Raw genomic sequence first — 143,643 nt, forward strand, 5'->3', positions numbered from 1 at the left:
CTGTTGGTTGGCTTAAGGTTGGCTAAAAAGCTAAAGGTCAAAAGTTTAGTTGCCTTCAGTGATTCGCAGTTAATAATTCGGCAAGTGACTAGAGAGTATAGAACAAAGGATGAGACAATGGAGGTATACCGTTCTGCCGTTATGCAAGAAATTAGAAGCTTCGATCAGATCAGGTTTATTCAATTGCCGAGGGAGAATAATGAAGATGTTGATCGATTGGCTTGCAGTGCGTCAAGTTCAGGTGAAACACTAGCAAGGGTAATTCCAATCGGGGTATAACGCCAGCCATCTATCCTTGAGGAACCGTCCAGTTCGGATCCCTGGCAAGTGAACGTTATATCATATGAACCGAGCTGGATAGATCCAATTATTACGTGTATACGGGATGGTGTTTTGCCCGAACAGAGGGATAAAGCAAGAAGGATCAGATCGAATGCCGCAAAGTATGCCATAGTGCACAACCAACTTTACAGGAGGTCTTATTTAAGACCATACTTAAAATGTATAACCCCTGCAGAAGCTCAGCAGATACTGCGGATTATCTATGAAGGGGTTTATGGCAATCATTCAGGAGGAAGGTCTCTAGCACACAAGGCGATGACACGGTTATTTTTGGCCAAATATGGCACGAGATGCAGAAGAATTTTCGCAAAAGTGCGATAAGTGTCAAAGGTTCGGACCTCTAATCCACCAACCACCGAAAGATTTGCACGTAATGGCCAAACCATGGCCTTTCGCGTAATGGGGGATGGATGTGGTTGGCCCATTACCAACTGCCAGATCGCAAAACAAGTACGTTCTGCTTGCAACAGATTACTTTACCAAATGGGTGGAGGCAGAACCGTACCCCAGTGTGACTCAGACCCATGTGAGATGCTTCATTTAGAATAATATCATTTGTCGATTTGGTGTGCTGAGGGCGATCATCATGGATAATGAGACTAACCTTGATGACAAGTAGGTGAGGGAGTTGCTGAACGAAAATGGAATTAATCAAAAGTTAGCAACGGTCAGCCACCCACAGGCAAATGGTTAGGCTGAAATCACAAACAGAACTATCTTTGCTTGCATAAAGAAAAAGCTTGAAGAAGAGAAAGAGAAGTGGTTGGATGAACTCCCGAACGTCCTGTGGGCGTATAAAACGACTCCAAGACGACCGACCGGAGAAAACCCATTCGCCATGGCATATAGTACTAAGGCAGTAATATCGGTAGAACACCAATTTCCTACCATTCGGAGTTTAGCGTGGAATCAGGAACAGAATGATCATATGCTGAAATTCAACCTCAACTTGCTTGAAGAGAAGAGGAATGCTGCAGCAATAAGGCTCACATCATATCAACAAATGCTCATGAATAGTCACAACAAAAAGGTGAGGCATAGGGGTTTTACACCTGGTGATTTGGTTCTGAAAAGAAAAGTTGGTATTATTAAGAAAATTGTGTCACCATGGGAAGGTCCGTATAAAGTTGTAGAGGTTATCGGAAAGGGGGCATATGTCTTAGAGGCCAATGCCGGAAGGCTGGTGAACAAGCCTTGGAATGCCACTTCTTTAAAAAGGTATTATCAATGAAAATTGAGTTTCAGTTTAACCAATGTCAACCTTCAATTGTATACTTGTAAGAGAACAAAAACTTTGAAAGATTTATAAAATAAAAAAAAGTATCGTCTTCTTCTAAACAAGGTGACTGAGTATGAGCAAAGCCAAGTGGCAAATGGCATTCTAGCCGAGCGCCAATCACCTAAGCAAAGTAAGTGGCAACTGGCACCACGAGCAGAACGCCAAACACTTGCTAAAAAATAATGAAAAAGCCAAGTGGCAAGTGGCATTCTAACCGAGCTCCAGGCACTTAAACAAAGTAAGTGGGAACTGGCACCATGAGCCAAACGCCAAACACTTGCTAAAAAATAATGAAAAAGCCAAGTGACAAGTGACATTCTAGCCGAGCGCCAGACACTTAAGCAAAGTAAGTGGCAACTGGCACCACGAGCCGAACGCCAAACACTTGCTAAAAAATAATAAAAAAGCCAAGTGGCAAGTGGCAAGTGGCATTCTAGCCGAGCGTCAGGCACTTAAGCAAAGTAAGTGGCAACTGGCACCACGAGCCGAACACCAAACACTTGCTAAAAAATAATGAAAAAGTCAAGTGGCAAGTGGCATTCTAGCCGAGCGCCAGACACTTAAGCAAAGTAAGTGGCAACTAGCACCACGAGCCAAACGCCAAACACTTGCTAAAAAAAAATGAAAAAGCCAAGTGGCAAGTGGCATTCTAGCCGAGCGCCAGGCACTTGTTAAAAGTAATGAAAAGGACAAGTGGTTGGTGTTATGAGCTGAAGGCCACACACTTATGTTAAACAAAAATTATTATTAAGTACTATCGAGTGATGCAGAGAATCAAATCATATGTAGTCAAAAAGTATCCTTTTATTCATTATAAGCTGAAAGATTACAAAGATATACATAAGACGGGGTACAATCAAGTTCTATCTATCTCCTCGTTCACCTGCTCACTCTCGGTAGCCTCCCCAGGATGGTTAGTATTCCCCTCCCCATCATTGGTAATGGCATCCCTGTGAGGGGGGGAGTCAAGCTGAATCACCTCTTCAGTCTACTGAGTTCCACCTTCACTGGTAGTCACAAATGGAACCACAGTAGAGAGAGGAGGTATGTCTAAAGGCTGAGCGGGAGGAAGAACAGGGATAACTCCAGATGAGGCAATCCCATCACATTCTTCAAAAATGTGTTCGGTAAGATTGGGGTCTGGATTAGCATAGACTCCTGGAGGATCAATTCCCAGCTCCTTGTCAACATCATCCGGGCCTGTGCCTGAAACTATCTGACCCTCAGCTGGAAGGCGATTGTTGAAACTTTCTCGGTATCCTTCGGCATACCTGAGGGCCCCAGCGAGGGAGAAACGACTATACAGAGCCATCATCCCTCCATGGACTCTGCCGATGACACCGAGCAGGGCATTACGCTCATCCAGAGCCCTTTTTTTAAATACCATACGCTCTGTTTGTTCATCATGAAGCAGGCGCTAAAGATTGTCTCTTTCGGCTTTGAGCGCTTTAAGCTCGGTCTGCCAGACACTCTTCTCGATCAGAAGGGCGTCTTTTTCGTCTTGAAGGGAGTCTGTTTCTATCTTAAGACCATCCATTTCCTTCTCAACCTTGTCCAGCTGCACCATAAATTCAGCATTTTTGGTGCTGATGAACTTATTCTCTTTGTAACCTACTTTAACATCTTTGGTGAACTTTCATACCTTAGCATTGGCAGCCTCGACATGCTTTTGCATGGCTATTATGCCAAAGAGAGTCTGTAAAACAATACATGAGTACTAATTAAGCCAAACGCGTGTCTGGAGGAATTACAATGAAAATACATCTTCTGAGACAGAGATTTGGTGACTTCAATGTCCCTAGGAGACCACATGTTCTTGTAATAGGTCATGGCTGTTTGACCTTCCTTGAACATGGTTTCGCTCGGCTTCACAACCGAGCCGTCAGCTCGAACCAATTTTGGGGTCCACGGAGCCTCACCAGAAGGGAGCCGGCTGCAGTGCCGGACCTGGAAGGAGCAGTTAGCCTAACCTGAGGAGGGATAGGCAAACCTGGCCCGGAGGTACGAATCCTCCTTGTCAGAGGAACCTCATCAGGGCTGCCTTCGCTTTTAGGCTGAGGCCTTTTTCCTATTCTTTATCTTGAACGGATACAACGGGGGCAGTGGTACTGTGATACCCCCGAATCTCCGGATGCTGGTTGGCTAGGCCCACTCCCGATTATTCGAGGATATCAAACCGATTTGCAATAATTGAATACAGAATACAATTAAAACAAATAAGATAGATAAAATTTGCTGAAATGAAAACTAAAAATGATAATCCAATAATTGAAACCTCAGAATAAATAATTCCATTGATAAATAAACTATTCTGTTACAACTGATCATCCACGAATACAAATCGTTCTCCAAATTATACAACTCAGGAATCCACCTAATGGACCCCTAAAATATCCCACTGAACTCAAATGACTGAAAATAAAACCAAAGCCTAAAACATGAAACAAAGTCCTACAGCATCGGTGGAGTGAATGACGGTATCTGCTCAGCACGATCCAGCTCTAAGACTGGAACTAACGAACACCTGTAAAAATAAGAGTGGGTCAGGCCCACATGCAAATTCTTCTCTAACTACAATCCAAACAGTGACCCGATACGCAGATACACCCTAGACATTTCAACAATAGCTATCTAGTCCATACATATATATATATATATATATATATATATATATATATATATATATATATCCACACTAAGGGACATTCACTGGACTACAGTAGGGGTCTCAACCTAAATAGAAAGTAACATGCAAAAACGCACCCAAAGGTGGGTATGAGTACCTAGACCTAACAAGGTAAACCTCAACCTACTATAACCAGCTGCGCATTCACTGCATATATGCACCCTAACCAACGAGTCTGAGACTCAAGCTCATCTCGTGGTACCATAACCATATATTTAAAGTCCATTCATATCCATCCATAGGAACTCTAATAAATCGTTCAGCTTATTCAACTACACAGACTTATATAAGAGATCCAGTAAGTCGTTTAGCTTATTCAACTACACAGACTTAAATATAAGGAGAATTATGTTTTTTTCTAATTCGTACCCTTATTCCAAAATAGGTAGGACTGAGTATTTTGAATCAGTCTGTCCCTAGTATGCCACCATCCCATACCGATGCATATAATCCACAAAATCCATATAATTGATCGAACAGGTAAAGCTGTTCACCAATTAAAATCCATAAGGTATGAATTAGCATTTTGAGCTAAACCATATCTAGTATGTCACCGTCCCATACCGGTGCATACAATCCTCCATATCCATGTAAATTACAACATATAAATAATAAGTAAGTAATTTACAGTCCAAAACCAAATATCCATAGCATTGCAGAAAAGTGTTTTAAGTTTCAGTAATTTAAATCCAAGAGTTAAACCATGTATTGTTTAACAGTTCAACAACTAGCATCCAAAATACGCATAGATCAGTTTTAATGAATCAACTACTCTATCATGCATTTAAATAAGTTTGTAATCATGTTATAGTCCAAACAATTGCTAAATTAATTTAAGCAATTTAATTCTTTCCATCCGGTAACAGCGTACTAAGGTCTATACTCGTATTCTGTTTTATCCTTTTACACGGAGCCATCCACAATGCCCCAAGTCCAATTTGTTAATTAAAAGACTTCACCATGTATTTAAAATTTAATTTGGAATTATGATATAGCAGTTTAAATTGTCAAACTAAAACTAGACAACAAATCTCCTTCCAGCCGTTAATCGTACGCACAGTTATTAAATTAGCGCACTGTTAATTTCATTCACGTGGAGGTCAACCTTACTCAATTTAAGGAATTAATAACACTCAAAACCAACCTTCTAATCCCTCTGTAAAACCCCAAAGTCAACAGAACAGTTCCCATGCTCCAACAGTAACCAAACAGTTCGTAAAAAAAAAAATTCAGAAAAACACTATTGGAAAGAGCATGTTCTAAATTCAAAGAGCAGGCTCTTTTTGAGCCTAGAGCTGGCTCTATGGACTTTAGAGCCGGCTTAATGAGTGTGGGAGCCGGCTCCCACTTCCATGGAGCCGGCTCTCACCTCCTTTGAGAGCTTCCAGTCCCCCGTTTGCTCCGTCTTCGTCCTTCTGCTTCTTCTCCGACCTATTTCCACCCTTCAGTTGATTTCTAAAACTTATCCTAAGGTCTTATTAATACCAAAACAGCATCCCAATGGTTTGAGAACAACAATTTGAAATCAAATACAGAGATTTAACTAAGCAATTTACTAGCATGCTTAAAGAACAAAACTGGAACAGACAAGAACGAATTTATTTGAGACCAATTTCTCAGACAACAGATAATGCAATTTAACATATAATAATCATGCAAGATCCATTTAAGACTCAATAAATTCCCTAGAGTCTAAAATTACAACCGGACTAACAAGCTTTTCCAACAAAACTGAAAACAGATATGTACGAATTCTGTAATAGATTCGATTACAACCCAAACAGATTATCAATATAACATACAATTAACATGTAAGTTTTAGTTTATAACTTATTTAACCCTAAAGGCTACCTAGGTGCACAGAACACAAGTCAAAGGGAAAGAGAAAGAAAAGAACTTGCCTTTCGGTTTCAGTTTGAAACCTTGCAACGTCGTCTTCTTCCTAGACTTTTCGGCGATCGTGACCGCCATCACGGATTCCTCTTCTCCGGTTCTAACCCTCAAACCACAGCCAAAATCCTCTCTGAAGTTGCTCTATTTTTCCCTCACAACCTCTCTCTGTTTTCACTCTAAACTCTCTGTATTATACTGTGCCGTGAATAGGGTTTGTGCTTACAACCCTAAGCAGACCTATCACCATATATATATATGGGCATATGAAAACCTACGTATTACTTATATTTAGAGATGGAATCCCAACTAAACCCTAGTGGCCCAAAAACACGATCCGTAAACTAAATACCCTAATAATTTAACCTAATTAACTCCTTTAAACAATCCAAATTAAATAAAATAAAATAAAAAATCCAATTAACCAATTAATTTAAAACCATACTTAAATACATAGAATAATTAACCAACAAAACAATTTAAAAACCCAAATAACAATTAAACCAAATAAAAACTAAACAAGTAACTCCAACAAAGAACAAAACAAATAATTTAAGCAATTAAACATAAACACATAAAACACTTAAAATAAATAGTAAAATCCCAATTATATCCTTTTTAATTTTAGGAGTATTACAGGTACTCCGAGCTCGAGGGACGGAGTTCTGGATAACAGGTAGAATGGTGACGATCGGGCGAACAGTCACCACGTTCGGGGTAGTGCTGGATGTGGTGGAAGATGAAGATGTCGAAGCTAGAGAAGAAGAAGCTGCGGGAGCAGTATTGACCCTGGGAGGATCCTTCCTCCTGCTGAAGGATGGAATCCGAAGCTGGCTCATTGTGGTGCCGAGGAGAGATATGTCATTTAATTTCTCGTATGTGAGGAGTTTCAAACAGGAAGGGATGTCGTTCAGAACGTACTCCTTTAGGTAATTGGTCCTATCCCTGCAAATGTTATAACTAAGTTCATTATCCTGTGGAATACCTAAAGAATTGCAAAGAAACGAACAGAATCGAGGGATGCAAATTTCACAAAGGCAGTCCGCCTTATGGGTTTTGAATTTTTTATACGAAGACACAGAGCATTCGCCGAAGGCTGTAGGGATAGGATAGTCCTTGGCAGCCGAAGCAAACCAAGCACCCCGAACGACGAAAAACCCTTTTTCCACCCCTTTTCAGAATTAAGCTTGTCTGTATAGATGGATTTCTTTTCAAGGGGGTAAAGATGGTAATATACATCCTCCAGCTTGATTTTGTTGACCTTGTAGTAGAGGAGAAGATCAATCAAGTCAAGATCTAGGCCTCTGTCACGATTCAGAAGTAACAGAACAGACAGAACTCTAAGAAAATTGAGGTTGACTTAAAAAGGAGAAAGTTTCAACCTATTGAACACATAGCAAAAAAAAGGGTGGAGAGGGAATCTAATAATATTGAGGTGATGAAGGGAAAACAAGACTTCGCCAGGAAGAAGACCGGCACCGGTTCTGACATTAACGTCTTTAGAACATTCTCTAAGGTGGATGTTGGAAAGGAGATGGAGCTTCATACGCAAAATATCCAAATCTATAAGCATGATGCTGATCGTTCTGATCTTTGGAAAAATGTGCAAATACTTTAAGAAGAATAAAGAGAACTAACCTTGAAAAGATGAAGATCAGCAAAGGATGTTGTAAAAGAATTGAGAATGAAGAACCATTCACTGGATTCGCCGGAGAGTATCTGGATTGACTAGAAAAATCTGGGTTGCCTTGAGAGAACAAACCGAAATCGATTGACAGTGATTTGTGGGGGGTACGACAAGGGAAGATATGGATATGAGGAGTGGTTTATAAAGGGGAAGTGGTCCCGTCAACCGAGACGTCAGGGAGTTAAGAAGATTCAAATTTCAAAGACATTAATTCCGAGGCCGACCGCTCGATGCCCCACGTGATCATCTTGAACCGTCAAATCATCATTAGCCGTCAAGTCATCATTGGATCTATTGATAATCACACCCTAATTAATAAGGGAGTGATTATGAGGGCAGATGAGGATACCAAAGACGGCATGGGCCGGGTCTAACCCACATGATGAAGAATGGGCCAGACAAATAGCCTAGGCCCAAATCAAGCTGTCATGAGACAAGCCCAATGCCGAAGAGTGAAACTGAAGGCCTGAAAGATGAATAGATCGATGGATACAAAGGCCTCGATGATGGGTCTAATGAAGGAAGTTAGTTAGGGATCTTCTAGAACATTGTAAACAATATATAAATAGAGGAAAATGAAAGAAAAAAGGGGATCAAAATTTTTGAAGTGTAATGAAACTCTGTCAATTTAGAGAGAGAAAAGTTCTTGCATCTTCATAAGCAATTTTTTTTTTTCTTCGGTAAAGTGGATTCCCTATTTTTCCCCTTTTTATCTCTCCTCTCTTTTTTTATCTTTAAAGAATCCTCACACACAGCTATCACCGACATCAATCACTCGGTTGACTTATTTTTTCCATGAAACTGAGCTTCGAAGTGGATTCGCTTCATCAACATCGGTGAGGCGCGAAGCCCTGGAGCCATCCACTGTTCACCGCCGAGCTCCCTTTTGCTCGTCGGTCGCCAATTCAATCTAACCGAGCTTACCGCCGTAATTCTTAATCACGGCCCAGCCCTCCACTGTCCAAGCTCGCCGTCGCCATCTCTCCACCATCCGAGCTTTCTGCCATCGCTCCATCAGAGTCAGCCCATTGCCACCGCCGATCAAATCATCCTCAGTCGAGCCCGAGTTCATCCTCGCTGAACTCACCACCGAGAAGCTTACAGTCGAGTTTCTCTTTGCTCGCCGACCGCCATCATCCAAAGCCACAAGCTCACGACCGAGTCATCTACGGCCAAGCCATCCACAGCCAAGCACTGCACCGGTCGAGTTCTCCACATCCGATCCCGTCTTCATCCTCATTATCCATCTCACCGTTATCCCACCCTTTGCCAAAATAGCGACTTCTCCAGTCGTTTCTGTCGTCGCCATTAGGCCATTCCTCCATCATCGTCAGTGGGGTCTTCTTTTGTTCACGATTATTCTATCCCCACTGCCGACTGTTTGCTCACTGTCATCACCGAGGTTGTCGTCCTCCAAGTTCTCTATACCATCTTGCTCGACGGTCCGTCACCGCCGCTTAAAAATTAAAAATTATTCAGTTAGGCAATTCACTGCAAGTGTTCGATGTGAGTATCATTACTCATTTTAAATTGGTCCAACCAAATACTAGAATGATTATTATTATTCAATTCCTACACATTTCATATTTGCATCCAAACAATAGAATTTGAAAGACCATTCCGTTCTCATTCACACTTGCACTCCATTCTATTTCATTTATGCACACCAAATGCAACATAGGTTTCTCTCTATCTCTAATTTTATTTTCTCTACTTCTATTTTTTATTTTATATATATATATATATATATTCTCTTTTGCACTCTCTATATTTTTCAATTACTCTATATCTATTGGGTGTATCTTTCAAACTTAACTTTAATCAGAAAATACCAAATTAAAATATAATTACAAAATAATTATGTAAATTAGGGTGAAAGAAGTCATTCATTTATGGTAAAAAATTATAACTTTTAATTTTAATTATTTTATGATTTGATAGAAGGGGTTCTTATTGACGAGAAAGATATCACTTATTTATGTAGGTCTAGCAATTCACTACAACTATTCGGTGCAAGAATCATTTCCCTTCTATTAAATCTTTAAAGGGAAATGATTTTTGCAATGAATAGTTGCAATAAATTGCAAGATCTACTCTTTTAATTGACCAATTATACAACAAATAAGGAAGTGGAGCCACTTAGTTGTATTTGATATAAATAAATAATTAAAAATTATTCGGTTAGGCAATTAACTGCAAGTGTTCGTGTGAGTATCACTACTCTTAGTGCCCGTTTGGCGTTGCTGTTGTAATGATAAAAGCGCTTTTATGAGTAAAGTTGCCTAATGATGCATTATATAAAGCACTTTTTATACTTAAAGTAGTGTTAATTTGTTTGGTAACAGTATTGCTTAAAACACTTTTATTACTAATTTTACTGTATTACTCATACAATAATAAAGGTGTGCATTAGCCAAATGCAATTTCATTCTCTTAAATCAATAGCTCAAAAAATACTCTTATACGCTTTTATAGAGGATTCTTAAGAAATAAATAAATACAAAATCTTCAGATACTACGAATGTCTTTGAAAAATCCAAGTTATAATTTTTTAGATAAATGTAATTTACAAAATATTTATAATTTAGAATCTTATAAGCTAAATGTAAAATTGCGTTAAGGAGATCGCATATGAAATCAGGCTAGCAATAGTAGTCCTCACACTATTGCAATACATATTTATAAATGTTCAATATATATATATATATATATATATATATATATATAATAAGTAAGATAGGTGTTATACGATGACAGAGCCCGAACTAAACACTTTTTTTTTTTTTTTTGGTCGGCACCGGAATTCACCTGGGCAAAGCCCTTTTGGGACCCACCCCAGGCTACAAATCAGGGATGCTATCGACGGCTCCACACCTCAGCAACAATTTCAGTCGAGGGTTATAATGGCGATGGATGGGTTCGAATTTGGGACATGAGCATTCCCATATTATTACCTTACCAACTCGGTCAAGCTCGGGGGCTAAACACTTTTATTTACTTATACATTATTATCCTGATAGTTTATACTATATATATATATATATATATTCTTACACGAATAACCTTGTAATTATGAAAATGAAGGAGGGTTATATTGTACAAAAAAAAATATTAGATATCAAACTTTACTCAAACGCAATATTAAACGCTCCAATTTTAGCTTTATCAAAAAGTTTTTTTTTTCTTTTTTAATAAACTACTACTTCTAAAAGTGTACAAGTTACAAACACAATCCCCAAGGGTCTTAATAGAAAGAATCTCCATATATTAGCTAAATTGAATTGAATTATTAAGTTATATGATTTTGCTTTTTTTTTTTTTTTTTAACACAAACTAATATAGAATAAATCAAGGAGAAACAACATACTCGGTGAAAAGAGCATTTAACAACCACGGGGGCCATATGTTCCACTCTAAATCACCACATTTGGCTTTAAAAGCAAATTTGCTCAACAGATAAGCAATACAATTGCCTTCACGAGGAACCCAAAGAAGATTAGAACCCAAACACAAACTAAGTAATTTACCAATATCGGTAAACACCACCTTCAGAGCAGTTGTCGAAGCCTGTAACTTCATAACCGGAAGACAATCTCCTTCCACAACGATGTTGTGATAACCCTATTGATGAAGCAGAGCTAAAGACTCCCTTAACACAAGACTCTCCGCCATAGACGGGCTACACACAATGTCAAAGAACACTGAAGCAATCTTGACTGGATATCCTAAATGATTCCGCAGAACCATGCCACCACCGCAATGCCTCAAGGAAAGGTTGAAAGAAGCATTAAAATTGAGTTTAAAACATCTAACTTCAGGCCCCTTCCACCTCGTCGGAAAAGGCAAAACCGACACCGATGTAGAAGGCAGGAACGTTGGACAGTGAACTACTGCCAGAAAATTCTAAAAATCGTGGAGCACCTGCATGCTAGCCTCATGTGGATCCCATCTCTTTCAGGAAAAAACCAAGTCATTGCGACACTTCCAAATCGTCCAACAAATGTAAGCTGCCAAACCCATGCACTCAGCCGAACCCGCTGTATCCAACCAATTATCACACAAAGAAACCCACCTTTTAGGCCAAAAGGAATGTTTCTGCCCACTAAAGTCCAGACGAAGAAGACAAAGTTTCCAAATGAGACATGCAAACGGACAAGTGCACAGAAGATGGTCTACCGTTTCAACCTCAACTTCACAAACTGGACATAATGCGGAGTCGGACACCCCACGAAAATCTAGCATTTCATTCACAAGGATCCTCTCATGGAGGCTCTGCCATAAGAATAATTAGATTTTTTGAGGAATGCAAATTTTCCAAACCATCCGCCACATGAGACCTCTCCCCGCCTCAAAACTACCTCCAGCCGCCGAGGAAAAAGTGAATGTTTTATGTAGAAAAGAAAGTGCCACATAATAGGCGTTTTTCACATACAAGCAACCATTCTTTGAGGCACCCCAAATCTTTCCATTTAAGCCACCCGTGGTGCTGAGGGGAATTTGTAAAATAAGATTTCGATCACGTTGATTAAATTTCCGACTAACCAACTCAGTATTCCACTGATGCACATCATGAAGAATTAAATCGGCCACTGATGAAAAGAGAGCCCTATTTTGTTTGGAAAAAACCGATTGATTGTAGATGTCTGGTAGCCAATTGTCCTTCCAGCAATTCACAGTAGAACCATTGCCAAATTGTCACCCCATACTGCGTTTTATAACTTCCTGTAAAGACAAAATTCTTTTCCAAACCCAAGACCCCCTTAGACTCTGCGGAGCATCCACAAAATTGCAAGCCTTAAAATATTTCTATTTGAAAGACCTGTACAAAAGCGATCCATCCCCAGATTCCATCCGCCAAGCTAACTTAGCTAAGAGAGCTAAATTGAAAGCTTCTACATTCTTGAAACCCAGCCCTCCAATTTCTTTGGAGTGACACAAATTGTCCTAACTGATCCACTTAATTTTATTAGATATTTCCACGCCGCTCCACCAGAAATTGAGAAACCCACTAGTTAACACCTGGCAAATCTTCTTAGGAAGACGAAAACAATGCATGGAATAAGTAGGAAGGGCTGAAAGAACTACTTTCACCATGATTTCTCTACCCACTTTGGAGAGCAAATTTCCTTTGAGAGAATTAATCTTCTTGGAGACTCTATCGGATATGAACTTTAGAGTTGCCACCTTTGATTTCCCCATCATCGATGGAAGCCCCAAATAGTTATTAGCCCAGTCCACAGTATAAATTCCCAGAGTGAATCGACAAAACTCTCGTTGGGACGAATGAGTATTTGGAGAGAAAAATAGGCATGACTTTTCCAAACTAATTAATTGACCAGTAAGTGCTTTATATCTATCCAAAATACACTTGACTCTCCTCACCTCTGGATCTCTAACCCAACAAAAGATTAGAGCATCATCCACAAAAAGGAGATGAGAAATAGGAAGGCAGCCTCGCCCGATCCTGAGCCCCACTAGCTAATTTTTCTATTCAAACTCATTGAATAGAAAAGACAACCCCTCAGTATATAAGAGAAAAAGGTAGGGGGAAAACGGATCCCCTTGTTTGAGGCCGCGAAAAGGGGAAAAAAAATCACCATGCTCCCCATTAATTAACACCGAGTAAGACACCGACCCAATGCAATCCAGTATTATATTCACCCACCGGCTTGCAAACCCCAAATGATTCATAAACTTGCCCAAGAAAAACCAGCTCACTCTATCGTACACCTTGGCCATGTCCAATTTAAGAGCCAAAAAACCCGAATCCCCTTGTTTCTTCCTTTTTAAAACATATAGAAGGTCATGGGCTAAAATAATATTATCATGGATAAGGCGTTCCGGCACAAAAGCACTCTGAGTTTCTCTGATAAGCTGAGGAAGAAAAGGCTTAAGCCTATTGGCTAAGGCTTTGGAAAACAGCTTGTACGGCACATTACAAAGCGAAATGGGACGAAAATTTGATATAACTGGGTGGTTCAACTTAGGAATAAGAACCAGAGGGGTGGAGTTGATACCACGAGGGAGAAGACCACCTTGGAGAAAAGAGTTAAACCCCTGAAGAAGATCCAATTTAAGCACCTCCCAGTTAGTTTGGAAAAACAAAGGAGTGAAACCGTCCAGACCCGAAGCCTTATAAGGACCCATACCAGCCAGCGCCGCTCTAAGCTAATTTTCTATTCCTTCTTTCAGTAAATCTTGATTCATCTCTAGAGAAACTTTGGGTTGTATGGAACTCCAGAAGGTTGTATCATCCTGATCAGGAATGGAAGAAAAGAGATTGTGAAAATAGTCTTCTGCCACCATCCGGATCTCATCTTTAGAATCCCGCCATTGCCCACCAGAATCTTCCAACCCAATTATCTCATTTTTCTTCTGGCGTATTTGAGCTTTCCGATGGAAAAATTTAGTAGTCTAGTCACCATGTTATAGCCAAGCAATCTTTGATTTCTGAAGCCAGTAAAACTCCTCATCTCGCTAAGCAATACCTAACTCCTATTCTAATCGGCCACTTTCAACTGGATCATACCCATTTACCTGCTCTTTTAAAAACTTCAACCTGGCCTCTAAGTTCTTGATTTTAACAAGAACATTATTACCCTTACCTCTCCTCTAGTACCTCAATTTCGCTTGACAGTGAGATAATTTGTGGGGAATACTCTGCAAAGGGGAGCCCAAAATAGGTAACGCCCAAGCTGAAGCCACAATAGGTCAGAATTCCTCATCCCGCACCCATCGAGCATCAAAGTGGAAATTGCGCTTAATGTGAGAAATTGAATCATTGAGATTGAGCAAAAGAGCATTGTGGTCAGACCCTTGAACCGTAATGTGGTGAATCATGCAACGAGGAAATAACTGAAACCACCAACTTGAACATAGAACACGATCATGCCGAGCCATAATAAACTTACCATAATCCCTGTTATTCCGCCAAGTGAAAGGAAACCCTCTAAATTTTAGGTCCATGAGATTACAATCCTCAACAAAATGTTTAAAATCCTTGAGCATCGACCCTTGCTTCAACCGCCCTCCTCTTTTTTCATCTCTATGCAGCAGAGCATTAAAATCCCCCATTAAAATCCAATTGGGGCCTAACTGATATTTCAAACTATGGATATATTGCCATTGTTGGCGCCGTTTGCGCTCCGTACAAGGCCCATACACCCCCGTAAAGAACCACTTACAAGCTCCCTTGCCACTGATAACCTCGCAGGTAATTTGAAATTCTGAGAGGTCGATTATCTTAATCTGCCACTCCTTAGAAAATAAAAGAGTTAAACCCCCAGATTTCCCAACTGAAGGCACCACAAACGATTCATAAGAACCCAACAAAGTTCTAACCTTATCAACTCTATCACTAACATTTTTTGTTTCTGACAAAAAAATCAAAGGAGGGGAATAAAGGCTCACTAGCCTCCTCAACTGGGAAACTGTCAGGAAATTCCCCAAACCCTGACAATTCCACACCAGAACTCTCATTGAGGGGGTTGGGGCTCTAGACTGGCTACCACCACCGAATTGGAAAAGAGAGGATCAAACTTTGCCGTCTTGTTGTTATCCTCACAAGAAACTGTCGCTTTATCTTTCTTCGAAAATATAGTCTGATCGTTACCGGGCGATTCCCTCTTTAGGGATAAGACCGAATCCTCATGGGCAATCCCCTGTTTCGTTCTTGCCTTTCGCTTCCATGTTTGAGGAGCTTTGGTTTCAGAAGCTAGGGAAGGGACAAAGAGAGAACCCATGGGAGAATCTTGAGAAGCACAGACGGCAGGGCTTGCAGTAGCCTTATCTTGGGTAGCAGGACCTTGGTGTAAAACCCCAACTGGGTTAGATAACCTCGTTTGATGAGGAAAAGATAGGACCCCTTCCCTTGCCCCCCTCCAAGAGCCTTCCCTACTGTAAGCTGAGATTGGCTTTGACTGGAAGGTCCAATAGGGGATAAGAGCTTTGTACCGCTGTAGAGACCAGCGCTGATAGCACTGTTCACGTCGTCGATGTGCCCTCCCGATGCCGGAGTAGACGGTACTGTAGTGTGAGAACTGGGAGATGATGAAGAACTTTTGGAAGCCGAAAAATATGAGTTTTTTGCCAACCGCCCTGCCTTACCCTCAGCTTTCAACCAAATACTATATTGACGCTCCTCAATGGGCTCCTCGAGCTTCCACGGGCATGAACGGAGTTCGTGTCCAACCCTACCACAGTTATAACAAAGGGATGGGAGATGCTCGTACCTGAATTTTGTCCACTGTCGTTTGCCACCATGTAAAATTTTTTGTCCCCTTCGAAAGGGTTTGGAGACATCCACCCCCACTCGGATTTTGAGGTATCTACCTCCGGGGAGACCCAAATCCCCAATTTCGAATTTTTCACAAGACAGGAAAGACGATGCAAAATCTCTAGCGGCCACCTCAGTGGTGAGATCAAGAGGAACATTTGTGATTCTGACCCAAAAAGGCACAGTGAGGAAAGAATTTGTAATGAACTCAAAATCCGACTTCCACGGTTGAATGGATAATAGATCCCCATCAAAGCTATTTTTGTCACTTTTCTTATATTAATATATTTTTTATATCTGATAATTAAACAACCACTTAATTCAAAATAAAATAACAAAATCAAAATTTGTTGAGTGTAGCATTTTCATTTTAAAAAAAAAAAAAAAAACTAACGGTAAATTTATCCAGAGTTCACTCTTCAGTGTCTTTTGGTTTCATTTTCCCCAATCCACTTGTCAATGGCTTCTCTTCTACAGAAACTTCCCAAGAACCAATCCTCTCTTCTACAGAAACTTCCCAAGAACCAATCTGCCGCAAGAATTATCACTACTCTGAACAAACCACAACCGCCAAATATCACACCACCGTTATTAACTCATCTTCATCACCCATTCAATCAATCTCAGTCCTTTCTTGGGTGGTCCGCACAAAACAGAGGAATCATCTTCTTCTAGTACCCTGCAGGTTTACCCAAGTTTTTCATTTGGGTTTTTCCTAAACCCAATTTCTTCAACTGGGTTGGTTCAATCTGAAGCCCGAAGATGTCCTTTCAGGCGACCCGCGGAAGACAGCGTGAAGAAGAAGAGGAAGAGGAACATGAATAAGCACAAATACAAGAAACTAAGAAAGCGTCTCAGGCAACATAGTTAGCTTCCTTTTGGTGAGATTTCATGTTATGGGGAATGCATTGAAGCTCTTTTGTTGTTCTAATGACTTTAGAGTTTATACAAAATTAAATTCCCTGTCTTACTATGTTTTTGCCAATAATTACTCATTGGTACTCACACTCACACACCCCCTCCAAGGATTTGTTTGCATTTATTATCTGTTTAAGATGGTGGAAATTGTTCAGAATTCACAGCTTAATTGGGAATTTTTTGGTGAACCTTGTGTGCGGGTGCTAGAGGTTATCACATTGGGCGAGCTATAGTTACACAATCCTACATCACCTGGCGTGGAAAGGGAAGGGAAAGTGATATGTAGGTATGTAAGGGTAAAGCCCAAGAGCAAAACTTCGTCCCAAAATAGACTGGTATGTGGTGGAGTGGATCATTACACTAAAGTACTTGACAAGCAATGGTACCTGTTTGGTAATATTGGATTAATACTGCCATTATTTGTTTTTGTAATTGATGGTTTTGCGTTGAAATGCTCGTCTAGAAGTGTGTTCTAACAAAATTGATGTGTAAGCATGCTAAGGTTCATGTAATTCTGGACAGGAGCTGGCAGTATGCTAGTAGAAATCTAGCATCCGTATTTTACTTTGTATGGCTATTTACAGTTTGGTAAAAACTAGATTCTTCGTCTACTTAAAGCAGATTGGTAATGCTAGTTGACATGTTGATGCAGTGTCCATGCATGAGAAGACTTGAAAGTTCGACGGCACTAGTCAGGCTCTTTATGATATCATTGGGTGCAATTTATATTATTTTATGGTTTATTCTTCCTGAATTTATCAATCATAATGGCTTATAACATAATGTACTCATTGCATCTAGTCACCCATCATTCACCATTGGAAATTGGAGGCTTTTGGAACCCACCACGTGCTTTACATACTTATTATAGGCGTAGGCATAAAGGATGATTTTAGGTTATATTTTATATTTATTATTGTTGAATATTTTAGGATTTATTTTATATTTATTATTATTGAGATTTTAGCTGTTTTTTTAGGATTTTATTTTTAATAGTAGTGTTTGATTTTAGGGCTTTAATTTAGTTGCCCGTATGTATATCGGACTTGATAAATTGAGTTGGTCACATTTTTTATACTTATTATTATTAAGCATATTGATGCAGAGATTGTCTCCCTTTAAATCCTACTTCTTCTTCCCTATTCATCATATCTTCTCTATTTATTCTACATCAGTTTCATACTAAAGCACTTTTGATTCTACATCAATTTAGTATTAGAGCACTTTTGGCTCTACATCAAAAGAAATTAGGAGGAAAAAACTCGAAAAAAGTGCTCTACATCTACTTATCAAAAAAAAAAAAAAAAAAGTGCTCTACATCTAAAGAAATGAGGAAAAAATTCGAACTCTCAATATTCGATAATCAATTCATTAAAAAGTTTATTTGGTGTCGGGGCATTGAGTTATAAAGAGTATTGAGGGTGAAACCCCTCTTTGTTTCCTTCGAAGGTTCCATGGTGGACTAGAGTGCCTTGTAAGTTGGATTTTCTGTTGATTGGACGCTACCTTAGAAAATATCTTAATAATAGTTCATCTGAGGAACAGAGGCATGACTATACCAAACTGCTGTTAAATGTGTAAGATGGCAGAGGTGGCAATTAATCACTTACCGTGTCATTTTTCAGTAGTAGGGATATATGTGCTTTATTATATTCACTGTTTGTTTTGCTGAGGTTTGAGATTTTGGGGATGGGTTTGAAGGGGTTTGCGTTGAGACGAGATTGAGAGGTGAGGGTTATAGTGCCGGTATGTCTTTAGTTTGTGGGTTTGATTTTGTCCTAAGAATTTTGTTAGGCATGAGTTTGGGTAATATTTAAAGTTTTGTGTTTTTGTTTGCTGATAAAGAAGAAAAATCAAGGTATTCATTGGACACTTGTCAATACTTTTAGGATTAGAGAGGTGTTCTCATATCATTTTAAGGAGCTGGTTTGTTGGGAAAAAAAAAATGCTGGACCTTTGTAGTTCAACATTTCCCATGGAGAGAAATGAATGCGATACTGTTTAAACATGGTAGAGTGGTAGGAAATAGGGATGAGTGGGGCTTTAAGGTTAATCAGATAAGAGGTTATTATCTTTTCATATATAAAAAGTTGAAAATGAGTGCAAGAAACCGCTTTTGAAGCCTGAATAGCACCCTACCCCTCAGCCATATCCCACTTCCCAAATAACTCGTGTTAAGGTTATATAATGGCAATTGTTGCCTTCTATGTTAGTGTCTTATTTTGTTAACAATAAATGCAACCTTAGCACTCCTCTACCTTCTTCTGGAATTTTTTTAAAAAGCACTGTGTAATGATTAAATTGTGCTTTGAGGACCTCCTAGCCTTTGTTGTGCTTTGATTCTTAAGGTTTAACTTGTATGGTCATCAAAATTCAGATGTTAGTATAACCCCGTGGAAACAAGTCAAAGCCTATGGAAACAGGTAGGAACTCTGCAGCGTATAGTGCAACCTACTATATCATGGTACTCTTTTCTCTTTGGAAATTCAATAGACGATACCCTTTTCTCTACTATATCAGCATATAGCGCAATCATGGTACCCTCTCTCCTTAATGAGCAGTTTGTGTTTAGGCTTTTATTTCTTGTATTTTCCACTTTGCATTCCTTCTTCACAATTTTCCCGTGTCAAGGGCTTTGATATGCTGCAAGTGTTTTGGAAGAACATACTTCCATTATCATCTTTAAATTCTAGATTTGACTCCCAACTTCCTATTTCTAGGAGCTTTGGTGGGTTACGTTAATTGTATGACTCACTTTTTGTTTCTCTAGTAGTCCTACATCGCTGTAGTGTTGTTATCCTACTCCGAATAATAGACCACGTTTACTAGAGATTCAGAGAAGAAACCTCCTAATAGCTCTCTGTTCCATAGTACCAAAAATGTATCAAGGCTTTAGTACCATGGCTTTCACATAAACTGGGACGGACCTACCCTGGGCCAGTGGGGATTTTTTTATTATTTTCATTTCACATCTATGATTTTGTTAATATCATAATAATGCCCCCGCAAAATATTTTCTAAAAACTCCATATATAAACTTGCCCCCACTAAGTTTTGTGTTTCAAAACTCACCCTCACTCTCAAAATTTTGCACTCTCTAGGCCTCTGCCTAGCGGTAGCCCTAGCTAGCCCCGTCATAATTGTTGGCAATAGACCTAGTTCTATTTATTATTTTTTAAAAATTTCTCCTAAATTAATGTTATTTATTTATTTATTTTAGGAGTTTTCAATTAGATTTTGTTATAAGTAGATAACATGAAATATTGGAAACCAAGTGAGTTCCCCAAACAGGGATTGATGTTCATTAGTACATGAGTTGGTAATTTTCATGAGTTGTGGGAATTGAGGTTTTCATCAGCTTGTTCTAGTTCTGTGATTCATGCTTGGGTTTGATTCCTCCCCTCCCCGGTTAATTTTCATGGGTTTAGGGTGGTTGTAGTGTTCTGGTTCATGTTATGGGGTTGCTGGAGTTGGCTTATGAAGGACATGCCTTGATAATAAAGATGTATCCGGCTTTTCCTTCTTTTTCTTTTTCTTTCCAAGTATGTATTTTATGGAAGAATATTCAGAAGTGAGAGTTGAGAAATTCTTTTATCTTATGGTTGTTCAAGATGAACCCACCTCCAAAAAATTTCTGGGTCCATCATTGAACATACATATCCTTGTTTGTTGGAGAGCCAATCACTTCTTTCTTGTTTGTATTCCCATACTCAAGCTCTGTGGAGAATGAATTCAGGATACTCTGCTTCCTACTCCGTCTGTTCTTCAACGGAAGAGTCCGCCTGGCTTTTTTACTAGAAGTATTGGTTCTTTAGGTGGTGAAGAAGTATCAGTTGCAGGAAAGAGACACCTCAAGCTTGTATACGATGTTGAACAGGATGTGGGATGGTAGTGTGGTTTTGGAACTTACATGTCATGATTTTATTACGAGTATAGTTTTTCTTTTGGAATTCCGTTGATTCTTAGCTGTCAAATCTTGTAAATTTTATGGTTTCTCCTTGATCAATCGGACACTTGTCTTAGCTGGAAGTGGTGGCTCTTTGGAACTTTCTATAATGGTCAATGACAAAAATACTGAACAGAGTGAACCCTCCCTCCATTGCTTGTATTCTCATAATTGTCTTATCACAGTATAACAGAAATTTTTGCTTTTTCCTCTACATTCATTTCTTGGTCATCATTCATGTTTAATTTGTCAGAAGTAAGATAGACTTGCTTAAGAATGAATGAGTAAATAATTTACTGCTTAATTTTAATACTACAGTTTTTTAGTATCATGGTGTGCCATTGTGTATTTCTTTTCAATGTTTGGTTCCTGCTAGTTGTTGGGTCTCTGAAGTTGCTACTGGCAGTTAAGCGTTGATGGATTCTATTGGGATGAGTATATTTCTGCTGCGTAATTTGTTTGTCTTAACAATTAGTCTTACGTTGGCATTTTCACCTCTAAGAAAAGTCGTCTAAAAATAGGATTAGTTCATGAGAGGTTCATGTATTTCATTTAAGCCTCACCCAGATTGAATTATTCATTTTGGCATGACTACCCCATATCCTGTGCATATGAACTATGTCCATATTTCCTGTTTTTGATTAATCAATCAATCTCACCCAGATTTCAAGCTGGAATTACTCATTGCTGTTGATCATGGGGACAATCCTTCTTAGTATATATAGTGTTGTTCTTGATTAAGGGGACAACACCACTCATACAAAGTCTAATTACACTTTGACCAACACCTGAGTCCTACTATTCCCACCTTAAAGGCAGTGTTACTTTTCCATTTACTTATCAACTTTCTTGTGGCTATAATTTCATCCAATGTCTTGGGGCATGGTTTTAGGAAAACTGAACGAAGGGGTTGTCACTACAGCTAGATTATTGTGGTATACGTGCAAAGTGTTTAATCTCAAATTCGAAGCTGTGTTGTCATTTTTTATCAACTGACTGTTCATGCTATCGCAGATGACTCGGATGAATGTAAATTTACTGTGATGAGTGAATCTGTATCGTCTCTTACTGCAGATAAGATGGATGTGGTCATCCTATCACAATAATAGGGAGTTGCAATCGATTTGAGTGAGACCCACCACACTCGGTGTCTCTTTCGTTTGCATGGACCCCATTAAGACGCAAACATCCGTTTATAATCTGAGCGAGTTCATGAATCATGCATCCTTGTCCTCTAATTATATCAGTTGTTGAATTGTCATTTTCCCTTGTAGAATTTGTGTTTTGCTGTTGACCTTTCATTCTGTGCTTATACCGGACATCATGGTCCTTTTATGCTATGCCTGGTTTGTTCTGCTACTAGCAGTAGTACTACTACTACTCTTAGATATGCTATCTAGCTCTTCAATGCTAAGAAGCATATGTTTTTTGTTTTTCATCTGTGTGTGTGTGTGTTTTTTCACGCTGGACTTGGAATGAGGTGAAAATGAATATAACCTCTTTGGTTCCTTTTTACCTATGTAGAACAGACATCGGACATAAGTACGATACGATTAATCAAATTTTTAAAAAAATAGGTTACGAGGACGACGTGGACACCTACATATAAATATAAATTGCTCTAGAATGAATTAGAAAATAAAATTATGTTATTATTGTAATGATTTTTATATCGTATTTCACTATTTTATCATGATAGTATTCGTATTATTTTCAAGATTAGTGGATAAATTTGTATTAAAAATGTCCGAGAAGTGTCACAAAAATATTCGAAATAATAAAATTAATTTTTATTTATGAACACATATATGAAGTATTGGACACGTATTCGAGGAGTATCGATGTCCGACATAGATACAACACATGTACGACTTCTTCGTAAAAGTGTTCATACTTCTAACTTTTTACCTTGGGAGGGAATTTAAGGGCGAAAAGTAGAACTTCGCAAGGGTCGTCATCATATTGCATTAATTTTATATCAGGAACAACTTCAAAATCACTAGTGATCTGAGGAGTGGAATAAAAAAACATGATTGTTGGACAGTGTCGGCAAGATATTGTACATACATGTTTATATAAATAAATATACATATTGATTGTTGGATGTTTATGTTGTTTGGATATTGTCTTGGGAAAAAAAATTTAAAAAAAAAAATTCTAACGTCATTTTGAGTTTTTGGTTTTAATTTTTAATAGAATTTTGTAAAACATTTTATATGCAATCACAAATATGAAATGTTCCAAAAAAAATATTTCACTACAATTCGATTACATAGAATTAGTGTTTTAGAATTAAAATTAATATTTATGTTAACAGAAATGGAGCATTTATCTACCATACAAATTAATCCTAGTAAAACCTTATCATTTGGAAGAGGAATCTTAATGTATTATGTGATAATTTTTATTATACAAATATGCTCTGAAATGAGTTTACAAGGGAACAGAATCTGCTTAAAATAGTGTCTTTAATTTATTTTAGTCCTTCAAATGCGACTTGACATCTGCAGGGGTCAAACATTTACTATAAATGAATAAAATAGTGTCTAGGGTTTTGCTTAGATTGTCTCAATACTTGAGAATGTTTGAATGTGGGCTACATTTCCAGCTTTATTTGCCTTGCTTTTCCTTTTTTAAAAATTAGGGACCACGTGGGTAAAGATTAGGTCATGATATGGCGGGAACATGGACATTAATTTGATCTAGGTAAATTGAAATTAAACCTAAATCACCTTGGTGAATATATTATTAATCTAGCAAATCTTATGTTGTCTGAGTTGTTGGGTTGCTCTTCATATATGAGAGCTCATATCCGAGCCTTACACCCTCTCCTTTACTCATTGATCTCTAACATTCTTATCATGAAAAAAAAAAAAAAAAAAAAATTACTAATCTAAGTGAATATAGAAATTCAATTTGAATTATACAAATCTAAGTACGTTTTGCTTTGCATATGATCATACAGTTTCTCAATTTAAACTCTATGATTTTTAAGTCAATGTGGAAAACTCATTACTTATCATGATCATCTAAATCATATTAATCTCTAACATTCTTATCATGAAAAAAAAAAAAAAAAAAAAAAATTACTAATCTAAGTGAATATAGAAATTCAATTTGAATTATACAAATCTAAGTACGTTTTGCTTTGCATATGATCATACAGTTTCTCAATTTAAACTCTATGATTTTTAAGTCAATATGGAAAACTCATTACTTATCATGATCATCTAAATCATATTAATTTATAATTAATCCAAGTTTATCCTAAGAAACTTGCTAAATCTCTTAAGAAAAATAAATTAAGGATGAACTTTTCTTTTTCTAAAATTTTTCAATTATGTACTAATACACCACTAAAACTAAAAAGACGGGCGGGCATGCTTGGAGCCTTCAGAAAAGATTTAATGTGTCCGTATTTGAGTTTCTCTTCTCTTAGTTTATTTAAAAAATAAATAAATAACTAAATCCTTCACATAATACTCCAATTTAAATAAGAAAAAATAAAAAATTGTAACCTTAGTGTCACTTTCATCCATGATATATGTGTATGCCATTTGTTTAATTAAAGAATGGACTCGTTTTGGTCCTACAAATAGAAGGATATTAAAACTGTTAATTGAATATAACCATAAGAGGTTAGCAAAACAATAAATTTTGCAATAAATAGAAATTAAAAAGTGAAATAAAGAGGCCTTTAGTACCACTAATTTCATTTCACACCATAAAATAAAATAGTTAGCATCACAAATTTTGACAGCCAAATTGTCGTTTGTAGTTTTGTGGTCCCGACAACCCATAATGGATCCAAGTTTGAAAGTGGTGAAGTGTCTCTTTGAGTATCCGTACCCGTGCCCGTGCCCGTACCCGTTTGAAGTGGTAGTGCAATAAAAGATCCGTCGAGTCGAGTCCTGTCAATTTCACACGACACATGACAATAATGTAATAAGGACCATGCGCGCAATGACCCCAAGTAAAAGAACAGTGAGTGTGCATCCATCCCCTCTAAAGCTCTCCCTCTCTCTCTCCTCTCTTTCTCTTTCTAAAAAAAGTTTAATCTTCTGGAAATGAAAAAAAAGGAATGTCGATCTGATTCCAATTCAGTTTCAGAAAAATAAATGAATTCTTAATCCATTAGATAGAGAGTGAAACCGATTTAGAGAGAGAGAGACAGATAGAGATATAGGGGAGTGAAATTTAGAGAGAGAGATGGGTGGAGTGACTTCATCTATGGCGGCGAAGTTCGCCTTCTTTCCGCCGAACCCACCGTCGTACAAGCTGGTGACGGACGAGCACACTGGTCTGTTGCTTCTCAGTCCATTTCCTCACCGTGAAAACGTCGAAGTCTTGAAATTGCCCACTCGCAGAGGGACGGAGATTGTGGCAGTCTACATTCGACACCCCATGGCCACCTCTACCCTACTCTACTCTCATGGTAACGCCGCCGATCTGGGTCAGATGTACGAGCTTTTCATCGAATTGAGCATACACTTGAAAGTTAATCTCATGGGGTAATCAATCACCTTTCACTTTACTCTTTCTCTCTATATGTATACTCGCACACACTTGGATTAATTGAAAGATATGTTTGTATATGCAATTTTTGAGCTTTTTTTATTCTTTATTTTTGCAATTTTGTGGGTTTTGGAATATGTGATTTTGTAGTTCCGGACCGTTTTATTATATTCTTAAGGTTTTGTCTGTATTGGCATCTGGGTTATTGATACTTCTTAGCGGTATATCTATAGTGGGTGGATAGAGAAACTGATGGACTCATCTAAACTGACTTAGGTAGGAGATTGTGGTTGCTTTTGGTTGTTAAGGGATTCTTGCAAGTTGGCTGAAAATGGAGAATTGGTTGATTAATGGTGGTTCTGGTTTGATCCTTTTTGGCATCAGCCATCAGAATCTAATTGGAGAGTATTTATAATCTATGAAGTGATTTACCTCAGTTTGAAATTTGCTTATTGAACATTCAAAATTATGAAGATAATCTTAGTTTTGGTGTTGAAGATCTGTCCGTTGATTTTGGTGTTCAGCAACTTTACTGCGAATATTTTCTCTTGCACATTATACCATTGGTCTGGCAGTGAATTACAGTTCATCGCGAAGAATTTCCTTTTTTTTTCTTCAAATTGAGTGTTAGCAGGAACCATACGTAGCTTAATTATTTAATATCCATCGAAGTTAGATATTAAAAACTGCTATATTATATGATTTGATTATTTCAAGGGGGATTTTCATACTACAGATATACTTAAAATTGTTGCGTTGGGGAACTGTAGCAAACTGAAATTAGTATGATATTGACCTTTTCAGGCAACTCATCATGTATTTTAAGTTTGATTATGTTTTCTAAGTTCTAGATTTTGAAAATTCTACTGATGCCCTTTCTCATAAGGGTTCAATACATAGTTGATATTTTAAAAAACAAAGATGTGTGAACGATTGCAAAAGGTAATATGTTGAAATTTACACATAACCAGTAGAGAATTAAGATAATTCAGAGACATGATTCAGTTAGAGTTTCTCTTAAAAACAAAATGGTTGGGCAACTTTCGAGTCTTCGATTACATGAAACTTTTTAAGGTATATAGAAATTAAATTTATCGTAATTTTAGAAAATATGTAAAATAGTAGCTTGATCCTTGTTTGCTCTGCTTTCTGTATTATCACCCTTACAGATACTATATCCTACCATATCTTATTTCCGATTTTGAGAAAAATAAGCACTTTTTTCTGTTTTTTTAACGTGCATTCTTCCTTTGATTATTCAAGCGGCCATGGAGCCCTTTCACGGGCCACTTGAAAATATTTAAATAAACTGCTGGAAGGCTCTCTGTTATCTTGAAAATATCATTGTGTTCAAACTGTTCAGGATTGTAGTTTGATATATTTTTATTTTTTGATAAGTAGAATTGCAGTCTGATATTGCCAAAAAGATAAAAAATAAATAAAGGAACTGGAGTTCACATTTTGCTCTGTGAATGTTTTCTTGCCATTTGGGTTCTCTGCATCATAAGAAATGCCATAAAGAGGAATCCAGTATTGAAGAGTTGAAAACCATAGTTTATTACTGGATCAAAATTACTTGATGTTCTCTTTCTTTGATGTGTTGGGCAGAACGACTTAAATGTCAGTCATATTGTTACATGACTAGTGTACCTCATGCTGATTTCTGATACCGTAAGACATCCCAGAATCCCCCGCATAATATTGTGTACTAGAGTTGCAGAGTCCATTAAGTGCTTGGCAGATGTATTTTGAATCTACATTAGAGGGACAAAACCATGTAGGAAAGTCATCTGCTAATGTATTTCAAGAATCAGATTCTATGCAGTCATGAGTAAAACAAAGGAATGATAGTTTCTCATGTACATGTAATTTTGTGCAGGTATGACTATTCCGGGTATGGGCAATCATCTGGGAAGGTTTGTGGCAATTTGAAGAACTCTCATGAGAAAAATATTTTGTTCATTAAATTGTATGGTTCAAATTGTAGGATTGGAAGTGTTGCCTACAGCTTATCTCTTTCCTGTGCTGCAGCCAAGTGAGCAGAATACGTATGCAGATATTGAAGCTGCATATAAGTGTCTTGAGGAGAGCTATGGTACTAAGCAGGAAGATATCATCCTTTATGGTCAATCTGTAGGAAGTGGCCCCACTTTGGATCTTGCAGCTCGGCTGCCTCAGCTGAGAGCCGTTGTTCTGCATAGTCCTATACTCTCAGGCTTAAGAGTCATGTATCCTGTGAGACGATCATACTGGTTTGACATCTATAAGGTAATATTCATCTTCTTCAGATTTTGTATCTATACCTTTATGTTTAATTAAAAGCATCATGCATTTGTTGTGTAAAATCTCAGTTTGTGTTGGTTATATGCAGAACATTGACAAAATCCCATTGGTCAGATGTCCTGTACTAATTATCCATGTAAGTATCCCATTTTGAGAATTTTGCACTTTTAAATTGCATAATGGAGTTGAGAAATCACATCTATACCTTCCATTAAATGTGTGAGCCATGATATGACTGGCATTATGTTTTTTATTTTATTTTTTATGACTAGATTCAATGTCCTGGGCAATAGTGATTTGTGAACTTCTTTTTAGAAGCATTCCTTCTTCATATACTTTGGATCTTTTTGGTTTTATAAAAGGGGCATAATAAAATAAAAAATAGATGCCAATTTCATCTGGTTTTGGTTAAGGACTCTAAAAGTGTTAATCTGGTAGAAAATGAAGTGTGATTACAGCCCCCTTGAATGTATCGTACTCTACTTGCTAGCAACTTGCTTTTTTGTTTTCTACTTTTCCTTGCCTACAGTATCAGCACCTCTTCTCTTAAAGAAAATGATTTTTGTTAATGCTAGTTTTTGGAGCGAAGAGTTTGAGCATTTTGAAACTTAAATGATCCCATCCAAAAAATGTTACCATGGTAGTGCTGTTATGGTGTGGACATGGATCCTCTCCTTTAGTTTTTCTGTCCAAATATTTCCAAGTCATCATCCAGTGATTATGAATATGCCACATCATCACTTTTGCTAGGATTTAGTTGTATATGTAACCATAACATAGTGGGGAGTTGCACAAGTGGTGATGTGGCATGTTAATAATGTTGGATGATGGCTTGCTTGAAGAGAAAGAGAAAAACTAATCAAGAAAATCCATTTCCATTATGGTATTTGGCATATGCAAGGGTCTCAAAAGCATATGAGAAGACAAACTCATAGAAGATATACAATACGGTCAAAGTAAATTGTCCACAGACTGAAAAAGATGATTGAGTATTCTTATCTGATCAATTTATACAGAATAATCTGGAAGCACACTTAATCTTCCAATTAAGGGGAATATAGTGATCATAGAACAAACTCCTTGCTTTGTACAATGTTAGAAACTCAGGGTGTCATGCTTGGGGCTGCAAGTTTGAGTAAGAGAACAAGCACTTTGCAAAATAATGCCAAAGGTTAGGTATCTCCGAAAATCCTATGTAGACCGGGCAGACGCCAGATGATGCTATATATATATATATATATATATTTTTCCCTTTTAATTACAACATCCACCAAGGGGCAGGCATATAAACCAGTGACCCACCCACCCACAGCAGGGGAAAAAAAATAATACGGAAATCACTCAGTGGAAGAAAGAAACATAAATTTTCTTCCTCTGTAAATTATTCCAAGAGGAACCAAAAAATGATGCTGCTAACTGCCAAAGTAGGCCACCTGTATGGACCCATGGGGATGACCTTATCAGGACTCAAGTTTCTGTTCTTATTCTTGAAAATAGCAATGCATCCTTTCATCACAGAATCTTTTTGGAGCCACTGCCATCTGCATATTTGCAGATCTTGTCTTTATTAATTTTTATGATGATTGATTTTTTTTTTGCAGCTGCTGTCTTGTTTGATTTTTATTTCTTGAACTAATTGCTGTATCAAAGCTGGCCATTAATTTTGTTATTTCTGTTAAGGTATTGTTTTTCTGCAGTCCTAAACTCTTACTTTTTAGGCCCCATTTTAACTAATTGCTGATTTTAAGACTAGGGTATTGATCCTGTTGAATGATGTTTTATCTTTATCTATAAATATGAATACATATACTGTATAAATTTTTTTATTTCATCTATGTAATTGCGTAAATTTTGACAAAAAAGATCTGCACAACAAGTGTGTTTCCATGAAAGCCGGATCTAAATATTTCAGCAAGAGCAGAATTGTTTTCCTTTTTAGAGGATTAGAAAATGGAGCCCTTTCACAATCTTTTTGCAGGGATTAGCAGATCTATTCTTTCCTTAAAGAGTTTGTTGGAAGAAAATAATTATTAGAAACAGACTACAAGAAACTTAGAAAGTTCCAGAAAAGAACAAAAGAATGTTTGTCTACAAAGTTATGAAATTTTAGTAAGAATTATGGCAAAAAATTAAACAAGCATTTGAACTTCACTATTGGGCATGCATTCACTAATTCATGTTTTAACTGATAAGATATGATCTATGAAGCACCGACACGGCACAAAGGGGTGACGTACACGTGTCGGACATGCGTGTCGGACGCGGACATGTGTGTCCGACGCTTGGACACGTGCGCCACCGGACACATTCGCCAGACACGCAAGGAGACGTTCAAAGGACACAACTGTTTGGAATTTTATTGCATAGAGGATGTAGGCGATGTGGAGAAATATATGTGTGTGTATATGTGATTTAAATGTATGAAGTTGAGATTAGAGAGAAAACGAAGGGAAGAGAGAGAGTGTGAGCTGCGATTAAAGTAAGGAAGGGATGGAGAAGACGAAAAAACCCGGCCAGAATAACAGTGCCGATGGAGATTGGGGGAAGAGGGGGGGGATAAGATTTTCATCTTATCTTCATTTCCTACTTGTTTGATTACAAGACTTTGCACATCCACATATAAGACATATGATATATGGTATATCTTTTATATGCGGTATATGTTACCGAAATTTGGGCTTTTTTATTATACAAAGAAAGTGTAGATTGGGTCTAATTAAAATAGGCCATGTTTATTAATATTATGAATTAGAAATTGAATAAAAATTAAATTTATATATATAATAAAAAATTATAATATTATTTTATTGTATTCTTGTTGTGTCTGTGTCCTATTTTTTAAAAATTTGTTGTATCACCGTGTCAATGTTGTATCGTACCCGTGTCCGTCCGTGTCTGTGCTTCATGTCATCCAAGTGCAAATGATGTAAAAAAGATTAAAAGTTAAAACTGACCTCATGCTCTCTCTCCAATGTGTAGGGAACTGCGGATGAAGTGGTTGATTGTTCTCATGGTAAGCAACTATGGGAACTGTGTAAAGAGAAGTATGAACCACTGTGGCTCAAAGGAGGAAACCACTGTGATTTAGAGTTATATCCAGAGTATATCAGGCATCTGAAGAAGTTCATATCAACTGTGGAAAAATCACCCTCCCAGAGGCACACTTCTAGGAGAAGCATAGACCAGTTTGAGCAGCCTAGGCGGAGTACTGATGTTTTTGATGCGTCAAGGAAGAGCACTGACCGGGGAGAGAAACCAAGGCAGAGCACTGATAGGCCTGAAAAATTGAAAAATCTGTCCAATAATGCTGAAAAGCTAGAAAAGCTTAGAATCTCTTTTGACCAAATGGAGAGGTCTCGGAGAAGTGTAGATTGCATTGAGAAATCCCGGAAAAGCATCGACCACCAACTAGAAAGAGCTCGAAAAAGCTTTGATCACCAACTGGAAAGGGCTCGGAAGAGTGTTGATCGTTTGGATAGAATAAGAACTGGGTAATTTTTCTTACACCGAGTTGTAAAATTCATGCATTGTTTTGTGTTGTGGGGAAAATTGGTGCCTATTTTTATTTTTTTCCTTCTTATTTATGGGTTTTTGAGCTTTGTAGTTGGCTTGTGGAAGCTCTATAATAACTATGGCATGAAATGAGAAAAAGTGTGGTGTCATTATAGGGTTATCTAGGTTGTATACCGGCTTCGTGACCCTTTGGATTCTAGGTTGTTTGGTTCACATCATGTTAAACACCAAAAGTGTGATTTTTTTCTTCTCTCTCTCTCTCTCTTGGTTGCACCTATATGTAGAAATACCATTAGAGAAGAAATTTTCACTTGTTCAGCTTCATAACAGTCACAATTTGATCCATTTCTAAGTTTTTCTGCGACTGAATTCATTTGGCACCCATAATCACATGTGTTGAAGTGGAAAAGTATGAGATTGTGGATACTTGAAAAAAAAAAAAAAAAAAAAACACAAGTCTTAGATTTCATGTGAAGGAAGACAAGACCTGCGATGTTTGATAACATGCTATTTCTCAAACCTACTGAGTATCAGCTTCAGAAGTTCGACAACAGGTGGCCTTTTTAATACTACAGCGGGCCCTAAACCAGCCCACCTAATGAATTTTGTGTTTGGGAGACTTGGGCTCTTGGCACTTTTCTTGTCTCCCCCTGTTTTGGATTTAAAACCTGGCAGAAAAGTGTTTTGCGAAAACAGGTCTATTTTTCAACTCAAGTTTCACTTTTTTATTTTTTTCAATCTCTGGAAGCAGGACTAATTCTCACCCATCTTTCATCTTGGTCTAATATTTTTTTTTTTTTGACAATGATGGTGTCAAGTCTCTTAAAACACTCCAAAATTTATCACTAAATCTTGCTTCACCTCTTAAAACAGAAGAAAATTTTACTTTAAGAGTGTTTGAGATTAGACTATGTTTTAGTTTATGTTCACCATTTTCTCAATCAAATGTCAATCAACCTTTTTGTAGTGGTGTGCACAATTTGCATTGCATGTCTATCTATATCACGTGGCATCTGTTCACATAATTAAAGTCATTTGACAAATTGGAGACATTTTGGACTAAAAGCTGACAAGCAAGTAAAATTAAAAGGAGTATCAATCAACACAAATCCAAAGACCAAAATAGTCTAAGATTGAGGTTGGTAAAAGTAAAATCAAAATCTTCCACTAAAATAATCCAAAGTAAAGTCTTTTTAAAACAAGGTTCCAATACTGTTCATGCATGTGAGGATCACTGTATAATTAGGCGCGGGAAAAAAACGATTAAATTCACCATCAATCATGTGCTACTTGTCTTGGAGTTTGTCAAAGTTGAATCACTAAATCCCTCTTTCGGCACCTAATATCATATAAACTATAACCATAGCCACATTGAGAACGAGGGACATGTCTTTGATTATACAGTATTTTAAAACAAATTTCTGTTATTAGATAACAATTAATACAAGTACTTCCAAATTTTATTTCGGAAGAGTGTTCTTTTTTTCCAGAAGTTATTATCCGAAAATAGAACTAATCATATAACCTAGTTATTGAATGGATAGAGCAAGTAAAGAGAGTGACTATTTTGTACTAAGGTTTTTGCATCTAAAGAATGAACATAAAGCGAGGCCTTGCATGCGGATGAGGAAAGAACTGTCAATATAGAGCAAATAGTACATAAAAAATTACTATTACTATCCTTAAAAATAGTAACAGTTCATAAAAAATTAAGACTTACTTGATTTGTAACTCTAAAAACAATTTTTGAGAATTTGAAAAACAAAAAATTGTTATCAAAGGACATATCTGAAAATAGACATTTTTATAACTGAGTTTTCAAAAAACAGTTTTCAAAAAACTAAACAAAGCAGAAATTTTGTACAATTTTCTGTTCTCAAATTGAAATTAGATAACTGTTTTCATAATTACAAACCAAACAGACACTTACTATCATTAGTGTTTGCTCTATAATGACTGTTCTTCGAAAATACTATTTTCTAAGAATGGATCCTGGCCAACATATCCTACTTCGCAAACAGCTTGGAGTTTGGCTGGCAATGCAAGATCGATCCTGGCCAACATATCCTACATTCCAGTGTGATCAAAATTACTCGGGTGGTATGAGCTCTCTACTGCAACTCTGCAAGGAAAGGTGAGCTGTTCGAACCCGAACCCGAACCCGAACCCCATGAGAACCACGTGGTAAGTCTATGCATGTGTTACTTACTGGAAAAGAAGGAAAAAAAAAAAATGTCCGCGAATTTTAGTTACGATAAAGCTTCCTCCTACAGTCCCACTATAAGATTTTATGGATGTTGGACAACCTTAATTCTGACAAGACTATTTCTTCCAACAGACGATAATGAAAAATATTCCATGGATGTTTAATGGAAAATGAGCTAAAACAAAATATCCAAATGTTAATATTCAGAAAACACCGCTCCACAGCTTCTACAAAGTACATACACACAACAGAGGAGAGAGAGAGAGGGGTATGATATTAAGCTCAGGGTTCTAAATTATTGTGCACAGGTCTTCGCCGGCGAGGTCGAGAGTAATCTTCTGACAACCACCAACCTGGCGCGTCTTGCACGTCGACTCTTCTTCCCACTTGTTGATCCCCTGAACCCATCATTCCTGCAAGCCATCGATGCTTAAACCTTGAGAGAAATCTATTTTCACCGTAAGCAACAACGCTCTCTTGTATACAAAGCAAAGAGAGACATATGACAACCTTAATAACCACCACCATCTTCATCTTACCCACTCTTCTACATATTTTCTCTCCCACCCAATCCTGGCTTATATAATGGGCACATGAATCATGAAGGGCTAATCCTAAAAAGTAGTTTTATAGGTTAAAATGCTTGGCATGTTAGAGGCTTCTTTTTGTTCTTTTCTGCTGCTCGAAACTTCAAAAGCATTCACTTTCAAAAGAATTCAAAGTACACCTTCTAGCGACCATGTGAAACCTGCACTTAATATCTTATAAGATAAGTTCAGCCTAGGGATGTCAGCAGGGCAGGTTCGGGACCGGGCAGCTTTTAAACTCCTTTTCCAAACTTGTCCTTGATTATATTAGAATGATCACAAACTCATCCCAATACGGACAGGACGGGGGCTAAATTGACATCCCTGGTTTAACCACCTAAAAAGCTTAGAGTTCCAATAGGCATCTTGGTCAATAAGGGACCTACTTAAATAAATTATACGTCCAATCTGGCGAATCTATTGTGTGAATACAATTTGAACCCCTCTTAGTCATAAAAGATCTTCTTTTCTTTATTCTATCTTCCTCATGGACCAGCAAGCACTTGTTTGGATAAGATTAAAACTGCATGCAAAACATTTTCAAGTCACATGACCTTTAAACAAGAACTTATAAGACTAAAACTGCGTGTAAACATTTTCAAGTCACGTGACCTTTAAGGAAGAACGAACTAATCCAGAACAAACCAGATTCAACATTTTCTACATGTATCATTTTGACATAAGGTACTGTGTCGAATTTCAACTGGTTAGACAACCTCAATTTAGGATGATCTATCGAGCTGGGGAACAGTTAAATGGCCGTAGAATGAGTAACAGATTCAAATGGAAAAAAAAAAATTATTTCAACTCATGTTTTGTACAAATAAGTCAGATTGCACAGGCCTTTCATCGTAAGTCACTTCGACTAATTATAGCATCCCTTTATTATTATCACAGTAAAACATGCCTGGTCCAACAGATGCGCTTTGAAATGAAGAATTGTAGAGGGGAAGTGAATGGTAACAAAAGAAAGATAAATGACCCTTCTCTAGATGTAATCTCAGGAAATTGAATGCGTATAAATGAATAAGAACCCAAAAATGGTTATATCCTCTGTTCAATTGGAAAATGAAGGGAAAATCTGAAAATATGAACCTGTTTTATGATTTCATCATATCTGACTCGGATACTAGAAGTGTAAGGAACTAAATCTCATCTCTTCAACATCCATTGTCAAATATGAATCAAATACCATTCCGTAGAGATTTGGAGCACCAACTGATTAGAAATTGAAATAGGAGTCATGATTGCCAAATATATCAAGGAGCTCTGTCAAAGGGTTTTGTATCATTGTAACAAACATCCCAGACAGCTTCCATGGCATCCTTAGCAGCTGCCTCAGTGCAATAAGGATTAGCAATGACCGATTTCATAACTCTTCTTCTCACACAATCCTACAAATGTCGGAATAAAACAAGCACCGGATATTAAAATGAATTAGAAATTGATCTTAGCTTCAAGAACTAGTGGGCAATAATTACCATGCACACCATGCAAATGGATGAAGAAACAGAAGTTGTAACAAGATGCATATGAAAATGATCATAGTAATAAAGAAAAGCTTAAGTCCTATCTCCACATTAAAAGGTTGCGACTTTCTCTTCGAAAATTACCCCAAGGTGCTAACCATGGTAAACATTTGTCCGGAAAAAAGTGTGAGGAAAAATTCAAATTTTTAAAGTTATCAACTTTTCAAATTGATACTAGAGTTAAGTTCAGAACAACCTATCATTTATATCTTAGATTGTATAGAAATTGAGATTGTCAGTCGGGACAAATGCAGGAAACTGGCCACTTCTGTGTTAATTTCTCTAACATCTGATGCTACCTGCCCAGTTCCCACTCTCCCCCAAACCCCACCCCAGCCCAAAAATCTTATTCTGAACCATTAGTTCAAACTAAACATACGCAAAATGCTTGAGAACATATGCAAAACATACCCCACAGGCTATGGTTGAAAATGGATAGATTTACTATTCTGTTGGTGGCTATTGCAAGAAGCTAGTATTGGTTTTAGTTTCCAGATGCAATTTGGTTACATCGTGTGGTTACCCTTAAATTAAGTTCCAAAATCTTCAGAAATGAATTATTTTTTTCATTGGTAAGAAACACACACCCACTTTGTCCCTTTGGGGACTCGAACCCTCATCATCCACTTTGGGAGGTAGAGGAGATACCATTGGACCACAAGAACTATGATTTTTTTAATGAATTATTAAAAAATCATAGTTCCTTCAATGGTCGATAATAAATAATTGAAATGTACCTTTTTCATACAAATTGCAGGTCAAACTCCAATCATCAACTGTTTTAAACCGGAAGGAAAAAGGAAATCGTCTTGCTTTATGAACTCTAGATCTGTAATTAGCAATGATTAACTCAACCAGGATTCTTTTCCAGTATATCTTTTTAGAAACTCGACCTAATATAAATAACGTAAACATACTTTTCTATTAAATTTCTCAAAAATCCCTCCCATCACTAGTTGCAACATACTGCATACATCAATGAACATGTCAAAGCAATGGACTTTATTGATTTGTCTGGGTGCAAATCTAAGAAGGCTTCTAACCATTTTTTTTTTTTCCCTAAATGAAGGTTTTTAAAAGTTATTAGACAGCGAAAACAAGTTTGTTTTTACCAAGGGCATAGCCCAAGCAATATTTCCTCATCCTTCCAAATGGAAGGTTCATGGTTCAAATCCTCTATCGGACAAATGGGTGTGTGCGATTACCTAGAGAAAGAAAATAAAAATAAAAAATAACAAATTTGGTTTTTGATCTTGAAACCATGGTCGTACAGTATTGATTTGACATTGCCTTTGATGTGATTCCTTCAAAGAGCAGGTGATCATTGGCTCTCAGGACTTTGCAAGGAAATAATAACCCAAATTACCTCAATTGATTATTTTACTCTCACTTCTTTAACTGAAAAGGAAAAGTTATTTAAAATAGTGCAAGTGTGCAACTATCATATGCAAATCTAACATGCAAACAGGCACACACAATTCAGAGAAACACAAGTGCAAAGGCTAATGGTGAGATGAATAAATGCTTTGCATCTAAAACCCAATGCACGAAACAATCAGTTATGTTGTGATCCACTTCTTTCCAAACTTTGCCCATTCTAGAATCATACAGCTATGTCCTTTTAAATTCACAGGTGACATCTTATTCAAAAATACATAGCATGTGCATGTACTGCACTACTGCATAGCTTTGCCTTTGACAAGAGAGAAAAATAGATGAAAAGATATGTACAAAAATCCACCCAATAGGGATGCCAAGAATATTTTAGTCACTTTCAACAATATGTGTTTTCTGCTTTTCTGGAAAAAGAGAAGAAACCATGGCTGAAAAAGAGAACTACCGCATATCCTACTAATTGCAATTTTAATTGAAAATACAGATTAGGTTTAAAAATTGTCGAATAACATAAAATTAGCATAAATCTTTAAAAAAGAAGCAATATAAACATTGCATTAAAGAGGGGGAGAGGGGAAGAAAAACTAGAAGTCCTGAATCTTAAAACATTAAACTCCCACCTCTCTAAAGTTACTTCTTTTTCTCATTAACTTTAAATAACTGTATATATAACTTGTGTAATGAATATATGTTGATGAGGTACCCACCAGAAATATATGTGTATCTGCTAATAAACTAAAGTACATCATAAGCTTAGTGAGAGATTAGATTGACAAGTTTGCCTTACAAAATGGTGGATGTTCAGAAAGCAGATTAGTAATATAACTTTATAATTTTTTTAAAGAAAATGAAATCACCTGCTCATGACCTCTTATCTTCACAAAACCCCGCAACAATTCCCGCTTGTAGTGGCAATCACCACTTAGATGACCAGCACGAATCTGTTTCGCATGGAACATAGAAAAATGAATTACAAAAACTCCAACAAACAAACTGCAAGAAAATAGTCTGCTGGCATAGGGATGCAAACCTCGCTACAGGCATGATGAGCACAATTAGACCAGTCCAAGTTTGCAGCACGACAGTCATCATATGCATGAATGAGCTCATGAATAACAACTTGATTGACCTCATCTTGAATGTTCATGTGATTACTACATACCACTATCTGAAAACCACAAAACATAGAAAGAGAAATGGCATAAGTATGTCAAAATGTCATCCAACAAAAAGAAGACGACACAGATCAGTATGAAACACTCTGATGAAGGCAGACAGAAAATTGAAAAAGAGAAAAGAAAAAAGAAAAAGGATTTTTAAAAGAGAACAAATTTTACTATCGATCTTGATAATTGACAAAAGATAACTTGATCAATCAAGATGACTTTAGAAAGAAAAGGTGCCAAAAGTTTACCAAAATTGTTCAATCAAAAGATAGTTATACTTGACTATAATTCAGCTCCGGTGCCAACCATATCTCATTGACATTGTAAGCGATCATTCACACACTAAATCACCAGTTTCAAGGGAATAGGCAGAAAGATAGTATTATTTCATTATTTAGACTCCACCTTTAACATATTGAAGTACGTATTTGGTTAAGCAACTTTGATCACACACGAAAATTCAGATGAAATTTGAAAAGTAAGTTATGAGTTTCAAAGGTACCACAAAATTTGGAGAGTGGATGAACAATTAATTAATAATTCACTACAAGATTTGTGCTTTCCAAAATTAGTCTTTCAATTCAGGTCTTTGGATCAAATAAGTTTCAGGCACAAAAACTTTAAAATCGTCATGATGTAATCAGAAACAACTTGTAATCACTAAGAAGTGACTGGGGTCATAGTTTGAGCTTGGTTTTTGGTAAGTATTTGAAACCTATACTGAAAGATTAAATTCACACCTACAAATGAGTCTTTGACATTGAAATTTATTTGTTCAGTACCAACAGGCCTGTGGCCTAGCGGTACAAGCTTCCCACTTGCCAAAAAGGAAGGTCAGGTTCGAACCTAAGTAAGGGCAGTGTGTGAGTCCCAACTAAGAAAAAAAATAAAAATTATTTGTTCAGTTGAACAGAAATGTATACATCGATATAAGAGTATAACAGAGAGAATCATTACCCCCTCGCCCCGGACGTAACCGCCACTGATATGCTTGTCACAATGAACGGCCTTGATGAACTTATCCCCAATACTGCATCCAGATTTCTCCAAATGTTCCTTCAAGAATTTCACCATTGGAGCTGCAAAATATACACACATAGGAAGAAACAAATTTAATGAAATTTATTCGTTGCATTGAATAAAGAAGCTCTAAAACCCTAAACCCTAGATAAATCTGTGAGAGAGAAGTAAGAGTAAAGATACTTCTGAAGCTTCTTTGAATCATGTCTTGGCATTCCTCCACCGTTCTACCGCCGTTGACGGCGGAGGAGTTGCTGACAGAAGAAGGTTTCGGATCGGACTCCTCCGCCATTCTGGTCTTCTTTGCACCTTCGGCAAATGTGGGGGTCACTCTTCCGCAGCAAATTCCCGGGTCGATGGCCGGATCGGGTATAAATAATTCCTCTATTTATTTATATTTCCTCGAAAATTAGGACTATTCAAAAGGTAGAGTATTTTAATACAGTAATAACTATGAAGTGTCACTTTATTTCTTTTTGTTTTTTTATAACCAAAAAAAAAAAAATGTACAAACAAACAAACAAAGTGAAGTATGAATCTCGTGTGAGAATATGGGTTAAAATTAACTGCTCTGTACAAATTAGGGTTGTAACTTGGGCGGGCTAACCAGCCCAGCCCAACCCCAACACAGAGATTTTAAAATTTGGACATACAATTCACAAATCGGGTTTATGTTTGGATTGGGTTTTGTCAGGGTTGTAACTTGGGCGGGCTAACCAGCCCAGCCCAACCCCAACACAGAGATTTTAAAATTTGGACATACAATTCACAAATCGGGTTTATGTTTGGATTGGGTTTTGTCAAAACCCAGACATATTCGGGTTGGGTTTGGACTCAACCCGAACCCAATCCGAAACCCAAAATTTAAAATTAAAAAAAAAAATTCTCCTTCTCTCTCCTCCCCCTTCTTTCTCTCTCTCTCAGCCGCCGTCCCCGCCACTGCCACCGTTGATCCGCCGCCGCCGTCGTCCCTCACCCTCCCTTGCACTCGTCGAAGATCAGTTCACCACCGCAAACCTCTTTAGCCAGAAAATATCAGATCTAACACTTGAATGTAGCTTTTGCCAATTAAAGTCATTAAACCATATGGGCGCAGTGGAAGTATACTACAATTGCCATATAAATATATAATCGATGTGCATTTTTAACACGTTTTTTTGTTTTTACCTACAGTTTCTCCAAAGCATCTTCAATGTTACCCCTAAAAAAGAACAACATGATGAAGCCAATTGTTTTGGAAAAACATAAGCAAAATGGATAACAAAAAGTAGCAGGTTGAAGCTAACTTTTGTGTTCTAGTCTTTGTCGAAGAAATCACAATCACACTCATGCTTCGCTTGCAGACAGATCTGATTTTTCTCACAATCTAAAATGATACGCCGATATGGGTTTTGAACTTTTGATTCTTGCAGACAGATCTGAAATATATGGGTTTTAAACTTTTGATTCTTACAGACAGATCTGAAATATACGGGTTTTGAACTTCTAATTTTTGTAGATTTTGTAGTTTGCAGGTGCAGAGAAAGGGAGAGAGTTAAGAATCTGGTGGCAATTTGGGAAGCTGAAATGATTTGCCCTAGAATTTTTTTGTTTTTTAATAATAATATAATCAAATATATATAACATATATATATTTCCGAAAAAAATAAAATTATTTTTTAAAAAAACTCAACTCGTCAACCCGACCCGACCGGTCCGAAAATATTCGGGTTGAATTTTGATCATAACTCATATTGGGTACAATTCGAGTTGGCCCAACCCAACCCGATTTGGGTTGAGGTTGGGCTGGGTTGGGCCAGCCCAACTTGCAGCCCTAGTACAAATAATGGAAAACATTGACTCTATATCCGATCTCAATTAATGAGAATCACACTCAATAACAACTCTTTTTTTTTTTTTCTTTTTTCTTTTTTCTTTTTTTTTGCTATAATAACCTTAGATTTAGTTTCACACATGAAAATAATTCTTTACAGTCATGTTTTTGCAGTATTAGTTTCTTATGAAATTTGAAAATTTGTATGTGTTGGTTTTGTTTTGTGTTCTCACACTTTGCATTATTCATTTATACAAAGCATATTGTGGAGATAGCATATTAACAGTACTTTCAGAGGGGCTTTATCTAGTCACTTAGGGTCACTTTGGTGCAATGAAAAAGGTAGGAAATAAAAGGGAAAGTGATGGAGGGGGATTAAAAAATTGTGTTTGGCTAAAATGGGTGAAAGGAAAGGAAAGGAGAGGGAAGGCTTTGGAGGGTTATCTATAGGTTTATACAGTAGTTTTCTTATCCTCCCAAAAATGAGAGGAAATGGAAGGAAAGTGAAGGCAAGGGCTGATGTAATATTTGTGATGCCAATTTTACCCTCAAGATTACACATGTTTGCAAAACAAGAATTACAAATACATACAAGTTAGCAGTTGCAGAGAAAGTGAGAGACAGCGGGCCAGCGGCTGAAGCTTGCGAACGGCGAACCCGAACTGGAACAGCAGCGATGGAAATTGAAAGATATGGGTTTTGATTTTCTGAACAATTTGAAATGATATACCGATATGGGTTTTGAACTTTTGATTCTTGCAGACAAATAGATAAACTGAAATATATGGGTTTTGAACTTCTGATTCTTGTAGTGCAGAGAGAGAAAGAGAGAGGGGCAAGTTCAGAGTTAAGAACGAGAATAGAGATGGAGGCGAGATTGGGGAGCCTGAAATGATTTGCCCTAAAAAAAAAAAATTCTTTTCTTGTGGCCCATCATCTATGGGCTGTTAAGGCATAGGAGACTATATATATATCTATATATATATTTATCTTTTAAAATATAAAAAGGTATAATAGTCAATTTATTAAAATAATTCTCTTTCTTTTCTTTCCCTTTCTTTTTCCAAACATGATTATTATCCTTCCCTTTCTTTTCCTTTATTAATCAACTAAACACAATAGGAGGTTAAAATAATCATTCCCTTCCCTTTCCTTCATAACTAATGTTATCATTTCCCTTTAAACCCACTGTACCAAACATAGCCTTAGTTAATGAAGTGCCCAACTTACTTTCAGAGAGGCATTATCTAGTCACTTAGATGGTGAAGTGCCCAACTTCTTGAGCGCTTGAGTTCTCCTTTCCTTTGTATAAGATTGACATGAAAAAAATAGTGTTACCCAAATTACTCTTAAATTTTGAGATACTACTTTTGTTTATGTAAAAATGTAACTCTTGTGTACAGAGGTATCACTCTTGTACACATAAGTATCGTTCTTGACATTCGTTTTGTTTTTACTGTTTTTGTTTTTGGCCTGTTACAGTATCGATTTTGGCAACAAAAACATGTTTGGTGCGACCTTATTTTATTTTAAACAGTGTTAAAACACTTCGTGAACAGTGGCCTAAAATCAAAATAGCAAAAAGTTATTTTTTTTCTTATTTCGACAACTGTTCATGACTCAAAACTATATTTTGCATGTTTCTGTTTCTGACATTTCTATAGTAAAATATTGTTTCCAAACGTGATTCCGATTTTTTTCCAAAACACTCCCATAGCAAAAATATTGTTTCTATTTTAGCCAAAAATAAAGCGCATGCCAAACGGGCAAGTTTTCAAAATAATTTGCACAAAAGTGATACCTCTGTGCATAAAAGTGCTACCAACTGATAAGTGCCGAATATTATATATTCAAGCGCCCTAAATTGCATTTGTTAAGTCCATCTTTTGATTATTTATGTAGATTATCTCCATTTCCATGTTTTTATGCATTTTCAGGTTCATTGGCCAAAAAGAAGCAAGGTTGAAGTTTTGTTGTAATTTTGGATAAGAAAGGCACAATGCTGAAGCTTGGCAGCAGTGGAATCTGACTTTTGTTGCCATTTTCGACCTAGCAAACTCAAGAACTGGACTTCCATCATAACATGAAAGATTTAGAGCTCTGAATCAGCTTTTCAAATCTTTAAGCGGTTCGTCATTCGGAGTTCGGAGCAGAGAGTTATGATCTTCTTATTAGAGGTGCTCAGAACTGCCTGGCAGCAATGAAAGTCTGCCTTGTTCTTCAATTTCGACCAACCAGACTTGAGAATTGGATCTCCACCAAAACATAAAGTTTTTATAGCTCTGAATCAGCTTTCCAAATCTTTAAGAGGCTTGTCATTCGGAGTTCAGAACCCAAAGTTATGGCCGTTTTACCAAAGTAGGTCCGGGCGGAGCAAACAAAGCATAGGGCATTCTGGCCAATTTTCGAGTGCTCGAGGCCTTATTTCGAGTGCTCGAAATTAGGGCAGATTGCTTCACGAGATCAGCCACTTGTGCTCAGAAATTTACTAACTTTGTATACTCTCTTTATGAGTTGGTTGGGGATGTTTCTTGGAGGAGGGAGAGGGTTTTTTGGGTGGAGTAACATGTCTACAAAAGAGGGGAGCCACACATTACTTAGGATTATCCTTCATTTTGACAAGAGGGAGGAGAGAGAAGAGAGCAAAAGAAAGGTGTGTTCTTCAAGCTCCAAAGAGGGTGCACGAAAATGGAGATGAGGATGATGCTTCTTCCTTTTTCTAGCTCACCAATGGGCAACTAAACCTCATCTAGGGAGGTAATGAAACCCCTCCCTTGTAAGCATGTGTTAGTATAGTTTATTTTTGGGGATTACAATGTATTTTTGATAGTCTTTCCATGATCAAGAGCCTCATTTTTGTTGTAATGAATGTTGAATGTTTATAAATGATTATTGTGAGTTATTCATCTTGTCTTGGATGGTTACTTTTCTTAATCATATTGCTTGCACTTCCATGGTGACAATGGAAGTTAGATCATGGAATGGTTTTAATGGCATGGAGTTGGAGAACCTAGATAGTTCATGGCTTAGGGTTTCCCTTTGATGGTCTATACTTGATTCTTAGTTTTATGTGCATTCACCATTTAAATTAGGGCTTGATAATCCTTGACTTAGTAAGCATGTTCTAAGCGACATTTTCGTTTAGGTAGTTGATCATGTGAACCTTTGATGGTTTATTCTTGCCTTTCTATTTAAATGAACTTCTTGAGGATATTATAGCAACCTGGTATTGTTATGTATCATGACTATCATATATGTTGTTTTTCCCTTAAATTAATCTTAACCTAACATGTGTATAAGGATGGAGGTGGATTCATTACCCTAGCCTTCTTTACTTGTACTTCACTCACTTGAATTCTTGCAATTTATTGTTTTATGAACTTTTAATTTCCTAACTTAAGTGACATCCAACAAAACCTCTATAAACCCTTCATCATTCTAAGAATGATTCTAGACATTTAGGTTGTATTAGACTAGCGCAGTCCCAGTGGTTCGACTTACCCGACCAATAGCTCTATTTTACAATGATTCGTGCTATTGCGAAGGTTGATGTATAGTTGATTAACCGATCACCAACATCCACAAATGTGACACCTACGTGCATAAAAAATAATTAACCTTCTCAAAAACTTAATTTTGGTAAATGAACCCATCAACAAAGTCAAACATATGTTACTTCTTTAAATATTACCTTTTAAAATACTCAGATGATGTTTAAAATGAACGGCATAATATATAGCCACGGTGTATAAGACTATAATGTTCTTCATATAAATAAATACTTATACTACTTGTTGTGAGATTTATATGTACCACTCACAAGTGCACGAATCTTTGCAGATAGAGCTTACTTGTAAGGGTGTCATACCCAAGGGACTTGTGTAAAATAAGTTTGTCAACAAATTTCTTAAATTTCAATTTCACTTGAAAGTAGGATAATTGAATTGTGATGATTAATTCTAAATTAACTAAGTCGAAAAATAAAATAGACTAAAGAACAATGATTAAATAGGATGTAGAAAATAGAGAGAGAGGACTAGGGGCATGACTTCACCACTAACGTCGCACCACCAGTTAATTGTATCAATTTATTGGAGATATATGATATAACATTCACAGGGAATAAATCATGGCTACAAGCACATATTAATTAAGCTAGAAAATAATATAATTTAAAGTTAAGTATGGACTATCTTTGATTGGTATAAACCATATACCTATCTATTTTACTCTTAGGACGTAGCATGGTCTATCTTTTCTAAACATAATCCATCAAATCTCTAACATTATATTCAGAGAAATACCATTGTGTAATCATCTCATTCACAACTACAAAAAATAAATGAGTTGTGTTCAATCACAAGATAAAAATATCTAAGACAAGATAGAAAAAATATTTGTAATTGAATTAAAACTCTAAAACCAATTCTTATTGAAAAGTCAATTAAAAATCCTATAGATTACACAATCATGCATGATAAAAATTGTTCTCCAATAATTAAATACAATTAAACCAGTGTGTTAAGTTAGGGCTACATCGCAACCCTAGTAAATCGTTTAGTCAAGCATGACTAGAGTGGAATTCTTCATAGTTGAGGAATATATCTTCACCGCCATTGATTGATCTCTTCTTTCTTCTGAATGCTTCTCCTCTGATCTCAACCTCAAGCTCCTCTGCATGATAATTCAATATTGTAGAGGACTCCATTTAAATAATAAAATACCAGCCCTAAAGTTCCCTTTTTCATGTAAAAGACATACATAAAAATTCTGTCAAATAAGAATTTCAAAATTCGTACTGACTTCCAGCCCAATTTTGACAAGGTAAACAGCGGTTTTATGGAATTCTCGTGAAATATAAAATCGTAGGTCTTCGAATTTCCTTTCAGCTCGCGAGAATTTAACTGTTTTGACCCTCAAGGAGAGAAATACAATCAGATTACCAAAACGGGTTCAAGTTACCAATTTTGGCGAAAGTTTCCTTTTTGAAGAAGGATTTTTCTTTTTCTTCTTCTTTCCATTCTCTTCAACTTGTGGCTTTTTTTGGACTATTTTTTAAGTATAATTAGACTTGAATCTTCAACATTACTCGGTCCCACGGAATGTCATCTTTTAAAGTTCAGAATCACTGGTCTTAACTGATTTTACAATTGAAGTCCTGAAATAAATAAAAATAATAAAATAATGTAAAATCACAAATAAATTATTATTAAGAGAATAAAACATATAAGTAAAGAAACTAAAATGTATAATATTCAACGCCTAACACTACTTGTGAGAATTAACATATGGTTATTGCATTTTACGTATTTAAAGTATATATTTCTAGGGCCTATAAATAGAGATGGCTATTATTTGTAATACTATATAATATGGTGTTTCTAAATTATAATGTCTAAAAATTATTTAGACCATATGGTTCATAATTATCAATATATATATATATATATAAATATAGATGATGATCAAGCATATATGCATGAGACTCGGTCAAACAAAGCTCCAACCGTTTAAACTGTAATAAGCTGAACCATTTGTGATCCATACAAATTCCCGCCATCTGCGCGGACTGTCCATTATTATTATTATGCCATATATATTGTATATACCTCTCCACCTTTTTCCTCGTTATATATTTCTTCTATCTGCAGTGTTTCTCTATATATATTTAGAGAACAAACTGCATTCTCTTCCACCCATTCATTCGTTTATTCATTCAAATCAACAAGAGAGCAAAAAACCAACTCTATCACCAAACAAACAACACAACACAAACAAATAAACAAAAATGGCACGTCCAGTCCTTGTCCTTGCCCTCGTCTTTGTCGCCATTATCGGCTCCTCAGCTCAAAATGAACCCACCACTGCTCCGGCAACAGCTCCTTCCACTTCCACTACAACTCCTCCACCTCAAATGAGCGGCGGCGGCGGCGGTGGCGCCACACCTCCTCAACATCAAGCCGCCCCTGCACCCAAGTCATCTGATCATGATCATAGCCCCCCGGTCGCACCACCACCTAAGGATTCATCGTCTGGTGGCAGCACCCCCACGGCAGCCCCTAAGTCATCGGAAACCACCACCCCTCCATCCAAGCCTCCCAAGTCCTCCTCCTCCTCACCTCCTCCTAAGTCCTCCACACCTCCCCCGGCGGAGTCCCCTAAGACTGATGATCAGGACTATTCTTCCCCACCTTCACCACCACCAAAGAGCTCTGATTCACCAAAGAGCTCCGATTCATCCCCACCGGCACCTTCTGATGCTTCTTCACCCAAAGCTGAGACTCCGGAGGCATCTACAGCTCCAACGGATTCTGCAACTGCACCAGCCAAGAGTAGTGCAACCGCTTTGAAGGCCACTTCTGCAGCTGCCGGAATTGCAGCCATCGCCGGTTTCTTCTTCTTCTTCTAAGCTGTGAATTATTAATTAATTAATCTTCAGAGATTCGTGTTAATTAATTGAGTTCACAATTCGTGTTAATTGGTTGTATACGCGTTCACAATTCGTGTTGATTTGTTGTATACGCGTTTGATATGTCCTTTTCATTTGTATTAGAAAAAAAAAGAATGAAGGTTCTGTAAAGAGGAAGCCATCCATGCATTGCACTGCATGGCCACATCTTCAAGATAAGTAGTTAATAATGCCTTGTAATACATTCTAATATATTTGGGGTTCTTTCAAGTTGTTCTCGATCTCCCTAGCTTGACCTCAAATATTATGCATTCTGAATAATTATTTTTTTGCCAATTTATGATATATATTTTGGCCAAAAGGTCCAAATTTTATTTATTTTTCGTATTCACTTGATTTAATTTTCTGTTGTGGTTTGTGGAAAATATGTTTTAAACTATATATAGTTGAACCGATACATGTTTTTCATATTCATTTTATTCCACAAATGCTATATACAATCCACGTACGTACTGCAACTGCACCTTCAAATGTGCTTAGAGTTGGCAATGTCCAAGGTTACTAGGGATACTGGCCACAGAAAAATACTCAATCTAGCCCTGATAGAGTGCTTCGAAGATGTCATGTTGTTTTCGAGCCCTGTACAAGGATTTAAGCAGATCTTAACAAAAAATTGATGTAGCAGGTGAATAAACCACAAGTTTAGTACGTAGTTCAGTGCTATTAAAAAACATGACACAGAATGAATCATATATTAGAAACAGCCAACTAGTTTTTGATTAAAAAGTATATATATTAAATTATGCTTAGACAACATAAATAGAAACATATAGACCTAAAAAGTTACTGTCTTGGATCAAATCATCCTCAACTGCCAACCCTAGTCCATATCCATATTTGAGGAAACTAAAGAAAAGAAAGAAAAAAAAACTACAGAGAAAAGCAAAAGAAGAAGAAGAAGAATGCAGTCTATTCCTTCTTTCTAGAGTCTTTGAGTTGTCCCTTCTTCCGAATGGCAAGGCAGAACCGCAGTCGCCAAGCATCAACAACAGACTCAGGCAACAAGTGTGCCAAACCCCAAAGAAGAGAATGGGGCCAGTGGGGTGTGCAACGTGGTTCATAGCCTATCCAGCGCATTGCAGCTCGGGCATAACCATCTGTCGATGGTACGAAGAAGGAGGACCTCCTAATTGATGCCATCTTTGTTGCAACATACAAGGGCACCTACATAAAAAGAACCTGTTAGGAAATCAAAATGAAGAAAAAAACCAATTCCTGACATGTTAATAGCATCTGATTTCTAAAAGATGTAGTTTTAAAATGGTTCTTTAGATTATAAGCATTTAAAATTCACATGTATTACGTTTCAGCAAATGCACATCATATAAGTTAAATTTTATGATTTTTTATTACAAACACAGTTCTTGATGTGCACAAGGCTGAATATAAAATGAGGAAATTTTATTTTTCTATCAAAAAGAAGCAACGTAAAAGAGGTTACAAAAGGTTGTAGGCGGTTCTCAATAACCCGGATTAACAATGGGACTAAGAACCTTTAAAACTGGCTCCACAGTTTTTCTCCTCCTTTTTATGAAAATGTTAGCTTGCAAAGAATATTGAGGAAAAATTAATAGCATAAAACAGGTATGAAACATTTAAGTTAGTTCAGTGGCAGTCTGGCAGATAAAAAATATGCACAAATGTCCGGAAGGCTATTATGGTGAATTCAAGCTTATAATAAATGGAATCCTACTGTTTAAAGCAGAATGCGAGCAATAGTTGGCAATGCTTTCAACATTATATAAATGGACAAACATAAGAACAATTACTTTCCAGGAGTTGTTTACATCCTTTTCGATGGTCCGAAAAAATAACATTTTCCAGATAAAACTTTATCTAAATGGTTAGAAATTTGTTATCATAATTTTGATTCTTCTGTACAACCATTCCGATGGCACAGAATCAATTAACTTATGCAGTTGCAGACCACTTAAAGAAGCACATATCTCTTGACATATGCTAATCTGGTTTAGTCCAGAGGTGCCCATATGACGTGTTTCCACTTGGGACCCGTCTAGTTCGCCATGCCACTACTGGAGTATTTATATAGTAATCAAGCAGAGAAATAACCAATGTATAGAAGACCATGAAAATGAGCTCTACTGTCTACCAAATGCTCGAAAAATAAGACATATACATGAATTATCTAGCAATTTCCAGAAGTTATATTCACTTCTTAAATTAAAGTAAAATAAGAAGAATGAGAAGCTTAAAATATTGAATGACCAAATTATTATTTTTAGTCTGATACACATGAATGTTATGGTAGGTCATTGATACAACTCTAGATGGAGACAGAACAGAGTTTCTGCAGCAAATTTTGATGCTAAAAAATGAAGCATATAATAATGCATAAGTTTTTATTGACAGTGATAGAAATCAAACTCCTGAACCCACCCCTGTTTTAGATGTCATACTTTCAATTTCTCACTGTGCTACAACAGCTATGGCAGCATATTGTCCAACCTTTAGCATACTACGATGGTAAGTTACCAAGTGGGGGTTTGTGGAAGCTGAACATACCTGACACTGCACATCAATCCCACTCTTCTTGTACTCCACATAGAGACATCTTGAGAACTGATCAACATATCTGAAAGTGAAGCCACCAGTATCATCCATCCATTATCAGAACCATGAAAAGCAGTTCACAACAAATTTCCCCACAAAAAACAGCATATAAACATATATATTGGAACTAATCTCTCCCTTTACAAGATTAAAGTTAAAGGAGGAGAGAGGAAACAAAAAACATTTGCAAGGAAAATTAAGAAAGATGGTATAAGTTCAACACAAATGAATAAAAACTCGCAGTTTGATGATCTATAATCTATGTGTAAATTGGCATCATAACTGTAACCAAGACTAGAGACTTCAGTAATCCATTTGATTACTGAGTAAGCCATACGAAATGATAAGAAATAAAATAAAAAATTGGGTTTGGAAGTACGGAATTGGTGCATCGAACTATTTTTCCTCCAATTTCAATTCCAAATCACTGATTCCATGCTTCCAAACACAATGTTAAATATTTTCATGTGCTGTTTTTGCGTGGATAGTATCAGAAATGCTGTCTCATACAATTATCTGGTATGCTTTCTTAGGAAATAAACAACATTGAAGATACAGAAGTTCAAAATTTCTTTTCCGTTACCTTTTAACTCAGTTTCTTAGCATCCAACACAGGGTTAATGAAAATTTATACAAGTATAAACAAAACACCCACATATATACATGGAAAAAGAAACAGAAAAGAAGAATGCTTACGCTTTCGAGGCTGCATATACTGCGTAAAGAGGATCAGAAGGGATCACAATGGCAGCACCCGAACCAATATTAGCAATTGCACCTTTCTTCCTCTTGATCATCCCAGGCAAAACTGCCTGAGTAACCTTTGTTGTCCCTTCAACATTGATTTTAATCAAATCCGACAACAATTTCTCATCCACTTCATGAAAAAACCTCGCATACGGATACGAAACTCCAACATTATTGACCAAAACTCCTACTTCTACCCCATCAATCGCTTCGCGAATTCGCTCAACCCCTTCTGATAAATCACCAGAGAAATCAACCACCACAGTCTTGATCTGGGTTTGCCCGTATTTACCTCGGATAGACTCCGAAACCTCTTTGAGCTTATCTGGGTTTCGACCAACAATAACCAGATTAAGACCCTTACGTGCTAATTGAAATGCGAAACTCTTACCAATACCATCGGTTGCTCCGGTGACGAGTGCCCAAGACCCGTATTTCTTGAGATTCTTGGGAGGTCTGAGGAAATTGACATAGACCCACATGAGAACAACTAAAGAGCATTTCAGAACAGATAAAGAACCAAGACCCATTAGTAAAAGAAACCATAGAGGTTGAGATTTGATATGGTCCATGAAACAGAGCTCCATGGATATATGCAGAGTGTTTGTGTTCTTCCGAGATGGGGTAAAAGAGATGGATCTGAGAAATGGGTTTCGATTTTTGGGGTTAAAATAAGAAAATTCAAAACGGAATTGTCGATCTATATTGCATGTGAGTTGGTTGGGTTAGTGAAAATTTGATGGGGTGTAACAAGAGTAGATAACGTAATGGGTCATGTAATTGAAGGAAGACGATAGTTAGGAAGAAACAGTTGAGTATTCAATATACTTATATAAACAGTGCAAGCAATGGAGAATTAGGATCCCATACGTTGGTTGAAGCAGGTGAGCTGAATTTTTGACACAGGCGGCCTCTGGGAGTTGGGAGTTCCGTCAGAAAGTTTGTAGTCCGAACCTGAGTGTTTCCTGTTGCTTGGTTAATTCTCTATTCTTAAACCTAAGAAAGAAAAAAGAAAAACGAAAAACAAATAAAATATAGGCCGTTGCAGAAATAAAAAAATAAAATAAATGGGATTAGATTTGCAATGAAATTTAATTATTGGGTTTATAATAAGCTTATAAATTTGATTATAATTTTTTTATTTTATCATTTTATCTTAATAATTTAGAATTGCAATCTTATGTTTAACCAAAAAAACAACAAATTGGATAGTATACAAACTTGCAATTAAACTAATCAAAAAATTAGTTCAACTTCAAGTTTTTTTTTTTTTTTTTTTTGATGAAATTTGAATATGTTATACTTTGGGATTTCAAATTCCTTGAAATCTAATTTTATTTTAAATTTCCAATTTTAAATCAGTTTCTACAGACAGCAGTTTTGAGGCATTTTTTTTTAATTTTTATTTTCCAAGTGCTGAATCCATTTCTCTTTATGGTGAATTTTCGTTGACATACCATCATTACCATGTCCCCACCGAAATACCACAATGGTAGAATAGAACACTTCTTGGTGATTAAATAAATGCACTATTGTATTACTCTCTTTATTTATTTATTTTTTTTAACCATATTAAATTTCATTCAAATATTTAGATAAACACTACTAACCTACTAAAATACGACCTGCTAATTGATATTTTGTTTTGTTTTGTTTTATTCATTGACATGGAGAGCTTACAATGTATTAGGAACAAAAGTATTCACTTTTAAAAACAAATTAAAAAAATGAAGAGAGAAGTGGAATATCAATTATTTGTAGCGCATGATTTTGAAGCAACATTAGAATTGGATGGAATTAGATTTTTTTGTATCCTAACGTCAAGAAGTAAATTTATTGACAACAAGGAGAGGCTCAAGAGCAAAGGCCAATACAATATATCATATTATCACTCACTGTGTTGATAACATAGATCTAAGAGCTAATCAGTCTTATTCAACTGTTTAAGTTTTTTTGAATCATTGACAAGAACATTACAGTTGATATTAAAGATCCAATATTTGATTCAGTATCCACCAAACACCGGCTGAAAAGAATTCGGGTTGGACGGTAAATTCTGAAATGGGAAAGAGAATATTGAAAGAAGATCATATTTCATCCAAACCCTATTTATTACAGTAATTAAATAATAAGCCCGTGATCCAGGTCGATTCACAAAGGCTAAGACCCACAATAACAGTAGTGGGTCCTCCACCACCGCAGCGGTTTTGACCCAAATAAGAAGTTAGGGGCAATTCATAATTTTATTAAGGGTAAAGTACAGTCACACCCTATGAGATTTGGTAAAAAGACACTCAGAGGAAACTTACCTGTTTTTTGGACAAAGACACCCTTTAAAGGTTCAAAAATAGACAAAGATATCCCTTTATATAAAAAATTGACCAAATTATCATTTGACCGTTTAGAAGACTTTTTTAACTTTACAATTTAATAAATTGGACCAATCTATCCTCATGAATAATTTATGCATAAAAAAAAAAGTAAAAAAAAAAACTTTATATTGTTCACTTTTTTTATTATTATTATTGCTTTATAAATGTCCCAACTTCTTAAAAATGTAGACGTCTAAAATAATTTTTTGATCCAATACATATATTTCAAATAAACTATATTTTATTATTACTTCTTTTCTTTTTCTTTTTTATTTTTAAATTAAGATGTTTAATTTTTTTATCTAAAAAAATTAAACCATTCTTTTTTTCTTAAAAATAAAAAATATGGTACCAGTATAACTTTATCCATCTTAAATTATGTATCAAATATTAAGCATTTCCCAACATAAAAGGGAAAAAAATAATAATAAAACAAATGAAAAAATAATAATAAAACAAAGGGGAAAAAAAAAAAACAAAGGCATGTATAAGTTAAGATGTATAAAGTTATACTGGTACCTATTTTCTTTTATGTTGGGAAATGCATAATATTTGATATATAATTTAAGATGCATAAAATTATACTAGTACCATATTTTTTTATTTTTAAGGAAAAGAGATTGGTATAATTTTTTTAGATGAAAGAATTAGCATCTTAATTTAAAAATAAAAGAAGTAATAACAAAATATAATTTATTTAAAATATATGTATTGAATAAAAAAATCATTTTAAACTTCTATATTTTTAAGAATGTGATACCTCCGGATTTTTGAATGCGGGTTGGCCAGACCCACGCCCGAATACACAAGGATATCAAAAATAAATCGGTGATAAACGAACACGGAATACAAATATGATAAATAAGAATAAATAAAATACTGAAAAGAAACTAAAATAATAATCCAATAATTAATCCTCAAAATAAATTTCCATTGATTAATAAATTCTTCTAATACAATTAATCTTCCAAAATAATACAACTCAGAAATCCATACTATGTGGACCCCTAGAAAATCCAAACTGAATAATGTTTACATTTGAAAATTGAATCATAAACGAATCTCCTAAATAGAAGTGGAAGAATGAAGTAAACTAATACATGCTCAGCATGAATAACCTCTACTCCAAACGACTACTTGAAAAATAAGGGTGGGTCAGGCCCACAAACAAGTTCTACTTTACTACAGCCCAAGCAGAGATCCGATACATGTATACATCCTAATCAAATCAACAATAACTAAATAGTCCATATATATATATATATATATACACACTAAGGACGTTCACAGAACTATAGGTCTGTCTCAACCTGAATAGAAGGTAACACGCAAATTGCACATAAAATGGACATGTATACCTAGACCTACCAGGGCACCTAGATGTCTACTATATCCAGTTATCCATACTAGGTAATATACGCACCCTAACCATGATCCTGAGACTCAAACTTATATTATGGCACCATAATTATATATATATATAATCCGTATAAGTAATTCTCTATAAGTCATTCAACTTGTTCAGTTGACCTGACTTGAATATAAGTAGGACTTAACATTTTTAGTTAATCCATTCCTTTATATAGAATAGGTATGACTTAACTTCTTTGGTAAATTCATCCCTAAAATGCCACCGTCTCATACCGGTGCATTAAACCATACAATCCATAATAAATGATGCACAAATAAAATAGTACATCAATTAATCCATACATAGCATCATATAAATCATACAAATAACCATTTGCATTTATTTAAGCAAATACAATAATTTAAATAGCATGTGGTTAACTTACATTCCACGTAATTAACCTACATCTTAGATAAATTATATAAACTCATAATCATAAATAAAATCATTTAAACATTTAATTCAATTGTTTTAATTCAATTCATCCATTTAACAACTTCATTTGCATCTATTTAAGCAAATATAATAATTTAAATAGTATGTAGTTAAGTTTACATTCCAAGTAATTAACCTACATCTCAGATAAATTATATAAAGGTTCATAATTATGATTAGAAACTTTATAAGTATTTATTTCAATTGTTAAAACAATTAAATAACTAACCATTCATTAAATAATTTATAAAAATTATTTATGAATCCGTATTGTCCAATTCTTTAAGCATATAAAGTATATTATGCATTTTAGAACTTTTCAAAGTCCATTTAACCCATTTAGATTAATTAAAATAGGTTTAAAAATAATTCTAAGCAATTAAAACTAAAAATCCAGGTTGCGGTCCAATTGAGCAGGCTCGGTTACAATTGAGCAGGCTCAATTGCCAACTGAGTAGGCCTGGTTGCCAACTGAGTAGACTCGGTTGATGCTAAGGTCATCTTCTTCGTCTGTTCAACCTCTGTAAACACTAAAACTTCATTGTTAAGACCTCTAAGCTTCAACCTAAGTCCCATATGTCTATACTAGATTATTTTAGATGTTTTAACTTGCAAAGATTAAACTTAAGCATCAATTATACATCAAAAATTTCAGAATCATTCAAAACAAGAATATGAAACTAAAATCATACACCATCTGTTTTAGTCCAATTAAGCATGCATAATTATTCAATTTTAATTGTTTAAGTTTCCTGGAATCTCCTAGGCATGTATAGAAACACAAATCAAAGGGAGAGAGTAAGAAAAGAACTTGTCTCTTAAAGGTTTTGAATAAAACCCAACTCCCTTCTTCTCCGATAAATCTTTTGATGCCGGCAGCCTCTGAATGCCGTTGTCCTCCTCTACAGGTTAGTCTACACCCACACGAGCAACCCTTGCCTCTTTCTTCCTTGGTTCGGCCTTCTCCTTAGCCGAGACCTCTCTTCTCTCCCTCACATTTTTCCCTTCTTTTCCCTCTCTGTTATTTATCTTTCTCTATGTAACTCTCTGCCTTATGTATATAATATCATGTATGAATTCTATAGCCTCCTTACCCTATCACAGCATATATATATAGTAATCTAATATAACCCTAATCCAAATCAAACTCTAAGTCTGCCTTAAGGAAAAATATTAGGAAAATAAAAATAATTATATATATATATATAAGTCTGTTATATATATATACAATATAACTTTTTAACTATATATATAATATATATCTGACTATAGTTAAATTAATATCAACTATTTATAATAGTAATAAATATAAAATCCTTATATACATATATATATATATATATATATATATATATATATATATATATATATATATTCATTCATGGGTAAATATTCGTACCCATCCAACTCCTATCCAAGTAGTCCATGCGATCCATTGGGTTGGTCCATTACTACTATCCATAACCAACTCCTTTAAAATAAAATACAACATAAAACAATTAAATCATTTAATCCTAACAAATAATTACAATTAAACCACACATCACTTAAGCAAGTAAAACACCCAATTAATTAACAACACAAGCACCTAATTAAATCAAATAAATCACATAAGTAATTAAAACAATAAACATATAATCATGTAGCTACATAAACACATAGCCACGTAAGTACATAATCACGTAAATAAATAAAATGCAATAAAATAAATAATTAAATTCCCTTTATATCCTTTTGATAACTAAGGTATTACAAAGAAGTTGGGACATTTATAAAGTAAATAACAAAAAAAAAAAAAGTGAACAATATAAAGTTTTTTTTTTTACTTTTTTTTATGCATAAATTATTTATGAGGGTAGATTGGTCCAATTTATTAAATTGTAAAGTTAAAAAAAATCTCATACATGGTTAAAGGGTACTTTGGTAAATTTTTTATGCAAAGGGATGTCTTTGTCTAAAAAATAGATAAATTTTTCTAAGTGTCCTTTTACCACACCTGAAAGAGTGTGACTGTACTCTATCCTGCGCGGGCATAGCGTACGTGTTTCGGCCCAAGTCTTCCGGCCCAAGTCTTCGGCTTAAAACTTGGTACTAAAAATAAATTATTCTCTATTTATCACAGTTTATTTTCTAATTGGTTCTCGTATGTTGTTAATATCAACACGAGATGATGATAGGCCCATGATCCATGTCGTTGCAAACGTGCTAACCTGTTTCACTAAATTACCAAATTACCCTCCCGATTAACCTCTTTGTTTTACTACCCCATTTAATTACCAATTGACCAAGTCAAATCTACTCTCAATTAACGGTTACTTTCCACTACCTCCATATCCACCGACTACCTCTCTCTCCCTTTCCCTCTCTTTCTAACAAACTACTCACTCTGTAACTGCCCAATTTCGTCCCGCCATACAACGCCTTATTAAAGCCAACCAAATTAGTCCCAAATCACTCTCAACACAAATACATTCTAATTCTATTAATCCTCTTCATTTCAATCTTTTATTTTATTTTTTCAGCTCCCCAAATTAAGCTGACAATGGCTTCTCACTTCATGATCAGTACTTGCAACACCCTAACAGTAGTGCTCTTACTACTCACTTTCTCCTCTCTTCAAATCTTTCATGTCTCTTCCTTTGAGTTCACTGTTGGTGACACCACTGGTTGGGTTGTCCCCCCTTCCAATGACACCAAAATGTACAATGACTGGGCCTCCGAAAACAGGTTCCAGGTCGGCGACTCCATCCGTAAGTACATCGGACGAGGTTTTAGAACAGAACTTCTATAGGCGTATACATAACATATAGATATGTGTGTGTGTGTGTCTGTGTGTAAATATATAGAGGGAGTTATTTGCATGCATCAAGAGATATTTAGAAGTTTGCTTAGAAAATGTCGTTACCATGTTAATAATCAATTATGCCCTAGACAAGATGTGACGGATATAGACCAAAAATTTGACATTATTTACATAATTGCAACATTGAAACTCATATTCTCGCATTTGTTTGTTGAAAAATGATTATTTAAGCCAATAATTCAGGCCTAAAACGTTATTTGCCCTTATATATGTTTCTGAGTAGGACTCATGGTTCAGACTTAAGACATATCTAAGGGCACAATTGATTAGAGTAGCAGTGTTTTTGTTATTTATCTTTTACTTCAATGGTTGTGGACATGAATGTTGGTCTTGATGAATGACTTTGTGTTTGTGATTGTTTTGGTTAAGATTTCAAGTACAGGAAGGACTCAGTTATGGAGGTGAGTGAGGCAGAGTACAAGAAATGCAACTCCACACATCCCAACTTCTTCTCCAACACAGGGAACACGGTGTTCGAGCTCGACCGGTCGGGGGCTTTCTACTTCATCAGCGGAGCAGCTGGTCACTGCACGAGAGGACAGCGGATGATTATAAAGGTGATGTCGCCAGAGGATTCTCGTGGTGGCAACAGTACTTCAGGAGCTGCACTACTTTTATCTAATGGACTAGTCCTTAAATTGGTTTTTATTCAGTTTCTTCTGTCATATGTTGCTTCTTGCCTCCTCTAGTCTTCGCATTGTGATTGTCTAGTACTCGTACGTAATAGTTAGTGTTGATTTGGTTTAGTTTTTTTAGGTTCTGTTCTAAGAGTGTTTTTGTTTTAATATTAGTTTGCAGATTTTAGGGTTGTTTCATTATTGGATTTGCTTATGCATTAATTTGACTAATTTCCACTTCTTAGTGTTATTGCATTGGAATGGATGTTTAAATGTTTTGACTATTCAGTTTCTATGTTTTTGTAACAAAATAATGCAAAACACCAAACGAGTCTTAAACTTCTTTATTTTGTTTTCTTTATTTGGGCCAGCACTAGGTGTTAATGAACAGAGAACAAAATAAACTGGAAAAGAGAAATTCCTTTTATATCGAGGATTTATGAGTCCCATTTCATTGTGGTGACAATTTTGGTGCCAATTCTTTGGGCTCACAACTCATTTAAAAAATGATAGTTGGGCCGATTACCTAGTACTAATAATTTAAAACTGGTTGGCCCACTTGGGATTCACATTTGGGTGCCTTTGGTCCAATTGCTTGGTGAATCTTTTGGTCTTAAATATCAATTTTCATTAGAAAAATATATAAAAATGCTCATAATTTAAATCGATCCAGGTCAACAAGATAAAATTGGTTGCTTTTACGTAATTCCATGTAAGTGAAGATTTAATTGTATACTCTAATCTAGTTGGCATTAAAGTCCTAGCACTAAATGCATCTTTGAAATTTAGATTTTAAATGATTCGTTCCAATTAATACATTTAATGCTTTAATTAAAGTTGTATATATCTTGTAAATACAAGCATTATGTGTGTGTAATGACTTGTTTCTTCATAATTTTAAAAAAGTTATTACCAATGGAGTATATTAATTTCTTGGTCAAAGACCAAGTATGAACACCAGAACATCTTGACTTACTAAATTATTAATTAAATGATTTTTATTTTTTTTAGTCATCTTGACTTTAAACATTTTCTTTCTACTTAATTAATAGTTTTTTTTTATTAAAAAAAAAATGAACTTCAGAATTAGTAGAAACGTGTAAAAAATGGGATAAGTGCTTTCAAATTGAGTTCCCACTCCCCCATTCAAGTCCACTAGTTTACCTGATGCTTTTCTAGAAAAAGTAAATTAAATTAAATGTTTAAAAGAGGAATTGGCAGCACGTGGATTCCTCAAGGCGAATTAACATTAGTGATGGTGAAATCACTAAAAACATTTCCGATCCAACCCGTTTATACATTACATGGGCGATAGTGGTTTTGTGAAGAGAGATCCAAATTACAATTTGGGTTGTAATCTCGGACGAACTTTGGTTTTTTTGTTCTGATTCTGGTTGTTAGATTACAGTGTCCTGTAGTTAAGAGTTTGTTTGATGAGAGAGACAGAGACAGAGACAGAGAGGAAGAAGAAAGTGGGGATGGTCGAGTGTTTGGTAGGTGGTTACTGGACTTATCTTAATTAAAGAAATTGATTAAATTAAGTAGGGCCCACTGAGTGGGTTCCAATGGTGAGGTGGCAAAACCGGAGGGACTACTAGTGGAAAAGTAACTTTACTGTAAGCGTTTCTGCTCTCGCAAAGGGACGGACCAGTAGGAATCTGTATCTATACATCTTCTGTATCTATGTATCTATCTCTCTATAGTCTATATATATATATCGCTGATTTTGATTAGGGTTTTGAAATGTGGAGGGAGAGATGGGAAGCTGTGAAGACAACGACGCACTCAAACTCCAGCCGGAGGAGCCAGAGCTAGGGTTTGCATCCCCTGCTTCGAACTCTCACAGCACCCACTCTGCCCTCAATTCCAATGAGGAGGAAGCTCTGGTCCAGGAATTTGAAAATGTAGGGTTGGAATTGGAGGAGAACAAGGTCAACGACGATGATGATTATCAGGAAGGTAACACTAGTCTCGACGACAGCAGATTGTACCCGCTCCGACCTTACGCTGAAGATTGCACGTTTTACCTCAAAACGGGGGCGTGTAAGTTTGGATCGAATTGTAAGTTTAATCATCCAGCGAGGAGGACGACGACGAATCAGGTACACTCGAAAATTGTTCATTTGGTTTTGATGGGTCTGAAAGTTGTTTTTCTTTGTTCACTCATGCTCATTTGTGTATTCAACGTTGGTAAGGACAAGGACACAGAAGGGCTTTCGGAGAACGAAGGGCAGACTGAATGCAAGGTTTGAAATTTCTCCCCCACTTGTTTTCCTTATATATATGTGTGTGTGTGTGTGTGAGTATGAATTGAATGAATGCATATAGAATAGTGAGTGAGATAAGATTTATTTGTGCTAGTAATAAGATAAAATGAATAAATCAACAGAGCTGGAGGTTTTAATTGGAAAAAAATTGATAATGAAAGGGTGATAGCTATTAAAGGATCTAAAGGGCACTGTTTTTATTTATTTTTATTTTTTTCTTAGTTGGTACTCACACACACATGCCTCTGAGGCTCAAACCCTGACCTACCTTTCGGAAGTAGGGGCCTGGTACCGCTAGGCTATAGGCCTGTTGGTATCTAAAGGGCATTATTTGATATGTGACTGACGTGGTTGATGAGAAGAAAGAGAATGTAATTCTGAAGATTTTTGATTTTCCATTTTTTTTTTTTTTTGGGTAAAACTTGTATTATTGCTACTTGTAGTCCATGCATTTTGCTCAATGACTGGAAAATGCAATGTTTTCATACGTGCGAGGTTCTATACAATTCAGTTACTTCTTTGCATGCTAGTACTTGGTAATGTAGTGGTTCATATGCGTCTGAGATTTTTCAATAATGACGACATTCCATGATCGTTTTCAGAGGGAACTCTAGTCCACAGAAGTAGCTAGTTGTTGCATTCAATATTTCCCCCTCCCTCTTCAAGTCAGCCAGGTCTTGTCTAAGCCTGAACCTTTGGATGTCCTTCCATCTAGTATGTTTCGTCTCTTCAGTCAAAGAAACCTAATCTATAGTTACAAATATGAAATTAACTAGGAAATTGCAGCATAGGGAGGCCTAATCTTTTATATTTAAAATTTTCAAAAACTTAGGCCATGGTGTATAGATATAAAAGTTCAGCACTTACAATCGGCCAGTTTTTGCACTTTCTTCATTCACAATGTGGAGCATCAAAAGCTAGAAGTGGAAAGCAGATAAATGAGCCCTCGTTTTCCTTGCTTATTAGATTTTACTTCCAATCAACTATTTGCTTCCATTAGTTTTCTATGCTTATGTTTTTTCTGGACAAATTGTCATACTGAGCTTCCTTGTGCTCCAACAAACTGCAGACTATGCAGTATGGTTTTGTATTATATTGCACTCTTTGTTCATTACGTCATTGCTCAAAGGCCCGTTGGTTGTTAAAATGCTAATGTGAGCGGTTTGATGGTACTGGCTACCAAAGTAAGTTGGGACACGTGTAACAAGAAATATGGGCGGCCTCTATAGGCCATAGAACTTAACTATCAGTTTATTGAAAAATCTATGTGGTCTTGTAATGATATAGCAATAAATTACAATTCAATAAACATTTCATTTTCTTCCAGTGGAGCTGGATGTACATGTGCCATCTTTTTGGCTTACTGTTTTGGATTTGTCGTTATAAAATTTTGTATATTCAGTTCTATAATTGAATATACCTAAAGAAGTAATAAACTCCTCATTTAATGACTTGTTTACAGATTATAGGCTTATTTCAATCTAATTAATTGAACTGTTAAAGTAAAATTAATTTCGACTTTCCAAGGACCTGAAACTGTGAAAATATTTTCTCTGTTTGGAGATTTCGTGGCAACCATATGTGGAATGGTAGACTTAGAAAAGGAAATTTTCATGCATCAGATAATGGCCTTTTCTGAAATGGTGTCCATATCTCCATAATAATGTATTCAAGAACTATTTGAAACATTCTCAAATAATTAGATATTATTTATGGCATTTGCGATGGAAGTTTTTTTTTTCCTTTATCGGAAGATCATTTGCTATGGAAGTTTACACAAGTACAATGACAATAATAGTTGACAGATCATACTACAAGAGTGTATTAGCTAAGTTGATAGTGTGCTTTGGATTTATCCTTAAGGTTTCAAGTTCAAGTCATGGGTGTAGCATTAATTGAATTATTTTACTTATAAAAAAAATAAAAAATAGATGGCAGATCATATAGTAGACATTATATGATTATTTATGCACGTGTGTATGTATTAATGCACATGTATATATATGTAAACAGAGAGATGAAGACCTTGTAAATGCATTTGAGGTTTCAACCTAGAGTTTTGTGATTTTAGGTAGGATTTTCTAGCATTATAATTCAACTCAACATGTTGAAAAGATTGGCATATATATTTCCTGGGCTGACCACTGATGACTCTAACAAGGTTCGTGGTTTAAATTTTCCTTTTGATTCATAATCCTTTATGCCAAATATATTAAATATTGAAAAATTTTAATGTCTGCCCCCTGGCCCATTGACTCATTATTAGCATGCTTCCTTGCCTTCTTATTTTTTACCGGAAAATAAATGCTGATTTTATAGGGTATGGTCATGCATACAACAGACATTCATGCCAACACACATACATTCATAGTTGTAAACATGTATTTATGAATATAGACTGGCACAAGTGCACACATCTGCTTGAGATATTCAATTGAGAATGACAATATGGGAAATGAGAATGTGAACCCATACCACTAAAGGGGATGCTATTTTATGAAACAATAAGAGGGTGGTTGAGAATCCTAACCAGGAACCGGTGTTGAGATTGTTGCCCGGCATTCTGAAAACGGGAAAAAAAAAGAGACAAGCACCTGATTGCATACCAGAGTTCATGTAACATAGTTTGTTTAAATATATCTAATGTGCCTTTTTTTTCCGTATTGATGTATTGTAATAAATTTGACACTCTCAAGTATCATGTGCTATACCTTGAGCTTTATTTCTTCACATGGGAGGAAAAAAGGTCCCAACTCTTACATTTCAAAACTATCAGTTGTTGATATGAACCCGACTACAAACTGAGCAAAAATAGTTATTGTATATTACATCTCCAATTATATTTTTAAAAGTAAGTTGCTTACTGGACTACTGTGGCAATTCTATTTGATGGCAATGACTGCAGTCAACATTTACCAAGGCAGTCTTGTTTATATGTTGGTCATGGCCAAGAGGATAATGTAAGTAGGATAAATGGAAAAGCTTAGGTTTATAATAACCAGAATTGGACGTATTGCAGAAAAAAAGAGAGCTTCACTGCTTGGATACATTTCTAGATGGAACCTGCAACGTTATCAATGAGGAGTTCATCATGTTTAGAAAAGGTGGGAGCGTAGAGTGAGATGTTGGTGTAATTGTTATTATTGAATATCCTTGAACGATAGATCTAGACATGCTGGGCTGGAGAATTGAATTATTCATGCCAGACATGGATATTCAGGATGGAGTACTATTAGTATTAATACAGGATAATTTTTTTGTGGGTAGTTATAGATTTAGTAGCTCTTTTTTCAGATGACTGTCTTTGACATGGTCTATGGCTGTTGTACCATGTGTTATATAATTGTATGCTCCTTCCCACCTGTACTATAATGTCAGATAGTGCATAATGATTCAAAATTTTAGTATCTCTTTCTTTAACTGTTTTGTATTGACAATTTCCCATGATATATTTTAAGATATTGAGTTGCTCTCATGTGATTGTTGCAGTATTACCTAACAGCAGGAGGGTGCAAGTATGGAAAATCTTGTAGATACATCCATAAAGATGAGTCTGAATTTGCACCTCCGGAGCTTAACTTTCTTGGTTTGCCAATACGATTGGTAATATCATTGTATTTCAATTTTCTTATAATTGTTTAATTGCTAATCTTATTTTATTTAATTGGTATCTTGTCGATGTTCACCATGCAACATTTATGCATAATCATATTTGAATGTATACTCAAGAGTTGATCACATTGTCTTTTCAACTAGGGGGAGAAAGAGTGTCCCTTCTACATGCGTAAGGGTATTTGCGGATATGGAGCTCGCTGCAGGTTTCACCATCCCGATCCTACCACTGTGGGAGGAGTGGATAATTACAACTCATCTCCTAATGATGAATCTGTGAGGCGATTTAATCTTTCTTCACAAGATCATAATGGTGAACCTATTCCATTGCATTTATCAGGGTCCTCACAATCAGCTCAAGCATCCTGGACTTTGCATGGGGTACCCAATAATATTGTTCCCTACCAGGCTAACCACTCATCTTATGTGCCTGCAACACATTTACTTCCTCAAGGGGCACATCAAAATCTCAACTGGAATGGGTATCAGGTACCTCCTGGGGCAGATTTGAGGAGTTTGATTAGATCCATCATAGATTTTGCACACTCATACACACACACACATATATATTTTCCAATAATATAATGCTACTTAGTTTCTAGTTCTGCAATGCGTTAAACAGTTATTCATCCCTTTTATCACGATTTCGTTAAGTTTCATTAGACTCTCGCTCTCTCTCTTTCTCTAAAGCGCGCGCACACGTGCATGCAAGCACACATGGTTGCACATTAAAAGGGAAGGTTGCAAATGACTTACAATCCTACCTAAATTTGTTAACTTTCTCACTATAACTCCTTTTGGTTGCACGGTGTTGGTGACTAACTCGGGAGCACTGGAATGACTTGATTGTACCGTTGCAGATTGTTTTTGAGCGCTTCATGATGATACAATGCTGATAAGGTTCATAAAATACAAAGAATTATGAAAATTTAGATATAATACGAATAAATGCATAAAATAAATTCAATACACTATCCAGCACATATCATTTAAATTATACGCTGTTGAACAAGTCTGTTGCAGTATTAAATTATAGTTGAATAACCCAATGTGCATACATCACTAATGTGGTTGTGGCTTTGTGTATAATCGAATTCAAAGTGTATTAAAATAATCTATTGAATAAACCCAAGCGTGAAGACTTTAACTGACTGCCCGAAGGTTGATGTTCTCCAAAATAACCTTTGAGGTGTTGGAGTTTGAACCTTGATGGTTTGAGGTTCTGAAATTTGGGATGGCTCATCATATTGATTGAACAAATGCATGAGAACTTCAATGTTTGTTTATGTACTGTATGGTTACTGGACTGAGTAGATTTTTTATTTATTTTTTCTTACTGACTCAGCATCTTTTGAGTCATTTTGCTCCGCAGCAATATATCAGCTAATCTAGTTGAATCCTAAGTCACATAGAGCGGGAGCGGGACATCGTCAAAGTCCAAAATTACTTGAGAGCGCGAGCGTCTTGAGAGTGCTTGTATATTATATATTTTATATATTTATAGCGTGTACTTCTCTTAAATGAATATGATTATATCAATTTAATAATATTATTTTTGCTGGATTTTTCTTTAATATTAAGTAAATTGCCTTATAAAGTATCTAAAAGTATATATAAGGTAAGTTAATTTTTATTCACAAAACTATAAGTTGCCAACAGTTAGTTTCTACATCTTACTTGTTATAGGTCGAGGTTTCAAACCCAAAGCACAGAAGTGGGAGCAACACACACATGAGGTCATGGGATGACATGCCACTTGCAAGGAAGTGATGTCCAGTTCATATATAATGCAATTTGCGTATTGAAAAAATGAGTTTGTGAATTTGGAAAATGTAATTCGCGGATTTCTGCTGAATCCACTCCCAATTTGTAAAAACACGCACAGAGTGCAAAATCTTTACCCTGTTCCACGAATTGTGGGACTAAGGTTGAATAATGGTCTAAGGCATGGCAATTTATGGTCATATTGCCTCAAATGGAGTATGACTAGGTCTTGTTGCCGAGATCGCTTCTGAGGTCTTGATCGAGTCTATAAATTTGACGATATTATGATATCTCATGTCCATACAGAATACTACTATAAGGCGAGCAACAACTGTAATGTTTGTAGGTAAACAATTATCCACCCCTTTGTATGGCTAGTAAAGGCGGCTACCATTCCTTGGTATGATTAGGTGTATGATTGGGTGACGTGGGATTGACCGTGCTGACTCACTAATGGTAACAATTACAAAGCAATGATGATGATATCGATGGCCCTAACAAGGAAAGCGCTCACCGTTGTTTCATATCTTCCTATTAGTTGTCAAGATAGCACCCTTGAGGTTGCTCTTCATTGGCAAGCGTAATAAAAATACTAATCTTGACTTGAGAGTAGCTCTATATGAGGATCCCAATCGCGAGAAAGCACCTTTCTCATAAATCGATGACCTAATCTCTACAAGTAAGCCTCAAGGCCAAGTCCAATGTTATCAAAGGCCTAAGGCGTTAGAGGTCATTTGGAGCCTAGGCGCACACCTGAGTGAAGCGAGGCACACAATTGAAAAATTAAATTATGATTAAAGCATATTCATATTTCATATTAAAGGCGTAAATGTTGCCAAAGGCGCACCTGGGCACACAACGAGCGCAAGTGTTACGCCTGTATGAGCTTGGAGCCTAGGCTCACGCCTAGGCATGCCTTTAACAACACTGAGGCCAACATATAAACCCGAGGACTTCCTCTTGGATAATTCTCGAAAGGGAGAGGCACGTGGTTATGAGGCCCTCCTACTATCGAAGAACCTCGAGGAGTTCCTTTCCATGGTGGAACCTCGAGGATGAGAAGAAGGCTATCGAAGAGTTCCTCGCTACAGATAAACCTCGAAGATGAATCAATGTGGTCATAAGCAACGACAAAACCTATCCGCAAGCCAATGTGCGATAAAGCCCACAATAACACGCGGGTGATATTTGCCTGGTGGCTGATGTTCGAGGATTGTTGAGGGGCTGTGTTGTGTTCCAAACGCTGTAGCCACCTCAACCTGTCATGAAGGAAGAGTGAAGTAGTCTCCCAAGAGAGAGAGAAAGAGTGCTATCTCAAGATTTATTGCATTTAATGAATGCCCTTTCCTTGTCACGATTACATCAAATGCACATCACCTCCCTTACCCAAATTAGCCAGTCAATATGAACCTTTAAATGATGTCCAATCTTTCCCTTGAAAGTGATTTGGGGCTGATAAGTGTAATGATGAGCGGTGAACTCATTTGCAGCTAGATCCTTGTCCGAGATTGGGGTTGTAAATAAGGAATATATAGTTCAATTAATGGATTTGGGCATAGAGTAGTTATCACACTTCCGTGCCTCGTGGGAGATTACTTAAAAACTCTCTCTCCTGAGCCCTCTTTGGGGTCCTTTCCTGACAGCTAGGATATCCTTAGCCCTTGCTCACTTGTGGCCATGTCATAGTTGAAGTAATTCCTCATATTATTGCACAACATACCAATATTTTTTAAGTTAAAAATTTATTGGCGAAGGAATTAAAACTTGGCACAGCCACGTCATGGCACAACGGCATCGTTTGAGCCTCCAATATGTTTAAAAGGTTTAAATTTACAAAACCCCCCTCTACTTTCATTTTTTGACTGTTTACCGTTGTACTCATGGTTGATAAAATCTCGATCTGAATTGTAGAATCTTACAATCGTAGGATTCCAAATTACCAAATTGATCCCAATCACATAAAAATTGTTGAAAAGTAGAATCGCAGTAGGATCGGTAAAAGCGAAATAGGATCGTAGAATTGCATAGGGCCGGTAGAATTGCAGTAGGATTGGCATCGTTGAAAAGAATTTTATTTTTCCACCTATTCCTTGTCCATTCTGAAACAAAAAAAAATAGAAAATTTTCACTTATCAAAAAAAAAAAAAAAAACAAAGAAAATTTTCAATATTTTTTTTTTTTCCGTTATTCTTTTTATCTCTGTTTTGTTCTTGTTTTAACCAAAAAGTAAAATTTCCAACCTAGTTGCTCATACAATTAGGCAATTAAGCAACTAAATTGTACTTTTCTCTCTTTGTTTCTCTATTCCCTTTTTCTATTTGTTTAGAACTTTAATTTATTCTGTGAGGTTCTACTTACTGGTTATGCTGATGCTTTTGTGTAGAGAAAATCAAGAAATTGACAGTTTACCGTTGTACTCATGGTTGATAAAATCTCGATCCGAATTGTAGAATCTTATGATCCTACGATTCCAAATTGCCAAATTAATCCCAATTACATAAAAATCGTTGAAAAGTAGAATCACAGTAGGATCGGTAGCAGCGAAGTGGGATCGTAGAATTGCATAGGATCGGTAGAATCGCAGTAGGATCGGCATCGTTGAAAAGAACTTTATTTTTCCACCTATTCTTTGTCCATTCTAAAAACAAAAACAAAGAAAATTTTCACTTATCAAAAAAAAAAAAAAAAAAACAAACAAAGAAAATTTTCAAATTTTTTTTTTTTTTTGTTCCGTTATTCTTTTTATCTCTGTTTTGTTCTTGTTTTAACCAAAAACGTAAAATTTTCAACCTAGTTGCTCAAACAATTAAGCAACTAAATTGTACTTTTCTCTCTTTGTTTCTCTATTCCCTTTTTCTATTTGTTTAGAACTTTAATTTATTCTGTGAGGTTCTGCTTACTTGTTATACTGATGATTTTGTGTAGAGAAAATCAAGAAATTGATTTTAAGTGCTTGGCATGTGTTATCGTTTAAATGTCAATTGATTTTGTTAAAATCTCTCCTGTTTGTTGTTTAGCCTTATTCTCTACTTATATCGTAGATATTGGATTTCAAAAGTTAGTTTGAGTTACATTTTTTTAGTTTTATAGAATGTTACAATCCTCGATCCTTTCTTACAATCCCGATCCGATCCTATGGACCCCTCATCAATCTTACACAGAATCACGATCCTAACAACCTTGGCTGTACTATCAAACATTCAAACCACCCTTTGTACTATAAAAAAGTTTCATATAAGGACAAATTATCACGGAACTATTTGTTGACAATTGAAATTACCAAAACGGCCTTCCTTTATGTAAATAAATTTTAGATTCACAAAAAAACCCCAAGTACTTTCATTTTTTGACACTTTATCCCCCTATATTATCAAACCACCCCCTGAACTATACACAAATATGATTTTGTATTTACATTGTTTATTAATTATCAAAATATCATAATTTATTATTTATTCTTAACACAATAGGTTAATAGTTTGCAATGTTATATACTTATCAAAAAAAAAAAAAAAAAATAGTTTGCAATGTTATATATTATTTATACTAAAATGAACAAAGTTGATTATATATACATTATATTGTAATTGTTATTGTCGTTACCTCTATCTTATATGAATGGGGTCGTAAATATACATCATATTTTGTAATAAAATAAAAATACTATATATAAAACATACAGTACACAATATTAGACTATTTTTTCATATTAGATAGTTTACATTATATATTTTTTTGTATAATATATTATGAATATTCGTATAATATTTCATTAAAATCTCAAATATCGTATTATGTGTTTTATATAGGTATATTATTTTATAAAAAAATATTTATTATAAAATGTATTTCTTATATAATTACTAATTTATTATATAATGTAATGTATTTAGATAGTTTTAGTATTTACCATATGCTCGGTATGAATGGTTATTTTGGTCCTTTATGTTGCAATGGATGGAATAAAGGGTAATTCTGATGGAAAGCGCGTGCTGGACAGACATAAGATTACCATTTATTTTAGCAGATATCTAACGGGTAGGGGGTGATTTGATCACTTTAATAGTAGAAGGGGTTAAAGTGTCAAAAAATGGAAATAAAGGGGGGTTTTATGAATTTAACCCTATATAAAATAAAGTCCATTAAAAGTTTCGTATCTGTTTGTTTTGACCAAGATTTGTAATGTTTAAAAAAATTTAAACAGGTACTGTTACATAACTTTTGTTAAACCTTGGTATTTCTCTTGCCCATGTATATTATCCTGAGTAGGGCATGCATTGCACTGTGCTTAACCCAAAAAATGACTATTTTGGCAACTAGTTAATGATGACCCTCCATGGATTCACCTATATAAGGCGTGTCTAAAGTTTCAAAAATAAGAGTTGAATTCCACGACACACTGTTGCAAACTTGCAATCGCATCAGCAACCAATACATCATTTTAATTCCTTGTTATATGGTCTTGGATGTTGATATTTTAATAAATTTTGTTATATATTTGACTATAAGGCAATTTCATTAACGAAAACATAACAAACATGAAAATATTATCAAATTTCCCTCAGTGTGTGATTGCATTACTATATACGTATTTTTTTCTAGTAGTTAGCAATTGTATAGGATTTTTCCCAAAGAACAAAAGTTAGTTATTTGGTCATTGATTAATTAATTACCATGAAAGCTAATTTGTTATTGTAAGAAATGTCAATCATTAGAATTATTAGTTTCGATAAGTTTAATTATTAGAGGGTTTTCAGTTTTGGTCAGAGAACATTTAAGAAATAAATCAAGAAGGAAAGAAAAACTAACCGCGTATGGGAGACATAGGTATGGGCCCTACGGTCCATCCGCAGGAAGGATGAGAATGCTTTGTGGATGGCCTCCCTAGCATAATCTTTTTAATGGACTTTTAATGATTTATTTAAAACCAGCTTAATTTTCTGTATCACTTTGTTCCTTATTTATAGTATTTCAATGATTTCATGGACTGGATTTATCAAGGTTGTTTATGGGGTTTTATCTTTTTTATGTGGTGGGTGGTAAAATTTTGTTGCTTCTTCCCAGGTGACTGAAACTGGAATATCAACTCTCTTATTATTTAGAATAGTGATAAATAAAAAGATCAAACACTTAGAGAAGTCATTATCCTGTGTTGGTTCTGCCTATGTGAGGTGCAAGGACGGGTGGATTGGATGGAGACGTGCAATTTTGCACTATTTTACTCAAAATGGCTCCTTTCTTACTTGAGCTTGTTTATTCTCATTTGGCAGTACAAAATTTTCACCATTGCACTAAGGAAGTTGCTCATGAAAGGATGAAATTACTCTAAATGCTAAAAGTTTGAGCTCTTAAGTAGGAGAATGTAGGTTAGAATCTGAGAGCAGCCACTCAAATGATGTCAACATCCTTCTACAAGGACCAACACGGGCTAATGACATTTTAAAGCTATTCTAGAACCTAATTATTAGCATCAGGTTGAGAATGGTGTTTCTAACAGTCTAATCACTATTATGTAGTTGTTTGAATATCTTGTTTGTTTTTTGTTTTTATTTGCATTGCCTGGAAGGAATCAGCTGAAAAAAAAAATTGATAACTTTGATGAACATTTTTGCCCTTTATAACTTTCTCATAAGAGTGGTAGTCACTTTAAGTACTAAACTCTCTTTAGTTTGTCGCATGCCCTTATCTCATGCGGCAACATGGAAGAGAACTAGGGAAGGAGAAAAGGGCAGAACTACAGACCTTACATCCCTTTATAAGCGGCATGGATATTTAAAACAACTACATAATTTGACAAATTACAAATCCCGAGAGGATTTAATGATCATTAACAATACCCAGTGTGAATTTGTTCTTTTTCTTATTTGTTAATTTTGGGTACTGGAGAACGGTTCATGATGGCCATCAACTCTGTGCCGGTCTCGCCATTAAGGGATGTTGGAGATTTAGATTGATAAAGACCAAATATTAGGCATTCACAAGCTATAAAGTGGCTGTTGAGTCCCTGTTTTCACACGATAAAGCGATTTGAAATAACGTCACCTTTTATATTTTTATTTATTTATTATAGTCTCTCTCTCTCTCTCTCTGCGCATGTGATTCTGTAAGTGATGCATGGAAGTATACTTGTGTGGATATTACTTCCCCCTCATGCTTCCCGTCCACTGTTTACTTAGGTCCCTAATTATCCAGAAGATGGTACAACGCATGACCTTTCAGCTCCAGCAGCAAAGAATCTTATGGGGAAAGCAAAGATGTCTACCCAGGCTGAAGAATTCCCTGAACGACCAGGGCAACCTGAATGTGAGTTCTTCATGAAAACTGGGAACTGTAAATTCAAATCCGCATGCAGGTATCACCACCCCAGGAGTCCAGCCCCAAAATTAGATTTCTATGGTCCGAGTGACAAGAGCCTGCCGTTAAGACCTGTAAGTTCTCAACTTCATTGCTTATCGATTATGGGACCTTTAATATATATAGGTTATGCCAATCCCTCCAATGCATGATGTTGGTGACACAGATGAATAAAGAACTAATTTTAGTCTTTGCACAAATTACAGTGGCTGTTGTATTCCTGTTTCCACACTTGATAAATTGGCTCGAAATAACTTAATCAATTATACTTCTTATTTGATTTTTTCTCTCCCCCTCTGAGCACGCATCTGTGTGCATGAGTGATGCATGTGCAGATAAGTTGACTTATTGTTTATCAATGGATATTACTATCCCCTTATGCTACCTGTCTACTGTTTGCTTAGGCCCCTTACTATCCAGAAGATAATACGAGGCATAACCTTTTCGCTCCAGCAGCAAAGAATCTAATGCAGAAAGCATATATTTCTACCCAGGTTGAAGAATTCCCTGAACGACCGGGACAAGCTGAATGTGAGTACTTCATGAAAACTGGAGACTGTAAATTTAAATCTGCATGCAGGTATCACCACCCCAAGAGTCAAGCCCCAAACTCAGAGGTCTATGTTCTGAGTGACAAGGGCCTGCCTGTAAGATATGTAAGTTCTAAACTTTATTGCTTATTGACTGTTACATTCAATTTGTATAGGTTATGCCATTTCTATGCTTGTCTTGCCAATACAGGATGTTTGGGATGTAGATGGATAAAGACTTAATATTAGGTGTTGAAAAAACTACAAAGTGGCTGTTATATCCCTGTTTTCACACGATAAAGTGGCTTGAAATAACTACACCATTTATACTTTTTCTTATTACAGTTTCTTTCTTTCAGAACATGTTTCTCCATGTGAGTGATGCGCGTGCACCATGCACCTATTGCTACCAAGAGGGATAAATTGATTTAATGTTTGTCAATTGATATCACTCTCCCCTTATGCTACCTGTCCACTGTTTGCTTAGGCCCCTAATTATCTGGAAGATACCGCGAGGCGTAACCTTTCGGCTCCAGCAGCAAAGAGTTATACAGAGACAGCAAATATGGAAACCCAGGTTGAAGAATTCCCTGAACGACTGGGACAACCTGAATGCGAATACTTTATGAAAACTGGAGACTGTAAATATAAATCTGCATGCAGGTATCATCATCCCAAGAGTCAACCCCCAAAATTAGATGCCTGTGTTCTGAGTGACAAGGGCCTCCCTTTAAGACCTGTAAGTTCTCAACTTTATTGATTATTTTGGTTGTGGGACGTTTAATGTATATAGGTGCTTCAATATGAGACTTTAGAAATGATTCTACCCAAATATTTGAGTTTTTGCAATTAAAACAAACGTTTCAATATGTTCTTTTGCGTCGTTGGACACAAAAAATTGTCTCTCCAGGCGATCAATTTGAACTGAAAGTTCAGACACCACAAGAGTCGGACTTGGATGATAAATACGTTTATTATGTGTTGTGTTGTGTTATTTGCTCATAACCTCTTCAAATTTATCACTCTATCCAGGGTACAAAAATTTGCCGGCATTATGAACGGTATGGTATTTGTAAGTACGGGCGTGCTTGTTTGTTTGACCATCCAGTGAATTATAGGTCATCAGCTTCTCCAGTTGGGTCAATCTTAGGGACTCCTTCAAGCAGTAACTCAGCAACTCCTGGAGGGACTAGAACGGGGAGTAGAATGGCTGGGCACAAGGATGGAAATGAGGCTACAATCAAGCAGCTTGTATAGAAGTTTTGGTTTCCAACCCAAATAAATCTCGCGTAAGGACACATTTTACTTCTTCAGTACTTTTTTGTTTTTTCTCCTTTCCGTTTCTTTTGTTTAAAGACTTTGTTCTAAGTTATGAACACCGCAAGCTGTTGTTGTAATATAGGCTGGACCTTTCTGTTTCATGCTATTTTGACTGTTTTAAGGTTATAAAGTTTCTTATTTCTTATCGTTACTGTTTACTGGGAGGAAACCGAGCAATAAATTTGTCACACATATAATACTTGGGGACCCTTGCTTGGTGCAGTGGTAAATTCAGTCAGTCCGGCAAACCTGATTTGCTTGTGATTCCTGTTATGAGTCTGTAAATTGTTTTTTGCAACCCAGAACAGGACTATTAGAGTAACAGATCATTCTGGGTTGAAATGGTCAGTTGATGAAAAATAGCGAGCAGAAAATGTCCATTTACCATCACAACTCAGTGATAAACAGGAAACAAAGCCGTTTCTTTGTTATAGTTTAGAATTACAGTAATCATTTACATATTTATATTCTCAACATATCATCAGTCCAAGTAAAAACAAGAAAAAACTAAGAATATTCCACCCGATCTGCAATATCTTTGAATATCTATTGTTCCTTTTTTTTGTAAGGTCTCTTCTTAGAATTGACAAATAAGAATCTCAGGACAAGTGAGAGGTCCTAGTTGTGTACACACAAAAGATTAGGAAGAAACGACTTGGTTTATGTTTTGTGGCCTCTTTCCTAGAGTACATTTATACGAATAGAATTGTAAACTTCAGACGGAATTACATCATTTCACAGCTCCAAAAGAGGAGGCTAGGGTTTTCAGAAACAGCAAAACCTCTTCTTCTCCTGCAAAGGTATTAATAGTACTATTAACATACTTTTAAGTAATTTATCCGGAAGTGATGAAGGTGGTTTAATGCAACATACCGCTGGGGGGTGCTGATGCTTTTCATTTTGTTTAGATTTAGATGGATTTCCATTCTTGGGTGCTGGCCCCCCACCACTCGCAGACATTCCATTGGTTTTCTTGTCATCTCTGGCTTTGGCAAATATAACCGTAAAACCGTCAGCCGAGGCCGGATTATTTACGTCCCACTCGCCAAATTTTGGCAGTGGCCGACCCTGCTGTTTATAGTAATTTCGACACAGATTATTAACATATCACAACTATAAATTCTATTTGTGCAGAAATGAATTCATTAATGTAGTTGTATTTCTATTCAATGTGATAGTCGTCTTTTAGAAGGCACTTCAGTCCAGAAGAATGTGTACCTCTTATAAGTCTTTACTTTCAATTAATTGAAAGCATTTGTTATTGCACTATTTCAATGTGACGTTATAATAAATTCAAGTTTTTCATGGCTTTTAGATTATGATTCCTTTTATGTATGAGTGTGAGTGTGTGTGTGTGTATATATACATATATATTATTCTTTTGCATCTAACCAAATGTGTGTTGCTAGTTATTATTGTATATAGTCTTAGGGTTTTACTTATGACATCCCTTGCCTCAATGACACAAGGAAGTGTTGCTAATTACCAGTTCGATATTAGCTTATGCAATAACTTGTAGAGAAAGAGAGAGAGGTGCAAAGTATAGAACAGTAATGCGTGGCTAAATTTTTAACTGTTTAATATACATCTTTCGTTAACTATTACGTTATATTTGGGAGTATCAAATTGTGCTTTGAATTTGAAATTAAATGAAATTTAATACAAAGATTTAAAGTAAATTTATTCTGGATGGTCCCAATTGTAACATCAATCAATTTCATAGTGTAAAGGTGCATAATTGGTGTCGCATATTATATAATCCATTCTTATATTGAGAGAATACAAATACCCATAATAGAGATTCAAACCTCAAAACTTTTAGTTTATCTAAATCATATTCGTGGAATAATAATTCGCAAAAAATTGTAAATATTCTCACCAATTTTTCATTATATTGTTCATTCATTCATATATATCATATTCGATACAACAAAATCAACCACAAAATTGAAATGCAGAGAAAGAGAGACTTACCGACGTCATCAATACGTGAAAAAATTGCAGGAATTTCCTGCAAAAGAAATTGATGAGAGAGAGAAGGAAAAAAAAAAAAAAAAAAAGGAGGGAGAGAAACCAAAGAATGAGAAAAATAGGAAAATGGAAAGAACGAGTCTCAAGGAAGAGGCATTAGACAACAGAGGGTGTAAATAAATGGTGAGTACATTTGCATCACAAACCCAACTAATATTTCAATGTATCCTTCTGTTTCTCTGCATTCAGTTTTTATTAAATCTGGACCGGTTGAACCCACCGGCTTAATTAGACCAATAACAAAATTTAGAAATTAGTCATGCATGTGAAAAATAATACTATGGTAGTTCATAAATAAATCTATAAATACCAAGTGTGTGACATGTTAGCATTCATGTCAGCACAACGTGACAGCCATCTCAAATAAACTATAATTAGTAAATTATTTCACATTTAATTTTCTTTCAAATATAGCATAATAAATTATTTGTTTCATATTTAACTTCCTCTTATCACAATATCCTAGTGCGTGCGTGTGTGGCTTCCCTGTATTGTGTCAATATATATATATATATATGCAGGAAGAGAAGAAGATAGGAAACCATTCAAGTTTGGGAGACATTTTAATGCTTTGTATGATTAAAGATGTGCACATAAACTATCTTCACATAATTGTTATGATCCTTTTAACAAGTCCTGATGGAAAATGTATAATTAGAGACTATATTCTTATATAGACACAATGATGGGATGATTCCACGGAATGAAAGCAAAAAGCCTATATAAAAGAGAGAGATTTATAGTTTTCTAGTCTTATCCAATATATTAACTTCTCTCATCTCCTAAACTTGAACTGTAACGAGCCCTATATAAAGAAACATGAACGAGAGAATGTTTCTTCACCCAAGTGAGCAGGTAAATCTAACATCAACTGCACATACATACATTGTTGCCTGTAAAACCATGAAGTTGTTAGCAGTAGCTTGCTTTTTGGTTTGCATGGTCTTTGTTCAGGTTAGGATCAATGTTGTTCAAGCAAGCACTCGCCTTCCTTTTCTTATAAATCCTCAATTTCTTCAACCATCTCAGTACATTACTATTACAGGTCAGAACCAACATCTTTCGTCACTTTTAAGATTCAGTCCATTTTAGTTGTTCCGAAACTTGCATAATTCTGTCCAAAAATATTAAAATTTGGCATCACAACCTTTTTATGGATACCTAGGTGTTCAATTACCTGTGAAAAGACCAGGGTCACTCTTTCCATGCTCACTCAAAACACACATTTAAAGCACTTATTTGGCAAGTGGAACACTTGTCCTATCATCGGAACTTTACAAAAGCTATAGAAGGACATAACAACATACATATATAAGACTTGCTGCACAAGAGAAAAAATCAAAGATTTTATCATCTTCACAACAGACTTATAATGCTGATGTTGTTGTGATAGGATGCAGCAATAACTGTGATATAGCTTGCTGTTACTGTGATATCAAGAAACAGCCACCACTCTGTGTGCAATGCTGCGAAGAAGGGCCATGACCTGCAGGTATGCTTTTACCTCTTTACTTGCCGGTTTGAACAGATGTCTCCAAATGAACTGCCTCTGTACTGTTTAACAGAAGAAGAAATGTAAAGAGAACAAGTGATAAAAGTACACACACTCCCAGACACAGATAAACAGGCTGCTTGAGGGATTGGATCAACATGTGTTTTGCCTTAAATATACAATATGTCCCCAAAAAATGTAATTATGAATGTGCATTTAACTCATTTATACAATTATTTCAAAGTATGTTTCAATGTAGATACTTTTATATTTTTTCCTTTTTGCATCCTCTTCAGCAAAAGTTGCATCCCTAGTTCTTAACTGTCTTTACACCTAGACCAGCAATGTGTTGGAGATTTAGTTCACAGCTTGCCCTTGGCATACTAACAGGCAGTAGTTTCAGTGATAAACAAACGAGTTTAAAATATTATCACTGTCAAAGGTCAAGCAAGGAAGGGCATAAAATACGGAACAAGAAAAGAAAATGAGAAGGAAACAAGGACATCCACAAGAAACACGAAGAAGTTGAAATGAAATAACGTACCTAGCGAGTTATGATATCTGGCTGAGAATTTAAAAAAAAGAAGAAGAAGAAGAAGATATCTAGCCATTTCAATAATTGTATACCCTGTATCAATCACAATATTAGGACATATTGGAACTCCATTCATAAATTCTCATTTAAGATGCTTACAAAAATTTCATGGCAATTTGAATTTTAATATTTTTCAGAAGTAAAGTAGCAAGTTAAAAATGTCATCACCATCTCAGCCTCAAGCTTGGTGGGGGAAAAAAATCACAACATAAAACATGACACAAATCTAAAAGCCGAGAACATGTTTTAACTGCTCCAGGCACAGCAAATTCTCTCTATTATTGAGCAAAAGGGTTTTAGTACATCCAATTTTAAAGTTGATCATTTGATTAATCTCATCTACTCAGCCACTACAAGTTATCACAAAATCTCCATCACATGCTAAGAAATGCTATGAGACCACAACAACCAAACTAAAGCAGAGGAAAAAAGATAGCTCTCAAGCCCTCCTCGAAAGTCCAAGAAAAACAGCAGCAGATGATATTTGTACCCTAAGATCAGCAATATCAACATCATGACCACCTTCAACCAAACCCCACTTGTCAACCTGCAAGGGAATTTGAGAAAAAATTCACACTTGGGAGACAGATACAAGTCAAATCAAGACATGAAATTTTGACAGACACTGAATTATATATAAATGTCTGCAAGCGTGAGTGGGGGGTTAGAGGTAAATAACTACAGTAACAAGAACCTGCAAATCTTCTTCAAGCCTAATCAACTCAATGGCCTCCTCGATCTGCAATCTCCCACGGAAAATTGCAATAGAAATAATTAAAGAGTGTGCTGCAGCAGCAATTGCATCGATTGCCACCAATTCACAGTTATCTGTTTTCTTAAGAAGGCTTTCAATGGCATTTACAAGACCATCCTCCTGCTTGCCACCGAAAAAACTGGAGTATAAAACAGGCTTACAACCAAATTCTGATTCAACCCAATTAAGTAAAGGATCAATTTTTTCAACCTGCCTTTCTGCAAATACCAAGAAATCAATAGGTTATCTAACTATTCACTTTCTTTTTTCTTAATATCAATATCAAGAAGCAACACAATCACATACACAAGCTACAAGTGAGTTGCCAAAAATCAATGTACTTCCACTAGCCAAATGTCCTCTTCATGAACTGAAAGAGCATAGGAAGTCACCTTGTATCCATATTTTTGAACTCAAAACTAGTAGAAATTTGTGACTGACGACATTATAGTTTGCGTAACATATAGAGTGGACCTCAGGAATTGTTAGGACAAAAATGATAAACGTCAATCAATTTTAAAAATCATATGCATAATAATTATGTTTGATCACACTCGTGATTTTGAGGTGTACTCTCTTTATCTCTTGATTACTTCTTTAGGTTGCTCCCAATAGAAAAGAATTTCAGAAATCAAAGTCTTTCTTCAGACTATAATTGGCAAGACGAATTATGATCATATCCTTCAGTTTACATTTTGAAATTACTTTAGATGGCACTATTCATTGAACAAGATATTTTACACCCAATGACAAAATAAATGACATATCCCATTTCATGTCACAGAAACGATATCATTAAAAATATTAATACAGAAGGAATATATTCAACTCAACTCATCAAAGCCGTCGTCCCCAACATGGAGTCAGCTATATAAACCATGTCTCACCATTTCCCTCTAAGTAAGGACACAAGCTTCGATCAGTTAAACAAAATGTTATCATATCTTTCTTAACTATTTCAATGCATATTAGTTTTGGTCTTCCCCTTCCTGGCATTACCCCATTGAGGATCAAGTCACTTATTCTCCACTGGTGATTGCGAACCCATCCAAAGAAGAGACATGCTCAAACAAGTACATAATGTTTTATCATGGTTTTAAGTACTTGAGAAGACAATAAGATACATACCAAGGAGACCAGTTGTCAAGTCACTATCGCCAGGATCACGACAGAAGACTAAATCTTGATGGAACTTCATCATCAAATGCTCAATTGTCTTCGGCCGAGTGAGCGGAACTCTTTCTATTGCAGTAGATGCAAGTTTCATCAAAGGCATGGTGAAGGGTCTGATTCCATCTGCTTGCTACAATCACAAACATTTCATTACATAGTTGATAGTCCCCAGATCAATAAACACACATAAATTTACATTTTAAAAAAACAAATACACACACATTAATGCATCGTAGATGATTGTGCATAAAAATGAACATATGGAACACCAGATCAATTGGAATTATCAAACTTTGAGTGGGTAAACAACTGAATTACTGTGAAATAAAAAACACCCAATACATGAGTACTATCAAAGAAACCCAAGTCAATGAAAACTATAAGTTCGATGAGAGAGAGTGAAAGAGAGCACCTGGTATTCCCATTCGGCTGCAATAGCCTTGGCGAGAGCTAAAGTGGGGCACTTGAGGGGCCTCTTGGAAGGGGTTTTTAGGGTTCTGTAATCAAGCATGACAGTCCATCCATTGCCATCATCAGCCTCTCTCGTCGTCACTCTCTTGTAAAATCGCTTGCCGATGATCGATCCAGTCATGAATGACATGGGCATCGTTACCGATGATGATGACGAAGTGGAGGAGGAGGAGGATGTCTTTGGTGCCTTGAGGAAAATGCTATCATTTTCTGTGTTCTTGTTCTGAACTTCTTGTTCTACGCCGTCGGCTGAGAATGTGAAAGACGAAGATGGGGCGCCCGATTCGGGTTGTCCGGCGACGGCAAAGACGCTGAGCTGGCGGTTATGAGAATATAGGGTTCTGAGGACAAAAGGGTTTATTGATTTTAGGGTTTTCTGCATAATCGCAGTGGCCATTTGTGTGTGTGTGTGAGGGAGGGAGGGAGGGAGGGAGAGAGAGATGGTCTGCTTAGGGAATGCAGCTGGAAATGTGTGTTTTGCTGGGTTGGGTTTGCACTTTGCAGAAACTGGCTTCACCAGGGCCTTACCACGATTAAATTAAACAGCCCAACGGATCGGGAGGATAAACCTTCACCAAACGCCAAAACCTAACTCAAAAGTTTTTTTTTTTTTTAAATATATTTATATATTTTTTATTTTTATTGTTAGGTGAAATTTTAAAAATAAAAAAGAAAAAAAATAATAAATCTTTTATTTCACAGCCTAATCGATTTCACAATGTGCATAGCTCTTAAATTTTTGTGCAACTCATAGAATAATTTTTTTTTTTTTTTTTTTTTTTTTTACCTGACAACGAGAAAGAAGACTAAAAATAAAAATAAAAAAAAATCTCATAAAAAGTTCATTTATGGACCAAGAAAAAAACTAAATCGCTTTTGAGAGGGAGGGAGAGAAATGGCAAATTTTTATATTCATGGACACAGAGCATGAGCGAAAGCTAGAGCATGAAAGCGTTAAAGTTTAAATTTTTTGAAAGCGGAAACGTCATTATATTAGGTTTAAATAAGATTATATCAGGTGATGACATATATATTTTACATTGCGTGATTTATTTATAATATTCTCTAATTGAAATATTTTATAATAATATATTTTCAAACTATGTATAATTAATATATATATATATGGTAGTATATCATCATCACATGGGGCACACTGAAATTTAAGTAATTGTAAATAATAAATGCATTCGTTAATATATATATATATATATATATATATATATATATATATATATATTTATTTATTTATGGGATTGATCTAAATCTTTTATAAATAAAAATCAATCTCCTAAAAAGGACTTTAACAAGGACTTTTTATCCTTACAGATAAAAGGGTAAATTACACCTAGATCTCCTGTGGTTAGGTCATATTACACCTATATGAACATTTTGGTTTTAGATTTCACTTGTATATGAATTAGTGATTTAGCATATCACTTGCACCCCAAATATGTGATACCCCCGGATTTCCGGATGCGGGTTGGCCAGGCCCACGCCCGATTACCCGAGGATATCAAAACAATTAGCAATTTAATGAACACAGAATACAATATAGAAAACAAGAATAAATAAAATTTTGCTGGAAAGAACCTAGAATGATAATCCAATAATTGAAAACCTCAGAATAAATAATTTCATTGATAATTAAAACTATTTTGATACAACTGATCCATCACGAATGGAAATCGTTCTCCAATTTATACAACTCGGGAATCCATCTAGTGGACCCCTAAAATATCCAATGGTACTCAAAAGACTGGAACAAAACCCAAGTCTTAACCTGAAATAAAATCCTACGCCATCAATAGAGTGAATAACTGTATCTGCTCAGCACGATCAAGCTCTACAGCCCAGAACTGACGAACACCTGAAAAAAAATAATAAAAGGGTGGGTCAGGCCCACAAGCAAGTTCTAATCTAACTGCAATCCATACAGTGACCCGATACGCAGATACACCATAGATACCTCACAATATCTATCTAGTCTATACATATATATATCCACACTATGGGACCTTCACTGAACTACAGTAGGGATCTCAACCTGAATAGAAGGCAACATGCGAATACGCACCCAAAGGTAGGCATGAGTACCTAGACCTAACAGGGTACACCCAACCTACTATAACCAGCTACACATCCACTGCATATACGCACCCTAACCAACAAGTTTGAGACTCAAGCTCAACTCGTGGTACCATAAACATATATATCTAAACTCCGTTCCTAACCATTCACAAGAAATCCAATAAGTCATTCGGCGTATTCAACCGTACCGCCTTATATATATATAAGGAGGATTTATTTAACAACCCGTTCCCTTATTCCAAAATAGGTAGGACTGAGTATTTTAAATCAGTCTGTCCCTAATATGCCACCGTCCCATACCGGTGCATACAATCCACAAAGTCCATATAATTGATAGAACCAGTCATACTGTTCACCAATTAAAATCCATAAGGTAGGAATTAGCATTTTGAACTAAACCATATCTAGTATGCCACCGTCCCATACCGGTGCATACCATCCTCCATATCTATGTAAATTACAACATTCAAATGATAAGCAAGTAATTTACAATGCAAAACCAAACCCAGATAATTGACAGAATTTTAATGTGAGAATTCAGCAATTAAAATCCAATACATAATTCCAAATAATTGGTCAAATTTAATATAAGAATTCAGCAATTATAATCCAATATATGATTCCAAATAATTGACCGAATTAAGTATAAGAATTCAGCAATTATGTTCCAATACATAATTCCAGGTAAATTACAAGGCATAAATAATAAGCACGTAATTTATAGTCCAAAACCAACCATCCACATCGTTGCAGAATAGTATTTAGTATTTCAACAACTTAAAACCAAAACCATGTAAATTACAGACTATGAATGATAGTACAACATTTTAGCAATTATGTTCCAATACATAATTCCAGGTAAATTACAAGGCATAAATAATAAGCACGTAATTTATAGTCCAAAACCAACCATCCACATCATTGCAGAATAGTATTGAGTATTTCAACAACTTAAAACCAAAACCATGTAAATTACAGACTACGAATGATAGTACCGCAATTTAAAATCCAAAACCAATATCCAATTAATTACCGAAGATTTTTAAATGTTTCAGCAATTTAAATCCAAACAATTAACCATATAGTTGCAGGGGATGATTTAATAAATCAACAACTAACATCCAGAGTCTGCATAGATTACATCTAACACATCAATGACCCTATAATATATTTAAGACCATTTTATAAATATATTACATCACACTCGAATGCCTAAAAATAAGCTTAAGCATTTAAAACTTCATCCATCCACCAACCGTATACAATTGTACATAAGTGTTATACAGTTTGATCCGTTAATTTAGAATTAACCTTAAATTAATTTAGGGTCTTAATAACACCCAAAAATTAACTATTTAATCCCTTCGTGAAGTCTCATTAAATTTCTAAAATTTAATCAAGCCATTCAGTTCCTTTCTCTGTTAGTAGCATACACCGTTGTATATTTTTACACTGCTTCATCCTTTGTCTTAAAGACTTAAACCATGCAACATTAAGTTTAATAACACTTAAAATTAACTACTTAGATCCTCTGTTAAGTCCCTACAGTTCATTAGAATCACTCAAAAGCTCAAACAGTGCTCAAAACACCAAACAGAGCCCTAAAACCACTTTCTGGACGTAACAACAAATTGGAGCCGGCTCTTGGAATGGAAGAGCCGGCTCTTCCCCTATTGGAGCCGGCTCCAATCCCCTAGGAGCCGGCTCTTGCTGAAGGGGAGCCGGCTCTTGACTTTCTAGAGCCGGCTCTCTCCCTCTTGAGAGCCTCCAGTTCATCCCTACTCCGTTTCCGTCAATCTGCTCCTTCTCCGATCCATTCCTATCCCTCTACTTGTTTCTTAAACTGATCTAAAGGATCTAACACCCTCCTGATAGCATCCCCAAGGTTTGATTATAGCAATTTAAATCAATTAACAGAAGTAAACTTGTGCAAAAAACTGAAACCTCATGCATGGATTACAACGAAGCAAAATGCAACAGAGATCTAAAACAGAAATAGCAACCTTCCTATGAGATTTACATAACTCCCGTAGTCTTTCCATACTTAGTTTACAGTAGTTGCAATAAAAACAGAGACAAAAACTACGACAAAAACCCTCATGCTTAAAGGACATAAAACTGAACAAACTTGCATGCACTGTAACAGATATTGCAGAAATCATCACAGAAATAATTCAAAGCATACATATGATTAATTTGATGTATAACATACATGAATGATTTAGTTTTCAATTTCCTTAAAACCCTAGAGCATATCTAGGTGCACAGAACACGGCTCAAAGGGAAAGAGGAATATAGAACTTGCCTGAATAGGTTTGCAAACAAACCCTTGTTACCGTTGGTCTCAGTTTTTCCGACATCCACTGAAACTTGTCTAACCTCCTAGAACCTCTGCTCCTTCCTTCTCCTTGGTTAAACCTTGGAACCCCAGTCGAAATTCTCACAAACTGCTCTGTTCTCACCAAAATTCCCTCTGTAACCCTCTCTATTTGGCAGACTTTTCCGTGTAAAAGTTACGACAATATGTAACCCTAGGTTTAACATATACTGAGGTATTTATAATTGCAAGAATAAAACCCTAATCCACAGAGCCCTAACTTCGTCGGCCCACAAAGTAACCCAGTTTAGTTACATATCAGATGCTTATGAGACGGCTCCAAAAACCCTAACTAAAACGTATCTAAAACCCTAATTAATGGGAATTACATAATTACCCTGTTCAAAAATTAAATACTTAATAAATAATTAATTTAATAAAACCCATTAATTAAATCAAATAAGCAAGCAACGAATCACTTAAAACACATAAAATAAATAAAACAATTAATTAAAATAAACCAACAAATAAAGAATTACACCCTTAATTAAAATAAACAAACAATTAAAAAAATAACACAATGAATTAAAATAAACAAACAATTGGACACATAAGCATATAGATACAAAATCAATTTAATATGCACAAAAATAAAATTTAAATTCCATTTTTATCCCTTTTGAAATTAGGGGTATTACAAAATATGAATTTTAGGACTTTTGAAGTGTTAAAAGACTATACTACCCTTTGGCCTCATATTTGTGACCAAACTACCCATGACCCCTCCCCCCGGTGAACTTTCCTCTCTCTCTCTCTCTACCTCTCTTTTTCCCCTTTCTCTCTCCCTTCTCACAAACCCTCACAACAGATACGCAAATACGCACTGACCCAGTTTCGGTGAAACAAAACTCAATTCCACGCATATCGGCGTGTTCCCAACGACAAAGCAACGACGGGCGTCTAGTTAGAGCAATCAGCGATGACGACGTCGGATGTGGCTGTGGGTTGTGGAGCTGTGATGCGGCGGGCCGGCGGGGGTGGTATATGGTGTGGGTGATATATATGTGTGTGTGTGATTTGGTGGAAAGTGGGAAAGAAACCCTAAATCGAAGAAAGAAGACAAGGATTCAACGCCGTCGGAGGCTTCGACATCATTGCCGTCTTCTCCATTGTCGTCGCCGTTTGACTTGACAAATCGTCGTCATCGGCGAATTGATCCCATCGTCTCTCCCGCCGCCATAGCGACCACCTCCACCACGACCTCTTTCACCGCCGTCGCGACTGTAGCTACCTCTCTCCACACAGATACGCGACTGTAGCTACCTCATTAATTTTCTCCCTTCTCACAAACCCTCCCGCGGGAGCACGAGATGAGGATTTTTGCCGCCGATTACGACGTCGTCGAGGCTGTAAGCTTGTAATCCGATGTCTCACTGCCGAGATATATTGATTGGGCCACCGTAGAGGTTGTAATTCGACACCCGCCGCCGATATCAACTTGCTCTTCAACGTCATTTTCAACAATCGACTTTGCCTTCGATTCTGTCATCGACGTCCATTTGGGCAGTGGATGGGATGGGATTTTGTGTATTTTTGGGTTTGGTTTTAGGTGGGTGGTGGTGATGAGGTGTTGGGTGGGGGTGTAGTTTGGTTTTGGGTGGGTTGGTGGTGCAGGTGTTAGGGTAGGACGTTGGTGGTGATGGAGGTGTTGTTAATGGTGAGAACTGCCGGTGTTATATATATATATATATATATACACACACACACACACACACACACACACCCACAGATATATATATAGTATGGGCTTTTTTGTCATTTAAGATTATATATATATATTGTATTAAAAAATTGAGGGTAGAATGGTCAATTCACATGTATCAGAAGTCAAAAAGTAAATTGGGGTGTAAGTGAAAGTTAAAACCAAAATTTTCATCTGGCTGAAATATGACCTAACCTCAGGAGGTTTAGGTGTAATTTACCCTAGATAAAATACTCTCTTTTTGTAAATTAATTATATATATAATTGTCACATAAATAAATTAACAAAAAATCAATCCACAAGTCACCCCGTATGGTAGGTTTGAATTGGGTGCTTAAAAGGGAATATTCTTGAAGACGACAACATCGATACAGTATTTTCAAATTTGTATGGCACTTAGACTATTGATCACCGAAGAGTAGCCGAACCCGGACCACCAGGTGGTCTAGATACATTAACTTCTTTTAGTAAATCTGTCTTAAGACCCTGAAGTTTTTGGGTGTTTGGAGACGAGTTTTTGACAGCTAGGGAGAGAAATGGCGTCGTGGAATTCATTTCCCCTCGAGGTGTTATACAACGTTTTGGGATGGCTCGCTTTTTTCTCTTGGTCCATCAGTTTTTACCCCCAAGTCATCCTAAATTTCCGCAGGAAAAGGTACTAATTCGTTTCCCTATCGATTTTATATAAAAAAATTCGCCAATTTTTTTTCTCCATTCTGTATAAATAATATATATGTGTGTGTGTGGGTGCGCGCATTTACATAATCTGTTTTTTGGGTTGAATTATTAGTGTGGTGGGACTGAATTTCGACTTCGTGGTGCTGAATTTAACGAAGCACTCGTCGTATCTGATCTACAACGCCTCCCTCTTCTTTAGCCCCGTTGTTCAGAGGCAATATCACCAGAAATATGGCTTCCAAGAGGTTTCCGTTTCTCTCTCCTCCTATCTCTCTCTACAATCGACAAACACACACACACACACACATAACTCCTTATATGTGTAGGTCTGGATGTTGTGATGATGTGATCGTTATAGTGTTTCGATGCTGGAAACCTAACCAAAGAATAGAAATAAAAATAAATTGATTTAGATGAGGACGTGGTGTGAGTTCTTTAATATATTGTAGACTTTAGATTTAGCATTTTTTTTTTTTGGTATTTTGCTTTCTGATGTGTTGAGGCTTTTCAGCAAACAAATGGAAGGCTAAGAAGCCCATTTGTTCCGAAAATGTTACATGGTGGAATTGAGTAGTCATAGATATGGTCGTGATTGTTAAGATTGTGGTTTTCACGGTGGATTTAAAAATGGTTTCACAACAAAAATTGGCTATTAGAATTCTGATCGAACGTGGGTTTCCCTTTTAATTCATAAATGGTTTGGGACCAAAACTTTGCAAAACATTATTTTATGTAGTGTCGCAAGGCATTAGTAATAAGAATTGACATGTGTTAAATTAACGAGTTAGAAACCAAGCTGCATTTTTTATGTAGATTATTTTACATGGTCACATGTGTCACTTAGTCAAGTGTCAGTGATCAATCTGTTTTTAGTTTTTGTGGCTACTTTTTCATCCAATCTAATTTAGTTTCATGATACAACGCTTCTTACTTAATGGTACACTGGCCTTGGTGCATTGACAGAATGCTTGATGCAGATCAATTTATCTTTCCTTTTTGTTCATTGAGAAAAATATTCCTTTTGTTTTTTCTTTTCCTTTTTTTATGGTTAGGTAAATAATCACACACACCCATAAATGCCCACTATGGGATTTGAACCCTTGACCTCCCATTCGAGGGAGGAGATTTATACTAGTGAGGCAGACCTGATCCACCTGAATTGCAGGGGCCTATTATCCATGATTAATGGATAAGAGGGGTCATACCGGTTATGAATGGTATGTGTGACCTTGGCCGTCTCTAGAAAGCTTTTTAGTTGTTGAGGGGTGGAAACATTATATATATTAAATCTTTTGTATTTTGTTCCGATTGTTTCTTATTGCCAGATGATACCTGTAGCTTTAAATGATGTAGCGTTCTCAATACATGCTGTTCTACTGACTGCCTTCACCTTGTTCCAAATTACAATCTATGAGGTAAGTACAGTTATTTAGGCAGCATTTCGGTAGCATTTCGGAAGTATTTATTTTACATTGTAGAGCAAATGTTAATATATCTTTAGCTCTCAAAAGCAATATCACTACTTCTGTAATACCGTCTCAATACTCCCAACTTAAAAGATATTTTAGATTGAAGAATTTGACCTATGCATCCATATCATGCTTATGCTTTTTTTTTTTTTATTCTTTTTTACAGCGTGGAAATCAAAGGGTCTCAAAGACGTGTATTACAATTGTTTCTGTTGCATGGTTATCTGCTGCAGCTTGTGTGTTCATAGCTTTGCCAAGCCATTCCTGGCTTTGGCTAGTCTCCTGTTTTAAGTAAGATATTCTTGTATTAATTTCAGTATGTCCATTCAAAAAAAAAAAAAAAAAAAAAGAAAAGAAAAGAAAAGAAAAGAAAGAAAAGAACCACAATGTATTTATCAAATAAAAAAAAGAACCATAATGTGATAGTGATAATAGCAATACCTACTTGGTGATGATCGGAGTATTTGAGCCTTTGAATGGATCACAACAATGGAAGTCAACTTCGGCAAGATTTTAGCAAAGAATGGCCACAAGTGTGTGCCCTGTTATTACTAGAGTTGTTAGTTTATATTTTATAACGAATTGAGGGAAGTTCTATTAAAACTGGTGAGAAATAACAGTCTTGATAACAAGCTTAAGTTTCTTTTTACAAGACATTGCGACTGCAACTTCTCTTGATTGCGCCAACATATCTCCGCTTATCTAATCATCAAAAATTACAGTTTGATAGTGTTTTAACCTATCTGTTACTTTTTAACTTCTTACGACTCCAATGTTGTTGCAGCACATTGCAGGTTGTCATGACAGTAGTCAAATATATTCCCCAGGTTAGAATTTCCTCCCATTTGAATTGCTTTGTATTGTAACAAGAAATGCTGGTAGCTTTTCACTTAAAGTCTTTACATGTGCCATTGATACATTATAATCATTGCCGTATCCAGAGAACTTATATGGCTGCAGGCTTTATTTTATTTGTGTATTTTTTCTTTAAAGACTCTTATCAACTATCTTAGTTTTTTTTGGGGATCCAAAGAAGGGCTGTGGAGGGAGCATGGGTACATTACATAAAATTGTGTTTTGATGGGGTGCTTTTCTTTTGGAAAATGATTTATTAACCGAACCAAACAACTGAAATGATAGCCAAAATCCTCAGCAGCTGCACGACCACTTGATATGGGACCCACATGAGTTACGCATCAACTGATCATACAGCTGCTAAGGCAGTTGGCAAACGTTTCAGTTGTTTGGATTTGGTGAACCTATCATCTTTCTTTTGTTTTTGAGATTTAAGAGATTGTAGGCTGATAGACCTATAGACATGAGGAAAAGACCTTCTACAGGATTAGCTTATTTCTGATGTGGGTACATCCATCCATTTTTCAGGGTTTTGTTTTCGGTAATTTTCTTTTATTTGGACCCATGTACATTTGGGACTTGAGAGTTTCTGGAGACAAAGAAAACTCATTATAGAAAAGGGGCTAGGATTTGAGACTTTGAGAGGCAACTGTAAATCTGTTTTTTTTCTGTAATGAAATTTCACGATTGCCTTCGCTTGTGGATCTAGGCTTTAACCAAACCATGAAAAACTGTTGTAGCTTTGTGTGATTGTGTTCTTTTGCATTTTCTGTGTGTGCAATGTTATTTACACCACCAGTCCCTGAAAAGATTCCTGTGGGATTGAATTGTTCCATTTCCATATGCCTTACCATTGGAAGGCCTCATTATTCCATGAAGCATAGGTCTGTTTGAATGGATCTCAAGAACTAAATTAGAAAAACACTGTCAAAATATGATTGTGGAAAGGCTTTATTTGTCGTCGTATGCCAAAATATCTACCCAAAGGACACTGCTGAGATCCTGGATATTCTTTGCATTTACTACACGCAGTAGTTACACTTAATTTTAATTTTCGAAAATTTGATTTTTATGTTGATATATCATTGACCATGAATATCTCTGTTTATTCTTAAGAAAAATGGTAAGAATTTTATTCATAGATAAAATAACAGGACGTTTTATTTATTTTATTTTTATTACGGGAAAATAACAGGAAATTTTCCCCCTAAGCAAATAAAGGTTGAACTACTCGATAACATGTGTATGTAACTATTTTTCTTCATATGATCTTTGAGACTATTAGGTGACATGGCTTTAAAACACAATGAAATTGTCAAAAAAAAAAAAAAAAAACACTGAAATTGTTTGCTTCTGTATTAATATGGAATTAATGATATATTATTGTATTGTTTCTTTCTTAGTTTGATTTATGCACGAGATAATTAATGTGGATTGGCTCCTGTAAATACTTGATATTCTAAAATTGTTTGCAATTTTTACACTTCTTTTGTTAGAGTGGTTTTTTTTCCCCATATTTTTATAGCAAGTTTTGTTACTAAAAATATAGGCAATTATGAACGTCCGGCGGAAGAGCACGGTTGGATTTAGCATTGGCAACATTTTACTTGATTTAGTTGGAGGGCTGGCAAACTATGGGCAAATGGCTGTGCAATCTATAGATCAGAGTATGTCCTCTTCTCTACAGTCATGTAGATTTCTTTTTACTGACAGAAAAATGAAATTGCCTTCATATACTTTATTTTTTATGCTAACTTAAATTCTATTTATCATTCCAGATTCCTGGGTAAACTTCTATGGGAATATGGGGAAGCTGTTGCTATCCTTGGTATGCAATATTCTACTCCAGTTTTATGTATATGTTTTTGTGTCCTTATATTTATAATGCTATTAAGTAACACAATCCAGTATGGTTTTAATGCGATTGAATACATAGTTTCTATTCTTTCATTTATTTAAACTATTAAATTAAGGTACACTCAGTATATGTAAAACAAAAGAAATCAAAGCAACTAGGAAAAAAAAAAAAAAATCAAAGCATCCTTTTATTTGGTTTGAGATACCCAACAAATATAGTGCTGAAACAAAACTAACTACTAAATTGAGGTACACTCCTGAACATAGACAACAAAAACAGAACATTGCTTGCCAAATTAATATAGTGTTTCAGGATTTAGTTGAGTGTCATTTAACTACCACGATCACAGTTATTTTTTATGTGAACTTATTAATCCTTTGGAGGGGCCAAAGGGTGAGAGCGCTTGTTCGCGATTTCTGGAGGGTGACCCCCTCTGTGTTTGGTGGAGTCTCTGGAAAGAGCGCAATAGAAGATCTTTTGATGGGGAGGGGATCTCTATTGGGGCGTTGAAATTCGCCATTATTTGTTCTCTTTTTAGTTGGGAAATGGGGAGATATTGTATTTCTTTAGATGAGATAATGGACTTTTTGGGGTCTTTGGGTCCATAGGTCTTCTCTTTCCTTTTTTCGGTTTTTGCACAGGGATGCTTTCCCCTTTTGAATGCTTAACTTATTAATCCTCCTGGCTTTTTTCATATTTATATTATTAAGCATAGGAAAACTATTTGCCAAGTACTTATGCGGTGTTGGTTTTGGTGGTATGAACATTTGCAGGTGTCCGTCTTCTTTGATGTGCTCTTTATATGTCAACATTATGTGCTCTATCCTTCCAAGAAAATGGTGATATCTCCTAAACTTGATGTGGTAAGCAAGGAGCCACTTCTTGAATCTGCTGATCGTCCTCATTCAGAGAATGTCTAGTTTAGCTTGTCCTGAATATATTTATCTATGCCCATAATTTCATATAAAATTAGTACAATTCTTGTGTTGTTCCTTTCTTCATCTCACGTAATCCTTATGATCTTCTTCATTTATGTATAATTAGTTGCACCGTAGTGTAAAAGTTTCATGCAGAAGTAGCGTAAAGATTATGATTGATGAACAAATATGTATAGAAAATACCATATATATATCCAACTTTAGTAGTGTTTCTTTAGCTTTTTAATGTATGGTTGAAATTATTGAATACCAGATAGAAAGTAACCTCCCCCAAAAAAATAATAATAATAAATAATCAGTTACATTGGATGTCAATCTACAATTAGGTGAGAAAAAAAAATTAAAAAAATGATCCCAGTTAATAGGCATACATTATAAATTGTCGGACAAGGTCAGTAACCAAGGAATAGGATTAGGGAAAAAAGGTAAAAGAAGTACAAAATTATTTGGGCTTGGAGGGCTACTTTTAATATTCTAAATTCAAAACAAGGATTATTGCAATACATTTTTTTTTTTTCCCTGAAGGTTTACAATAAATTCGAAATATAACATTTCTCACATCAAGATGTTCATATTTTATTTACCAGTAAGATTAATCTCCCAAGATTTCCTTAACCAAATATAGACACTTGTGTTTTGCTTTACAGAAAGAAATTTAATTTAATCAAAACATTCCCTAGTCCAATTTTAGTTAAAATGAAGAGAGATGAGGATTCTTTCCCTCCTAGATTGCACTATTAGTTTAGATTTTGTAAGTATTTTTAACATAAAACGTGCATTAGTGTAAAAGTGCTAAAATATATTGTGTGTTTTTCCTGGGCAGTAGCCAGTAGCTTAGTTGGTAGATGGTTTGTTAGAAGAAAAAAAAAGATTTTTATTCTTTTTTGAATCATAATATGGAAATGTTTTATATCATGCGCAATGAATTCAGTACAAACTAGATAAGAAATAATAAATAATTTTTCTTTTGGTAGGAATGAGTTAAGGAGAGAAGAGAAAAGATGATGGATTAGTTATTCTTTATTATTTACAAATTTTATTCCTTATAAAAAAAATATTAATTATAAACATTTCTTTATAATTAACACTATTTCTTCTATTCTCTCCTAACAAACAAAATAGGGTATTACAATATTTTATTGAATGATAGGGGACGAAACAATTATCCCCGAATGTGATGTGGTCAAGACCAGTGATGGAGTCAGGATTTCAAGTCAGGAGGGGTACTGTGCAAAATATATATATATATATATATATATATATATATATATAAACATAAACATTACAAATATAAAATACAAACGAAGAAGAAGAAAAAAAAATTATTCAAATATGCACGTTAAAAAAATGAATTTTAAAAAGTAGAAATTGAAAAAGGAAAGAAAAGTGAGAGAACTTTAAAAGAAAAAAGTTAAGAATTTCAATTGAGAAAGGAAAATTTAACTTTTTCTTTTATGAAAATTTAAGAAATTTGAAGAGTAAAAGAGAAAATAAAAGAATAATTTTAGAAGCCACAAAATTTAGGGGGCACTGTATAAGATTTTTCATATATATAAAAAATATATAAAAATTAATACATACTCCCTCCGTCCCTTATTAATAGTCCATTTTTTTCTTTTTGCATATTCCAAATTAGTTGTCCTCTTTGAAAAGCTAAAGCATCTTTTTTTTTATATTTCCATCATTGTCTTTTATCTTTTTAAAAAACTTCAAACTTTATAACTATATATATTTAAATTAAAAAGGATAATTTGATAATTTTAAAAGGGGACAATGCATTAATTACATGTCCCCTTAAAATGGATAACTAATAAAAAACCGTGGTAGCATATTATAGAGGGCGGGGCCAGGCCAGGTCAGGCAGAGCCCTCCTGGCCCTTCATTGGTTCCGTTCCTGGTCAAGACAACGTTAACTTCAGTAGACATTGTTTAAGCATGAAAATTTTGCTCACGTGATTTAGGTGGGTCCTTCGTTGTTTTCAACCTTATGGTTAAGGTTAAATCTCATAACTCGACGATGACGATCCCTCCACACTCACCCGCGATAAGCCCTGAGATGGATTGTTTGGACACGGTGAGGCGGGAAATGGATTGTTTGGGCTTTCATTTCAATTGAAGGTCCTTTTACCCATCAATCACTAACCAAAAACGAAGTTTTGCATTCATATACAAGTTCAAACAAGATGTATGGAACAAAAAGCCTTATAGTTTTGGTACTAACCAAACGAAGCTTTGCATTCATATACAAGTTCAAACAAGATGTATGAAACAAATATATAATTATATTAATATTAAGTAAGAGTAATATATAATTATATTAATATTAAGTAAAAAAAAGTCTCATAGTTGTGGGTAATTTACACCGACTTCTTTTATGATTTATCTTAATTATATGAATCTTTCGTCTGATTTGAAAAGTTATTGGATTCTTTCTTAAAAATAAAAGTAACCTACGGGGCCTCCTTCGTACTAAGGGACAGTCAGATGGGTTAACAGACCTGTTTAAATTACTAACATACCCTCAAATTACTGACCTTAATATATATATATATATAAAATATCAGTTTTACTCTCTCTCATACCCTCAAATTACGGACAGGTGGAAAACGAGGAGGCTTCTGGGTCTATCACCGGTGGAAGCAAACATGACGCCTCTGGGTCTATTACCGGTGAAAAACAGTGTCTATCACCTGTGGTAAACAATGAGATGGCTTCTGGGTTTATCACCGGTGGAAGCAATGATGACGTTTATGGGTCTATCGCCAGTGGAAAACAGGGATGAAGCTTATGCGTCTTCAATAGAGCTCACCATTGGGTGTTGAATACAACTCCGGCTACGATAGGATAGGTCTTCAATGGAGTTATGTGCTCATTGCCAGTTTGGTCGTTGTAGCTTCACTAGTTTGATCTTTGTTGCTTCCTTACTGATTTCTTCTATCCCTTTCCTTTTGTATGTTTTTAATAGAAAAAAAAAAAAAAAAAAAAAAAAAAAAAAAAAAAAAAAAAACAGAGAAACCCATAAAAATTGAGAGGTTGACCTTTAAAAATGGACAAACAACAAAAAACTGAAATTCCAAGCACAAAACATCAAATTACACATAAAAGATCACTTAAATATTACAAAGAGAAAATTGAATCCAATCAAGAAGAACAGTACCTCAAGAAGACACAACTAACAATCCAAAACAAACATCGATCAAATTGTAGAATTAATTCAGAAATTACAAATGAGCTCTGGTAACAAAATATGTATATAATCTTTTACTGATGATGTTCAGTTGCTCAATCAAATGTACAGAGGAAGGGTTTGGAAAAGAAATGGTGATTTCTGAATAAAAAAGTAACCCAATTAGACGACAAAGGCAGGACCTTGGCTCAATGTTGACGACGGCAGGGCAATGTCGAAGACAACAAGAAACACAAAGAGGAAAGATTTGGCTAGATGAGTTGAGAAAAATGGAAACACAATAACAAAGAGGAAAGGTTTGGCTAGATGAGGAGGATATCCCTCTCTTTCTGTAACATTGCTTCCACCGGTTATAAACCCAGAATCCTTCTCATTGTTTACCACCGGTGATAGACATTGTTTTCCACTGATAATAGACCCAGAAGCGTCATGTTTGCTTCCACTGGTTATAGACCCAGAAGCCGACGCAGAAGAAATCATGCAGAAAGACCCAGAAGAAACGGCGGAAGAAATCGACCGAGTCAACTCATCCTCTTCATTGGACCTCTGTTTGCCGGAAAACAGTTCTTCCAACTCAATCCAAGCTGACCTTGACACCCCTCGTCATCATCACTGGTCACCGCCACATGCTCGTCCTCACAGTTGCCGCCGGCAACTATGTGGAGGTGTCGCCGTCCCGTTGATGTTGAGCATTGATCTTCTATCCCTTCTATCCGTTTATGTATGTCTATGGATCATTGATGATATATTTCCTCTTGAATTGGACCAACATGGTCTTCTATCCCTTCCCAGATCAAACTAAAACCATCAAAATTCAAGCAAGTCTCTCATCTGGGTCTCTCAATTGCTCTAAAAGCTTCAATTTTTGGGAGTATTTCGTATAACTTTAATTGGTGATCCATACTATTACAATGGACGATCCAAATGATGCATTGGTGAGTCAACGGGGAGAGAGCATAAGGGACATTTCTGGGCTACCCGAGTGCCGACCTTGAAGAAGATGTACGGTAATTTGCTTCAGAGGGCGAAGCTATTAACTTACCGAAAACAAAATGAGTGAAGCTATTGAGCCCTCTGTTTGAGGAATTGAACGACGGCGACGAAGAGCTTGGCAATGATGAAGTTCGAGATGACGGCAATGATGAGGTTCAAGGACTCGAATCATTAAGGGTTGCTTTGAATTCAGCTGAAGAGCTTATTTGATCACACCAACCCATCAAAGAAAACCTCTCACGCCCACCAATTTCCAAGATCTCTGTCGGAGCTGTCGGTCTGGGCTTCGATGGCCGGATCTTTCTTGGCGTCAACCTCGAATTCCCCGGCCTCCCCCTCCACCACAGAGTCCACGCCGAGCAGTTCCTCGCCACCAACCTCGCTGTCCACGGCGAGCCCCACCTCCTCTACATAGCCGTCTCGACCGCCCCATGCGGCCACTGCCGCCAATTCCTCCAAGAACTCCCAAAATTGAAACCCCTAGTTGTGTCATAAGGGCTAGTTTTGTTCTTTTAAAAATTGAAACCACTGCCGCCAATTCCTCCAAGAACCCCCAAAATTGAAACCCCTAGTTGTGTCATAAGGGCTAGTTTTGTTCTTTTAAAAATTTTTGGCCTCTCACGTGACTTAAGTGTTCTCATTTTTGTTAAAAATCTGAATTAATATTTACAACAAATTAAATAATTTTGAGAATTAAATGTCTTTATCATAATATAAGGAGGTTTTGTAAAAAAGAGAAGTGAGGAGGCCCCGGATGACATGGGCCAGGTCCGACTCGCAAAACACAATCTTCAGTCCGAACGGCTGGGTCAGCCCATAGAAAGACACTGCCATATGGGCCGAGCGGGAGTAAGCCCATCAAGGGTGACTAGGGCTTACAGAGTAATAGGCCCAGGTCCAGCAATCAGAAAATATCTTGCAAATATCTTGTAAATATCTTGTAAGTATCTATAAATAGGAGTTGGAATGAAGAGGAGAGGGATCTTTTTCGGGTTGAGGTGTAAGAATTCTAGAGAGAGAAAGAATAGTAGGAATTTCTTGCATCTTCAATTGGCGCCGTCTGTGGGAATCGCATGAAAGTTTGGTTGATCAATGAGGAGTATCGAATGGATTCAAACCAATTCGGTTGATCGAGACTCGATCTTGGGGATTTGAATCCAGATCTGAGCGATTGTGACCTACTCTGGAGGAATTACAATTCTTGAAGCTTTGGCAGGAGTGACTTCGGATCTACGCAACCACGAGTTGTTCGATTGTGGCAGGATCTGACGGATTTAGAGTTCAGACAATTCAGATCTCGTAAACAGTGAGCATAATTCGGAGAATTAGAAACCAGATCTAAAAATTCCTACTCACGAAGCTCAGATCTACTCGCGAACTTGATATTAATGCCTTTACTCCGTTCGGGAATAATGATAGGTGAAAGCTCCAATCCGATGGAGGCTGTCCAGCAAACAAAGCTTGAAGAGTTGATGAACTTGATTGAAGCTCTCAGAAAAGAAAATGCAGAATTGAAAGCTGGACTGCAGCATCGGCAGATACCTGCGGTTTCGCATCCACTTCCGGTCGGAGAAGGAGGTGTTCCATCTAATATCGCGCATCAAGGCGATCAGGACGAGAACAATCAGTCAGCTCACCACCGTGATGAAAGGATGATGGACAATTTGCCGCCAAATGTTCGTCGAGTTGAAGATCACGAAGGATCGACTCACGTTGATCCGCAGCGGGAAAGGTTTGACCGAGAGGAAGTGATGGAGGTTGATCGCCGTCGAGTAGCGTCGCCTTGGCAAAGAGAGTTCATAGAGGAACGGTCGTTCGATCCGTCTTACCGGCCCTCCATGGTTACTGTCACTCATCACGGTTCGGAGGGCAGAACCGTAACTCACAGAGCTACCGCTGGACTCCAGAGAGAGAATGAAGCTCTCCGATCCGCAGCTCGGACGGTGGATTCACCATTCACCGACGCGATCTTGAATGCGCCGCATCCAAGGAAGTTTGCTATGCCAGTCTTTATTCTGTTTGACGGAACGACCGATCCGATCGATCATGTGTATCATATCCAGTTGAAAATGGCCCTGAATACGGAAAACGACTCTTTAATGTGCAAATGTTTCCCTACAAGCCTGGCCGGACCGGCGCTCAGCTGGTTCAAAAACTTGCCTAGGAGCTCCATTGGCAGTTTCAGAGACCTGTGCGATCGGTTCATAAGCCAGTATTATGGGAACAAACGCCCGCCGAAGGACATCTCGAGCCTATTCACGATGCGGCAGCACAAGGATGAACGTCTCCAGGCCTTTCTTACCAGGTTTAATCTCACTAAGAGTATGGTGATCGAATGCCACCCTTCTACGGCAGTTCAAGCCTTCAAGTTAGCCATGACACGCGGAACTCCCTTTCACACCAGTCTGGTAGTGAACACGCCGGCTACCATGGATGAACTCAATGAGAGAGCCGATGGCTTTGTGCGCCTAGAAGAAGAGGAGGCAGCTAATACTCGGACAACGTCGCTTGTGTCAACCGAGGAAAAGTCCAAGGCAAAGATCAGGCAGAAGCAGGCTCAGCCGCAGCGTCAGACCACCTGGAAGGCCGAAAAAAGGTCCAGGGAGGAAGAGTTGATTACTCCGCTGAAGGTCACTCTGGCGAGGCTGTATCAGGAGAACAAAGACAAGTTTCATCCACCACTGCCAATTAGACAACCCCTCGAACAGAGGGATCAAACTAAACATTGTGCTTTTCATTCTGATTTCGGACATCAAACTAACGAATGCAGGAACTTGAGGAGGCAAGTGGAGATGTTGATAGCTAGAGGGGAGTTTGCGAGTTATGTTCAAGGCTCGGCGATGGAGCAGAATCGACCAGTGGAACAAATAAAAAGGAGTCATAAACAAAGCTCCCACAATTCGCAGCCAGTTCGTATAATCAATGCTATCCATGGTCGACCCGAGCCTAGTGAAGAGTCAGATGAGCTGCTACGGGTGCGCCTGCGGCAGGCGCAGATGAAGAAAAGGGTCGGCAATGTGACCACTCTACACCAGCAGAGCCCATCAATGCAGATAAAGTTCGACTGGACAGACCTGCAGCGTGTTCAACTGCCTCATGACGACCCGTTGGTAGTCAGTTTGACAGTGGCAGATTGCTTGGTGCGCAGAGTTCTGATCGATCCTGGGAGCAGTGCGAATGTTATGCCGAGGGACACATTTGACAGGCTCGACATTAAACCAGAGAGGCTCAAGCCCACCGGAAATCCCTTATTAGGGTTCGATGGGAAGAGGGTGGAACCCGTCGGGATGGTGGAAGTAGAGGTTCAAGCTGCAGAACGAGCTCTTATGGAAACTTTTGTGGTTGTGGAAATTCACCCCTCGTATAATCTCCTGATGGGAAGAGGGTGGATTCACAGAGTCCGAGGTGTACCCTCAACTCTGCATCAGGTCATGAGGTGCCTCGGGCCCGATGGAGGTAAAGTAATAGACATTCGGGGGGATCAGGTCGCAGCCAAAGAGTGTTATTCCGTCACACTAAAGCATGCTGGGAAAGGAAAGGCGCCCGTCCGGTCGACAAGCCCCAGATAGCAATTACAGGAACCTCCACTCGAGCAGAATAGGGTGGAGGAGTCAGCCGACTTGACCGAGGAGCCCCTTCTGGATGTGCAGATCGATCAGTCCAGGCCAGAACGAACTACCAGAGTGGGTATAAGACTGACCAGAGAAGAGCAGCAAGAGCTAGTGGATTTCTTGTCCCACAATGTCGACGTATTTGCATGGAGTCACCTCGACATGCCTGGAATTAGTCCTTCCGTATCCTGTCATTCCCTGAATGTTAATCCTAATTTCAAACCAGTGAAACAGAAGCAGCGAAGATTTGCTCCAGAACGTAATCAGATCATAGCGGAAGAAGTCGATAGGCTGCTTGATGCGGGATTTATCAGAGAGGTGCACTACCCTGAGTGGTTGTCCAACGTCGTTGTGGTGCAGAAGAAAAATGGGAAATGGCGAGTATGCATTAATTTCACCAATTTGAACAAAGCCTGTCCGAAGGACAGCTTCCCGTTGCCTAAGATTGATCAAATGGTGGATGCCACCACTGGGTATGAGCGTTTAACCTTTCTGGACGCATATTCAGGTTATAATCAGATTCCTATGGACCCCGCAGATGAAGAAAAAACTTCTTTTGTCACCGAGCGAGGAACATACTGCTACAAAGTTATGCCTTTTGGATTAAAGAATGCGGGAGCAACTTATCAACGACTTGTTAGCAAAGTTTTTAAGAATCAAATGGGTAAGACTGTCGAAGCCTATATTGATGATATGGTGGTAAAGAGTAGGAAAAAGGATGATCATCTGAAGCATCTGCAAGAGGTATTTGATGTACTAAAGCGATATGGGATGAGGCTCAATCCGACCAAGTGCTCGTTCGGTGTGAGTTCCGGGCAGTTTCTGGGACACGTGGTCAACCGCAGGGGCATCGAAGTTAGCCCCGCTCAAGCAGAGGCTTTGATTAAGAATGCCGAGCCAAAGACGATCAGAGAGGTGCAAGCCCTAACAGGACGAATAGCTGCATTAAGTCGATTTATTTCAAAGTTGTCAGACCACTGCAAACCATTCTTTGACACGATTCGGAGCCATGGAAGGCAGGTCTGGGGGGATGAGCAACGACAGGCATTGACTCATTTGAAGCAATATATGCAGAATCCACCAGTCCTGTCAGCCCCAGAACCGGAAGAAAAGTTATTTCTATATCTTGGAGTATCTGGTGTCGCGACGAGTGCCGTTCTGATTCGTTGCAAGGAAGGGGTGCAATACCCGGTATTTTATGTAAGCAAAACACTGATGGAGGCAGAAAAAAGATACTCAAAGGCCGAACGGGTGGTACTTGCACTTGTAAATGCAAAAAGAAAGTTAAGGCATTATTTTGAATCCCACCCCATAGCTGTTCTAACAACTTTCCCAATCAGAACGCTCATGCACAAGCCAGAGCTCTCGGGCAGAATGACAAAGTGGGCCATAGAGTTGAGTTCATTTGACATAACGTACGAGCCGAGAACAGCTATTAAAGGGCAAGCGGTGGCCGATTTCCTACTAGAATGTGATGCCGAAGATACGGAAGAGGACCTTAGAAGCGGCTCTTGGAAACTTTTTGTGGATGGCTCCTCTAACCAGATGGGGGCTGGGATTGGGATCAAACTGCAAACCCCAGAGGGTACTTCCTTGAGCCAAGCACTCAGACTTGAGTTCCGAGCCACCAATAATGAAGCGGAATACGAGGCGTTGCTAAATGGATTAAAGTTGGCCAGAGAGCTACAGATCAAAAGTTTGACAGTGTATAGTGACTCGCAGCTGATTGTTCGGCAGGTAAATGGTGAGTACGCAACCAAGGATGACATGATGGGGGCATATCGTTCTGCCGTTCTGCGTAGAGCCAAGGACTTTGCAAAGATTGAATTCATACAGTTGCCGAGGGAACAGAATGCAGATGCAGACCGTTTAGCATGCAGTGCTTCGAGTTGCGGTGAAACATTGGCGAGGGTGATTCCAGTGGGAATAGTGACCCAGCCGTCCGTTTTCGAAGAACCGATGGACTCGGACCCTTGGCAAGTCAACGTCATACCGTATGAACCGAGTTGGATTGACCCAATCATTACCTATATTCGAGATGGCGTTTTGCCTATGCAAAGGGATGAAGCTAGGAAACTCAAAAAGAATGCTGCCAAGTACGCCATCGTGCGGAACCAGCTGTACAGAAGGTCCTATTCTGGCCCGTACTTGAAATGTGTCACCCCCGCGGAGTCGCAGCAGGTATTGCGAGCTATTCATGAGGGTGTGTGTGGCAATCATTCTGGGGGAAGATCGTTAGCGCATAAAGCAATGACACAAGGGTATTTCTGGCCAAACATGTCAAGAGATGCGGAGGAGTTCTCTCGAAGGTGCGATAAGTGCCAACGATATGGACCAATGATCCACCAACCACCTGAGGAATTGCACGTAATGGCCTCGCCGTGGCCTTTCGCGCAATGGGGGATGGATGTGGTCGGTCCTCTGCCAACTGCAAGAGCTCAGAACAAGTATGTGTTACTGGCCACGGATTATTTCACTAAATGGGTGGAGGCAGAACCGTATCCTAGCGTGACTCAGACTCAGGTGAGACGATTTATCTGGAACAACATTATCTGCCGCTTCGGTGTTCCCAGAACAATAGTCATGGACAATGGCACAAACCTCGACAGCAGGCAAGTAAGAAAGCTGCTGGAGGAGTATGGAATCAACCAGAAGCTGGCTGCAGTAAGTCATCCTCAGGCTAACGGACAAGCAGAAATCACAAACAGAACCATTTTCGCCTGCATTAAGAAGAAGCTGGAAGATCATAAGGGGAAGTGGTTGGATGAACTCCCGAACGTTCTATGGGCTTACAGAACCACCCCAAGGCGGCCGACTGGGGAGAGCCCGTTCGCAATGGCGTATGGTACCGAAGCAGTTATACCGGTTGAGCATTTAGTCCCCACTATCAGAAGCTTAGCATGGAGTCGAGATCAGAACGACAAGATGTTAAGATTGAACCTCGACATGATAGACGAAAGGAGGGACGCAGCGGCTATAAGGCTAGCATCGTATCAGCAAGTGCTGGCGAATAGTCACAATAAGAGAGTAAAACACAGGGATTTTGCCCCGGGCGATCTGGTTCTGAAAAGAAAGGTGGGGATGGTCAAAAAAATGATGCCACCCTGGGAAGGCCCATACAGAATTGCAGAAGTCATTGGCAAAGGGGCATATACGTTGGAAACCATGGCGGGAAAGTTGGTCAGCAAGCCCTGGAACGCCACGTCTCTGAAGAGGTACTACCAATAGAAGCTAAGTTCTGGCTTTAATTGGATGTTATTTGTTGTCAATCAAATACGTATGAATGAGCAAGTTACTGGAATTTACAAAAAAAGAATTTTCTTTTCCAATGGTCTACTATAAAAATTTAAAGCCAAGTGGCAAGTGGCATTCTAGCCGAGCGCCAGGCACTTAAGCAAGATAAGTGGCAGCTGGCGCTATAAGCCGAACGCCAGACACTTGCTAAAAATTTAAAGCCAAGTGGCAAGTGGCATTCTAGCCGAGCGCCAGGCACTTAAGCAAGATAAGTGGCAGCTGGCACTATAAGCCGAACGCCAGACACTTGCTAAAAATTTAAAGCCAAGTGGCAAGTGGCATTCTAGCCGAGCGCCAGGCACTTAAGCAAGATAAGTGGCAGCTGGCACTATAAGCCGAACGCCAGACACTTGCTAAAAATTTAAAGCCAAGTGGCAAGTGGCATTCTAGCCGAGCGCCAGGCACTTAAGCAAGATAAGTGGCAGCTGGCACTATAAGCCGAACGCCAGACACTTGCTAAAAATTTAAAGCCAAGTGGCAAGTGGCATTCTAGCCGAACGCCAGGCACTTAAGCAAGATAAGTGGCAGCTGGCACTATAAGCCGAACGCCAGACACTTGCTAAAAATTTAAAGCCAAGTGGCAAGTGGCATTCTAGCCGAGCGCCAGGCACTTGCCGTACAAACACACGGCGAAGCTAATATAAAAAGAAAAAGAGAGAAAAGATATGTATGTACTGAAGATAAGTTGAATAAAGCACAACACATAGGGAAAAAGAGTTCTGTCATTTCATTAATATTGAACATTGAGTTTACAAAAGAGAGATGTCCATCATTACAAGAAGATATGAACTAGAAGAATTTGAAGGAGCCCTAGCTAGACGCCTCAGTACCAACAGCATCCTGGTCTTGCCGACTCGCCTCCTCGGCCCCATCAGCCGCCTCACCCTCGTGAGGTGGGGAATCCAGGTGAATGACTGAATCGTTCGGCTGGGGTTCAGCGTCAGCAGTGGCTATAGAAGGAGCCGCGGTTGACGATTGGGGAGCAGTCAGTGGCAGAGCAGTAGGAGGAGCGGTGATGATCCTTGAGGATGCGATGTCCTGGCACTCATCAAATATACGTTCAGCTTCGGTGGGTTCTGGGTCGACATAGACCCCCAGAGGTTCGATTCCCAGATCCTTGTCTACCTCATCCGGAGTGGAGCTGGTCTGTCCCTCATCCGGAACCCGGTCGGCGAAACCTTCCCGGAATCCTTGAGCATACCGAAGAGCACCGACCCTGGAGAACCGAGCGTGAAGGGCCAGCATCCCACCACCCACTCTGCTGATCGCGTCGATCAGAGCGGTACGCTCGTCGAGAGCTCTTTTTTCAAAAGCCATCCGAGCAGACTGTTCATCAGCTAGAAGGCGCTGGAGTTCTGCCTTCTCTTCTCTGATTGATTCCCGCTCAGTCTGCCAGACGCTCTTCTCAAGCTGGAGGGCGTCCTTCTCATCCTGAAGGGAATCATTCTCCTTCTTCAGGACATCTCTCTCTTGCTCGGCTTTGTCAAGCCGAACCAGCACCTCGGTATTCTTCATGGCAAGGAGGTCGTTTTCTTTATTAGCCACCTCCAGGCTGTCAGAATACTTTCGGGCCCTGGCGTTCCCCATCTCCACCTGCTTCTGCATGGCCATCACGGTTAAACCAATAGTCAGAACGGGCGAAGGCAGGACCAAGTAATATGAGAGAATTCATGAGTTAGAAAATAAAAGTCACCTCCATAGCAGATTGGGGAAAGCGACTGAACATGTCCTTCTGGGAAAGACCCTTTGCCGCCTCAAGGTCCTTCGGAGTCCACATGCTCCTGTAGTAGGCCATAGCGGTCTGGCCATCCTTCAGCATGGTCTCGTTCGGTTTCACGAACGTCCCATCCGTTCGGGTGTACCGAGGGGCCCATGGCGGTAAGCTGGGGATAGAAGGGGGGCCCGAAGCAGAAGCAGAGCCACCAGCTGCGGGAGGCCCAGAGGGAGAAGGAGCTCTGATCGCTCGGTGCAAGAGAGTACCCGGCCCAGAGACCCGGGTCCTTCTAATGAGAGGCTCCTCCTCCGGATCGATTTCACTGTCAGGATGAGGCCTTTTGCCTCGCTCTTTGTCCCGACCACCCCCCGCAGCAGCAGGAGCTATGGTAGCTGGGGAGGGCGCGTTCTGGTTGGCAGCAGGGGCGCTGGCAACAGGGTTAGTAGCCACTGCGCTCGGGACAGTGTCAGATATGGTGGCTGAAGAAGAAGCCGACGCTGGAGAGGAGGTCGCCCCAGCAGCAGGAGTGGCTGGGGGAGTATTTTTCCTCCTGCCAAAAGAGGGAATCTGCAGTCTGCTCATGTTGTAGCCGAGTGATGAGAGCGCAAAGAGGTTGTCTGAAGTGAGGAGATCTGAGCAGGAAGGAATATCGTTCAGAACGTATCTCTTCAAGTAGTTACTCCTATCCCTGCAAACACTATAGCTCAAGTCATCACAAGGTATTCCCAAGGAGCGGCATAAGTAAGTGCAAAAACGAGGAACGCATGTTTCACAGGGGCAGTCATGTTTATGGGATTTGAATATTTTTATAGGAGGAGACAGAGCAGACACCAAAGGCGCTCGGGATTGGGTAATCCTCTGCAGCCGGCGAAGACCAAGCCCCACTAATGCCCACTATGCTATCCCTCCAACCCTTTTCAGATTTTATTGTGTCAGTGCATATTGACATCTTTTCGAACGGGTAGAGGTGGTAGAAGGGCTCGTTAGTACGGATCTTACTGACCTTATAGCACAGAAGGAGGTCTATGAGGTCGAGATCCAGATTTCTGTCACGCATCAATAAGAGCATAACAGATATGATCCTAAAGAAGTTGGGGTTGACCTGCAGAGGGGATATCCCCAATCTATTGAAGACATAACTAAAGAAAGGGTGCAGAGGGAACCTAACAACATTCAATTGAAGGTTCGTGAATAAGACTTCGCCGGGCAGGAGGCCGGCGCCGGTCGTAATATTAACGTCTTGGGGGCAAACCCTAACTTCGATGTTGTCAGGAAGTCTAAGTCTCATACGAAGAACATCTAGATCTACAACCATGGTGGAAAAGCTAGAAGAATCTAAAAGAGGGAAAAATGGAAGCCTGCCGAAAGTAAAAAGAACGAAACTAACCTCGGAGGACTGCAAGATCGCTGGAAGAATGACTCTCGAAGGATTTCACCGGAAAAGGCTTAGCACTGTTCTAGAAAGAGAGAGACTTGGCTGATGATGGAGACGGTAAAGGGAAGTGAAGTGGAATTCTAGAGCATTATAAAGGCGAGGGGGCTCGAGGGCCGAAGCGTCGGGAAGGCAAGAAATCCCTCGAGCCCCGGAACATTGATTCTGGATCTGACCGTCCGCTCCCCCACGTGGTTATCTCGAGCCGTTAGCGTCATGATGAGACGCCATCAATAATTACCCCTTATTAAATAAGGGGCAATTATGGGGGCAGTTGAGGAGGCCCCGGATGACATGGGCCAGGTCCGACTCGCAAAACACAACCTTCAGTCCGAACGGCTGGGTCAGCCCATAGAAGACACTGCCATATGGGCCGAGCGGGAGTAAGCCCATCAAGGGTGACTAGGGCTTACAGAGGAATAGGCCCAGGTCCAGCAATCAGAAAATATCTTGCAAATATCTTGTAAATATCTTGTAAGTATCTATAAATAGGAGTTGGAATGAAGAGGAGAGGGATCTTTTTCGGGTTGAGGTGTAAGAATTCTAGAGAGAGAAAGAATAGTAGGAATTTCTTGCATCTTCAAGAAGAAAGCTCAGGATTTAATACACTTTATCCAAAATAATAATCACTCTATTTCATTTATCTTTTATTATGTCTATTTCATCTATTTTTTTTTTTATTTATTAATATTAAAAAAGTTCTCTCTTAATTATTGTTATTATCATTATATAAAAAATAAAAATAAATCTTCAAGGTTCGGCTTCAGTCGTCCAATTAGATGGAATGAGGGAGTCAGGCAGACACGCATGCCACTATTTGCTAGCAAACATCTAAATAAAATTACAAGCATATCCAATTAATAAGGATCCATTTGTCACACACCTTTAAGAATCCATTTGTCATTACCAACTTATTTTTCTTTTTCCCCGCAAATTATTCAAACTTAGTTTATTTGGGAATATAAAAATATCATTTTCTATTATTATATATAGATATAGATATGGATGAACTTGGCCAACACGGACCTTGACCAATTTACCACCACCTTGCTTCCCAAGTATTCCAATCAAACTACTTTCTCTCTCTAAAAAATAAAAGAAAGAAACCCATCCACTCTTGTCTACTATATATATATCTATAGCCTATTTCAGCTTTCATCACATTACAGGCTCAACAAAAAAGAGAGAGAAATGAAGAGAGAAGGTCGTCAACACGGTGTGGTTCGGAACTATCCGATTTTGCCATTACCGTGGAACACCAGACCCGAATCCAATTACGTCAACAAATTCCATTCACCACCCACGTTCGGGTTGTTCACCAAGGTTTCATCGAAGCCCACTAACCACTCCAAGTTCACCGGCAAGTGTGGCCGACCCAAGTGCGCCGGGTGTCACCTCCACCCGGCTTGCAAGTCCAAGCCCAAGGCTAAGGGCACCCAGAAGAATCGTTCTCGCGATGTCGCTGGTTTGGTCACTTCTCGGGTCGTGGATGGTAAACCCGGGTTGAACTTTGCCGGGTTTTCGGCTACTTGGATTTTGGATCATTTGGATAATGACTACTTGGATGATAATGATGATGATGTTGCTGATGTTTATTTTGGCTCAGGTTGTTACTCAGATGATGTTTATGACCATGAAGGGTCATGTGGTTTCTCAGATTGTGATTTGTTTCATCATGATTTGATTTCTGGATCTGAGATTGCATCAGGAGCCGTTGAAATCAGGGAGGATAATAATAGTGATGATGCCGTTGAAATCAGGGAGGATAATAATAGTGATGATGACGATAACATGAGTTTTTGTGATGTGGGGTTTGTTTGGGAACAGGTGGATGGAGATGAAGGATGGTGTTTGGTGGGAGAAATGTGATTGTTTGGGACTACTAAATTATAGTTAAATGATTCCTTCCTTTTTCTTTTTTGTTTTTTCAATTGTGTAAATGCATTAGTAGTAATGCCACTTCTATGTTAATAAATTCGCAAGAGGCCCAAAAGCCAATTGATGCCACGTAGGAAGCTTCTTCGTGTTACCAAAACTGCTATGATGATTAGTGGAAATTGAAATTTTAATTTGTGGTGTGTCAAGTGGTCAAATGTCAAATGTCAAATGTCAAATGTCAATGTGTGTATGTATATCTTTTACATTTCAGTTGTATCCACAAGTAAGGAGGTTCCTTGTTGGTCTCGCTAAAAAGTTCCTTCGATAAAACCTGGCCAATTAAAGCCTGATTTTAGCCCAAAACTGAGTCCAACTGGTGACTCAAAGTTAAGCGTGGATTGGGCTTAATGCTATGTATATGGATTGAAATATGAATATTGGATGATTTGTAATTCATTTAATCAGATATAAATTATGGTGGATAGAATATAATATATAATATTTTTATATTTTCAGAATGTTTCTTTTTGTCAAATTGCTAAAATATAGGAGTATATATTCATTCTCCCTCTTTTTGCTAAAATATATGTATTATCTAATCTATTGACATGATACTCGAAGGCCATCTTAATAGACTTCAAATTAAAATATAATGCTGGGGTGAACATCGATCCGGTTCAAACCATGATCCAATTGGTTAAGTTTAAAATAAGTATAGGTTTTTCATTTTTTAGGGACTAGTTAAAATAATTCTCTATTTGTAAAAGAGGTTTGCTAGCAACAGTCACCTAAGGCGATTTTTGATTGGTCAAATTGATCACACATGTAGATATTTTTTTTTCCTTTAATTCTCTTGTTTTAAAAGATCCATTTTGAAAAGAGAGTTTTGACTTACTGAACCTGTTATTGCGTTTTTTCCTTCCCTTTAACCAGTCATTGCATTTTCATTTTCTTTCTTTTTTTCCTCATCACCACACTCCACAGCCCCATTCGCCGCTGCCGACAATAGATCCGTTCAATCATCCATTATTTGTGAGGTTTGCTAGCAAGGCGACTGTTGTTGTCAGTCGCTCAATATGATTGGTCAGATTGAGCCATACATATGAGGCTATTTTTTATCTTTAATTCTCTTATTTTAAGACACTCACCTTGAAAAGAGAGTTTTGACTTACTGAACTGGTTATTGCGCTTTCTCCTTCCCTTTAACCGGTCATTGCAATTTCATATATTTTTTTTTCCCTCATCACCACACTCCACAGTCGTCCGTATTTGGTTCACTACTACCGACCGCAGATCCGTTCAATTATCCATTCTTTGTGAGGTTTGCTGGACCAATTTGATTGGTCAGATTGAGCCATACACATGAGGCTATTATTATTATTATTTTTTAATTTTATTATTATTATTTTTTTTAAGAGACCCACCTTATAAAGAGAGTTTTAATTTACTGAATCCGTTATTGCCCACACTCAACAGTCGTTTGTATCTGATTCGCCACTACCAACAGTAGATCTGTTCAATTATTCATTTTTTGCTGCCGTTCGAAGAACAATACTCAAATAACATCACCACACTCCACAGTTGCCCGTATTTGATTCGCCACTATCAACAGTAGATTCGTTCAATCATTCATTTTTTTGCTGCCGTTCGAAAAACAATACTCAAATAACATTTCAAAATAATAATTTTACTATTAAGACGAGCAAAATATATTTCATAGACAATTATCTTTTTACTTACTAATTACACCTATATGGTCTGTATACATATAAATTTGGTTATCCTCAGGTGACAACATTATGTTTTGTCCAAGTTTATACTTTTCTTTTTGAGTCACTTGTATTACTAATTTTAGTTTCACAAAATCTAGAAATTGTTGTAGATATGTTCAATGTTTATGTAATTTTTTATTGGAAAACGTGAAGGGCTTCATATTGAAATCAACGTGAAATCTCAAAGAAAACAAGTGAAAATTTCCTTTGGTACCCTAATGATTAGGATGCATACGGTATATGATAATGTTTTGATTAATTATAAATTTGTAGTCATATTTATTTCACCAATCCTAATAATATATTGAACAAATGACAATTCTAATTAAAGATAAATAAAACAAAAGAATTTAAAAATTTTCATTTATTTTTCTTTCTAATTACTTCGATATTAGATGAAAATGAAAATGAAAAAGAAAATGAAAATCTTATGAGTTTCTTGACAATGGAAATAAAAAAATGAAAAAAAAAAAGTAGGCAAAGTTTTGAAGGAAAAATGTATAGGGAATTTTTTTTAATTTTTAAAGTTAAAATGAGAAATATAAGGTTTGTATTGTTGGATTTTCCATTTTCAGAGAATTGTACAAATATTTATTTAGTAGACTGTTTCGAAAATTTTAATTAAAAAAAATAATTTTATAGAAGATATTGGTGAGCCACGTCATGTGAAAAAATGTGCAATTTTTTATTATTATATAAAGTATGTAAGATTTGCATTGTCAAAATTTTCATTTTCAGAGAATTATCCAAACAAAAATATTTAGTAGAATTTTCTTAAAACTTAATTAAAAAAGAAGTTTTTATAGAATTATCTTATACTCCTACCATTTTCTCAACAGTTCCAATTTTATGTATTCTCAGATAATTAATTAATTTAATTTTTAAAAAAATTACATTTCCTTTCCCTTTTCTTTCACCAAAAAGAAATTCTTCTATTTGCTCGTACTCTCTCTCCTAGCACCGAGCAGCTGAAGAAGTCCTAAAATTCTGATTTCTCTGGTACAGATCCAACGATCACACTACATATATACGTGTGTGTGTATTTATATATTTCCTCGCTGTGAACCATCTCTCGTACTGCAATTCTGACCGATTTTCTCTCTCCCCTCTCTGTTCCCTTTTATCTGCCAGGTTCTCTTTCTGTTCCCTTCATTTTGGTACACATGCATGTATGTAATTATGCGTGTATGAATATGTTATATAAACACGAATTTATGTATATACGACGTGAACTTTTATTGATAATGAATTGGGTATCACAGAATCTTCTGTTTGCGGCGTTAGGGCACTACTAGAAATTGTAATCTCTCTTTCAAAAAAGTGCATATTTGATACATTGAGTACTATTGTTCGCATTTTGGTATGGAATATCTTGTTCTTAACACACACACACACACACACACACATATATATATTTCTGTGTATTGGTCATTTGATATGTAATGGCTTACAGACACAGAAGACAACATTGTCTCTTAGATTTTGGAGACTTAGACTTATTAGTTCACTTTTTAAGTCGTTTGTTTCTTTGGCTTGTCTGCTGATAGCATTGAAAGAATCATTTTTGACGAATTGGGTATCATTACAAAAACTCAAACCCATACCATCTTTTGTTCATCGAGTCAATTGAAACCTTGGATATAAACATCAACTTGTAGACTGAAACACAAGTATAATTTACTGGCGAGTCATTCGTCCCTTAAGGCCAAGTATTTTCCTACGTCAAGCTTTCTCGTGCTCTCTCTTTCTTAGTGGAAGCAATGTTATATTGTTACTCCTCCCTCCCCCACCCCCCAACACACACACACACACACAAAAAAAAAAAAAAAAGATTGGTTGCATTCTTACTTGTTGAATTTACAGTCTAGTATAACAGATACCAACTAGTGAACTCTGAACTTCTACATCATATTCTAATGTATGTTAACTCTGCTGAAGGTAGTGGAGCGCTTGTTCATGTTTAACATCAGACGCGGGTGATATATGTTTGTTTTCATGTAGTTTGTACAAGGCATAAATCCAATGTGTATTACATATACATTTCATTTTTTATTTTTTATTTTATTTTTTTCTCCTTCATAATGAAGGCCCATGGATACTGTTGAGGCTGCTATATCAAGTCATCCACATGAAGAGAATATAGAAGACAAATCCCAAATATTGTTTGCGTTGGATGCTGATGTGGTTCAGGAGTGTCAAGACCAGAATGAATCCTCTGCTGAAATGAATGGGGCAGACATTATTGGGCAGCAAATATGCTTGAGCCCAAACGTTTCCTCTGCTGAGGAGAATGGGCAGTCCATTTTTGGTGACCACGAGTTTCGGAGCTCAAAAGGTTTCTCTTCCAATAAAAATGGGATAGTCATAGATGGTGAGTGTGAGTGCCTGAGTCCAAAAGATACATCTGTTGACAAACACGGGATGGACACTGATGGTGAGCACAAGGACCAGATTTCGGAAGTTTTCTGCGTAGACAGGGAAGGGATGGACATTATTGATGGTAAGCTGGAGTATCAGAGCCCAGATGTTGCACCTGTTGACAGATCAGGGTCTTGTCATTCTGTAAAAGATGAAACTGACATATATGTGGTCCCAGAACTTGGCATGGAGTTTGAATCAGAAGACCGCGCATATATGTGCTACAACAGATATGCTGCTTTGGAAGGTTTCAGCATTAGGAAAGATTTTGTAAATAAAAGTAGGATTAATGGTTTAGTAATCTCAAGAAGGTACACCTGTCATAAGCAAGGTTATCGGCCTACCAAGCGTGATGCAAATGTAAAGAAACCTCGAAAGGATACAAGAACTGGTTGCTTGGCACATCTGACAATTGCCCGTCAACCCAATGGCAAGTATTGTGTCGCCCATTTTGAAACAAAACACAATCATGAGTTGGCAACACCAATCACAGCTCATTTGTTACCATCACAAAGGAGAATAACTTTTGCTGAAGCTGTTGAAGCTGAATTAGCTAATAACTCTGCGACGGATGGGGTGCCAAAGCTCGGAATGGGCTTTGTCTCAGAAGATCATGCTTATGAGTTTTACAATGCATATGCAGGACAGGTAGGTTTTAGTGTTCGGAAGGATTATGTAAACAGAAGTAAGATAGATGGTGCTGTGGCATCTAGAAGGTTCACTTGTTTTAGAGAAGGTTTTCGGCAAAGAGACAAACGGGATTTGAATGTGAAGAGACCTCGAAAAGAAACAAGAATTGGTTGCTTAGCACAATTGATCATTGCTCGTCAACCTGATGGGAAATATCGCATTACTCATTTTGAAGAAAATCACAATCATGAGCTTGTACCCGCATGTAGAGTCCGCATGTTACGGTCACAAAAGAGGTCAGCTTCAGAAGCCAGTGCAGCAAACAGCTCTAATACGCTATCAAAATCAGCTCCTGAGTCAATATGCAAGCCAGCTGGGGATCAGGGAAATTTTGATTATCATCCCATAGATTATAATAGTAAACTACTATGCAAACGTAAGAGAGAAATGAGGCAGGGAGAAGCAGAAAGTATTCTTCAATATTTTCAGGACAAGCAACTAAAAGACTCATCTTTCTTCTATGCTGTACAAGTTGATGCAGAAGATGAAATAACCAATGTATTCTGGGCTGATGCAAAGATGCTGGTGGACTATGGTGATTTTGGGGATGTGGTTTGTTTTGATACGACTTATAGACTAGACAAATATTGCCGGCCTTTTGCACCTTTTATTGGAGTGAATCATCATAAGCAGATGGTTATCTTTGGTGCAGCACTTCTATATGATGAAACTGTTGAATCATTCGAGTGGCTATTTCGGACTTTCATTGAGACAATGTCTGGAAAAAAGCCAAAGACGATCCTTACTGATCAACATGCAATAATGTCTGAAGCAATCAATTCGGTAATACCAGAAACACACCAGCACTTATGTGTGTGGCATGTGTACCAGAATGCACTCAAACACCTAAGCAAGGTAATTATGGGTTCAGATTCTTTTGCCAATGATTTAGGCAGTTGCATGTTTCATCACGATGAGGAGGAAGATTTCATTAATGCTTGGAAGGCTATGCTGGATACGTATGATCTTTCAGAAAATGAGTGGTTGCACGATATATTTAAAGAAAGAGAGAAATGGGCTATACCATACCAAAGGCATTTTTTTTGTGCTGATATGATAAATGCACAACTCTCTGAGAGTTTCACAACTAACTTAAGGAAATACCTAAAGTCTGACTTGGATGTACTTAAATTTTTCAAGCAATTTGGAAAGGTGGTGAATGATTGGCGCTACAAAGAGTTAGAAGCTAATTATGATATGAGCCAACATATGCCGAGACTAATGGGGGATGTGATTTTATTGAAGCAGGCAAGAAATATATACACACCAAAAAATTTTGAATTGTTTCAGCAAGAATACGAAAATTCTCTAAATGCTGTTGTAAACCAATGTACCGATAGAGGGTCATTGTTTGAGTACAAAGTTAGCATATATGGACAACAACGAGAGTATGTGGTTATATTTAACTCATCAGAAGATTCAGTTGTCTGCAACTGCAAGAAGTTTCAGTTTATTGGAGTTTTGTGTAGCCATGCATTGAAGGTGCTTGACTATAGGAACATAAAGGTGATCCCGACTCAATATATCTTGAAGAGGTGGACAAAAGATGCAAGGGTTTGATGTGATTGATTGTGCAGCTTTCAAGAAACTACAGATTCATTTAGGCAAGTTCATAGAAATTTCTTTATTATAACATAGTCAATTTACATAATATTGCTGCTGAATTGCTGACCACTTCATTGTGTTATTTGGGAAATTCTTTGAGAAGATGTAGCAAGTATATTGAGTGACTTTTAAAACATGCTGCAACATTCCATTTTTCCTCTTTTTGTTCTTTCATTTGTTGTTAATACTATCATACTATGTTGATGAAGCTAGATATGATTTACTTGCTAATTGGAGTTGAATAATATTAATTTAGAGGATATGACCAAATACTTGATGAAAGTTTCTTTACACAATAATTCTCATGTCTGAACAACAAACAAAACCAAGATGAAAATTCAATTTTTTAATGAATCATTTACCCCAATTTTTTTTTAATAATAAACTATTATTTAATAAGAATATTTTCCTCTGAATTCTCCAGAAACTTTAGCGTTATAGTTTTTTGTATTGAAATTGAAAGCCTTTAATTAGGTAGATTATAATATATTCTTTAATTCCTGGATTGTTGAAACAGCATGATTGGAATATTTTATGGCATTTGCATCCTAGGCATATCCAATAAACCTTAATGCTTTTATCAGTATTTATATTAAATTGAATTAGCTGCATAACATTTTTCTTATCAGTATTTACTCTTTTTGAAGTATGATGTCAATTTTGAAGTGTATACGACCAACTTTGGTGAGTTAGCAGCTCTCGTGTTCCAATTGCATGGAAATCTTGGTCTGCTATGCTTTGTTATTGAAAATTCCAGCAACATCTTGCATTGCATATAATTTTTTAACCCAATATCTTCTTGAAGCTGATTTTATTTTATTTTTTCAGTAGGATCCTTGACTCAGAAGCGGCTTCAGAATTGACTTCTTTCAGAGCATTAGAGCTTGATGCTACTGAGATAATTTGAATTTTCAATGAGAAGATGGCCTTCTTATTTAGAAGTAGCTTTGATGATGCAGTAAAGGGGCAAATGACTTGAGTGCATCCACTGTATAAGGATGGCCATATAAAAATATGCTGCTTTCTGGGTCACAGTTTCATGTTCTCAAGTTGACTGTAATCTGCTCTTTCCATCAAACCTAAAATTTCTGTCTCAGTGAAGGTATGATTAGGTCCTTAATGAAGCCTCAATGTACTGAAATACAGAAGCAACCATATCAGAGTGTGGCTTTTTGGGCTTGCAATTGACTTGTTTCCTAAAAAAAATAGAGAAAATTTGTGAAAAAATGGTACAGGATCTTGAACTGAGCTGAGCATGAGGATAGATGTCTTCAGAAACACATTGAGTCTCAAGGTTATATAGTCATGCTGAGAACCTTGTGTCATTGGATGTTATTCTCAAAAGGTGGTTTTATGGGACTTGCAAGTTTATTGGCCTGAGGTTATGGTAATGTTGAGAATCTTGTGCTACAGGCTTTGGCATTTGATGAACTGGAGTCCATTATTGAATTTACGAGTCACTTATATTGCCGAGATTTAACAGGATCTAAAGGCAATCAACCTACAGTGTGCTGCAGCACATTTTATCATGCTGTTGTTGGCCTTATGTCCATTAGAATGTTTCTTCTTCAAGCTTTGCATGAGAAAGGATATTGCTTTGAGGTACGAAGGCCTTGAACTAAACACAAGTATTAAGTTAATAGGTAGACACACGACCAGCATTTTGCACATTCACTTATTTGGTTATGTTCTGCTTCAAGTATGAACTGTTTAGTGCTGTTTTGCTTCTTACGAATTTTCAGTTATTTTTATTTTCCGCCAAAGTTTCATATATTTCTAACTGGTATGGTGATGAATGGATGATTGTTATTTATGTTCTAGAATTTATCTGCATATTCACTTATTTGGTTATGTTCTGCTTCATAATTTGTTTACTTATTGCTAATGAGGGAGCCCATTTGTCTGGCAGTTTTGTTATAAAGCTTCCATGTCATATAGCTTTTAGCTTTCAGCACTGACAATTTCAATTCAATTATGCTCCCCGTATAAACTGAAATGCGAAACAATTGTTTTACTGATCAATGCTGCATATGGAATCTATTTCTAATGTGTAATCATTTTCAGGTAGTGTAGTGCGAGAACACGGGGATCCATTATTCTTTTGCCCTATACTCTTTGGAGACACCTTTTTGGTCGATGATGCCTGAGGAATTGGGGAGATTATAACTTGAATTGTGCTGGAACTGAGCTTTTGTCCTAGTTTGGATGGCCTAGGACGCATCAACAGAATGAAAGAGCCAACACTACAAACTCATCAACGATATTGCTGAATATAACCGAGGATAAACATTAGGCCCTAGGCAGAAGTTTAAATATCAGAAGTCATTCGAATCCAGAAATGCACGAGATATAAAATGATTTTACACAGGAGACATCGCCAGAGAACACCACTTATCATGCGTTGCTAAAAAAGTATGATCCATAAGCTTGCTGCTGAGGACGCATTTTTTCCATAGAGCCAAATGCTTGATGCTAATTTAAGTGTAGCTCGTCTTTGAATGGATAAAAAGATGGGAGGCTGTGTTACTGATGTCGCCTAGTTATGCTCTGGCTTAGTGTTTGTACAATGGACAAAAAGTCATATTCTAGTTTAGTATTTTGATTACAACCTTTATCTAGTTAAAATTTGAAATTTTTTGCCCATCGTGCATGAACTTTTGATCATTTTGATGAATGAATTGTTTAGCCACAATCATGAATTGGGTGTCATAGTTGAAGTAACTTGCCTACCAAACAACATGCCAAAAATGCCCCTCAGAGTGAAAAAAGGAAAATGTTATAAAAGCATCGGAATAATGGAGAGAATTATAGATTAGTAAATTTCGAACAGAACCGAACAGAATGCAGTGAAGAAAAAATGAAAGTTACAGACAAAGATTTTCAATTCCAAGCCTTTATTGCTCTTCAATCCAGACCCTTTGCCATGCTCCGCTATATGCAAAAGATTACAATCTCAAAGTTAACTCGATCTAAGTCAATAAATACTGAAAATTGGAAGATTATCAAATGGGTATACGGCATTTGATGAAAGTTTGACATGAACTGCCCAATTCCAAACAGTACAGGAACTTAGTTCTCTTCCATTTCAAGAAGCCGTGTTCCAAGTTCCAATGAATTTCCCCGTGTTTGTTTTGGTACCCTTTCCAGTTCTGTCATGTTCCACCTGCAGAATATTGTGTCCTTGTTCTCGCCAGGAATTTAGGGTTGCTATGATGATCTTTCAGCAGTGCGGTGATGCCAATCATGACCATTCATATCTGGGAATCCTGAATTTGAGGGTTTTCTTTTGGCCTTAAGAGTTTTACCTCTTTTCTTCTGTCCTTTACGGCCTGAAAGCATCATAGCTATTACTGCCAGTAAACCGAAGATAGAAAAAACCCATAGAGTAACAATCCAAAACCGCAAAGAACTAAATGTCTGGCTTGTCACAGCAGGCAATGATGATTCTTGTGAATTATTCATCCGCAATGTGTTACTTCTTGTAACATGACTGCCATTAAAATTGCCAAATTTCCTTGAAGTTGTAACTTCCTTGGCTGTTTTCCAATTTGAGGTGGAAAAGGAACTGGGATCAGGGCATTTCCTCTTCTCATGGTGTAAACGTAGAGCTTCGTTCATCGTCTTTGCACATTCTATGCTAAGCAAGTCCTGCTGTAGCGAGTTCTCATCAGTTGGATCAAGTGTCGAAGGATCAGGAGGGTCAGGAAACTTAGCCCAACATTTATTCACCAAGTCAACATTTCTCCAATTTGCTTTATCAAAGCTCCAATTTCCAACTTTAAATTCCAAACCATAGTGGAAAACTCTATACTTGACACCAGGTTCAGGAACATACCCCGGATATATCAGTATCTCACTGTTTATGAGATGCCGCAAATTCAACTGCACCAATAATAGAACAATAATAGGTTTTCATCATTAAAACTATAAAATGGCCTCAATCAAAGGTGTCCATATTTTCTACAGTCCAACATGCAGGATTAAATGGAATAAAGCAATGGAAGCCAATACCTCTGCTGCACCAAAGGAATAACCATACATCTCACTAATCCACCCAGATTCATATATATCTCCAGTAATATTTCTGGCATAATGTGCGGTGTCAGCCCGGACTTCCTCAGTTTTATGCAGCCATAGTATCGCAAACTTCCTGAGATCATCTATATGCATTATGATTACACCACCAACCTTGTCACAAGCTTCAGGATGGCTCGTGTGGATTTTTGCAAGCTCGTTGTCACAGCCAATGAGGTAGCTAAAAGGTTAAAATGGGAACGTAAGTGACAGGTGTATATATATATATATATATATAATATTCATGCAACTAAAATTGCTTAAACAATATATACAAAGATGCACCCACACCCCAAAACACATTTAAATGCTCATGACCCTATATACCTAGAAATGAAAGGGAGGAATAAAACCAATTTGTTGTCTTACTCATACGGAGTTGAAACTGGCTGGCCACGTGCTGCGTTGAACTCCCATGGTGTAATCGGTCCTCTCATGATCATGTCAGCATCCAATATTACTATGAACTCTGCGTCAATATTCGCATGATTAAGCCAATGAAGCACTGCAGCAGGTTTATTGATTGCTGGATACCTGATGTGGCACAAATAAAACCAAAATTTCATTAACTTCTACATCATTATATGCACTGCAGACCTTTTCTCCATTTTAACTAGAGCAAGTGAACGGTAGTAAGGCAATTATACACTTCAAAATTTATCAAGGGTATACTTTCCAAAGACTAAGCTACAGAATAGTTTAGCTTTACGGAAAGAATGTAATGGGATCAGTGATGCATGCATTCTGATCATTTATGCATTGTGGTAATGATGGACTGTGTAGTGCATAAATGCAATGTTTAATAGGTCCCTAATGAGCATCTGACAGACGCAACGAAATCCAAAATATACAAAGTTATCAGCCCCTATGATAAGTAAACATTTATTTGACACTTCAATGAAATTTTCAACGTGGAACTAACTGAAGAAGAAGGAACAATTGGTTATACTAGACAAGGAAGGTCCGTCAATTTAAGTGTATAGCCAAAGAGGTCAAATGTGGAGGAGGGGAAAAATACCACAAATCTAAGAAGATGAAACAACAAAACAGATGATTTGAGATCCATTCTGAAAAAAAATCACTCGAGACCAACAAAGCCTGCCTATAAGAAGCCAATGAAAATAAAGCAAAATTACCAATCGCCTGTTAATGGATGCCGGCTCATGGAAGGGGCATAATGGGTGGGTGCCAGATCGTGTCCTGTATACTGTTTCAAGTCTTCATCAGTACAGCTGAGAAGCCTTGTGATATTTCCAGGCTGGCCACTCAGGTGGAAACTGTGGACAAGTCCAACAGTTTGCCAATCGAAGTACGAATTACATTCTGTGGAAAAAATGGTGTGAATTTTTGGATATGGCCTCCCAGATTCACCAAAGGCCGGCTGGTGTACCTCATCCTCTTTTGTTTGCAGACTCTCAGGAGTTACATGCTTCGGCCGAGTTAATTCAGCAAAAGTTTTGCTCTTTAAAAAGCTCAAGTATTTTGACCACTTCGGCTTAGAACAGCCACGTGCTGCATGCTGTAACAGAAGGCCCTCATTCAGAGTGTTAATACATTCTAGATTTAAAAACAATGCCCTTCTTTTATTGGGATCAGCTTCCATTGCTTTAACCTGTACAAAGAAAACTTGTAAGTGTCCAGTTTACCTACTGCTGCGCACGCGCGCGCGTGCACAACCACACACACACAAGAAGAAGAAGAAGAAGAAGAAAAGGAATGAAACACAACCGTCTATTAAGTAATAATCAATTGGGATCTGTCATATATCAAATAATATAATTATTAACCATTAAGTTTCTACTCAGATTGCTGCCTACTCGGTTCTATTTCAGCCATTAGAGGACTAGGGACCCCTTATTGCTCAAGGGATAGAAGCACACTTAAAGCTTGAGAGACCTCTTATTGACTTGAAAAAACTCACTCACTTAGGAAACTGAAAGCACAGGGAAGGAATACCGATTAGTCCCACCCAGGAAAGAACAATGGAAATCTGTCATATATCAATTAATAGAAGTATTAACCATTAAGTTTCTTCTTGACATTTAGCTACAAAAGCTTATTTGCAAGAGTACAATTTCCCACACAGATATAGTCTTCACACAGATCTACCAAAGACATTTACTCTCCACATAAGTTATCTGTTAGTACTCTAGCATGTACTACGACCTCTGTTCTCTTTACAGAGAAGACTGAACTTGTATTACTTGTATATACCTTGATTTATTTACAGCTCAAAAGAAAGTAAAAATTTCCACATCATCCCCCAACTTAAATATAAATCCGTGTTAAATATCTTACAAGCTATCTGTTTATCCGACAAAACTAACATTTTCTTGACAAAAGTCCTACTTAAAATCATCCTCTATCAGTTTATTGACAATTCAACACCCATATTTAACATATTATCGACTGTGATCCATGGTACAGGGGACCAAACTAAGGAAAAATATTTACAAACAATGACTAATAATTGAATGCAAGAGTAAAGCCGTAGTTTGATTAAGAACGTCTTACTACAAATTACATCCTTCCCTAGACACACAAACCCAAAGCCATGACTCCTAAGCATTGTAATTAGAATTCTATGTCAGTGACCATTTATGATCAATCTTTTGTATTTGACTTGATTCACTAAAGAAAGAAATATAAAAAAAGAGTGGGAGCACTATAACTAAAATTTAAATAGTGTACTGCCATAGTCACATATGAAATATCTGTTCTAAAAATTTACAGTCACAATTCTAATATAATCCTTGCAATCGGATTTTTGTTTTAAAAGTAATACACAAGCACCCGTGTCCCAGTTGGGAATTGAACTCCTTACCTTTCCCTTTTTGTGCTACACCACTTAAGCTAATAGTTGGTGGTATAATTGGAGATTATTAAAAGATCAAAATTTATGACAATTAGTTAATATTTCAATTGAAAGTTATACACAATGGAACTGCTTAGTACAATTAGTATTAAAGGGTCAATTAAACACAACATTTAGTTTCCATTCCATTAAGCATGCAAATAGTACGGTATATGTGTGGATTAATACAGATGTACTGAGGTAAGGGGTTCCCCAGATGGGAGTGCTAAAAAATTATATGAACAAACTTTTTACATGCTACCTATTTCTTCCTCAGCTTCCAAGATTCAATTCGAGATCAAACAACAAAGACCTTCTAGTTAGGGCATCATTTAGGGGCACCTAAAAAATGTCAAGCTACGGTTTTTTATCAGAGTACAAAGAATAGTGAAACAATGGGATGGCATAAGCAGAAATCTCTCTGACAAAATGTCTCCTCATTTTGTAAATTTATTATTGTCGTTTTACCTCTCTAGGATAAGGAGGTTCAGGGAAGAGCCTGCCACAATCATAAACAATATCGTCTTCATGGTGTTCTAATTTACTGAAGGACCAATTTCCAACTCTATATGGCAAACCATAGTGCAAAAGGATGGGCTCAACACCCTGTCGTGGAATGTAGCCTGGGTAGATCATCAAGTTATCATTGATCTTGTGTTGAAGTCCAACCTGAAAAGCAGAAAACCAAAGGAAACAAATCACGCACTGCAGAAAAATGTCAATTTCATAGCGGAAAAACAATAATAAAATGAAAGCAACTAACTTCTGCAGCACCAAATGAGTATCCATACATCTCGCTGATCCACCCTCTTCCATAAATGTCACCAGTTATATTGGTTGCCCAGTGAGCTCTATCTTCTCGCACTTCTTCAGTTTTAGCAAGCCACAAAGGTGCCAGAACTCGAAGATCATCTATGTGCATGGCTAAAAGTCCGCCAACCTTGTCACAAAGTTCAGGGTGCTTCGTATGCAATCGAGCAAGAATATTATCACATCCAATCAGGTACCTAATGAAGAAATTCACATATTTAATTTGATGAGTAACAACTAGTTTACAATATAGAAGATAAATACAAGGATAAAAAGTCCTAGAGAAAGGGCAAAAAAACATAATAATAAAAAAGGGCTAGCCCAGTGCCATTGCAGGGTCTGGGAGGGTCAGATGTACAAAACATTGAGATAAACAAAATAATTATAGAAACCAATGTCGAAAAGTACCCAAATGGTCTCCATGAGTCTATTGAAGAAGTGATATTTGGCATATATCTGCCTCTCCATTTGCAGAAGAATGAACTCAAAAACTAATAATAATAATAAAATAAAAAAAGCACAATATATATAGCCAGATCACCAATTTTCTTTGTGCAGGGCACGAACTTTAATTGACCTGAACTTTCCATGTCTGAGACTATAGCGGAATCACTCTCACATGAGATCAACAAAACTTTAGTCCCTAAGCATATCAAACATCAATATGAAAACGGAACCACTTGCTTAGGCAGAAAGATGTAAACCATAAGGCACATGAATTGTACAGGAGACTGCTTCATGGTTCCTGAACATGCTTCCAATCCCCATAGTATTAGGGGTTCCAAGAGAGCAGCCATCAAAAACTAAGTTAGTTATTAGGAGAAGTGGGATTTCATGTTTAAAACTTGTTGGAGAATATTATAGGAGTGATTTTAGCATATAATAGAATATTGATTGAAGTGATTTATGGAATTGATTTTAGGAATCCTCCATCAATGTATTTTCCATATTTATCACTTGTATTCTTTCACCTATAAATAGAGGTGCTCATTGTAAACAATATTAAGAGAGAATGTAATAAAGATGATGTAGTCCTTTAGGCTTTGTGTGTGTATCCTTTAGTTCTTCATGTTTAATTTCTCTCTTCAACTTTTATATCTTTCAACATGGTATCAAAGCAGGTTTATCACACCCTACTCTATATTCTACTTGTATCGGATATTCGGATCAACTCGTCTCGGATCTCCGGATTAACTCGTCTTAGATCTTTGCAACTCATCCCGGACTCTCAACAACTTCATATTTAGTTTCAAGTTGGACACTTGAGTTAAAATCTCCATTTACCAACTTGCGGGGGGCTGTTGGAGAATATTATAGGAGTGATTTTAGCATATAATAGAATATTGATTGAAGTGATTTATGGAATTGATTTTAGGAACCCTCCATCAATGTATTTTCCATATTTATCACTTGTATTATTTCACCTATAAATAAAGGTGCTCATTGTAAACAATATTAAGAGAGAATATAATAAAGATTATGTAGCCCTTTGGGCTTCGTGTGTGTATCCTTTTGTTCTTCATGTTTAATTTATTCTTTAACTTTTATATCTTTCAACATGATATCAGAGCACGTTTATCACACCCTACTCTATACTCTACTCATCTCGGATCTTCGGATCAACTTGTCTCAAATCTCCAGATCAACTTGTCTAGAATCTTTGCAACCCGTCTCGGACTCTCAACAACTTCGTATTTAGTTTCAAGTTGGACACTTGAGTTAAAATCTCCGTGTACCAACTTCAGGGAGGGTGTTGCAGAATATTATAGAAGTGATTTTAGCATATCATTTTTATTCCTCAAAATGAAATAAACAGTGGCTAAAGTAACACATCACATTATCATCCGCTCTCTCTCCATAGTCGGCACTAAAATAGATTGAGAAAGATGAGATGAAGTCATCCACAAGGTTTTGGACATGTCAAACCACTCATGTTGCCGCACCATCAACAGTGCATGCAAGAACAACTAACCTCTATAATTTCTGCATTTCTACAATTCAAAAGAGAAATGTTTGGACAAGGCTTCATTAGGCCTCTTCTTCTAAAGCATATCTGGAACCACCAACTTCACCCTAGCCATCATACAAGCCAGGGTTGTCACCTTTGGGAGCTTTTCAAAATCTATGTCAACCTAAAGAGGATGTTGGAAGAATTAAAAGAGAAGGCATAATAAGAAAAGAGTAGAAGAAAGATTTAGAAGAGGGTTATTGCTCAATTTAAGAGCCCAATGTGCAGCATCATCATACAAGGGAGAAAGGTAACAACCATAAGGAGGACAGAGATGAATCTTTATCTCATTGTCATTCAACTTGAGACAATATTTTAAGAATCTAAGGAGAGTGAAAGGTTGAGGAAATCCATAGTATGGTAATTCAGGGCCTCTAAATTAGAGGTTCAAATTATATGAATATATATGGAAAATAAAAATAATAATAACTTTAGAAATTTATACACTAGACAGTGAGTTAATTATGAATAAAGGAACCTAATGGACCATCACAAGTTAGATATTACACCAAAGAGCAGGCCATGGGCGCCTGTACGCAGCTAAGATTAAGACCATTTAAGAAGACCAATTTGCCTTGGAATAGAAGGTGTTAATACGAAGTCTTAATGGCAAGGAGCGAAGTCTTATTTTAAATAATTGGTTTCAGAGTTTGGAATCGAAAACTATAGGTTTTCTTAATAATACTAATTGTTCCACCAGCCAATTAAGTGCGCAAGCACAGAAGCCCTTGAGTGAGTAGTGCAACTAACAAACTTTATTAACAAACAAAATCTGTATGCAAGGGAAAAAAAAAAAAAAAAAAAAAGGCAACAACAAACAGAAGTTGAAGTGTGGAAATTTTTTTTTTTTTTTCCTAGGCGAGTGTGGAAGCTTAATATCAACTCAGAAGCTCAAATATTTTGAACAACCATTCAGAAGGTTATGTATCCAAAAGGAAGAGAGTATTATTACCCATAATATGCAGCGACGGGTCTTCCTTTCTCAACGCCAATTTCCCATGGTATGATTGGGCCTCGGATGATCTGGTCGGCGTCTAGTATTACCACCCAATCAACATTATTTGCATCTTTACTATGTTTAAGCCAGTGTACAATTCCAGCTGGTTTGTTAATTGCAGGATACCTGCATCAATGAAAATTAAAGTGAAATATCTATATAAACCAAGACGAAAGGAGAGATAATATAACAAATCAGTACGAACACGCTGTTAGCAAAAGAAACTACTTTTTCTTTCTAATGAAAATAGAGTTAACCAACTACTTATGATTTTATTGAATTGTCCAAGCAGCAGATATAATTTCAAGTTACTCTAGTTAAATGTTCTTCAACTTAATATAAATATGAATACTCCAGATTTAGGAATTCAAAACTCCCTTTGTATGCAGTCACTTGCTCGTTCAAGGCTGGGGGCGAAATCCATCCACCGCGGAAGGAGATGCAATGCAATTCAGTCCAACTACTAACACCATTCTTTTTATGATTTTACTCAAAAATTTCACCTATAAGTATATTATAATAAATAATTCAAAAAATATATATCCCTTGCCGAGCCAATAGGAAATGAAAGACAGCATAAGATAAAATCAAACAACTGAATGAGACTCAAAACAAGAAAAACCCATTAAAGACAGCATAAGATAAAATCAAACACATTAACATTAAAAAAAAAAAAAAAAAAAAAAAAAAAAAAAAAAAAAAAAAAAAAAAAAACAATCACAATATACCCCAATACTCAAAAGTCAAAACCTGATTCAAATCAATGCTATATATAAATGTACTGTGATAATTGATGATTGAATACGAGAGAGGAGAGAAAAAGTACCAATCACCAGTTTTGGGGTGCTTGCTCATGGAAGGGACCTCGAGAGTGGGAGCCAAGTCCATGCCTCTGTAAACCTTCTTAGCCTCGTCCGTACAGCTGAGGAGGCGAGTGATGGGTCCTGGTTGACCAGCCTTCTTGAAGCTGTGCATGATCCCCACTGTTTGCCAATCAAAGTAGTTCTGGCACTCCACGGAGAACAGAGTGTGGATCCTCCATGGGGCTTCTTGGGCCCTTTCTTGGCCCCACCCACCACCACTCATCATCAGACCCACCGCCATCACCACCACCACCATTACCAAAATTCTCGCCATTAGAAGCGAATTCAAGGCGATAGCTCAAATGGGTATTGTCTAGAGATCTTGAATTTCATGATTTGAGGTCACCCTCCTCTGACTTTTCTGTTTTTTAATTGTTGTGTTTGTTTGCTGTGGGGGATAGTGATTAGAACGATCCAGTAAAGAATTGAACAACAATTGTATTTTTAATTGATGGGTGGCATATGATATGATTGGTAAGTAAAGTTTGTATGAATATATTAAAGGAAAGAAAAAACCGGTGGTGGACTTTGAAGAAGTGTTTCTCAGATCGTGAGTTCTTCTTCGACGAGCTGCTACCAATAGGTTCGCTGACACAGTCTACTCTGAAGAGTTATAGTAGTCTATTATTATTATTATTATTATTGCCAAACACACGTGTTATGTTTTCTATTCTTTCTCAATTCAATCTGGTTTGGCATTCACCCAACCTTTCTACTAGTGACAAACCATTATTAGTACAGTATCACATTGGGGTTCAATTCATGCAATATTCGCATTAATTCTATAACCTCAAATTAGGTTTGCAAAGGGATTGGATGTGTACCATCAGACTTATTCGATCTGAATTTCATGAGAATTATTTATATATTATGTTTGGAAGTATTAAATTAGTATTTTAAATTTAGATAAAAATTTTAAATTTAAATCGTTTATTCGATGTTTCTCAATACAACATTAATCTGTTTTAACCCAATTTGATAATTAGAAAGATTATTTATGAATGAATCTAAATAAGGAGGGACAAATGGACGGATAGAAGAAGAAAAAATAAAGTATATGAATATTTTTTTTCCCAATATTTTAATAATATGTAAATATTATATATAATAACATTAAATAATATATATAACTTAGTATATTGGAATAAGTACATACTACGTATTTGATTTTTTTTATTTTTTATGTTTAATTAATGAATTATTGAATTCCAATAGTTAATGGAATGCCAGAATTGATGGAGTAAAACCCACTACAAAATCTGATAATCTAAGTGGTGAGAATTAATTATTTTAATTCACCTTATGAATTTTGTTAGAAATTTAATGGTAAGTTTATAAGTTATTACAGACCATTGTAATAAGTTATATTCAAAATACGTAATCTTTTCGTATCAATTTAAGTGTTGTTTATGGGGCGTACTAATAAACATGTGGGACATTGTTTATCTAAAAAATTATTAACTTGTTTTTTTAAGTTATGAATATTCAAGTTTGAAATTTAAAATTTAAAGAACATATATGAATAGATGTAAAATATATTATTTTTTTTAAAAAAATGAACTATTATTTTAAGATGGACAAAAAAAAAAAAAAGAAAAGAAAAGAAAAGAGAGGCATGACACTTGTTTTGGGAGTGAGTTCAATCGCCTGTCAAACAAATTTGGTAAAAACGAAAGAAAAATGTTTAGACAGATGGTATCACTATCTCCTTCTCAGGTCCTCTAGTCGGAGAGTGGTTAGCCCGCTGTTGACTTTCATCTCCAATATTATTTTGGGTAATATAAGCAAATCCTCATCCCCATCGGGGTCCGCCCCGTTTATAGCGGGATGCGAATTCTTTTAGCTAAACGGGAATGGGGATGGGGGAAAATTTTGAATTCCCGTTGGGGGCGGGGATGGAATAAACTCGCCCCGCCCTGCCCCACCCCGATTAAGTGTGAAGTTACTAATAGACACTTACACATAATAATTTATTACTAGATTAGATTTATTATATATATGAAAATAAGAAAAAAATATGTTTTTTTTAAAAAAAAAAAAATTATGAGGCCGGGGCCGGGGCTGGGACAGGGATAAGGTGTCGGGGGAGGGGGCGGGTATGGGGATTCTGGCAAAATTTTAAGCGGGGATGAGGGCGGAAATGGGGAATGAAAAATGTATCGGGAATGGGGATGGGGAATGGAATCCCGGCCCCACCCCGTTGCCATCCCTAAAAATCATGATAAGAGCTATGCTAATTTGTTTGCTCTTATTAATTTTCGATTAAGCGGTTAGAAGTGACATTTCCCAATAGAAATTTTAAATGTTTTCTCTATATTAATTGTTTTTGATAAAGTCGCTATAATTGAGATCGATATTCGTATTTTACAATTAAGGAAATATCAGTTGAAAAAAAATGTAAAAATATACTTTTTGATAAAATTGTGGAGGTCGAAAGTGATATTGATGAGAATAAAGCAAGTGAATCGAAAATGTAGTAAATTTTTTGCCAGTAAACTCTTTCTTTAGAGGTTGAGAGGGTGCAACTTCGTGTGAGAGGCCGCCATCATAGTAAATTTTTTCAAACCTAAAACAGAAACAATTTAAGAGTAAAATGATAAATGTCAACATTTAAGATGTGAAACATAGACTGCAGTTCCTCACTCCCCAGAGAAAATGTACTTGATTGATACAACAAGATCCAATTCATTATCGGTAAACTGAATTAGAGTAAGAGATGTAAAATGTGTGATTGCCAAACCTTTCCCTGAAGTAATCATATGCTTACCAGCAACTAAAACTGAAAACGTCAGACAAGCCGGAACGAATTTATATGCAAACCTAAACAGGCAGCAGAAGAAGATGATTATGGAGAGAATTTTTTATAGCCCTACATGACCTTGTACAGAGACGGTGAATACAGAATATTGCGTAACCGTGTCCTCATATAACAATTACAACCAAACTTGTGCTTAAACACCACCTGTTTTACTTGACTGAAGCAAATTATCACGTGTTGTTGCACATGCCAACTCATATCATGTTATCCGATGTAACTCTGCAAGTCAACTGACCACTAGAGAGAGAAATTTATCCATCATTTTCTTCTGGGTGGATCCCGGTTGAGTCCATGCTTCTTTAGGGTTTTAACATAATTTCTCATAAGGGTGAACTTGTTGCTCCCAAGATGATAGAAATAATCCCATGTATAGATCCCAGTTTTATGCAAATCGTCAAAAAGTATCCTGTACCAGCCACACAAAAGTTACAACTACCATTAAATCAAATTTTGATTTTGATTTTTTATCTTTTACTGCATGCATTTTAAGGAATTCAAACTGATAAAGCCAAATTTAACCCTAAAGTACCTTACCCCATAGTTTCCTATGGGTTCTGCAGACATAATCCCCACATGGCGACGTCCAGCTATCACCTGGTTCAGGGACGCCACAGTATTGATGAGCGACAAATTGATAATGAAATTAATTTTATAACAAGCAAAGCAACTATACACCCATGACTAAATTTCTGCTAGTGCTAACTGCTAAAGGAATAGTTCCAATACATTTAACAAATTAATATGTTTATTATTAAAAAAAAAAGTTCCACTACATTGATCTTTCAGAGTAAAAAGCAAAGCAAGTTTAGTTTACACCGATTTTTTACTCCAGACTCCACATCAGTAGTTACTGAATAGAAGATATGAATTCAGGAATCGAAAAGGGACACCCTGTACAACATAACTTTGATAATATTAATGACTGAATTAGTTATTCAGATCAATTTTTTTACAGAATAACACTAGGCAAGATGAACCAATAGTTTGAACTCCCACCAACAAAAAAAAAAAAGGCCAAGCACTCTGCAACTCAAAAAAATAATAATGAAAGAGAGAGAGAGATGAATCAGTAGTAAACTGACTTCATGTATTTTTCTTGCTTGGCCTTAACCCTTTTGTAGTAATTCTACAACAGTTGCAGAGTGGTATAGAATCGCACCACGGTAAAAGTAAAAAACCAGGAAAACATCAAATCACATAGCAGGGAAAAGATGAAAATTTGTTTCATGAGTTACCTTTTCACCACCAACTGATCTAATCTTACTATCGACTGCTGGGCTATGTATTCTCAAGAACTCGGCTGACAAATTATACGCACTACCATCGGCAAATTCCACCTCCACCTGATATCAAATTCACCATAAGACAGATAAGCCAACATAATCACTGCAAAAAATTCAGAAGCCAACATTACCAGTACCAAGCATACAACCTTGTGCTATAAAATAAGGAAATTGACATGGGACAAGGATAAGATACAACCCAAAAACACCAACATGACAAATCTTGAAAAGTAGGACATGGATATGGAAGGGACCTAGGAAGCACGGACACACCTAAAAGGGCAAAGAATCCGTGTTGGACACACCCCGAAATGTGTCGGACACGTCTTGTCCGAATATTTTATATTTTTTCGAATACCCGGACACGCAATGGACACGCTTCTGACACGTCATGTATACGTGTCTGGCACGCGTGTCCCACTCTTTGGGGATTTTTAAGAAATTTTAGAAACAGTGTTGAGTTGAAGTATAAATATTAGGAGTTGTTTAATTACATAATTACTTAAAAACTTGTTGTTTCATAAAAAATTTTATATTCAAATAATTAGATATTGATTCTTATATTTTACTTTAAAGGTTCGAACCCTTGCACGTTCCTTTTGACTCTCTTGTTGTCCCACCAACCAAGCTTTGCTACCGGTGAATGGTCTCTCTATCTCTCTCTCCTCTTTCTCCTCTTTTCTCTCTTTATTCTTTTCTTTCTTCTTCTTGTTCTTCACAAACCCTAAATACTTTTTTTTTTTTTTTTTTTTTTCCTTTCACAATAAATTTCTTTTTGTCTCTTTTTCCTTTTTCTTCTATTCCCCATGAACTTTTTTCTCTTCTATGGATTCTTACCTTTCTTTTTCTAACAAAACCCTAATTCTCATTCTCTTTGTTATTTTCTTTTTTCTCTTTCTTAACCCTCTTTCTATCATTCTTAATTTTTTCCAGCAAAACATATTCTTTTTTTCATTATGAGATTGTAAAAAATAATATTACTCTTAATTTCTTGAAGTACAACATCATATATATAGAAAATATATTTCTTATTGGTCGTGTCCTCGCCGTGTCCGTGTCCTAATTTTTTAGGATTTGCCATATCGTCGTATCCGTGTCATATCCATGTCCGTGCTTCTTAGGAAAGGACATGACAAAGAAATAAATATTGTAAATATTATACAACAAAAAAAAAGTTACTTTATGACCAGTTAACACGACAATCTATTGTAGCTGATGAATCACAATAACAAATAATCATCCATATCCTATGGAAGTGTGTGCATGCACATATGTAGATATGTATATGTATAAAAAATTACACATGATTTCTCTCCTCTTCCCATGCCCGCTTTGTTGATAAAACCTCCATGCCCACTTTGTTGATAACCTTCTTATATCATTTTAACACAATTGTTTTAATAACTAACTCCTATACAAACCTTTCTTTCCAAAATTATACTTTCTCAAAGCTAAAAGAAAGTCATCTCTCCACACGTCCCAAGTTTTTCATTCATGTGTAGCAAGTGTCATGAGACATGTTAGCTGCTTGTTAAAATTATGAACACCTCCATAAAATGTCGGACACATGTTCATATGTTCCATAAGTGCCGGTGTGTTGGAAATGGACACAACAACTTAGAAAATCCATGTTCCTTAGACATTATATCCTGATTGTAATCAAATCTCCCACAATATGGACGGACTGTGGCTCAAACCAAAGCACCAACCATAGATGGAATGATATTTTTCAATAGCTTTAGCAAATTCAGCAGCCTCTAAGTGTCTATAATCACATCTCTCTCGACATTCCATCTTTACAATATCATATGTGCTATTTACATGAATTGATAATACTGAGGAAGTTCCAAACTTGTATAAACATTTACCATCTTTTTCATAACGTCATCATTCAGTATGAAGTAAACGGTTGCCGTCGAGCAATGGACAGAAGTGAAATACCAGCAATGCTTGTATTATTGCCGAAAGCAGGCATGCCTTCAAAACTTGTATTAAAGAATAGAGGATAAAACTCTTCGACCTGGTTAGTTAACTTATATTGACAGAGAAATGTGTTGGGTGTTACTTGTCATAAAGGTGAAACCAATTAAGGTTTTATGAATTTCAAGACATTAATATGATTGAAGAAGTGCAAAATAATGTGACCGAGAATTTGATTTTTGATGATTTTGATGCCAGTTTTCTGAAGTTTACATAAAATATAGGAGAAAAACATTCTCAAAGCTGCTACCTTACCATCAATAAAAACTCATTTCGTTTAGAGTCCACAAAATGGTTTCCGGATCAGACACAACAACAATTAACAAAAATTACCATTCCATGATAAACAGGACACACCCACAAACATACTAGTTAAGATAAACAAATAAAGATAACTATTATTTCTGTCCAATTTTTGACAAATATCATGCTTGTACGCTGTCAAAAATTCTATGTCCCAATAAAGATAAATAAAATTACTAGGTTTACTAGTTTAAATTCAATGGAAAAGCATCTGTCCTTGCAACAAGTTCACTAGACAAATACCGGCATCAGGGGAAAAAATAAAAAATAAAAGAAAATAGAGCATAAACCCCTCAGTTTATGGAGAATTTGAAGAAGGAATTTATTGTCAATTATCTTTTATAATTGTAATGATGCTGCTCCCAATACATTCAAATAATTATGAACCTTTTTTTTTTTTTTTTTTTTTAAGTGCAAACCAAGTGCATTTAAGATTTCAATAGAAGACTTAATTTCAATTTTCATAAGATGTTTAAATGCCCCCTTTACCAATAGCGATGGAAGTGACATTCTAGATAAGCAAGTAAATTCTATTGGATGACACGATTATACACTTTATACATTTCTATCATATGGGTACTCAAGAATTCATGTGGACACGTTCATACGATCAAAAAATGGACAGAAAATAGAAAAAAAAATCACAACAATAAAACACAGAAAGATGCAAATTGATGATCAAAACCAAACTTAGAACATGACAAGAATATGATGGCAAACAAGATTAGAAGCTTACACTCTTAGGAGGGTGAAGAGAGAATTTAGTGAGTCGAGGACTCTCCACGGCCGTCTGGATGCTGCGAAGCGTTCTCTGTATTGCAGACATCAAAATCTCTGAAACCCCCTTTCTCTAATCTCACTCTCTTCTCTCTCTCTCTCCTGTTTCGATAAAGCGGTGAATTGGTTGAGAGTTGAGGCACTCAGAGACTACTAAAATTTTGGGTTTAAAACCCAAAAATGTTTCAGCCTAGACCACTGAATATGGAGCCCATAATAAACCCTTATTCACTAAATTTGAGCCCATTATTCAACCTTACTACTTAGCAGTTGCCATTGAAGGGCCTTTTGTTCTACACCATCAACAACTTGAGCAAGGTATGCCCACTTGTGTTGTCACGCCATTTAAAAAATATATAAAAAAAGGAAAAATATTAATGAGTATCAAACAATGATCATCATAAACTAATCTTTACTTACCGTCTGAAAAAAAAAAAAAAAATTCTTAATTTAATTATTATTAAAATGGATCGTAACTCATTGTGATATGTATATATATATATGTACACATTATCTTCTAATTTTATATGACTTTGAGATCATAATATGATGACGAACTCCAGATTTAGACCTTGACGCCAGCCACCATCCTGCTGACAACCCTAATTGCTAATTAATAAGTTGATTTTGGAATTTTGTTATAATTTGTGTATTATATAGATGTAAGTGCATTTTTAAAGAGATCTAGCTAGGTGCTTAGAACTCTCTAACAACTCTAATTTCTAATCACCAACTTGATTTTGGATTTTTGTTATGATTTTGGATTTTTGTATATTAGTTTACTTTTTAAGTCAGGTCTGTCTTCGTAGAACTCTCTTTGATTATTAATTGTGATAATAATATTAAAATTGCTTTAATTAAATTAGAAACAAGTGGTGAGCTAGAGACCTCATGAAAGCCAATTGGAAATTAATTAAGATTTCAGAGCTCGTAGTGTTCCTTTTTGCTGCATTTTCAATTATGGCTGCACTGGAAAAACATGTTTCCTTAAGTTTAGAGGGTTTAAGTCATTTTTGTTGTCAAGAGTTTTGGGAACCAACGTCAAAGTAAATTTTCATGGACATTGTGAGCATGGGAAGGAATTAATCCACTCAAAAGGAAGATAAATTATTATATAGTTCCGGAGAATATATTAATTTTTTGTCTATTTAATTTAATTTTTTATTTGCATGTCAACTAGTGATTACTTCAGGAATCATATAATAATATTTTCAAAAAAGAAAAAGGAACATCCTTTGTTAAAAAAATAAAATAAGTATTTCAAATTAAACTCATCCAGAAAGTTTTGTTAAAGCAAATTCCAACTTCTAATGTTACGTGTCCTTCAACATTGATGTCAAAGTATTTTCTTGTAAATTTGAAAAACATTATACATATTCATTGTTAAAAAGGAAAAAAAGTAACAAAATATATATATTCACACACTTTCTTATTTTATTTCATTAGTTCACAAGTTACAAACACAACCAATTCAAGTGTTAAATTTAAAAAATAATAATAATAAAATCCACCAATCAATTCAATCGTATTATGAGCTCATCAGGAGCCCCAAGTCCAATCGAGTTAGACGAGTCAAATTGGAACAAATTTGAATACAGCGTGACTCATTCCATTTACAATTTTACACACACACATATATATATACCCAATTATATGCATATTAGGGCAGCTAACCTTAGACCGCATTTTAAAAATCAATCTTAATGTAGAAGTGTGTGTGACGTCCTCTTTATTTTACCATGACATTGACAGGAGAGGCCAGACAAATTTCCAAAATAAGGATCCAAGTGGGTTGTTGTTGATCTACACTTTTATCTTTTCAATAATATGCTTCATTTCTTGCCCATTTTGCTCTTCCATACCAAATCTTTTGTTTTCTTCAAAACAAAATAATTGTGTATATATATATACACACACACACACATACATACATACATACATACTTATATTCCTTTCATGTTCCTGCTTATCCATGAATATATATATATATATATATATATATTTTATAATATTCTGATGAAGAAATGAAAAGAACTTATTTGTATTTATTGTACTGTTTTATAGATGCCCACGTTTAGTACCACAGTTACATATGTTTCGTAGTAGCTTATGTCGTCGCCTTTGGGATTGGGACTTGCAAATTGTTGGATTACTCAATTTCTATCTTGTTGTCAGTTTGGAAAATTCACAAGCATATCGATCTGTGTTATTCCCTCTAGTATTTCCTTGTTTTCTTCTCGACAATTTTTGTGCTACTGTCTTGCATATATGATGATTCTTTGTTACTCCATAGTTGTGATTTTGAGATGTATATCGACATTATAACAATTAATAGCAGTGCGGAGCTGATAAATTAGAAAAATTCACATTATATTCAAATGGTTCAAATGGTGAACTCAGTTCTAATTTTGAATGAATCATATAAAATCTGTATACTTACTAATTAAATCATTTCTCAATGTGTTTTTTATTGAAATAGATGAACATAATCTCACATGCATGTATGCTCAAAGCATTTTAGGACAATCTCAGGAAAGGTTTAAAATATTCTTTATATATATGCTGATCGAGGACAACGATATTCAAACAAGGCGTATAATGTGCTAGGTAGGTAGGTAGGTAGGTAGTGGCGTCTTACTAATTATGTGCAACTCAGCAAAATAGTAGCACACAATTAACATACGAAACCTTTTTAAGTACTAGTATTATGCAAACCTGGAGACAACTAAGTCCAGTATTCTTTTCTCCAAGACAACAATTGTAGAATTAATTAATAAATTATAGGAAAAATCTTCTGACTTGCATGCATAAACTGAGTGCATGAACCTACATGCTCATATATATAGCATTATGAATTAATGTATTCTATAATTGAAACTATACCTTTCAAAAAATATTGAGAAAAATATTCGATACGTACTTAAAAAATATTGTTGCAGCTTAAAATTCTTTCTTGAACTCACTTATTACCTGCGTGATATTATATATATTATTTGGTACCCCTTCTCCTAGTATTGTCTTACACTCGATAAGAATCATGTCAACTTTTTATCACTATATACATGCATTTATCTGTCACCGCATATATGTTGATCAAAACATTGATTACTAACATTGTTTCTTCTTATATATTAACGGTGATCGATGCTCAGTCAATGAAAGAGATAAGTATAAAAAACCAAATTGCATGTGATAGCTCATCATCTGCAATAATTTTAAAATGGTGCAGATAGTGACTTTCTCTCTCTATGAGGTTAAAATTTGATTCACCATCCTCGCTTTGTACTAGTGTAATAGAGCTAGCTATACGTTCTACATTTCTCATCTAAATATTCTGTAAACCCTATCGTCATTTTCTCTTTCTGATCGGCTTGTTCCCGTCCTCAATCATTGAATCTTCCATAATCAGTTTTTTTTTTTTTTTTTAATTGTAAATTTGTTTGGTTCTTCATATTCAATTTTGCCGTAATGAAATTAACACTTTTATTTATTTATTTTTATTTTTTTGTTTTTTGGATTTTTGTAAGCAACACATAAATGCACCACACTGCCTCATGTCGTACTTGAAGCTCTAACATCCTCTTTGAAAATAAGAGCTCATATCACCTGAGCAATAGTTCGGTGGTAGTTGGCACTATAGTAAAGGGCCAAGCTTCCTGTGTATCATTTGTGTTTACCCTATATATCAACAGGATGAGTGAAACATGCCAGTAAAATATATATATATATATATATATATATATATTATTTATCATTGTTTGATATAATACTAAATTAAAGTTTGGGTTAACAATTATTCAAGTGCAAAAATAATCATTCTGGACAAAATCAGTACCAAAGATTAAGATCTACTTCAGCACCCACTTAGTAACTTCCTCACATATAACATAACCACGTTTTGTTGGTTGTTGCGGTTGCCAAATTTCATTGATTCACTGTTCAAGATTCCAGCTTTCAAGCTGCTGCTGACCGCAGTGTAAAGCACTTGCATAAATGTCATGACAATATTGGCATATATCTCTCTATATACCTTTACAAAAAAACACATTCCTGTGTGTGTATATATAATATATATGAAAGGGTAACTCTAACGACAAAACTGGCCAGCTTTGAAGGTCCAAAGTCCCATATAAATATATATATGTATGAATCCTATTATATATTCCTTAATTTTCTTATAGAAAAAGAAAAGCCAATAAGAGAAGACTTGGGCCGCGAAGCATAGAACGACCCACGTCTGTTGCTTCCTTTAATTTGCTGTAGATCGAATAGTTTACAATTAATGAAGAAGACATTGTCCACATTATCTTAACTCTTAACTAATTAACAAGCTGTACTGGTGACCATTTTATTATACCGTCCATATATGCTTTTCTTTAAGACATCAACTATATATATACACACATGGTTTCTCATTATTCTCAATGATCATGTATCTCCCCCTTTAGAGATCGAACACATCTTTTTAGTACATGTCTGCATGATCTGGCAGAGAATCTTTAATTGCTTGCATTATAGTATATATATAATTAAACTAACTCTACCTCCTTTTATTTGGTGCATGCACTCTCCCTTGTGTTCGTCTCTCTCTCTCTCTCTCTCTCTCTAAAATTTGCATGTAATTAATTATGGGGAGGCAACCTTGTTGTGATAAAGTTGGGTTGAAGAGAGGTCCATGGACTATTGAAGAAGATCACAAGCTCATCAACTTTGTACTCAACAATGGAATCCATTGCTGGCGAGCCGTTCCTAAGCTTGCAGGTCTTCATAACAATGAAATTAATTAAACCCTTCTCTCTCTATATGCATAAATATTACACATAAAGATCTTTATATTACATATATATTTATATGTGTACGTGTGTGTAACTACATTAATTCATAATTTCTTATGTAATATATTTGAAACTTTAATTAGTTTTGTTTCAAGTTATTTGATGAATTAAAGTGGTGGCATTTTGTATGGTGATGAAGGTCTGCTGAGATGTGGAAAGAGTTGCAGATTAAGATGGATAAATTATCTGAGGCCAGACCTTAAAAGAGGGGCACTATCAGAATCGGAAGAGGATCAGATTATACAACTCCATGCCCGCCTCGGTAACAGGTCTTAATTTTCAGACAAATTAAATTCCGTAACTTTATTGATATATTCCTAGCTTTATCATAAATTGTACGTGACCATTATATATATATATAATCTTAGAACAAGTTATATATAAGTTTTTGTGTAGGTACTTACTTTTCATCCCATAACTTGTAGGTGGTCAAAGATTGCCTCGTATTTTCCTGGTCGCACAGATAATGAAATCAAGAACCACTGGAACACTCGTATTAAGAAGAGGCTAAAGCTCCTGGGATTAGACCCTGTGACCCACAAGCCCATTGATCATAAAATTGATGAAGACAAAACCAAAACCACTACTACTTCAGATCATGAGCCGGATTCATCAAAAGAGCAAGAGCCAAGTTTGGAGGTAATCACTACATTAATGATGATGGAGATTAATGATCATGTCCAAAATAAGGTTCCTGATCAAACAGCAAGTGACACCCAAAATGAAACCACAACGTTAATAAACACCGATAATGATGGAACAGATCTTTTACTACATAATTATGAAATGTTGTGTGGAAGCTTGGATGTGGGAAACTTATGGATGAACCAATTGCAAGAAGCCATTAACATTAATACCTCCTACATTAATAGTCCTTCATTTAATTCTTTCGAAGATTCTCTCAACCCTTCTTCAATGGGTGAATATTCCCCTAATTCCATACAAGTAGAAGACTCTCTACCACAGCAATGGGTTGATAGTACTGTGGATTCCAATATTCTGTCATGGGATGGTTTCAATCAACTAGAAGAAGATGAGCTTTTTCTTTTTGGACAATAGCGCTAGCTATTAATAATGCATATATTATGTCATTTAGTGCCTTTAATTCAGTGATAATTCAAGCAACAAAAAGGCCAGATTATATATTTTTATTGGATTGATTTCTTCTTCTTATTTGATGCAGCTCGATCAATTTTAATTCTACTTAATTTAATGATTTCTCCTTAATTCATATTCTTGGCTAGCTTTGTGATCGATCAACTACTTTGAAATTGTACTCTCTTCCATTGCATGTGTTTCATAATTTAATGTGATATATTTGATTATTATGAATATATTGTGACTGGTTTTCTTTCTGTGTTGTCTGTTGTCACCTTCATTAAGCTTGTGACCAATTCCTACGTCCCACTTGTATAGCACAAAAGATAATTTTACTCATTTTTATTAAATTTATATTCTTCTTTTTTTATCATAATTAAAATTTGTCTTTTCTTATTCAATTATCTTTATTATCTTTTCTCTTGCTTAAATTTTAATTATACCATTTACCTTAATTTGTTATTGATATTAATTTATCATAATAATGAAAAAAATACCCAAAGTTGTAACTACCACCAAATTTAGCTGTTTTATAAAAGGAATAACTTGATATTATAGATTTATTAATTTATAATAAAACTTATGAATTTTCTTAAAGAAAAAAAAAAAGAAAAAAACATTCTTTTTCATACAATATATTCATGAAAAATTAAAAAAATACTTAAATAAAAAATATTTTCTTTTTCATGTAGTATATTCATGAAAACTTAAGAAATTAAGTAAATTGTTTTTAATTTTTTTACTTAAATTTATTATTAAAACAAGTAATATCAAGAATTAAAGGTAAATTTATAGATGAGAATATGTCATCAAAATAGTATGATTTTTTTTTATATAATTTATTTTAATAAAAAATGAATTAAGTATAGTTTAATAAAAAGGTTATTATAATAATTTAATGAAATTAGAATCAAATAAGAGGTATGGGGGGACATTTTGTAATGAAATGTGATAGTTCAGGAGTATAAAATATAATTCAGAAATTATTTACAAATTTAAACATAATTCGGGTTATCTTTATTATTTAAACCTGAATTCCTTGACAAATTTTCCTTCTGTATTATATAAAATCTCAATTATAAGTTGTTCGTGCTAAGCACTAAAATGTAAGTCGATTCTCACCTCCCAATGGTGATAGAGAGAGAGAGAGAGAGAGAGAGAGAGAGAGAAGCAGGTTTAATTTACTTGTGTGCGTGCATTAAATCAGACATGAACAATGTTATTAAAGTCCACTTTATGACGAATATGAAAAGTAAGTTGCCAGTAAAGCATATTAATGGGAGATTCAACTGATGCAAGGTTCAATTTTATTGGTCACATTCATATTTATTCATCAGCTAAGATTTTTCACTTTAAAATTGATTTTTCATTAAAAATAATTTTTGTGGCTAACTAGGGATCAAAATGGCCTTCGGGAGCCTGACCGAGTTAGTAAAGTAATGACCTGGGAGCGCTCATGTTTCAGGTTCGACATGTGGGACCGTTGGTGAGTTTCGGTGATAGCCAAAAAAAAAAAGTAAAAAAAAAAAATAGAGAGTAGTATATTACACGGCCCTCTATTACATGAAAAGCATTCACGGATGGGGTCACCTTCACTCAAAGCAAGCAATTATAATACTCAGATAAAAGCGTATATTGCTCGATGATCTTTATTGGAGGTCTAAGCCTCTATTTATAACAAAAAAGGTGGTAGAATTATGGTAGGACTCGCATTGCTTACCCTCTTACCCTCTAATACATTTCATATATAATGTTGTTTCCTTTTATACATATTTCCATGCTAGACTTCACTTTTTACGGGTCTTTCTCGTATAAAATTTACGTTCTATGACGAATACTTCAATTGACACGATGTAACGCCCATTTACCCAAAAGCTCGAACTGTTAGGTAAGGCTGCATATCCACCCATTTATACCCAATCTCTTTCCCATCCGATTCCAATGTGGGACAAAATGACCCTTGTTACATTCTCCCCCACCCAAACTCGCAACGTCCTCATTGCGGTTGGGCCACCCTGCCTACCTGGGTGGACTTACCCGGACGCCTTCCGGGCCGGGCGTTTGGCGTGGCACCGGATCAAGGACTAGGTTTGACTCTGATACCAACTGTAACGGGTGGGCGCTTGCCCATTTACCCAAAAGTTCGAACTGTTAGGTAAAGCTGCATACCCACCCATTTATACCCAATCTCTTTCCCATCCGATTCCGATGTGGGACAAAATGACCCTTATTACACACGACTTGTTCATTCTTAAATAGCTTAGGCTGAATGCATCTTAAATCAGCTGGGCTTGAATAATGGGCTGGAAGGCCAATGTTAGTCATCTTGATCTAAAGGAAGAATCAATTTGGCTCGTTCTGGATTGGGCTTTTGTAATTTGGGCTTGATATGAATTGGGCCCTCGCAATATAAAGAATATAAATTTACAGTAATGATGTGGAGGATCCTCATTGGAGGAAGATTTTTCCCTCCATAGTTAGTGAGGGCAAATTTCCCATTGAATTTTTTATTTTATTTTTTACTATTACATGCCCACTCAATTATACACTTACAAAATTTTCACTTTATCCCCTAAATTTACAAAAAAATAAATAAATAAAATAAAAAATTAACCCACCTCTCACAACTTCCTGAATCGGTCGAAAGAATCCCATGATTAAAAGAGTCGTATAATGTTATAGTAGAAGTCCAAGCGTGGTGGTTAAATTCAAATGAAGTACATCGAATTAATTTGACTTAGACTTAATGAAGCTAAAATTGAATTTGAGTAAGTTATATGCAATTGACTAATTGAAAGCTTGGTTATGCCTATTGTTCCGTGTCAAGAAGCACTTCCATCGATCATAGGAATAAAGCCTAAATGATAATGATCATAGGAATAAACATTTGCATACAATAATTATTCTCCTACCTAACTAAAAAAATATTTGTTCCTCACCTGTATTTGTTACGAAACAATATTGACATAATTGTGGTATGAATTTTCGTATGACAAGGCATTGCATATATATATATATATATATATAATTGTAAATCTTTGTGTCTACCGAAAATGTATAACTACTGAAGATGCAAGAAATTCGTTCCCCTCTTTCTCTCTCTAGAATTCTTACACCTCAACCCAAAAAGATCCCCTTCCTTTCCATTCCTTATCCTATTTATAGATATTTACAAGATATTTACAAGATATTTACAAGATATTTACTGATTGCTGGATCTGGGCCTATCTCTCCATAAGTCCTGGTCACCTTTGATGGGCTTACTCGCGTTCGGCCCATATGGCAGTGTCTTTATATGGGCCGACCCAGCTGTACGAACTGAATGTAGTGTTTGCGAGTCGGATCCGGCCCATGTCGTCCGGGGCCTCCTCAACTGCCCCCATAATTGCCCCTTATTTAATAAGGGGTAATTATTAATGGCGTCTCATCATGATGTTGACGGCTCGAGATAACCACGTGGGGGAGCGGACGGTCAGATCCAGA

The 143,643-nt window shown here is 36.5% G+C and overlaps 13 protein-coding genes across 17 annotated transcripts; 8 read left to right on the forward strand and 5 right to left on the reverse strand.

Annotated features, from left to right (window-relative positions):
- The first annotated feature begins 24,983 nt into the window (after positions 1–24,983).
- On the forward strand, positions 24,984–31,584 carry LOC132282639 (uncharacterized). The gene is made up of 5 exons (XM_059784382.1): positions 24,984–25,534; positions 27,418–27,454; positions 27,570–27,806; positions 27,910–27,957; positions 30,801–31,584. The coding sequence occupies exons 1-5, from the start codon at positions 25,233–25,235 to the stop codon at positions 31,314–31,316; spliced, it is 1,140 nt and encodes a 379-aa protein (XP_059640365.1). The 5' UTR covers positions 24,984–25,232; the 3' UTR covers positions 31,317–31,584.
- Positions 31,585–34,971: 3,387 nt separating this feature from the next.
- LOC132285241 (mitochondrial inner membrane protease ATP23) lies at positions 34,972–39,605 on the reverse strand. The gene is made up of 5 exons (XM_059787411.1): positions 39,421–39,605; positions 39,175–39,296; positions 38,082–38,219; positions 37,909–37,992; positions 34,972–35,521 (listed from the first exon to the last, which is right to left on the reverse strand). Exons 1-5 carry the CDS (start codon positions 39,527–39,529, stop codon positions 35,387–35,389), a joined length of 588 nt encoding a protein of 195 aa, XP_059643394.1. The 5' UTR covers positions 39,530–39,605; the 3' UTR covers positions 34,972–35,386.
- Positions 39,606–46,838: 7,233 nt separating this feature from the next.
- On the forward strand, positions 46,839–47,459 carry LOC132282260 (proline-rich receptor-like protein kinase PERK8). The gene has a single exon (XM_059783867.1). It carries the CDS (start codon positions 46,839–46,841, stop codon positions 47,457–47,459), a length of 621 nt encoding a protein of 206 aa, XP_059639850.1.
- Positions 47,460–48,192: 733 nt separating this feature from the next.
- Positions 48,193–51,854, reverse strand: LOC132285528 (very-long-chain 3-oxoacyl-CoA reductase 1-like). The gene is made up of 3 exons (XM_059787717.1): positions 50,787–51,854; positions 50,043–50,112; positions 48,193–48,683 (listed from the first exon to the last, which is right to left on the reverse strand). Exons 1-3 carry the CDS (start codon positions 51,422–51,424, stop codon positions 48,429–48,431), a joined length of 963 nt encoding a protein of 320 aa, XP_059643700.1. The 5' UTR covers positions 51,425–51,854; the 3' UTR covers positions 48,193–48,428.
- Positions 51,855–57,612: 5,758 nt separating this feature from the next.
- LOC132282261 (early nodulin-like protein 5) lies at positions 57,613–58,607 on the forward strand. The gene is made up of 2 exons (XM_059783868.1): positions 57,613–57,805; positions 58,288–58,607. Exons 1-2 carry the CDS (start codon positions 57,613–57,615, stop codon positions 58,605–58,607), a joined length of 513 nt encoding a protein of 170 aa, XP_059639851.1.
- A 1,515-nt stretch (positions 58,608–60,122) lies between these two features.
- Positions 60,123–74,533, forward strand: LOC132281999 (zinc finger CCCH domain-containing protein 67-like). 2 transcript variants are annotated; one of them, XM_059783643.1, is made up of 8 exons: positions 60,123–60,637; positions 60,731–60,781; positions 64,292–64,405; positions 64,559–64,903; positions 72,355–72,606; positions 73,027–73,188; positions 73,550–73,801; positions 74,095–74,533. In XM_059783643.1, exons 1-8 carry the CDS (start codon positions 60,293–60,295, stop codon positions 74,317–74,319), a joined length of 1,746 nt encoding a protein of 581 aa, XP_059639626.1. In that variant the 5' UTR covers positions 60,123–60,292; the 3' UTR covers positions 74,320–74,533. The 2 variants fall into 2 exon arrangements, with proteins under 2 accessions (XP_059639626.1, XP_059639625.1); XM_059783642.1 differs by having other exon boundaries at positions 60,126–60,637; positions 72,937–73,188.
- Positions 74,534–78,742: 4,209 nt separating this feature from the next.
- Positions 78,743–81,429, reverse strand: LOC132284661 (uncharacterized). Its single transcript, XM_059786785.1, has 4 exons — positions 80,840–81,429; positions 80,383–80,557; positions 79,195–79,472; positions 78,743–79,047 (listed from the first exon to the last, which is right to left on the reverse strand). Exons 1-4 carry the CDS (start codon positions 81,293–81,295, stop codon positions 78,940–78,942), a joined length of 1,017 nt encoding a protein of 338 aa, XP_059642768.1. The 5' UTR covers positions 81,296–81,429; the 3' UTR covers positions 78,743–78,939.
- Positions 81,430–87,456: 6,027 nt separating this feature from the next.
- LOC132283394 (cystinosin homolog) lies at positions 87,457–93,083 on the forward strand. The gene is made up of 8 exons (XM_059785334.1): positions 87,457–87,723; positions 87,859–87,991; positions 89,072–89,161; positions 89,382–89,506; positions 90,000–90,042; positions 91,620–91,737; positions 91,849–91,898; positions 92,702–93,083. The coding sequence occupies exons 1-8, from the start codon at positions 87,605–87,607 to the stop codon at positions 92,846–92,848; spliced, it is 825 nt and encodes a 274-aa protein (XP_059641317.1). The 5' UTR covers positions 87,457–87,604; the 3' UTR covers positions 92,849–93,083.
- Positions 93,084–108,138: 15,055 nt separating this feature from the next.
- On the forward strand, positions 108,139–109,168 carry LOC132286412 (uncharacterized). The gene has a single exon (XM_059788744.1). It carries the CDS (start codon positions 108,289–108,291, stop codon positions 108,964–108,966), a length of 678 nt encoding a protein of 225 aa, XP_059644727.1. The 5' UTR covers positions 108,139–108,288; the 3' UTR covers positions 108,967–109,168.
- Positions 109,169–111,669: 2,501 nt separating this feature from the next.
- Positions 111,670–118,101, forward strand: LOC132283460 (protein FAR1-RELATED SEQUENCE 7-like). 2 transcript variants are annotated; one of them, XM_059785405.1, is made up of 4 exons: positions 111,670–111,878; positions 112,686–115,459; positions 116,289–117,062; positions 117,525–118,101. In XM_059785405.1, the coding sequence occupies exon 2, from the start codon at positions 112,839–112,841 to the stop codon at positions 115,413–115,415; it is 2,577 nt and encodes an 858-aa protein (XP_059641388.1). In that variant the 5' UTR covers positions 111,670–111,878; positions 112,686–112,838; the 3' UTR covers positions 115,416–115,459; positions 116,289–117,062; positions 117,525–118,101. The 2 variants fall into 2 exon arrangements, with proteins under 2 accessions (XP_059641388.1, XP_059641387.1); XM_059785404.1 differs by having other exon boundaries at positions 112,835–115,459.
- A 119-nt stretch (positions 118,102–118,220) lies between these two features.
- Positions 118,221–127,683, reverse strand: LOC132283261 (peptidyl serine alpha-galactosyltransferase). Its single transcript, XM_059785194.1, has 8 exons — positions 127,030–127,683; positions 126,159–126,329; positions 123,152–123,395; positions 122,857–123,057; positions 120,671–121,146; positions 119,904–120,068; positions 119,472–119,715; positions 118,221–119,342 (listed from the first exon to the last, which is right to left on the reverse strand). Exons 1-8 carry the CDS (start codon positions 127,338–127,340, stop codon positions 118,668–118,670), a joined length of 2,487 nt encoding a protein of 828 aa, XP_059641177.1. The 5' UTR covers positions 127,341–127,683; the 3' UTR covers positions 118,221–118,667.
- A 1,964-nt stretch (positions 127,684–129,647) lies between these two features.
- On the reverse strand, positions 129,648–134,503 carry LOC132284641 (uncharacterized). Of its 3 annotated transcripts, XM_059786763.1 has the most exons (5): positions 134,187–134,318; positions 133,036–133,199; positions 131,120–131,227; positions 130,414–130,478; positions 129,648–130,290 (listed from the first exon to the last, which is right to left on the reverse strand). In XM_059786763.1, the coding sequence occupies exons 2-5, from the start codon at positions 133,045–133,047 to the stop codon at positions 130,143–130,145; spliced, it is 333 nt and encodes a 110-aa protein (XP_059642746.1). In that variant the 5' UTR covers positions 133,048–133,199; positions 134,187–134,318; the 3' UTR covers positions 129,648–130,142. The 3 variants fall into 3 exon arrangements, with proteins under 3 accessions (XP_059642746.1, XP_059642745.1, XP_059642747.1); XM_059786762.1 differs by lacking the exon at positions 133,036–133,199 and having other exon boundaries at positions 134,187–134,501; XM_059786764.1 differs by lacking the exon at positions 133,036–133,199 and having other exon boundaries at positions 130,147–130,290; positions 130,419–130,478; positions 134,187–134,503.
- Positions 134,504–138,855: 4,352 nt separating this feature from the next.
- Positions 138,856–140,121, forward strand: LOC132282262 (myb-related protein 315-like). The gene is made up of 4 exons (XM_059783869.1): positions 138,856–138,988; positions 139,202–139,331; positions 139,488–139,693; positions 139,769–140,121. Exons 1-4 carry the CDS (start codon positions 138,856–138,858, stop codon positions 140,119–140,121), a joined length of 822 nt encoding a protein of 273 aa, XP_059639852.1.
- Positions 140,122–143,643: the final 3,522 nt, after the last annotated feature.

Source organism: Cornus florida, unplaced genomic scaffold, assembly GCF_030987335.1.
Source record: "Cornus florida cultivar Cherokee Brave unplaced genomic scaffold, ASM3098733v1 CherokeeBrave_3.0.0_Hap2_Chr11, whole genome shotgun sequence".
Classification (NCBI taxonomy): domain Eukaryota; kingdom Viridiplantae; phylum Streptophyta; class Magnoliopsida; order Cornales; family Cornaceae; genus Cornus; species Cornus florida.

Coding starts and splice junctions, on each gene's coding strand:
- LOC132282639 (XM_059784382.1), top strand. CDS start 25,233: ATGGGTGGAGTGACTTCATCTATGGCGGCGAAGTTCGCCTTCTTTCCG. Junction 25,535..27,417: donor TTGAAAGTTAATCTCATGGG/GTAATCAATCAC, acceptor AATTTTGTGCAG/GTATGACTATTCCGGGTATG. Junction 27,958..30,800: donor GTCCTGTACTAATTATCCAT/GTAAGTATCCCA, acceptor TCCAATGTGTAG/GGAACTGCGGATGAAGTGGT.
- LOC132285241 (XM_059787411.1), bottom strand. CDS start 39,529: ATGGCGGAGGAGTCCGATCCGAAACCTTCTTCTGTCAGCAACTCCTCC. Junction 39,297..39,420: donor GATTCAAAGAAGCTTCAGAA/GTATCTTTACTC, acceptor TATATTTTGCAG/CTCCAATGGTGAAATTCTTG. Junction 37,993..38,081: donor CTCATCATGCCTGTAGCGAG/GTTTGCATCCCT, acceptor CATGCGAAACAG/ATTCGTGCTGGTCATCTAAG.
- LOC132282260 (XM_059783867.1), top strand. CDS start 46,839: ATGGCACGTCCAGTCCTTGTCCTTGCCCTCGTCTTTGTCGCCATTATC.
- LOC132285528 (XM_059787717.1), bottom strand. CDS start 51,424: ATGGAGCTCTGTTTCATGGACCATATCAAATCTCAACCTCTATGGTTT. Junction 50,113..50,786: donor GTATATGCAGCCTCGAAAGC/GTAAGCATTCTT, acceptor CTTCACTTTCAG/ATATGTTGATCAGTTCTCAA. Junction 48,684..50,042: donor GGATTGATGTGCAGTGTCAG/GTATGTTCAGCT, acceptor CTTTTTATGTAG/GTGCCCTTGTATGTTGCAAC.
- LOC132282261 (XM_059783868.1), top strand. CDS start 57,613: ATGATCAGTACTTGCAACACCCTAACAGTAGTGCTCTTACTACTCACT. Junction 57,806..58,287: donor CCAGGTCGGCGACTCCATCC/GTAAGTACATCG, acceptor GTTTTGGTTAAG/ATTTCAAGTACAGGAAGGAC.
- LOC132281999 (XM_059783642.1), top strand. CDS start 60,293: ATGGGAAGCTGTGAAGACAACGACGCACTCAAACTCCAGCCGGAGGAG. Junction 60,638..60,730: donor GGAGGACGACGACGAATCAG/GTACACTCGAAA, acceptor AACGTTGGTAAG/GACAAGGACACAGAAGGGCT. Junction 73,189..73,549: donor AGGGCCTGCCTGTAAGATAT/GTAAGTTCTAAA, acceptor CTGTTTGCTTAG/GCCCCTAATTATCTGGAAGA.
- LOC132284661 (XM_059786785.1), bottom strand. CDS start 81,295: ATGGCCACTGCGATTATGCAGAAAACCCTAAAATCAATAAACCCTTTT. Junction 80,558..80,839: donor CAGCCGAATGGGAATACCAG/GTGCTCTCTTTC, acceptor TTGTGATTGTAG/CAAGCAGATGGAATCAGACC. Junction 79,048..79,194: donor GGCTTGAAGAAGATTTGCAG/GTTCTTGTTACT, acceptor ATTCCCTTGCAG/GTTGACAAGTGGGGTTTGGT.
- LOC132283394 (XM_059785334.1), top strand. CDS start 87,605: ATGGCGTCGTGGAATTCATTTCCCCTCGAGGTGTTATACAACGTTTTG. Junction 87,724..87,858: donor CTAAATTTCCGCAGGAAAAG/GTACTAATTCGT, acceptor TTGAATTATTAG/TGTGGTGGGACTGAATTTCG. Junction 90,043..91,619: donor TAGTCAAATATATTCCCCAG/GTTAGAATTTCC, acceptor CTAAAAATATAG/GCAATTATGAACGTCCGGCG.
- LOC132286412 (XM_059788744.1), top strand. CDS start 108,289: ATGAAGAGAGAAGGTCGTCAACACGGTGTGGTTCGGAACTATCCGATT.
- LOC132283460 (XM_059785405.1), top strand. CDS start 112,839: ATGGATACTGTTGAGGCTGCTATATCAAGTCATCCACATGAAGAGAAT.
- LOC132283261 (XM_059785194.1), bottom strand. CDS start 127,340: ATGGCGAGAATTTTGGTAATGGTGGTGGTGGTGATGGCGGTGGGTCTG. Junction 123,396..126,158: donor CCCGTCGCTGCATATTATGG/GTAATAATACTC, acceptor TTTCTTCATTAG/GTACCTGATTGGATGTGATA. Junction 121,147..122,856: donor AACCTCCTTATCCTAGAGAG/GTAAAACGACAA, acceptor TTCTTTGTACAG/GTTAAAGCAATGGAAGCTGA.
- LOC132284641 (XM_059786762.1), bottom strand. CDS start 134,276: ATGTCTGCAATACAGAGAACGCTTCGCAGCATCCAGACGGCCGTGGAG. Junction 131,228..134,186: donor CTCTTCACCCTCCTAAGAGT/GTAAGCTTCTAA, acceptor ATTTGATATCAG/GTGGAGGTGGAATTTGCCGA. Junction 130,291..130,413: donor ATAGGAAACTATGGGGTAAG/GTACTTTAGGGT, acceptor TGGCTGGTACAG/GATACTTTTTGACGATTTGC.
- LOC132282262 (XM_059783869.1), top strand. CDS start 138,856: ATGGGGAGGCAACCTTGTTGTGATAAAGTTGGGTTGAAGAGAGGTCCA. Junction 138,989..139,201: donor AGCCGTTCCTAAGCTTGCAG/GTCTTCATAACA, acceptor ATGGTGATGAAG/GTCTGCTGAGATGTGGAAAG. Junction 139,332..139,487: donor CATGCCCGCCTCGGTAACAG/GTCTTAATTTTC, acceptor CATAACTTGTAG/GTGGTCAAAGATTGCCTCGT.